Consider the following 144,179-nt stretch of genomic DNA (forward strand, 5'->3'; position numbering starts at 1 on the left):
TGAGGAGAGGCACTTCTCACGTCACCCTCCAGAACTGGCACGTCTGCCAGCCTCCTCCCATCTCGAGGCGCTCCTCCTTCTGCGCATGCTGAGGCTGGCGCAGCCACACACGAGTGATTCGGAGCTACCAGGCCCTTCCAGAGAGTCGTCATCCTGCCTCTTGCACAATGACAAAGTCAATTCCATTTTGGTGGTTGGGCCTTGAAGAATTTAGTCGATAAACTGCATATCTTTGCCGAGAATTACCCAAACGCTAGTCTTCGTGGCTGACTCACCTGAGTATTGACATGGCGCTAGTATGAGGCTGTCGAGCACAGCAACACGTTCAAAACTGAGGCTCCTCAGTGAGCGAAGGGTGGGAAAGGACAATGCAAATCAAATATGGAACATGGTCAAGAGAGTAAAAAATACAAACAGGAATTAATTCATTTAAGTTAACTTCTCCTAGGAATTTTAAATACAACCATAGTCACGGACTATTTTGTAAATTGTGTGAAATTTCTGTATGATTTAATAGTAATTTTCTTTGGAGAAGCTTAGAGGCTTTGCTGTTGGGTTTTGCATATGGGTTATGAAGCTCATTAATCAGGCTTTCTTTTCTAGACCCTGTAGCAAAAATATCCCAAAGGGAATGAGTTTGTCAAGGTGGTAGGACAAGGAGAAAAGGGATCTCACGGGCCACCAGGTCCGAGGGCCCCATCTGCCTCATGCCCCCTGCCCAAGTGCTGTGCCGGGCCCTCTCTCACGAGCCACTGGCTATGTCCCTTCTTGGCCACTAGAAGTGGCTGGCTACTAAACAAGCCAGTTCAGGTGTCAGCCTTGCGGCTGTGAAACCCAGGGGTCCTGGATTTTCAGCCGTATTTTCAGCAGAGAACTCCCTAAAGTCCCTCTATGGCATCCCCAAGGCCTGCAGGTGCTCTTCATCAGCGCCACCTGCCCCTTGTAGGGAACTCCGCTGCACCCGCGGCCTTGGGCGGCTGGAGGGAACACCACGACTCCCGGGAGGCTCCCGGGAGGGCTGGGCATTCCAGCTGTCCATCAGAAAACGGCGGCCAGCCCTCTACAAAGGCCGACTGCCTGACCGCTCGTTACAGTGTCAACCGCTGCACCTCACAAGAGCTCCTCTTCAGGAGGACCCGATGACACGTGACACCAACCAGAAGAGACAAGAAAAGGCTCCTCCTGGAAGGCAGCTTCCTCACAGAAGATGACTGTCCTTTGCCAAAATCTGACTTTCTTTTATTAACTGCTCAGTGGCTCATGACATGAAGAACAGTTAAGTCTACATACACTAGTTATATACCAAGAAATCAAGTCTTAAAAGAATAGCTCATATTTTTGTCCCTGACTTTTTAAAAAAAAATTAATATATTAATAAAGAATCACCATCTAAATAGACTTTTATTTATTTTACTTGTCTGGACAGAAAAGAAAATTCATCAGCTTTCATTAGTCTCCCTAAGTGTTGGGAACACATTAAACTCAGAAACAGTGGACCTTGTAGAAAAGCATCACAAATTAAAAATATATTTCTCCATGTGGTAAAAGTGCTTCCAATCCAATTAAAGGTCACGGCGAAGGTGTTTTGAAACACAATGCAAAATTTGGCCTAGACTCCGTGGCACGGAATTAAAACCAAGGGCCAAGGTCGTCACCCTGAACCTAGAACACGAAACGATGAGGGCGTCAGGAGCACAGGGCCAGCAGCCGCCAACGAACGTAGTGTGAGCAAGGAGAGAAGCCCCACAGCCTGAGAGGAACAGAGTCTGCATTTATAAAAACGGGGGTTACATCGAGTTGCGGGGGGTGGGGGGGTTGCGTCACACCAGGAAATACTGGTTTCTCGCCTGCGGGGCTATTCAGACCAGCAGGGCCCCTGGTCCTGAGGCTTCCCACGGAGGCACAAATGCATTGATTCAGAAGAACGCAGGTCTCTTGGTCGCTGCACGGGAGCCCTACTGCAGCCAATTATCATGCAGACCTTCGGGCAGTGCAGTGGGCACAGCCCTCTGGCTCCATGCCCACCCACCCCAAGCAAGGCTCTCCCTGCTTCAGCATTTAACAGCCACATTATTAGACATGAGCAAACAGCGCCAGGATTCCACGAGGAAAGCACATCAGCCAACGGCTGTTAGTTTCAGCAAGGCTACCTATTTTTCAAAACACGTAATTCTGCCAATGACATCTGAGACAAAGCTGATGGTCCCAGAGGCGTCCCACGGACTGCGATGAGAGTGCAACGACATTTCTTCTGGAAAGAACTGTCCTTTCCAGCCCTGGGTACGGCCTCAGGGTTGATTATGGAAGGAACCGGGGCTGGGGTGAGGACAGGAGGTGAGGGAGGCGGAAGGGAATGGGGACATTTCCTTTAGTAGATCTTAAGCAACAGTAAGAAAATAACCTGAAGATATATTTAAAAATAAGAAAAAAATAGCATCACACGTCACTGCAAGCTACGGTGGTGTTTTCTTTCCTGCCCCATCACAGCAGCCAACCAGACTCTGAGGTGAGCAGGGGTGCCGCAAATATTAATTTAGAATGGGCAGCACCATCCATTTCTTCACTTCATTTTAATGGAACCCAATTTGTTTTTTCCTGCAGCGAGGCCTGTTCTCAGCTGCCTGCAAGTAGAAAGATGTTGGAAAACCCTGAACAGCTTCAAGAGTGCAGGTCAGCCTCGGCTTGCTTCCCCATCGTCTCTGAACACGTCGCGGAGGTGGACCATGCCCCCCGGCTCCTGGACCGCTAGAGCTGAACCTGCCGCAGCCCCCCAACCCTGTGTGCCTCTGCTTGCAGCAGCCTCGGCTAGGAGACGGAGCTCCCCGGCGAGGCGCGAGCAGGCGCCATGGGCTGTAACGCCCTGCTGGACAAAGCACGACGGGCAGGGGCAGTGGCCAGACTCAGGGTGTGGGTGGGGGCGCCCAGTCCTTGTGGAGAGCTCACGGAAGACAGGCTCCTCTTCAAATGAAAACCGGGACAGCGGCCAGTCCTGCTCCTAAGTCCCTGCACCGTCCAGCGCCCCGGCAGTGAGCGGCGGCACCCAGGAGGCAGGCGCTCCTCCTCCCCTTGCCTGCTGCAGCTTGGTCCCTTGCCCGCCCCTCGGGCCTACGCCCCAGGCATCAGTGGGATGGCGAGGCATCCTCCAAGCCCAGCAGCTCCTTGACGAGTCTCTCCCCAAACTGGGCGCGGCTGTACCTCCTCACGTGGTAGGCGTCCGACAGCTTGTAGAGGATGTAGGCGTTGTTGACCGCGATGCTGATGGCGAACCAGAACACCTGCTGCCAGGTCTTGTTCGGTTTATGAGAAATGAAATACCTGAGAGCGGAGCGAGAAGAGGCAAGGTGGGTCCTGAGAACTGTCCCCAGCACAGAGCGCTTGGGAACCAGCATCCCCAGGCTGGCCACGCGCAGCCCAGAGCAGACACTAACCGACGTCTGAGAAACGACGTGGTGCTCAGCAAGGCGCTGTGCACATGGTGAGCACTCGATAAAGACTTGGTCAGGGGCACCTGAGGAAGGGCTGCTGCACATCCGGGCCGAGTGCTCCAGGGAGAACTGGTCCTGGCTCCCCCAGGCCAGCTACCCTACTTGGTTGAGGTTGAGCCAATGCCCACCTGGCCTCTGGTTAGTCCACCATGCCTCCACCGTAGAGCACATTCCTAGGTGCTTTCCAGGGCTATCAGTGCTCAAAGCCAACATCTCTGGAGCTCCTGCCATGGACACTACAGCACTGTGCCAGGGGATGACACTGCAGGTTGGTGTTTATACATGTACCACGTGTCTACAGCGTGTAAACACTCTGCATACCATGTACTGCCTACGTGGTGTGTGATACCACATGTGCTGTCCACATGGTTTGAGCACTAACGATACCATGTATGATTTCTACTTGGTATGAGCACTAACGATACCATGTGCTGTCCACGTCATGTGAGCACTAATGATGCCATGTGCTGTCCACATGGTGTGAGCACTAATGATACCACGTGCTGTCCATGTGGTTTGAGCACTGATTCCACATGTACTGTCTATGTTGTATGAGCACTAATGATACCACGTGCTGTCCATGTCATATGAGCAGTAATGATACCAAGTGCTGTCCATATGGTGTGAGCACTAATGATTCCACAGGTACTGTCTATGTTGTATGAGCACTAATGATACCACGTGGTATCCACGTCATGTGAGCAGTAATGATATCACATGCTGTCCATGTGGTGTGAGCACAATACCATGTGTTCTACTTCATTTGAGCACTGATATCACGTGCTGTCCATATCATGTGAGCACAAATGATACCACGTGGTGTCCACGTCATGTGAGCAGTAATGATACCAAGTGCTGTCCATGTGGTGTGAGCACTAATGATTCCACATGTACTGTCTATGTTGTATGAGCACTAATGAAACCACATGTGATGTCCATGTGGGGTGAGCACTAATGATACCACGTGTTGTACTTCATTTGAGCACTGATACCAAGTGCTGTCCACATCATGTGAGCACTAATGATACATGTGGTGTCCATGTCATGTGAGTATTAATACCACGTGCTGTCCACATCATGTGAGCACTAATGGTATGTGTGCTGTCCATGTCATGTGCCACTAATGATAGCACATGTACTGTCTATGTTGTGTGAGCACAAATGATAGCACGTGCTGTGAGCACTGATACCACATGCTGTCCACATCATGTGAGTATTAATACCATGTGCTATCCATGTCATGTCAGCACTAATGATACCATGTGCTGTCCACATCATGTATTAATACATGTGCTGTCCACATCATGTGAGCACTGATACCACATGTGATGTCCACATGATGTGAGCACTAATGATGCCATGTGTGCTTTCCATGTGGTGTGAGCACTAATGATACCATGTGTTGTACCTCATGGGAGCACTAATGATACTACGTGCTGTCCATGTCATGTAAGCACTAATGATACCACGTTGTATCTCATTTGAGCACTGACATCACATGCTGCCCAAGTCATGTGAGCACTAATGACACCACACGTACTGTCTATGTTGTGGGAGCACTAATGATACCATGTGCTGCCCGCATCATGTGAGCACTAATGATACCACATGTGATGTCCATGTGGTATGAGTACTAATGATACCACATGCTGTCCATGTCATATGAGTATTAATACCACATGCTGTCCACATCATGGGAGCACTAATGATATCACGTGCTGCCCACATCATGTGAGCACTAATGATACTATATGTTGTCCATATCATGTGAGCATTAATGATATCATGTGCTGCCCACATCATGTGAGCACTGATACGTGATGTCCACATGATGTGAGCACTGATATCATGTGTGTTGTCCATGTGGTAGGAGCACTAATGATACCATGTGTTGTACCTCATATGAGCACTAATGATACTACATGCTGTCCACATCATGTGAGCACTAATGATATGTGTGCTGTCTGTCATGTGAGCACTAATGATACCATGTATGATGTCTACTTGGTGTGAGCACTAATGATACCATGTGCTGTCTACATCATGTGAGCACTAATGATACCACATGTTGTACCTCATTTGAGCACTGATATCATGTGCTGTCCACGTCATGTGGGCACTAATGATACCACATGTGATGTCCATGTGGTGTGAGCACTAATGATTCCACATGTACTGTCTATGTTGTGGGAGCACTAATGATACCATGTGCTGTCCACATCGTGTGAGTAGTAATGATACCATGTATTGTATCTCATTTGAGCACTAATGATACCACTTGCGTCCACGTAGTGTGAGCACTAATGATACCACATGTTGTACCTCATTTGAGCACTGATACCACGTGCTGAAGGTTCACAGAGTTTAGTTTATCAATGAGGAAATGTTCAATCATCTACCAATATGTCTATTCTCTGATGGGGAGGCTAAAAAGTCCCTCATGTAGATTCTGTGGACTCTTTCACTTACTTGCTGTATTTGTCATCGTATTTGCAGATATAGCTGAGGTGAGCAGCAAATGCCTCCACGGCCAAGGGGCAAGGGATCTCTCCACTTTTCCTCTTGATGATGACTCCTGCAAAGAAGAGATAAAATAACCCTTCTTAAGGGGCATCAAAAGAAGAGAAAACTCCGGCAGATATGTGCACACCCATGTTCACAGCAGCATTAAGCCAAGTGGTAGAGACACCCAGGAGTCCAGGGACAGGTGAGTGGTCCAGACACGATGGAAGATTATACAGCCCTAAAAAGGAGTGTTTGATGCCTGCTGCAAATGGAGGAACCTCGAAGGCTCTATGTGAGTGAAATAAACCTGACACCAAAGGACAAATGTAGGATCCCACTGATACGACATGCCTAGAAGAGGCAATTCTTACAGTTGATGTTTGCGGAGCTGGAAGAGGATTGGATCCAGGCCATGGAGATGGCTGTGAGCCATGTGAATGCACTCAGTGCCTCAGAATTGTAGACCCAAAGTGGCAAGGGCAGGTTTCATGGTCTCCAGAGCACTGTACCAGCAGTGATGCCCTTGCCTTGACTGAAGAGCACCAGCCGTTCCAGGAACAAAATGTCTACGGGGCAGCACGTGTCCCCCTCCGGGGCTCCAGGTGGCTGCACCTCCAGGACCCGAGAAGACGCAGGAGTCACTCCTCCTCCCTTATCACTCCTGCCCAGGGCTGGAAGATGAGGAGGGGATGCAGGCACCACAGAGCCACAGGGCCCTTTCTGCTTCCCTGCTTGCCCACTGCCACGGCGCCTCCCGGGGCCCTGGGAGCTCTTGGTGGACATGGGATGCAGGTGCCCCCAATACCTCATCCTCTACTAGGATGCTCCAGGGCACCGTCAGCATCACCGAAGGCCTGTACCTCCCACTGACAGGCTGCGAAGCCTGAAAGGGATTAACAGCCCAAGCTCAGCAGGCACAAGGGTTCACCAGACCCCTCGCAGCTCCCCAAGGCTGCAGCTTGACCTCCTGGTTTAGGGTCCACCAGACCCCTTACAGCTCCCCAAGGCTGCAGCTTGACCTCCTGGTTTAGGGTCCACCAGACCCCTCGTAGCTTCCCAAGGCTGCGGCTTGACCTCCTGGTTTAGGGTCCACCAGACCCCTTGCAGCTCCCCAAGGCTGCAGCTTGACCTCCTGGTTTAGGGTTCACCAGACCCCTTGCAGCTCCCCAAGGCTGCAGCTTGACCTCCTAGTTTAGGGTTCTCCAGGGAAAAAGCTAACCGACTGTCACTGCCTCATTCTCCCTGGCCATGGTAATCTTTAGGTCTTATTTTTTTCTCCCTCCTTTTCATTCTTTTTACTTTTAACGTGGCAGCTCAGTCTGAAATCCTATGGAGCTGCTTCAAAGCCTGGGTGTGCATCACTCTCTCAGAGCCTTCCTCCTTGTAAACCTGGTACCCTCCTCCATGCCCTGTGATATTTTGGATTCTGAGATCCAAGTCCCGTCACAAAGGGGTAAAGTCTCTGTCCTCTAATGTCCTTTTCCAAGGGTGGAAAGATTTAAAAGATGGAAGTGTTACAACTGAGCAGAGTCAGAGAGACAGATAAAGCAGATACAACCCCCAGATATTGGTTCCTTTGAAGGCTAAAGAGACCCATGAGAGTTATGGCCATGGCCGATGGGGTTAACTACCAGGGCAGATGGCCCCTCTTTGGAAATGATGTTTATGTGTGATGAATCTGGACTCAGATGGGATCTCCCTTCATAAGACTTTCATGCTAATGTGCTGGAGGTGCAGTTAACGTTGGGATTTAAGATATATTTAGGGGATTTGAATCTCTGGACTGACAATGTGATAGCCAGGTCCTGAGCCTCAACAGACTCCAGCACCTACAATCTGATTTATTGGACTTACCACACTCAGCTAAGATGGAGTTGAAGAAGGACAATCACCACACCATGGAGCCTAGAGTGATTACAACTGAAAATGGGAGGACTGCATCCAGCATCCATGTGGAATTTGAGCCTCCTCTTGACATAGAGGTGCAATGGACACAACCAATCCAATGTCCACATAGAAGAGGTGGTATTGGATTGAGAAAAGTGGACATGGTGGACGATGGGTATGGGGAAAGGCAGGAAGAGATGAGAGGTGGAGGTGTCTTTGGGACATGGAGCTGCCCTGGATGGTGCTTCAGAGGCAATCACCGGACATTGTAAATCCTCACAGGGCCCACTGGATGGAATGGGGGAGAGTATGGGCCATGATGTGGACCATTGACCATGAGGTGCAGAGGTGCCCAAAGATGTACTTACCAAATCCAATGGATGTGTCATGATGATGGGAACGAGTGTTGTTGGGGGGGGAGAGGGGGGGGTGGGGGAGCGGGGTTGAATGGGACCTCACATATATATTTTTGATGTAATATTATTACAAAGTCAATAAAAAAAAAAAAAAAAGATGGAAGTGTTAACGAGAAGCTATCTGATATTTATTCTGGGCTGACTTCACGCCCAGTGGATGGACTGTGTGTATTTACAGCTCTCTGTGGACCTGTGTGTGCACAACAGTCTCCACGTCCACCTCCAGTGCCTTGGCTGGGACCCGAGCCCCCTTCTGCAAGTTGGAAAGGATGAGTCAAGTCCTGACATACTCATATGCACACATTTTGCATTTTCATTAGTCCCTCTGACTCTGAACTGTAAATGGACAAAGGCTCTGGTAGGAAGTTGATAGATTCAAAATGGATTTCAGAAGAAAAGCAAAAGGGTTTGGCTCTCCATGCAGATGTTCCTCAACATGTGACAGCATTTAATTTTTAAAACATCTGGGGAAAAGATCCATTTCTCCTTAGAATCCAGAGTAAAGAAGGATAAACTATTTCCTAAAACGCTCCCAATTGCCTACATATTTTCTAAACTTAGAATTTCTACTCAGAGGCAAGATGGGCATATTTGGAATACTAGAACAAAATATAGAGATGAGGAGCAGAGTATATGAGGTTTCATTTTAGCATCTGGGTGACATTTAAAATGAGTAAAGAAAGGAAAAATTAGTTGATACGTGGTCCAGGCAGAGGGGCTGCTTGGTCAGCCAGCCCTTGCCGCTTCATCACAGCAGCAACAAAGTACAGTGGTACAGGCTCATGGGACACTGTGCATGAAAATAAAGTCTTAGGGATTAGCATCGAGAGCAAAGCTCTCTCTATGAAGCAACCAGGTGAATACTTAAACTTATCTGGTCTTGGGGAGGGGGAAGGACTTTTGACACATGAGAGCAAAGAAAACGATCAACAGATTTGCCTGTATAGAAATGAAAAACCTTTTGTTAAAAATACTAACCATAAATAAAAGCAAAAGGAAAACCAATGCAGGAAAGTATTGTTATTGTTATAAAATTTGCTTTCAAGTTAAAAAGAGAAATACCTCAAATGAAAAATTGTAAGAGAACATGAAGAAACCATTCAAAATTAGCCAATAAACATGAAAAAGATGCTCACCCGTAATCATAGCAATTTGTATCTAAAAATTTATAGCATTTCTCACCTGGAAGATTGACAAATTTACAAAAAAACGAGAAAAGATACTAGTGTTGGCAAAGCTAGGATTTGGGACTTTATGATAATAATAGAGCTCTTTGGAAAAGAAAATTGGAACATATTAAACTAGAGAAACACTAAATTTTATCATATTTAAAAACCATCTGTATTAACTTTCTCCTCTTCCATCATCAATGCCTTTATTTGTTTCCTTGGTGCCTGATTTAATGGTTGGGGGGCAATCTTTTAAGATTTGTTGTGCTGAATCATATTATATGCTTTTTTTCCAGCTTCCCAGATGCGTTCGTTTCTCTTCCTTATTCTTTTCACCAAGCTTGGGCAAATGTGACGTCCTGCTTTGGGATACCTTTTCAAGTTTGGTGGGGTGCAGCCGCCCCGTCTTTCGGAAACGCCCTTACCCTGCACCTGGCTCTACCAGCACTGAGAACCGGGGTGTGAACTAGAGTCTGATCCCAGCGGTCACTTCCAGCCCAAACTTCCCCTCCAACCGCCCTCAGCTCGGCACCTGCAAGTGCTGGCTTCCCACTCCCGTCTCAACCTAAACCGGGAAATGGCAAATCATAAGCTTGCATTCCCTGAGGGTAAGCGCCACTGAAATCCAATGTTATTCTGCGTACAGTGTAGGTGGTGGGTGAAGGATGGGCATCCACACACATTTAAACACACACCCGAGTTCCTCGGCAGTGTTCCTTCAAGAGTGAGGAGGAAATACATTTTAATGTACAAGAATGCAAGGGATTGTTCCAGTGCACTTAGAGCTGTAAGGACTTTTGTAAAATGCCCTTTGCCATTTCAGTGTTCTTGTAAGAATTTAATAACCCTATTACTGTAGGCTGTTTTAAATATAACAGACTCCTTGCTAAATAAATCCCTTTATTATGAATGGATTTTAAGTCCCAAAGAAAAGCCAAGGGAGAAACCAACTGAATACAGGGAAAATCCTAATTCTAAGAAAGCCACAAAAAGATAAGAAGAGCTGAATTTTCCTCTTCCTGTCAGAATAGGTTTTTCACAGACTCCCAGATGATAAAGTGATCTTATAAAAGCCATTCAAAGGAAGTCCACTGTCACACACCCAGGTAGCTCTGGGGAACTAAGAAGGGAAGCTTCTTAAGTCTCCACCTGTTCTGACAGCTTAGCAGGAACAGTGCTGGTGGGCAGCAGCCGAGCTGCCAAGCTCAGGAAGCACCTTCCTACCTGCTGGTGAGCAGTAGCAGGAGCTGCCAAGCTCAGGAAGCACCTTCCTACCTGCTGGTGAGAAGCAGTCAGAGCTGCCAAGCTCAGGAAGCACCTTCCTACCTGCTGGTGAGAAGCAGTCAGAGCTGCCAACCTCAGGACACACCTTCCTACCTGCTGGTGAGGAGCAGCTGGAGCTGCAAACCTCAGGAAGCACCTTCCTACCTGCTGGTGAGAAGCAGTCAGAGCTGCCAAGCTCAGGAAGCACCTTCCTACCTGCTGGTGAGAAGCAGTCAGAGCTGCCAAGCTCAGGAAGCACCTTCCTACCTGCTGGTGAGGAGCAGCTGGAGCTGCAAACCTCAGGAAGCACCTTCCTACCTGCTGGTGAGAAGCAGTCAGAGCTGCCAACCTCAGGACACACCTTCCTACCTGCTGGTGAGAAGCAGTCAGAGCTGCCAAGCTCAGGACACACCTTCCTACCTGCTGGTGAGAAGCAGCTGGAGCTGCAAACCTCAGGAAGCACCTTCCTACCTGCTGGGGAGAAGCAGTCAGAGCTGCCAAGTTCAGGACACACCTTCCTACCTGCTGGTGAGGAGCAGCTGGAGCTGCAAACCTCAGGAAGCACCTTCCTACCTGCTGGTGAGAAGCAGTCAGAGCTGCCAAGCTCAGGACACACCTTCCTACCTGCTGGTGAGAAGCAGTCAGAGCTGCCAAGCTCAGGACACACCTTCCTACCTGCTGGTGAGGAGCAGCTGGAGCTGCAAACCTCAGGAATCACCTTCCTACCTGCTGGTGAGAAGCAGGTAGAGCTGCTGATGGGCTCAGAAGCTGGTGGGCACTCGGGAAGCACTTTCTACCTGCTGGTGGGCAGCAGCTGGAACTGCAAACCTCAGGAATGTGCCTTCTTACCTTCTGGTGAGTAGCAGGTAGAGCTGTTGATGGGCCCAGAAGCTGGCGGGTACTCAGGAAGCACTTCCTACCTGCTGATGGGCTCGGAGGCTGGCGAATACCTGGGACCCGCACCTCTGTTGAGGACTTCATTCACCCCCCAGGTCCTGCCCACGCTTGCCCAGCCCCTGCCCCCTCACCTTGCTGGACCGGGGAGTAGGCATTGGTCAGGAAGCGGAAGTGCCCTTTGTTGTACCAGCAGATCAGGGACATGCTGCCCTTGGTCTTGATCCGGGACTGCCCCCGGGCCTGGGGCGTGGCTGCGCTGCTCAGCATGGACGCAGGGAGGCCCGTGCAGTCGCTCTTCCTGGAGCTGAGCAGCCCACAGCAGTAGATGTCTGCTTGGGAGGGAGGAAGAGAAAACCCCAAACCACGTCACTGGAGACAGCCACTGCTCTCCCGTGCGCCCCAGGAAAGCAGGGCGAGGCGGGGCCTCCGGGAGGGACTGCTGTAGGAATGCACATTCAGTGCACCAGGGAAGAGCAGTCCCTCGTACAGCCCCCACGGTAAGCCACGCAGGGGTCAGGCCCACGGCATCGCACCTACTTCCGGAAGCCTCCACACCCACACGGCAGAAGAGGAACGGAGGCTCTGCCAGGTCAAGGTAGCGCCGGGCGTGCTTGGCACTGAGCCCGAGCTGCTCACAACAGTCATGCTGTCCCCACAACCTCAGCCAGGGGCCAGCGGCCACCAGCCTGGCCGTGCAGAGCACGGACAGTGTCTCTCCGGGGAGATGAGCGCCAGCAAAGGAAAGCATCGTCCAACAAGTATGGACTAACGGAGAGCTCTGCTTGAGACTGAGGGGCGCGAGGCAGCGATGGGGAAGAAGCACCCCGAGACCCCAAGCGAGCGCCTGCGATCTGAAAGGTGTGGGTTCGGCTCAAGTCCCGACACCCCGTGACTGATCCTACTTGCAAAGGGGCTCCTGGAGGCTGTGTGTTGCTGGGGAGCCAATCCAGCATGGCGGGGGACTCACAGAGCAAGGACACTGGACACAGGGGTCAGAGGGATGAGGGGCAGCCGTGGCCACCACTCCAGACCGCGGCAGCCTGCAAAGCAGGCCCTGCTGACCCGTGCGCCTGGGCGAGCAGCCTCCACGCCGTGAGACAATAAGCGCCTGTTCAAGCCAATAGCGTGCGGTGCTTTGTCACAGCTGCCCTGGTGACTAAGAGGAATGGGGGTGGGGGGAGACGACCAAACGCCGGTTTGAGGTCCCCACAGGCCCCTCTTCCTGGACCCCAGACCGGGGAGCCACAGGGGCAACGAGAGGAGCCAGCGTCCCCCTGCCGCCACAGCTGCTCTCCCGTCTGAATCCAGAGCTCGCCCTGGAGGCAATAAGTGCACATTTGACACAAGATCTGCAAACAGCCTCATCCTTACTGTCCCCTCAGCTAAGCACCGTGGGCTCTCCTTCCTCGTCATCGTGGGGAGGGGGCCGTGGAGGACTCCTTCTCTGCTCCTGGAGCCCCCGGGCTCTCCACCACCCTCTTTAGCAGCTGTGGGTGTCGGATAAAAGAGCCAGAGTCGGCCTCGCTGCTGGAGTCAGAGGCCCGCCCTCAGCTCCCAGGCCTTCCCGGACGGCCGCCGGGCCCCTTCCCTGCACACACAGGCAGGGGGCAGGGCCCAAAGAGCCACGCTCGGCTTAGGATTTAAACAGGAGAGTCTTTTTCAAAACAGAGGAGGGGGATTATGGAAAACAGGGTTGGGATGCTTTCAGTGTGGACCTGGAGTTCGGGTTACGCAGCCAGCGAGGAGGCAGCTGTGGGTTCCGAAGGAGAAGGCAACAAGCTGGAGCGGCCACGCCCCGCTTATCTCTGCTTCTGTGGAAACGGGCATTGTTGGGTGGTTTCCTTTCCTGTGCCCTGGATGCTCAGCTTCCGGCCCTTTCCTCGACCCTGGGCGCACATCCAAATCCTCCAGGGGGCTTTGGAAGTGCACGTGGGCAACGGAATCCGAATTCTTGGGATGGGGCGCAGCCCCGATTCTGCAAGTGTGTGGGGGATCACACCCACGTTAGTCAGTGGAGAAAAAGCCTGGGAAGTGCCCAGCAGTGCCAGAGGCTTCTAGAAACAGGCCTGAGAGCTCTGACCTGGTGAGGGACCAGGCTTTGCCCAGTCTTTGCAACAAGTGAGCCGAGCATCCAGCAGAGAGGCGCTGAGCGCTCCGGGACCGAGGCGGTCCTCCTCGGCTCCACGAGCTTCTTCCTTGAGGGGAAGGAGCCACACCACAGACCCACAGATCGGGACGGTTCAGGGGACTTCCGAGACTCAGAGACGGTGCCCGGGCAGCTCCTCGGACGCCTTGGCCGCGCGAACAAGAGCACAGGAAGAAACCGCCCCCAGCCAGAGCCAGGCCGAGCTTCCAGGCGGAGGGCCGCGCCCCCAGCCCTCTCCCACCCGGGGAGGGAGCCAGGCGCCCCCCGCTCTCCGCTCAACCAACCTTGCTTCTCGAACTCCTCAAACAGGTTCAGGCTGGTGATGCTGGGCCCCGTGAAGATGATGTAGTTCTTGCCGGCCGCGTTCCGGCAGAGGCTTTTGGCCACCACGCTGTGCAGCTGCGGCTTGTTCTTCAGCGCGTCCAGCCCGTCGGGGCCGCCGCCTTCCTTCAGGTGGACGTAAATCTTTAAGAGAAACATGGGAATCAGTGCCCTCGGAGCTCGTGGGGAAGCCACAGCCCGGACCAGGGCGGGGTGGCTGGGCCGGCTGGAGAAGGCTCTCTCCCACCAGGCCCGGCTCTCACCTTGCCCCTCAGCCCTGCAGCCGGCCACTCAGCCCTTGGAGAGGTCACGGGACAGAAGGAAAATGACAAGCACCCACCGGGTAAAGAGCTGGCAGGTGAGGTCCCCCCTCACCACCCCAGTTCTGAAACACTGGAGGGAGTGATGCTTAAATAACTGAAAGTCAAGTCTCCTCCACCTTTTTCAAGAACGCATCCATGCACTTTCCTTTTGAATGTTGCTTTTACTCACAAAGTGTGTTCACGGTTATTATTTCACCTGCTCTTAAGAGTCACCACCGCGGAGCAGGCAGAGCAGGCGTTGCACGTCTCATGTTGCAAAGGAGGAAAGAGAGCGAGCGAGCCTTTACAACCTGCGTGAGGTCTCGGGACCCACAAAGAGCAAGTGCCGGGATTACTAATCAGCATGCAAACTCCGTCCCGTGCTTGCTTTCTTCCTGAACGTCATCAAAGGGGTAGATGCAGAAATATAAATGTGGAGTTCATTTATATTCATGGCTGGCTGAGCCATGAAGAATTACTCATATAGGAATTAATTATTGTCTTCCTTTAGAGAGAACAGCTCTTCTCGTGCCCGTTTCTGGGTGCCTCCGTTGGCAGTGGTGAGGAGCTAACGAGGCTTGCCTGGCTGTCACTACAGCTGGGACGCACACCTGGCAGCGATGCAGACCTAACAGTGCACCGAACGGCTCGGCTGACCGAGGGGCTTCCGTGCAAAGTGCTGAAATGCCCCGTTGAGAAATGCCGAGATGGGCCCCACGGAGGACCAGTGTGCTACCACAACACACCTTTAGAAAATGACTACGGGTGCCACCTGCAGAGCCAGGTCTGCTGCTCTGAAGCAGGAGGGAAGCAAGGGCGTGGAGGTCTAATTCTAAAAGCAGCTCAGCTTCTGAGGTGGCCCTCTCCCAAACACCTGCCTAAAGTCTTCAGGTGTACGTACCTTTCTCGGAGCCTGGGAAGCAACGGCTGGGTAAAGTTGAATAGTTTTTCAGTAATCTTTGGATATCACTCAATTCCCAGAGGAGATCTTTCACAGAGACTAAAAATTAGGGTGGCACTACCACGTCACGTGATTCCAGCTGAGCGAGGATATTCACCACCAGCTTCTCCCTCAGAAAAGGCAGGTATGTGCCCCCATCCCGGGTTACTGCCCTGAGGCCATATCTGACCCACAGACATCCTAGCTGGCCGCCTGGAAGCAGCCAGGAACTTAGCTTTGTTCCACTTGTCACCCAGAAGGAAATGCTCCACCCAAACTGAGAATTCTCACTAGGGAGCGGGCAAGGTGCAGTGGGGCAGACGTTACACGCAGGAGGTATCCCTGGCACTCGGCCTCAGGCAGGAAAGATACTGTAGGAGCCATGCCAATCCTAGAGCCAAGGTCAGAATATCCACTGCATCTAGGACAGGGCTGGGAAAGGCCTTCGGACACACAAGAACTTGGTGTCAGATGAACCACGTCACCAGCACGACTGCCCAGGAGTTAATGTTATTTAGTCCACGTCCACGGTAAGGGAGGTGACAGCTGCATTCTGCTCTGCTCAGAGCAAGATCTGCATTATTTACTGTGAAAACCACGGAGTTCCTCAAGGGTAGGATGGGTGGAGGTGTTTCACCTGGATAGGAGATGGGCAGCAGAAATCCAGGTGTTTCACCTGGGCAGGAGATGGGCAGCAGGCATCCAGGTGTTTCACCTGGACAGGAGACGTGCAGCAGGCATCCAAGGAGCTCTCTGCTTCACGCTACCAGAGCAGTGACTTGTGGATTGAAGATTTTGCTCATTCTAAAGCAGAACCAGAAAGAGCAGGAAAAAACAGAGCCTGCTCACCATGAAAGAGTCCTTTCCAACACTGCGAGCTGTCCCATCATCATTGGCCACCAGGACAAGTAGATGATGTTTGAAGGAAGGTCCAAACACCAGAGAGGGCTGGGCTGCACGGTTTTGGGGGTCCTTCCCAAGAACTAGTGGGGACAGAGATCTACTTTTGCCTTATAGACAAGGCAGGGGATAGTTACTTCAGGTCCACAAACAAAACTGCACGAGACTACACCCTTTCCTGATGAGGCTGCTTGACTCATGAGGCTACGGGAAGTAGAGTGAACAGACCTGCGCGTGACCTCGTGGTGGCCTGTCAGCAGGAGGAAACTGCCCTGCCTATTAAGTGCTAACAGCACAGGGGCTAAGGATCTAGATTCAGGAACTGCCTCTCCCTGACCTGAGAATAATTCAAGTCACATTTTTCTAATGGTTTCTGGCCTGGGAAGTTAGTTTTCAGGATAGGGTAAGTATTTCAGAAGCTAGATTATCCAGGCTACTGGAGAACTTGGGTTTAAAAGCATGGTATGCCGTCAAACGGTCACCTCTCTGGTTCCCGGCTAGATTCCACTGGACAGACCGAGGCCTCCTGCCTGCCTCCCTGCTCTCAGAGGGCGGGCTGTGCAAGGGGAAGGTCCTGGCAGGCGGTGTGTCAGGTACCAGCTCTGGCGGGAGCCCCCAGACACAGGGCCCTGACTGCGTCACACGTCTATCCCTGATGAAGTACGGGGTTGGCGGGAAGAAGACAAGGCCCCTGCCATGTCTAGGTCGACTCCCTCCTTGTGGGGTCCCAAGGACAGGAGTTGTGCCTCAGGCGTCCTTCAGTGGGGAGGCATCTGGGTCTTAGCCGGTCAGAGTCTCCCTCACTTGGAGGAGCTGGAGGACTTGGACATATTCCTGGAGACATGGTGGGTCCCCCACATACCAGATGCCAAAGTTCTGAAGGCCCCAATGGCAGAGCCTCATCCAGGACCTCCTTGCTGCAGCTCCAAGAGCCTCTGTGCGGATGCATCGTTAGCGCTGGCCCCTGGCCCCTGGCCCCTGGCCCACCTGGAAACCCCAGGTGAGGGAAGCTCAGCCGCCAGGATGCCAAGTATAAGCTGGTTATGTTAAGACATGGAGACTTCCGAGAGGAGAGGACAGCTCAACAGCTCAAAGAAAGGGGAGGAGGCAATTGTAGGAACCGCAGCTCCCTGGGAGCAGGAAGGGAACAGCCCCGAGGGGGTGGAGGCTGGGGCCAGGCCAGCTGCAGGGGTGCTGCTCTGGGTGATACACGAAGGGTTATCTGGAGACACTAAGATTCCTTCCAGTCACATAACTTGAGGCAGAATTGAACAGTCGTTCTCCAGGCTCCTAATTAACCATATTTAAACTCCAGTCGTAACGTTATTTCTACCCAAACTCACACCCTGCCATCTCCTCACACACTTGCTCAGTTCTGTCAGCTGTTTCTATACAGGTATCTAGACTTGAATTTAGAAACTGTGTTAGTTCTTAATCGCTGCCTAACTAGTTTCCACAAACTCAGCAGTTTAAGTGCCACCTCTTTATTACGTGCTGGAAGTCCAGGTGCGGCATGGAGGAACGTCACGGACTGAAATCCAGGGTCGGGTGGCCAGCGCTCCTCGTGAGCTCGTCTACTTACTCCCTTGTGGTCAGCCTGCGGGCCTGCCAGGCCACCTCCTGCACTGCCACACGGCACCTGCCAACCTCAAACCAGCAGCGGAGAAGCTGGACGTGCTGAGCCTCTCTCGAGATTTAAGCTCCTTCACTAGGGAAAGCCTGGTCCCTTTTAGGGGATTAGGTCAGCACCCCGCCTCCCGGACCATCTCCCTTAAGAGCAATAGGACCATAACTGCTTCAGCGAAGCCTCCTCATAGCAGCACCTACATCACTGCCTGGGGGAATAACTAGCTGGGAATCCTTCCTAGCACATGCTGGGCATGCTGCTCCAACAGCAGACGTTTCCACCAAGCGAGGAATCATGGCTGATACTGACCCCTCTTATTAAAAGCAGTGGAGTGGTGGTGATGCAAATTTTATTCCCTGGGAACTGACTGCATGTACCGCCACATAAGCCACCAGTGAGCAACACCTTCTCTACCCAATGCCCAGTACAGCGAGGTCTCAGGAAGTGGACACCATCAGCACTTGGAATGCCAACTCAGTGTAACCTTTCTGTGAGCACATTGAATCAAAATCCTTAAAAAAGCCGCCCAGTGCAAAAGAAAGTACAGCCTGCCTAAGAATGGCGCCACCCACAAGGAGAGCTGACACAACAAGATGACGCAACAAAAAGAAACACAGATTCCCGTGCCGCTGACAACAACAGAGGTGGACAAAGAAGAAGACGCAGCAAATAGACACAGAGAACAGACAACCAGGGCTGGGGGAGGAGGGAGGGGAGAGAAAAAAAAAATCCTTAAAAAACACTCATTCTATTGTACCATCAATTTCCACTTTTAGCATTTCAACCAAGGTAACAATCAGAAGTGTCCCAAAGGATTTCTATATAACTATATGCACCTCAGAGTTTTTTATAGTAGCAAAAAATTAGCAACAATCTAGCTCATATAAATAGGAGCCTGGTTAAAATTATTTTATGTAGTTATAATAGAACATGGTACAATTTTTAAAAATCATGATGTAGAAAAGTTAATATTGTGTATTCTATGACAGAAAATATTCCCAGTAGCTTTGAAGTGAAGTAGCCAGATTCTGAAATAGTTCTGACTTGTGTATGTTTATCTAGATCTGTGGACTATATCCTCAAGTACCTTGGAATTACAGGTGTTCTGTGATTTCCATATTTGTATGTTAGATATATATATATTACAATTTAATCAGAAAAAGAGACACTAAATACAACTGTAAAAGAACTTCCCTATCAGAGTGACCCAAGCATAGGCATCTCTGAAACTTTTGTATTTGCTCCCAGGACACCCCAGATTTAAGTTAATGCTGTTTGTCCATACTCAGCTAAATGCTCCTGCAGGTGGCAGCTCTGAGTCTGGGTCTGCCTCGGCTTCCTAGAATAGCACGTTTTCCCAACATGGTCAGTGGCAGGGGAGCCTCAGCCTCTGCAGCATGCCAGGGTCCAACTGTAGGGCCATCTTGGAAGGACTTGGTTGGGTTTTCCCATCAGGAGCAGCTGGGCACTGGGGGGGGGCATCGGCTGCTGCACCACCAGAGAAGGGGAACCATCTCATCCAAGGCTTGCCTGTCCTTATCAGGAAACTGGAAGAAGGCTGCACCCAAATGGACAATGAGTGTCCAAGAAGGGCCCCAAATGCGGGGCACTTACTGCAATAAAATAAAGAGGTGGTTTTCTTTGTTTTGTTTTTAAAAAACAAGTAGAAAACAGTATCTACATGTCAATAAGTAGGGCTGTTAAAAGACAGTAGCCTCAAAAGTCTCAACTGAGAGGCATGATGTAGGAACAACAGTGAACGACACAGTTGAACTCTGGCCAAATCTGACCCAACTGCCTGGTCTGGTCACCTGGTCCTGGGCCTTGCTGGCCCTGATTTGCTTTGACTGAGTAGCTTTGGGTAATCCAAGATGGCAATTGTTTCCCTCAGCGGGATGAATACATCTATAATCCTATGATCAAAAGAACAACTGGCTGCCTCCAACAGAATCTTCTTCCAACCATGCTGCCGCGGCCACTACTGCTGAGACTTCCAGCGACATGTCCAGAGCCAACGCCTTCCCTAAGGACCCATAACCGACAGCAGTCCAGCGTCCCTGGAAATCCACGTGCCCATCCGGACGCTGCCAGCGCCTTCTAGAAGAGCTGCCAAAAGACCGCTCTGACAGACGCCATTCGCCTTAGACATTTAATTGCTTGTCACATCCCTTCCTACACATATAAAGTGAGGGCACCAACCACACTGAAGAGTTCACCAGCATGCCCCCACAGGTCCTTTTCCATCACTGCCTTAAAAGGTTTCAGTACGTACCTTTTCTAGCTCAGCTCTAAGCTTGTTTGCCAAGCATTCTCAGGGCAGAAAAACGGACCTTTCAGTTGCAGAGCTTCTCACATTTCTTTAAAACAGTTTTGGTTGCTCCAATGACTTAATAATTTTTAAATGTAGGTATTTAGGATGTTAGGGAAGAAAACTGATAAATACATGACACTGCATTTTGTCCCTGAACATTACTATTAATATTATGTACTCTGTACTGACACACCAGAAAGAATCTTAGGAAATACATATTACATTACTATTAATATTATGTACTCTATACTGACACACCAGAAAGAATCTTAGGAAATACATATTACACCAGTAATACCTTGGGGGTCACATACAAAACATCACTATTCATCTTAGCCCTGCTTCTAAGACACCAAGACCTCAAGAGGTGGGACCTGACTTGTTTTATTCTCTCAGCTTCTCAGAGGAACACTGAGGAGAGCCACAGTAACTGGCAGACTCAGCGGCCATTAAGATGCACCAGGTACTTCTACTAAGTTTTAGTGTTCACCAGGCTCTCTAAAGCAAAGAACTGGAGAAAACCAGGTTCTAGCTATGGTGGCCTTGACCACTGGCCCTACTTCCCTTCCCGGGCGTCAGCTTTCTCTATCATTGGTGCAGAGCACAGCTGGGGACCTGGAACCCAGTTATTAGGAATGGGGAAACCTTTGCTTGAAACTTTTTTGCAAATGGCTGTGCAAGCAGCAGGGTGGCAGGTATAATCTTGGCAGTGGGGAAAGCAGTTCAAGAGTGCATGGTCTGAATTCACTCAAATGACACAGAACGTGAGGCTCTCACCCAGGTCATCAGGCTGAATGACTGGTCACCAGAGTTGTGAAATTTAAATGGTGCTCAGGCACCAAGAGAAGGCTTGAGGCTGCCAAGGGAAGATGAGATGCCCTGGGAGGGCAACAGCATTGGACTCGATGGGCATGGGCTTAACTAAGTATTGCCACCATCATTTGATGGCTTGTGTGATTTGGGGAAAGTTACTTAATTGCTCTGAGCTTGGTTTCCTCATTTGTAAAGAGAATAATACTGTATATAACTCAAAAGGCCACTGTGTTTAAATTAAAGTCATATAGATAGAAGTCTTTTTATGTCCCCTGCTCCCACCCTGCTTTTCGCTTCCTTGTACTTTACCCGCCTGTTCTTCGAAATCTCTCTGTATTATGGCCCTTCTCAGCAGCAGCTTATGCTGCTGCCTCCCTCCGCCCCTCCTCCCAGCCACTGTTATCTTTCCCCCTCCCAGCCGATCGCTGTTCTCCCCGCCTCATTTCAACCGCCCTCATCCCGTATCCGCCCCGGCACAACCTCTGAAACAACCCCCCCTGCCATCAATGGCGTACGCCCTAAACCGCAGGTCCGCCCTTGCCTCTGCAGCCAATCCTCAGCTGCCCCGCGGACATGCCCCTCCCACAACCTCCCCGCCCCCACGAGACTATAAAACCCCATGTACTTCCCTAATAAAATCAGACCTGCGCATAGACCTCGTCTCCGTGGTTTTTCTTCCATCGAACCGCGCGTCCCCACCAAGCCTTGAGCCGCCCGCTGCCGCCCCAGTCCGGCCGTGGGCTCGGCCCGACTCCCGGCAGCGACCTGCCCGCGGTACCGCAGCGGCGGCCACAGGTGGCGCCCGAACAGGGACCACCGCTCCAGGCCCCACCGCTCCCTTCCGTATGCGGTGGAGCGATATCTTCGCATTCCTGTTTGGCCGGCCAGCCGCTCGATCCCCCGCACGGGACCCATCGCCGTCCTCCCGTGCCGCCGCTCAAGGTAGGGACTCTCCGGCGCTGTTCCCTTCCTCTCCGCCGTCCCAGCCCATCCGTGAACATAACCCGGCCCTCAGCGACAGCGAGTCTACCCCCCTCCTGAACCCTCCGTCACAATGGGAGCCTCTCTCTCGTCCCGCCAAGTCCCTCAAGTACGTTTGCTCGCGGCCCTTTTAGAAACTCACCACGTGAAGGTCTCTCTCCGTCAGCTACAGCGGTATTGGGACCTTCTCCTACCCTTTAACCCTTGGCTCGTCACCTGTGCTCTCTGGAGCCCAGAGACCTACGAACGTTTAATTCAGCGGGTGACGTCCGCTATGGAGCACGATCGCAAACAGTTTCCCCCCGGCCTTATCCCGACCCTCGTCGCTATTCGCACCTGTCTCCAAGGTGTGCCCTCCCCTGCCTCCGCTCTCGCCTGTGAGCCTAGCCACCCTCTCACCTGCGATCCTGATGGAGACGACAATGCTCGTTCTCTGTCCGCCCAGCTCGAGGCCGCGCTCGAACTGGATCCCCCCACAGCCTCCGATCCGGACCCCAACCAACATGGCGACCCTCCGCCTTCTCCCCCCCCACCGCGCCCTGCAAACAATGCCAACATGGCGCACCTCCTCCTTCTTCTTCCTCGGCGCCCTCCTCCCGCCCTTACCTGCCTTTTCCTGTCTCGTCGCCATCCGGTCCCGTCCCGGATGCCTGCCGGCCGCCATCTTCGGCTAAACCGGCAGAGCCTCCGGTGCCATCTTGGCCTGTACCTGGAAGTGACGTGGCCACTCCTCCATCTTGGCCCGAGGCCAGAAGTGATGTCAGGCGTGACGTCACCGTGCCGCCATCTTGGCCAATCAGAAACACCGTTGCCGCCGCGCCCTCCTGGCCGGCGCCCAGTGGCACCGCCGATGCCTCACCTCCATGGCCCGCTTCACCTCCCGCCTGCCCCAGCAATAGCGGGAGCGTCGTGAATCCTCCTCCGCCAGCGTACGACACCGCCTTTCTCACCCCTCCCACTCCGCCTCTGGCTCAGATGTTCCCCTCAATCCTGCTCGCACTCCGCAGAACCCACAAGCGTGGATCCCCTTTTCTCCCAAAGACATCCAAATGCTCCGCAACGCGATAAAAGAGGATGGCCTTGCCAGCCCTCATGCCCAAGACATTCTCGAGCGTATGGCCATCCCTCGCTGCATCCCTTACGACTGGATCTCTCTAGCCCGAGCGGTTCTCTCCCCCGGGCAATTCATTGACTGGCGAGCCCATCTCGGTGTCCTAATCGACAATCAGATTGCTGACAACGCGCGTCAGGGTGTGCATTACCCTGCAAACGCATTTCTCGGGTTCGGCCCTTACGGCGATCCCAACGCCTACACTGCCACCCCGCCTGGGTTTTTCATCCAGCTCCGTGACTGTGTTTTCCGAGCCTTCCGTTCGTGCGCCACGGCCGCCCCAGAGCCCCTCGTGAAGCTTTTCCAAAAACCCGAGGAGCTGTTTAATGAGTTCGTAGCTCGTGTGCAAGCCGCTGCAGAGAGGCGAGTTGTCGGCAACGCAGCCCGCGAGTCCTCCGTTAAGGACATCCTGCAGGAGGGGGCTAACCCAGCTTGCAAAGCCATCATTCGTCCCCTTCGTGACAAGCCGCTCCAAGACTGGGTCCTCGCATGCTCCGGGGTTTCTGGGCAAGCATCTGCACTTGCAGCGGCTATCGTCGCGGCAGTCCAAACAACCAACATCTGCTTCCGCTGCGGCGAATTGGGCCACTTCGCTCGTGAGTGCCCCAACCTTCCGGCTCCGCCGCAACCCGTAGTCCCGCCTATGGTGCCACCACCGCGCCCTGTTCCTGCCGCCCGGCCGCCCTCCACCCCCTGCCCGCGCTGTGGAAAAGGGTATCATTGGGCTCGCGAATGCCGTGTCCCGAGACAGCCTTTAAACGGGCAGCGGGGCAAGCCTCAGCCCCGCCACCAAGAGGCTCCAGTCGCCCCTCGCCGACCCCGCCCGTAGGCATCCACTGGACCGTTCCCATGTCGCCCGCTTCACAGCCACGCCTCACCATCAAGGTCAATGGAAAGTGGATGGACGGCCTTCTTGACACCGGCGCCGAGATCTCCTGCATCCCACTCTCCCAAGCTCGTGACTTCCCACTCACAGTCGGACCCGTCGTCGTAGGCGCCACAGGCCAGTCCTCCTCGCAACAGGCGGCTGAAGATCTTGCCTGGCATGACACCGATGGACGGTCAGGGTTCTTCCGTCCCCTGGTTCTCAGGGATATCAAGCAAGTCCTTTGGGGGCGCGACATTCTTCACCAGTCAGGCGCCGTTCTTTTTGCTTCGCAGCCATCGCTGCCCCCCCAATAGTTTTGGCCGTTGCTCGCGTTCAACCTCCAGCACCCGTTCCTCTGCAATGGGACACAGAGGAACCCATTTGGGTGGAGCAATGGCCTATGACTGCCCCGAAACTAGCTATTCTTCAGGACCTCGTGGAAGAGCAGCTCCGTGCTGGCCATGTTGAGCCCTCCACCAGTCCATACAATACTCCCATTTTTTTCATCATCAAAAAATCTGGCAAGCCACGCCTCCTCCACGACCTGCGAGAGGTTAACAAGCACATCAAACCCATGGGCTCTCCTCAGCCCGGCATGCCTCACCAGTCAGCCTTCCCGCGAGATTGGTATGTGGCAGTCCTCGACATCAAGGACTGCTTCTTCTCTATCCCCCTGCACACGGATGACCGCCCACGGTTCGCCTTTACTGTTCCCCGGCCCAACCACCACCGGCCTGCCAAACGATATCAGTGGAAAGTCCTCCCCCAAGGTATGAAGAACAGCCCTGCCATCTGCCAGCTGTTTGTGGCTACTGCTATTGAGCCCTTAACCTCCGAGGCCACTATCGTGCATTACATGGATGACATCCTTGTAGCCCATCCAAGCGAGCCAAAGCTACAAGCTATAGTTGCCAGTCTTCTCTCCAATCTGGAAGATATCGGTCTTCAAGTCAACATAGAGAAAGCCGTTTTCCACCCACCGTTTCAATTCTTGGGCTTTGAAATCTCGGAAACAGTCACGCCCATGGCGCCGCTTATAAACGTCCCCAAAACCATGACGCTCCATGATCTCCAACAGCTTTGTGGCCAGCTCAACTGGCTGCGCCCATCGCTGCCAGTCACCACACATCAGCTGCAGCCTCTGTTCCAGCTCCTTCAGACCACTGGCCCACCATCACAGGCACCCACAAAGAAGGTCACCCTGTCGTATGAAGCGGAGTGCGCCCTGGGCTGTGTCAACTCTGCCCTAATGGACTGCTTGCTCCAACGAATAGACCCAGACAAGCCATTTGCAGGACTCGTCCTTCCCACCCGTGGAACCCCCACTGGCCTCATCTGGCAGGACGGTCCACTCCTGTGGGTCCATTTAGCCAAAAGCAAGCTTCGCAAAATTACCCCCCAATCCATCCTGTTCGCGCAGCTTGCCATCGCCCTTGTTGAGCGTTCCACCCACCATTACGGGCGTCATCCAGATGTCATCATTTGGCCCCTTACAACTCAGCAGGTCACTCACTTGCTAAAGGACTCCATAGATATGCAGGCACTGTTCCTCCTATTCCCCGGCCCATTCGATAATCACTTCCCCCAGCACCGCCTCATACAAGGCCTCAGCACGCTCCTCGTCGCAGCTCCTGACCATTTCCCGTTCCCGTCCTCCAAGCCACTCCCCAACGCCGCCATCGCCTTCACTGACGCCTCCAAGCACTGCCTTGCTATAGTCCTCTACAAGCCCAGCTCCACACAACCCCTCTGCCACACCCGCCAACACAGCAGCTCTGTCCAAGTGGCCGAATTGAAAGCCGTCACTCTGGCTCTCCAATACCTCCAGGACCAGCCAGCAAATATCTTCACGGACAGTCTCTACTGCCTGCAGGTCTCTCGTATCCTTGCCTTTGCGGCCTTCCTGCCGCCTGCTAGCATCGGCAACCGGGACATCAACCTGGCCTTAGCTGACCTTCAACTCCTCTTAGAGAGGCGGCGACAACCCTGGTTCATTGCCCATGTTAGGAGCCACTCAGGCCTCCCAGGCCCCTTGGCTCGCGGCAACCATCTCGCTGACCAGGCCGCCCAAGGTGCTTCCATCAATGCCCTCAGCCCCGCAGCTGCCGTAGGAGACATTATCAACCAGGCAAAGACCTTGCATGCGCGCTTCCATCTTGGTGCGCCCGCCCTCCATCGACTCCTCCCAGAACTTCCCATCGAGACATGTAAACATCTAGTACGTGCATGCCGTTCCTGCGCACCTTTGCTGCCCTTGGGGCCACTCCAGCCCCAAGGTGTCAACCCGCGCGGATTGCGGCCCAACTCTAGGTGGCAATTAGATGTCACTCATGTCGCTTCCTTTGGCCGATGGAAGTTCCTTCATGTTGCCATCGATACGTTTTCACACCTCTGTTATGCCGTCGCCCTCCCGGGAGAGTCTGCCAAGTATGCCACTCAAGCGCTCCGGGAGGCCATCCTCTTCATGGGAGTCCCTTGGGACATAAAGACAGATAACGGCCCCGCCTATCGCAGCGCCGCCTTTGCCGAGTTTGTGAAGCTCTACAACATCACCCACCACTTCGGCATCCCATATAACCCGCAAGGCCAAGGACTTGTTGAAAGAATTCACCAAACCCTCAAGATCCTCGTCCAGAAGACTAGAGAGACTCAACCTCGTCTCACCCCGCGTGAAACAGTCACACAGGTGCTCATCCAGCACAACCTGATGACCTTTGACTCTGAGGGGCTTTCGCCCATCCACAAGCACTGGGGGCCCTCTTACCGGCCCACTCCAGCCCCTCTCGTCCTCTGGCGCGACCCGCTCACTAGCAAGTGGACCGGACCAGCGCCCCTTCTCACCCAAGGGCGAGGATTTGCCTGCGTCTTCCCGGAATCCGCACCCCAGCCTGTCTGGATCCCTGCTCGTCTTGTTAAGCCCTTCACCCCACACGGCCCTGCCGACCTTCCACCTCCCGACCCCCTTCCCCCTGATGACTCCCCCCTGTCGTAATGATGGCCCCTCTCCGCACCTCACCCCCCCCCGTGAGGTTTTTCTCCTTTTGTCATTGCAGATGACGCCTCCAGTTGCCCAGTCGAGCCCGCCTGCGCCATCACCCGTAGGGACCACGCCAGCTCTCTCTCGCCGCGAGCGGCGTCGGCACTGCTTCCTTGCCCGTCGCCTGAGCCGCCTCTCCCTTGAAGATGATGACCCCGTCGAACAGCAAGTTCTCCAGCTCCTCCATCGAGCCCGCGTTGCCCACACCCCCTGTCCCCCCACCCTCCCCCACCTCATTCATCTCCTTATCCTCATGCTGTCTTTAGCCTCCTCTGCTCAGAGCTCCACTTCCCATCAGCCATTCAACTGGACCCTCCAAACATTCCCAGAAAAACGCATTCTTGCCTATAATGTTACCAGTGTTGCCCCCTCCTTTTTCTCGCACATTTGCCCCCTTGCAGGTCTCACCTACTACTATCGGTGCAAGCAGCCAGGAATCCCGAACACTGGCTCTCCAGGCACCCCCACTTGTGGCGTTATCGCCCTATGCTGTTCCAGCGCTGCCAACGACCGACAAACTGATGGTCTTTCAGGGCCCTACAATAACGCCATCACTGGCTTTTACATCTGCCCTGCCAGCGCTCGAGGCTGTCATGATCCATCGCACTTCTACTGCCCCTCCTGGGGATGTGAAACCATGGCCTATGGTTGGTCTGGTGCCCCCAACAGAGACCCAAATCTTTCCTTCCGAGTCCCCAATAGCACCCGCTGGGACCTCATCTGGCTGACTGTTAAAAACCCACACGACGATACCTGGCTGTCTGCCTGCCCCTATGGGCTCCGGTTGTATATGGACAACTACGATTAAGGGGCTCTGTTTGAAATCCAAAAGCGCCCCGTCTCCGCCCCACCCTCAGCTATTGGTCCCAACCAAATTCTTAACCCTCCCCCCACGCCCGCTGTCCGTCTTCCGTCCCCGTCCGCTCCTCCCAATACCTCTTCCACCTTGGTTACTGCCATACCCTCTACAGGCCCTAATCCCCCCCCCCGCTCCCCGTATGCAACCGCACCCTCTCCTCTACTCCAGCCCCTACTTCAACCTCCTAAATGCCTCCTATTCCTCCCGCAACGCCTCCCACCCTAACCTCACCCGCTCCTGCTGGTTGTGTCTTTCCCCCAGCCTCCCCCTTTATGATCCACTCGCAATCCCCTCACCACTCTTCAATTCCTCTGACGACGATGCCCCTTCTTCCTGCAATTGGAATAAGTCCACCCATGTCCCGCTTACTCTCACACACATCTCTTCCAAAGGCCTATGCGTCCACTCCCGCTCAACCCCCACTCCTAACCTTCCCGTTTGCTCCAACTATACCTTCCCCAATGCCTCCACCAAATACTTAGTCCCCCTAAACACTACCCAGTGGCTCTGCTCCTCCACTGGACTCACCCCATGCCTATCTGTCGCTACCCTTAATACGACCAATGAAACGTGTGTCCTCATTCTCCTTACGCCCCGAGTCATCTATCACACCCCAAGGCATTTCTTTGAAGCCTTCGATCACACCCAAGAAGCTATCTATCTTCACAAACGCGAACCTATCACTGCTGTGCTCACTGTCACTTCCCTCTTAGCTGCAGCTGGAGCCGCCACTGGTGTCGCGGCCCTCGCCACTCAAACCTCCGCCCTCCAAAACCTCAGACAGGCAGTCGATACTGACATCATCTACCTCCGAGATGCAGTCAAGTATCTTAAAGACTCTCTCAATTCCCTCTCTGAAGTTGTTCTACAGAACCTTCGAGGCCTTGACCTCCTCCTCCTCAAAGAAGGTGGCCTGTGCGCAGCTCTAGGAGAAGAATGCTGCGTCTATGCCAACTACACCGGCTTAGTAGACTCCAGCCTAAAGGAACTCGAGAAAGGCCTTAACCAACGCCAACGTGAGCGAGCCCAGGCCGCCGGCTCCTGGGGCTTCCTGCAGCCCCTCCTCCCGTACCTCCTGCCTCTACTGACCCCAGTCTTACTCCTCGTCCTAGGCCTTACCATCGGTCCCTGGGCCATTCGGCGAATCACTCGCCTTGCTAAAGACCAAGCTAACAGCGTCTTTCCCTCCTTCGTTCAAGTCCACTACCAACGCCTAGCCACCTCAGAGCCCAACCCTCCACGCCCACGCGCCACTCGGCGCCCCCCGTCCCTCCCAGTGTTGCACCTCCCACGTTTAGCTCCCAAAGTTCTCCCCTTCCCGAGGAAGCCCGGCACGTCCAGGTGTGGCTCACGAAGGTGGCAAGAGGCGGCCATCGATAGGGCCCATCGTGGCCACCTCGAGCTGCGGGTACGGGTTCTCTGCCCACCGCATGGGGAATCGGGCGTTTCAGCCGCCCTCCCCTCTGCTCATGCCCCCCTCGTGCCCCCACGCCCCCTGCCGGTAACCCCTCCTCGTTCCTTTCTCTCCTATTTCCTCTCCTCTCACCCCCCTCATCTTTCCTCCCCATAAAAATGTCAATCCTGCAAAATCTGCGCTTTCTTCAAAGCCGCCAATGGTTCTTATTTTCGAAAAAGGGAGCAATTGTCCCCTGCTCCCACCCTGCTTTTCGCTTCCTTGTACTTTACCCGCCTGTTCTTCGAAATCTCTCTGTATTATGGCCCTTCTCAGCAGCAGCTTATGCTGCTGCCTCCCTCCGCCCCTCCTCCCAGCCACTGTTATCTTCCCCCTCCCAGCCGATCGCTGTTCTCCCCGCCTCATTTCAACCGCCCTCATCCCGTATCCGCCCCGGCACAACCTCTGAAACAACCCCCCCTGCCATCAATGGCTTACGCCCTAAACCGCAGGTCCGCCCTTGCCTCTGCAGCCAATCCTCAGCTGCCCCGCGGACCTGCCCCTCCCACAACCTCCCCGCCCCCACGAGACTATAAAACCCCATGTACTTCCCTAATAAAATCAGACCTGCGCATAGACCTCGTCTCCGTGGTTTTTCTTCCATCGAACCGCGCGTCCCCACCAAGCCTTGAGCCGCCCGCTGCCGCCCCAGTCCGGCCGTGGGCTCAGCCCGACTCCCGGCAGCGATCCACCCGCGCGGCAGCGACCCGCCCGCGGTACCGCAGCGGCGGCCACATTTTTATATAGGGAAGCTCTATACCTGTGCTGTCCAGAAGGGCAGTCTCTAGCCACTATTAAATGTGGCTATTTACATTTAAATTAACCAAAATTAAGTAAAATTAAAAACCCAGTTTCTCAATCACACTAGCCACATTTCAAGTACTCAATATGGCTCATGGCTACTCTACTGGCTCATGGTTACTCTACTGCCTCATGGCTACTCTACTGGACATATGGCTACTCTACTAACTCATGGCTACTCTGCTGGACATGTGGCTACCGTACTGGCTCACGGCAACTATACTGGCAGACACAGGACATGTCCTTTATCAGAGAAAGTTCTATTGGACAGTGTTGCTTTAAACCATCCTTCATTCCTTAGCTGGCTTTTTTAGCAAAATCTAAGCCAGCACCTGAATGACAACTTTATTCTTCCTTCACCAACTTTTCTCATGTTGCCAACTCACCACTAGCCAGCAGCCCAGGGAGCACACACCCTGAGACTATTCTCTGCCTCTTTCTTTAGCTGTTCCATGAGCACGACTGGCCCTTGCAAGAGCCTTGCTTTCGTGTAGGGGAAGGAGCAGGCGTTATCATTCTGTGAGCTCTTTGTAGCCACTCAAGTCAGTGAAGTCTTAAATCTGAGTTTCCTGGGAAGAGGGCCAGGGTCTAATCAGATCTTGGCTGTGCTGGGTTCACTTCTGTGGGCACTTAATAAAAAGCCCATTTAAAAGGCTGAGGAAGAGGTTGGTTCTCAGCTACTTGCTCTGGGACACGCAGAGAGGTCCATGAGAAATGTCTTGTACCCGGCCAGTTCCAACCTGGACCGACCGCAAGCCAGCCCCTTCTCCACTGACAACAAAACAGACAAACGTCCTGTCTGCCAAGCAAACTTCTCTGATTCTCCTTTTTAAAGCTAATCCAGTTAGAGCTTGTGGCAAAGATTTCATTCATTTAGTATAAAAAATGATTAGACATCAAATAAGAAAAAATCTTTAGAGCCCCTTAAATTCTTTCACATGAAAACGATGTCTTAAAACGCAAGACTGGAGGTAAGTGATGTTGTTAGCACACTACCCACCAGCATGGCCCGAATGGTGGGCAACTCGCTCTTGGTTTTTGTCTAAATGGGGAAAAGTTCTCTCGCTGGCGAGAAGAGTGGGTTCTGGGGTCAGAAAGGCTGCTTTATCCAGGTCCCGCTTTGTGGCTGTGGCTCTGGGGCTCAGTCCCCTCGCCGTGAAGCTGAGGAAGCCGTGGTCCCTTCCTCCTCAGGCTGCTGCAGAGAGAAATGAATAACGTCCACAAGCCCGGCGCTAACAACCACCGCGCAGTCTTCCTCTTGGGAGCCCAGGAGGAGACGTCCTCCCTCCACAGGTGAGCGTCAGACAAGAAGGGGCACTCAGCCAGCCCAGGCTCCTCCTCGCTCTGCCCGGCCCGGCTTCCGCTTCCCTGAACTCTGCCTTCTGCTCCCAGCCACCTCCAGACAACGTCCATTCCAACACTGAGCAGGAAACCACGGTTTGTAATTTGTAATTGTTCTGCTGCACAGCAAAGGCCGTTCAACTCTGACCTTGTCTGTCTTGCATCTTTAGCAAAGCACCCTCTTGCTCAAAGCTTCCACGCAGGCTCCTCCGGGGCCGTGCTCACCCCGCCAGCCCCTCCTGGAGACTCCCACCTCCACCACCCCTCACTCAGAACCCCGGATCTCACACTGCAGGTGCAGCGGCCTCCTTCAGCAAGCCACACAGGAAAAAGTCACTTTTATTTGTTTAATGGAGCCCTGTCTCTTCTGCCTCGAGAGGCTCAGGTTTCTGCTCAATCACATGGGTCAATACAAAAAAACATTAAGTAAACTTCTGGCCAATTGTTTCCCATGGAATTCTCAATATTTTCTTCCTTGTAGAGCCTCAACAACAGTCTCTGGGACCATCTTCTTTCAATCCCACAGAGCGGCCCCATCCCCCAACAGCCTACTGCCTGGGACCAAGCACTTCCAAGGTGCGGTGCTCCACCCTTCCCCAAGCGGAGGCTTCATCTTCTGCAGCAATTGCTCCTTTTACTCCTACTCCCCCGCCCAGAGGAGCCCGCAGGTGGGGGGCTGGAGGAGCCTGCAGGTGGGGGGCTGGAGGAGCCCGCAGGTGAGGGGGCTGGAGGAGCCCGCAGGTGAGGGGACTGGAGGAGACCACAGGTGAGGGGGCTGGAGGAGCCCGCAGGTGAGGGGGCTGGAGGAGCCTGCAGGTGGGGGGCTGGAGGAGCCTGCAGGTGGGGGGCTGGAGGAGCCCGCAGGTGAGGGGGCTGGAGGAGCCCGCAGGTGAGGGGGCTGGAGGAGCCCGCAGGTGGGGGGCTGGAGGAGCCCGCAGGTGAGGGGGCTGGAGGAGCCTGCAGGTGGGGGGCTGGAGGAGCCCACAGGTGAGGGGGCTGGAGGAGCCCACAGGTGAGGGGGCTGGAGGAGCCCGCAGGTGAGGGGGCTGGAGGAGCCTGCAGGTGGGGGGCTGGAGGAGCCCACAGGTGAGGGGGCTGGAGGAGCCCGCAGGTGAGGGGAGTGGAGGAGCCCATAGGTGGGGGGCTGGAGGAGCCCGCAGGTGAGTGACTGGAGAGGAACCCAGCAGCTCCACCCACAAATAGAGCAGAGCTGGTGGGTGTTCGGTGCCAGGCATACAGTGCAAAACAATTCCATTCTCTTGAGCACAGAGTGAGTATCTCATCTGGAAGTGACGGAAAGGATACCAAGAAGAGGGCACTGGCCGGTGGCTTCATTAGTACAAGCATTCTGCACCAAGGAGCAAGGATGTTGGGGTTACCACAACCCCTCTGTCAGGATCCCTCTTCTTCACTGTGGTTGTTAAAATCTGGAGCCAGGGCACCAAGGTACTGCAGAAGTGCCAGGGCGTGGGGCCAGAAAAGAAGCGAGAAACGCCAGGGCATGGGGCCAGAAGAGACGCGAAGGGCCCCTGCTGGTCCAAGGTCCTCTGCAGACGTGGACGTCACGGAGACAGCCTGACCCCTGCCGCAGCCTCAGCGGACATGACCAGGTGCAGCACGGAACACTCTGCATCCAGCCCAGAGCCCGGAGGGGCGAGGGTGGGGTCCTGGTGGGCTTCTCTCCCTTCTGTGGAATCGGAGCCAGCCCTTGGGCTCAAGCTTCTGCCACAGCAGGTCAGCCTCGAGGTTCTGGGCAAACTGCTCTCCCGGGGCTTCAGTCTTCCCAACCACAAAACAAAGACACACGTCTCCCAGGCTGCACCGTGTCACAGATGGCGTCTAAGTGCCTGCCTTATGTTGTCCTCTGGCACATGGTAGGCACCTGCTCTGTGCTCCTCTGGGGGCCTTCCTTAGCCCCCAGGTGCCTCCCCTGGACCCCCCACGTCTCTAGTGTACTTGCCACGTGGCACTTATGAATATTTTTAACACAGCTGTCCCTTCACTAGAGAGGCGGGGACAGTTCCATCTGTGGTTGGTCTTCAAAGCCAGGCAAGGCTCCAGCAATTCGTGTGTGGTTAATGAAACAGTACAGGTTTGCTCGCTGTTCAGATGTTCAATTGCATAGGTCACATTTTCCCATCTATTTTGTATATTACTTGAAAATAGGGACCTGCCTAAGCATCACTTCTTAGAAAAACTAAACAAGACTGGAAGCCCCAGGCTCTAGAAAGGCCATCGTTTGCAAGGCCTTAAGCCACGGCGACCCACGGCAGTGGAGCACGGGAAGCCACGGCCCCGCAGAAGAGGCAGAAGGAGCTCTGCAAGGCCTGCTGATGCGCAGGAGTAAAGCCAGAGCTGCAGCCAGGCAGGAAGGGGCGCGGGGCCTCGGCGCAGGGTGGCAGCCTGGCTGAGGACTCTCCAAGGAGCCACACCTGCCCTGCAGCAGGCACGGAGACGGCTGGGGACATCGCATTCTGCCCGGCCACACAGCTACCCACACGGGAGGCGCCCAGGCACCAGATTTAAAGCAACTGCAGATCTCGTGCCAAACCCTCAGAGGAAGTGAGACGGCTCCAGGGGGAAATACGGTAGAACCTTCCAGAATGGCCGCCCCGCCCCACCCTCCCATAGCACTCATAGTCTCTGACTCCTGCATAACTCACTGTTCTCAGGTGTCAGTGTAGTGCCCCCAGCAAGGACAGGCTCCTCAGGGACGGGACAGGATGCAGGGCACGTCCGAGTTTCCCTGGAGATGGAAGCTGTGACAGGACATGCCTCGCCTTCATTTGGCAATCCCTGCAAAGCCATGCCAGTGGCCTCGGAGTGAGCACTGCGGCTCAGCGCCCCGTACTGATTCGCTCTCGAGGCGCGGCGTCTGGTGAGGCACCATGGTGAACCTTTGGAACCCAAGGACCGTCGTGGCCCCCAAACAAGTGGGAAACGAGGTGCCCAGGCGGAGCGTCCACCCCTTGTTGGGAGTCTTGGAAGAAGTTTTGGAAGAGAGAGTTGAGGAAAGAGGATGTAACATTTCAGGAGGGGGTGCAATCACCTCAGAAACAAAGGATGTTAACCCCTCCCGTTCAGAACTATAAAGTTAAATTAATCTTTCTCCACGTCTATTCTGCCACATACTTTCTCAGATTCTCTTAGTTGGCTAAACTCACGCAGGCTATTGAATCTCTTTCAGCAAAGATTCCCCTTTAAATGAATTCAAGAGCATCAAATCTCTAAAAGTATTAGACTTCTAAACACCACCACTGTTCCTATTATTATGACTATTTTGTAAATTCTTAGCTTCCATCCTCCTCTACCTTCACAGGGATAACTCATCCCATGTGAGGCAAGATGAGATGGGAACTGGCTGTAAGGAGTTTCTGTTTTGCTGTGACCACTTGAAGAATCAATGACGGATTTTACGTTTCTTTTCTCTCACCACCTTGATCTAGAGCCTTGCAGGTGGAGGCTGCTCACTTCCAGCTGCCTTCACAAGGATCCAGTCGTGAAAGCTTAGAGTCCTGGCCTCCACCAGAAATGCTCTGGGCCTCCAAGCAATCCCACCATCCCAGCCACCGGAGGGAAGCTGTTGGGTTGGCTTTGAGACCCCAGGGGGTAGCCCTGCATCAGCTGTGGCATGAACCAACCAAGCACTGAACCTCCGTGGCTACAGGCTGAACTTGTATTAAGCTCGTGGGTTTTCACCTGAGGCCATCCAGCCTGCGCATATTTTCATGGCCCTGAAGTGAAAGAAGGAGAAACACGCACTCGTCCTTTCCAATCGCTGTGCATCACATCTGGCTGACGAGCTACTGGCCAATCTCGGAACGGGAGGAGGCAATAGCTTTTGCAAAGTCAGCTGGTGAAAGGCCATTGGGGCTTAGAAACGGGCTTCGCCAGGGAAAGGCCACTTAGAGGAGCGCAATGTATTGAGAAAGTAAAGTCAAGCAAGTCTTCTGGTGCACACAGCCCCACACTTGATGTTTCCCGGAACATAACCGCAGGCTCTCACGCTGGAAGGGGCACCTGCTGCCTGATCCCGCATGAGCAGATGAACTGGGAGCAGGAGCAGGTTCTTGCTTTACCTGCTTCGGTGCCCGGTGTTTAAATCAGATGGCTGTTGACTGAAGCGGCCAGCCTCAGTCCTGGTTTCTGAAAACAGATCCCCTGAAGCTCTTGTTTGTCTCCTCACCTCACAGCATTTCTCAAGTCCAAACACTAAGCTACTTAAAATGTATGACGAAGTTCTTTTTCTTCCAGCAACATTCTGTCCTCCATGCTTCCATAGCCATCTGTCCATATCCTCCCTTACCTACTAAAACTATTAATTCAGTTTGCCTCCCTTACTGAAATGAGAGTTTCTGAGAGTTGGGACAATGTCATTCATCTACTAGACCCTGGAGTTTGGCACACAGTAGAGGCTCAGAAACATCTTCCAACTGCTTCTCGACTATATCCATTAAATGAGGTGGTAAACTGGCTGACTGCATTTCTCAGTAATTCCAGGACGGTCTGCTTAATAAAATATTCCCTTTTTTGCAACCCATTAGACCAGTGGTTCTCTCAGGATTTTGAATTTTGTGGGTTAGAAAAAAAATTAATACTGTGGGAAGCAACAATGAAAAGAACATAAAAAAAAACACACCAAAAACCTCATCCTGTTTCATACGCCTCTAAGTATCCTAAAACTTCAGAAATAAAGGGTTATAGACAAGTTGGAAAGAACGTTCACCAAGACTCAGAGATGTGGCTGGCACGGTGATGGGTTCATTGCCACCCTGGGGCTGTGGACACGGCACGGGCGCTGGGGCAGTGAGGTGCAACCTGGGGGGCTGCACGGGCGCTGGGGCAGCGAGGTGCAACCTGGGGGGGCTGCATGGGGGCTGCATGGGTGCTGGGGTTACATGGAACTTGGAGGTGCTACCTCTTGGAGAGGGTGGTGGAAAGAAGATGGGAGGGACAGCAGGGTCCTGGGGGGTGGCAGCAGGGTCCTGGGGGGTGGTGGTAGGGTCCTGGAGGGTGGGGATGGCAGGGGTGGCAGGGTCCTGGGGGGTGGGGACGGCAGGGGTGGCAGGGTCCTGGGGGGTGGGGACAGCAGTGTCCTGGAGGGTAGTGGCAGGGTCCTGGCGGGTGGGAACAGCAGGGTCCTGGAGGGTGGGGTTGACAGGGTCCCTGGAGGTTGGGGGGTGGCAGGGTCCCTGGGGGTTGAGGGGGGCAGGTCCCTGGGGGGTGGGGACAGCAGGATCCCTGGAGGGTGGGGACAGAGCCAGGTGGCACCTCCAGGTGAGCCCTGCTGGCTCAGGGCTTCCGGCAGCTTCTGGCAGCTTGGGATCCAGGGTTGCCTGGAGATCCTACCCCCCACTTCCCAGGCAGCACCCTGGCCTGCAGTGGGAGGGGAGGGCCTTTTGGGTCCCCTGTGAGTTTTCCTCCAGCCCTTGGGGCTGCTGCTCAGGTGGGGGCCAGGTGCAAACGCCAAGCCTGGGACGCAGCCGAACAAGGCAGCAGCAGGGGCCGCCCAGATGTCCCCACCAGAGTGGCAACCCCAGGCAGCAGGACCTGGCTCTGCATCCTGGTTTCCACCAAGCCGTCCCCGTGCCCAGTACCCCGGCCGCCCCCGCTGTTCCTCGAGGCAGGCTCCAGCTGTGCCCTCTATCTCTCCAACATTTGCTAGCAGAGGGCAGGGGCCATGTGCCAGGGACGCGGTCAGTGCCCCTGACAAAGGCCCGGCTTACCCGCTGGCCATGGGGACGGGAAGGCAGGGAAGACACCTGGCAAGGGGGGGCTTGTGGTCAGCCAGGCTGCAGTGCTCTTAGAGAAGAAGGGGCAGCTCCTGGGACCACTGTTGGGTGAGGCCACTGCCGATGGCCACTCGGCCAGCGTGCACAGTGATGCAAGGGCTCAGCAGGGCTGTCCAGGGTTCTGCAGTGCTGCTCAGGGCTTGGCAGTGATGTTAGGGTTCATAGTGATATTTAGGGCTCTCACTGATATCTGGGGTTTGGCAGTGCTACTTGGGGTTCGGCGGTGCTATTTGGGGTTCAGCAGTGACATCTAGCCAGCTGGGCTGGAAGCGGAGCCTGGCAGCCTGCACTGCAGGCCCCCTGTGAGCCTCAGCTGGACCCTGGGAGTGGAATCCCAGGCAGTTCCTCGTGGACCCCAGCCCCACCAGCATCTCCCTGGCCTGGCTCACCTGAATGATGAAGCCAGTGGACGAGCACTGCCTGACCCACAGGCTGAACTTCCGCTTTTTCCTCTTCCGCAGCTCCCGCTCTGTGCACGTGGCAATGAACACAGGGTCCTCATCGATTAGGGGTTCATGTAGCACCTGCCAGGTAGACAGGAAAAAAAAATCAGAGAATAGGAAAGTGGCGTGAGCTCAGGGGTTCCTGGAGCACCTGCCAGGTGGGTGTGTGGGGGGTGGAATCAGATTCTCAAGGAAGGCAGTGTGAGCTTAGAGATTCCGGTAGTACTTGCCAGGTGGATGGAGGAGAATCAGATTTTCAAGGAAGGCAGAGTGAGCTTAGGTTTCATCAGATTTGAGGTCACACCCAGTCTTTCCTCTTTCCTAGCTGTGTGACTGTGGCTAAGCTATTTTACCTCTCTGAGCTATAGAAAAGGTAACACAGTATCTTCACTGCTGTTTTGGGGAGGACTAAGTAAGAAACTATAAGCAAAGCACTTAATACAGGGCCTGATAGAGCAGATTTTCAGTAGCTTGAAATTCCTGCTGGCCCGAGGTCCCCAGCTCAACTCCCACTGAGGGAAACCTCTCATGGGGCCTCTAGCCCTGGCTGCACCTGCTCCTTTTCAATGTTCTTTATATGGATCGACAGCTCCAACCGCCAAAAAGTTCTTTCCGTCCTTGACTCAAATTTACTACTTTTAACTTAAACACGTTGAGCTGACTTCTGCCCCTGTAAGAAACAAACAGCAAATAAAACCATGCTCTTTCTTTAGGTACTAAAGACAGTCTTCGTTGTCCTGGGTTAAGCATCTTTGTTTTAACAAAATGGATCCTTGGAGATGAGTCCAGGAAGCCCGTTGCCACAACACATTGTCTGGAGCAGCTCCAGGTTGTCACGCCCTTTCTGACGGGGATTCCCAAGGCAATTTCTAAACTTATTCTGTCGATTTCAACTTCTTGGTAAATGGTTATAGGGCATTTTCAATGAGAAGACAATAGAGTAAAAAGAAATAACAAAAATAGGACCCAACAGGATTCTTCAAACTAAATCTCTGGGAGTCTTTTGGGTGAATTTGAGGCATTCCCCTCCCTCCATCCAAACTGAATCATGCATTAGCTTATATATCTGTAGGTAATTAAAATGACGAACATAGGAAACAATATGATTCCGAGAACTACAACACTCTAGATCAGGGGCAGCAAGTGTCAGCCAAATCCGACCCGCCATCTGTTTTTGTACATGAAGTTACTCTGGATGGCAGCCATGCTCATTCGCTCACGTATCATCTCTGCCTGCTTTCAGGCTGCAACGACAGAACCAAGAGGTTGCCAGGGAGGCTGAAAGATACTTACCATCTGGTCATTTAGAGAACGTTTGCTGACCCCTGCTATAGACTGTGCTTTCCACACTTTAATGAACCAACTCATCACCAAGTGGTTGTTGAAATGAGGACGCAGGCACAGCAGGTCCAAGGTGGGCCTGAGAGTCTGCATTTCCAAGGTGATCCCCATTCTTCTTTCTGTGCTGGCTTGAGTTCCACTAAAAATAACTGCCTTGTGGCTTCAGTCTTAGCTGCCCATACCTGACCCTCAGGATGTGCTGGGCCCTTCCTTACACACATGGAGACAGTGAGCCAGGCCTCCGTCTCGCCCTGGGAGGCGGCCAGTGGTACAGCTGCTGGCTCTCTGTAGCTCCTGAAACATTCACAGCCCCACTTGGAACCACTCTAGCAAAATGGACAGGCCCTGCATACAGTGGGGGGTGGGGACAGATGGAGAAAAGAAACAGCACTGAGAAGCCCTTTGCTGGCCACCTGCTCCCTGTCCAATTATTTCTGCTAAAGAAGGGCCTTCTCTGAGGCCCTATTAAGCAAAATTGCCCTCTCTTGCTCTCACCTCCACAAAGAAAACGCACCTATGCTCCACTGGCATTGAACATATAATCAGTTGTAAATTTACTTTTAATCACATGCCTCATCAAAGCTAAAGGGCCAGCAAGAATTTGACCCTTGATGATATTCCCCTTTTCTATAATCATTAAATAAAATATAAATGAGTTATTATGAGGCACGGCACAGAGAAGGTGCTCCCAAGAGCTCCAGAACTATGCATGCCAGAAAAACTACAGTCTTCTCTTCCACGCACAGACAGATCAACATTTCTCTCATACACAACAGTATGTTCTGAGTCTTCTTCTGGGATGACAAGCTCATTTTGGGGTGTGGCAGGCAGTAGTGGCAGGAGAAAGACAAAACTCCTTTTTGTTTACTTGCATAATCCTTCCTTTAAAGTATTTTCCAAATTGCTCTTCCTGGTTTTGAGGAAATGTAGTTTTCCCTATTTTGTACACATGCAGATGTTTTGGTTACCATTAGATTCTGGGAAGACTCTGTAAATGTTCTAAAGGATTGCAAAGGATTGTAAATAAAATAAAAAAGCTCGAGATTGCAGGGAGGAAAAGGACATGTGTGGGTCTGTGGGGTGAGTGACCTCTGGGTTGTGGGTGGTGATGAAAGGGGGTAAAAGAGAAATCGCCCCATTTGTGCTCAAAAGGTGAAAACTAAGACCATCTGTGGGAGCTCTTGGCTTACAAAACTCATTGTTCAATCCATGTTCACCTCAAATTGAATGTCCCAAAGAGCAGGTGGGGATTTTTACAGAGGGGATAAGCTGAAAACCAAGAAATCTGCAGAGCTTCTGGCATTGTCAATCGAGGATCCTAACCAGAACACTCTTCTCCGAGGCACAGTCACGTCTTGGAGAAGAGGCTACAGCAGGGCAAGCAGGACGTGGCAGTGCTGGACAGCTCAGGAGAAGCACCCCTCCCCAGGGGAAGTCTAGGCCTTCCATCTAGAAAGGCTACCACTTCCTCCGTAAATAAGGTCAAGTTACCTACCCGGGAAATAAGGGACGAGGAGGCCTTGGAAAAATCTGCAAAGATCTCTAGTCATTAGAAATGCAGCGTTACTCTGCAGCTGATGAGGCATATGTGAAGGTCTTATCTGGTCTTCAGTTTACTCTGCTCCCCTCTGATGGACAAGAGCTGGCTCGACGGGGCCCAGAGCCAGGAGGAAGGGAGAGAAGCAAATTCCCCAATTATCAGCCAACTGGGCACCAGCGAGGCCCTCCTGCCGCCCCTGCCTTGCTCTCCTCATCTGGTGGATGACGGTAGGGACGGGGCCTCTGCCCACCCCTCCAGGTGCCCTCTCCATCACCAGGCCACTTGCCCCTGGCTCCTGCTCTGTTTTGTCAAGTGGGAGGCATCAGCAGATGGAGAGCAGGAGGGGAGGCAGGAGGGGCTCACTACCTGGCACCTTCCTGCCTGCAGCCGTCTGGCCCCTGCGCCCGGCTTGATCCTGCTCCTGGGCTAGCGACAAGCACAGCTTCCACCTGTCAACAGCCTACACTGCTCACCCTCACCCATGGGCTCTGCATGGAGTTCTAGAAAATACCATTTCCTGCTTCCACCTGTGAACAGCCTGCACCTGCTCACCCTCACCCATGGGCTCTGCACTGAGTTCTAGAACATACCATTTCCTGCTTCCACCCTGTGAAGAGCCTGCACCTGCTCACCCTCACCCATGGGCTCTGCACTGAGTTCTAGAAAATACCATTTCCTGCTTCCACCTGTGAAGAGCCTGCACTTGCTTACACTGCAGCCATGGGCTCTGCATGGGGTTCTAGAACATACTGTTTCTTCCTCGGATCCTGACATGTCCACAGGGGCATTGAGTAGAAAACAGGAGCAGAAAGAAGAGAACATAACTTTGAGAATGCAAAGGCAAAAGTAAAATTTAAAAAGCAAAGCAAAGAAAAAACAGTGAAAGGAAACATTTTAGGGAAAAACAAAATAAACCAGGGAGCCTGCCACAGATGAGCTTCATTCTAAGGTCTCCTCTCAACCTCATCACCTGGAAGAAAAGAAAAGAGGGGAGCAGACTCTAGGAGCTTGAGTTCTTGGGCCTCCCACTGCCGATCTGGGCCACAGAAGGGGGAGCAAACAGCTGCTTCTGCGACATCCCCCTCCGAGAGACCTGAAGCCTCAGGGTCGCCGGGGCAGGGAAGGGCGAGCCCACCACTCTCAGAATCTGCCTCCCGACACCAGCGCAGCAGGTGTGGGATCCGCGTCATGCTCCACGCTAAGGGAGGCCCCAGGTGGTCGGACAGCAAGCTCTCGGGCGCCCAGATGGCTGGGCACTCAGCAGATGGGAAGGCGACAGTCTGTGGATGCAGAAGGCGGTCGCGGCTGGGAGCCGGAAGGACCCTCAGCAACCTCAGCTGAAGGCTGTTAAACGCCCCTCAGCCAGAGCGCTGGCTGTTGGGTTCTTGAGATACTTGGGAATGGCGAGCCACAGCCTTCTCTGGAGAATCCTCAAAGGAGCCTCAGGGTGGTAACAAACAGCAGCTCTCCTCCTCTCGCGTCCACCCAGCATCGCTGACTTGGTGCCCTTCCCACCAAGCGAGTTCAGAGGAACACACACGAGCCCCGTCCTGTTCTCAGGCCTGTGAGCAGGGCCGTAAGGCCGAGCTTCCTTCTGAAGGACGTCACCTCTCGTTAGGAAGCAAGGGGACAACGCACAGATGGTACAGAGAGTAGGAAGGAAATCCAGGAAACGGGGCTCCCCTGGAGACGGACACACTGTGGAGGCCAGGAGAAGACGCAGAGGGCACACACCCGGAGACCACCAAAAGCCCACCCTGCTCACAGAGCAGTGGGGAGAGCAGCCCAGAGAGGCTGGGGGCTTCCATGGACCTGCCACTGTCCAAGATCTCTCCACCCAAACCCTGTGAATCGCAGCTGTGAGAAGGAAAGGTACGGAGTGTTAAGGAGACATCTAGAAGAGGACATCAAAGAGAAGTTGAGGTTTGTCAAGAAGTTCCTAAAGAGAATTTGAGGTTTGTCAAGAAGTCCCTAAAGGGAAGGTAGATTGATGGGTCTTTAATTGTATAAATAGAAGTAAACTACATTTTTATATTCATGTAGAACATCTCAATGGTAATTGGGCTCACATTGGCCAAGATCTTCCAGATTAAAAATTTGGGGTTACAGAAACTCTAGAAATTAGCCACCTGCCCAGGCTGCTACACCAGTACAACAATTTTGAGGATGATTCTGAAACTGTTGCACCACAGCCAAATGCAATTGCCTCAAGTAGACACCAGAAAAGGCAGGGGCTCAAGAGCTGAGAGAAAGGAGAGCCTCCTGCAGCAAGTTGAGGCCGTCAGGGAAGGCTTGGGGTGTAACAGCTCTCAGGCTCTGACCAACTCTGTCCGAGGCCATGGCTCACCACTGCGGCCAGGGGGATCCACACCATGTAAGTAATTCTCAGGTACCTGAAGAATGATCTAAATTATAGGCTCATTTCCCTTTGCCACCAAGAAGCCTTCTAAACCACTTTCAGCTCCAACATGTGAGTATATACTCAGAGAAAATGACAAAATTAATATTAGTCTGAGCAAACCATAATTTGGAAAGAATGTGTAATTAAAGGAGAGGAAGGACTGGGAGAGGGGAGGAGGGAAATCGCAGCTCAGAGTGAAATGCTGGCTTGAGCCAGGGTCTGGAGTTGTCTCTGGCGTGGAGCTCTTTGGACCTAACTTGGAGCCTGCAGGTTAATGGGATGTAGAAAGAGCAGGAGAGCCTCGAGGTGACTCCAGAGCCAAAGCAGGACATTGCCCCTCCTGCTTCTCGCCCTCCAGTGCCCGCCAAGGCCAGGCAGAGGGCCCCAGGGGCCCCGCAGCGCTTCCCTGTGCCGGCGCCTCACCTGGGTCTGGAAGGGCCTGAAGGCAGAGTCGAAGCTGTGTTGCAGGGCGTCGAGGAAGGGCTGGACCTTGTAGAGGCCGTGCGTGGTCTGGCTGGAGCGGAAGGCCACGACGTGGAAGTACTTGAGGATCTTCTCGAAGCGCGCCTGGCTCATGACGAGCGCGATGCTCCGGTTGCTGTAGAAGCCGCTGCTCCAGATGCTGAGCACGGACTCGCAGTGGTAGATGCTGGTGGAGATCATGTAGCCCAGCAGGGCCTTCATCTCGGGCAGCGTCACCTCCGCCCAGGCCGCGTCGCTCCCAAACCGCTCCTGGTACTTCTTGGCGTACATGTTGGTCTGCACCGCCATGTTCTTGAGGACGTTGTCGGGAACAAAGAGCTGGAAGAAGTCCATGGCGCTGGCGCTGGGAGGCATCTTCTGCGTTGGACCTGGAACGGAAAGACGGGATGAGCGCTGCTGACTCCAGCAAGGGGCCGCTCCCCTCCCCGGCCTCACCCAGGCCTCCAACGCCTCCTCCCGTGCGCCCCCAGAGGCTGCCCGGGCCTCCCCCCCTGCTTCCCCCACGGAGGCGCGAGCCCCGCCCTCCTCTGCGCTCCCAGCTCAGGCCTGAGCGTCCCGCACATCTGCGCACAGCACTCTGGAAATGCTGCAGGCAGACCCTTCCGCAGCCCTTTCTCTGGACATGTTCAGAATTCAATTTCTTACAAATCCGGCAAATTAAGTAAACGCTGATGGGAGGAGGGGAGGAGAGGCGGGCACGCTCACTGCCATGCGAAGCTTGGCTCGGGCCTCCCAGTTTTCACTCCTCATAAAGACACTTTCACCACGGACCAGAAGTGGTCCCAGGTAAGTTAGCACTTTTTAATTTATTAGTGAGCAATCCTGAAAGCACTTGTGTAGACAATTTCATTAATGCAATAAAAACGCAATTTTTGACGAATACAAGGACAAGCCCTTTGAAATACATAATGTATACCTGAAGATATATATATGCACATATACATATATACCTAAAGAGATATGGCCTTTCCATTGCAAGTTACAACTTAAACTAGGCTAACCATGTAGAGATCACTGGGAGACAAGCTTTGGGTCAATTCCCTCCAGAGATATTTCTAAAATTATTTATAAAGGTGTCTAAAAGCTGCTTGTGCTATTTAGAATTTTAACCACCCTTTCCTGCAACTTTCCTCTACTACTGATTTATACTATCTCTGAAAAAAAAATTTCACCAGCAAAAGTAAGACTGACAATGTGAACACAGAACGCCCAGGGTTTACAGTCAGGTGGGCAGGTTTGGGGGGCTGAAACCCTCAATTTATGCCCATCTAAAGCACAAGCTCGGCTCTCACTCTCTTTTCTGTAAAATGAGGACAGGAATCCCTGCCGCACAGGTGGTTGTGCAGAGTGGAATAAATGAGATGACACAGAGGCCACCAGCTTCTACCTGGCCCTATGAGGGAACCCAAAAATGGGTACTTTTTACTGTCATCATCAACAGAAATCCACTGGCTGTTCCGGATGGCGCACATTTAACTATTCCCGTTTCACAGAAGCAGCAGCCAAGGCCTGGGAGTCAGCGGCGATCAGTCATTATTACTACTTTTCAGGAGGTACCAGGGAAGGAACCCAGGGCCTCGTGCCTGGGAAGCTGGCGCGCAACCCCTGAGCACACCTGCTCGCGTCACAGACACTTAACCAAGCTTTCCTGGAAAGGCACAGGCCGTCGTGGAGCCAGGGGTGGAGGAGGCCTTGGCTGGTGTGGCAGTTAGACGGGAAAGAGCAAGGGACTTCATCTGAGCAAGAAGAACCGTCCTCAACGGAAATGACTTTGCCTCAACAAAGCATTGGCGCTTCCAGCCGGCGAAGCTGTACATTCTCTAAGGGGAGAACCAGCCTCTAACCGCCACATCACGCTGAGTAAGCAAGTGGATTCCTCTCTTCCTAAAGTTATGTTTGAAGTAATTTCACCTTCCGGGCCATTTCCAAATGAATTTGCACAGCAAACATTGGCCTGGACAATTCCTAATTGGAAAAACTGTAGAGTAGCCAGCTGCCTGCCTGTCTATTTTTTATTTACAACCACCTTCTATGGTATCTTTTAGTTGCTGTGAATATCAGTATTTAAGAAGTGTTGGCACAGTTGAACGACTGCAGAGGGAGGGAGGGTGGAAGGATGGTGGGAGGGAGGAGGGAGGGTGAGGAGGAGGAGGGAGGGGGAGGAGGGAGGGGAAGGAGGGGGAAGGTGGGGGGAGGCCGGGAGGTGGGAAGGAGGGGGAGGGAGGGAGGGCAGGAGGGCGGGCTATGCAGGAGACTGACGACCCGTGTGGCCACTGAGCAGCGTGCCCCGTGGGCGGCCCTGGCAGAGGCAGGTCCCGCACCCTGACGCTGACAGTTCTCAGGGAGCGCTGCTGCCCTGCTCACAAGATACCTGGGGCTGCAGATGAGGAACGAGTTCCTGAGTGTGAAGCCAGCCCAGGGGCTGGCCTCGAGGGGCATCGAGCCAGGGGACCTCGACCCGCTGTGCCCAGGCCCGTCCTGCACCTGCTGCCTGCCGTCCTTGCCGCTCTGACCATGTCCCCTTGGACAAAGGCATGTGGCTCTCCTGCGCAAAGCAGGTCTGGCTAAGCCACCGTGCCCCTTCCTGCCACTTCCTACCGCCTTCAAATCCCACGACCTCCCACGGTGGATACCGTTTCTCAGCTCTAACCTCCCAGTAAAGAGAAGATAATAAAAGGACGTGCAGCCAAACAAAACACACGTGGCCTCTCCACCTGGCGACTCACACGCTTCAAGTGTGTAAAATAAGGCTGGAGCGCAGTTAGAACTTACACTGCAAAATGATACGAAGGCGCATGGCCCTGGGGTGGGGTCGGGCTGCCCACGCTGACGTGACGTGGGGTGGGGTGCACGCTCTGCGGTTGGTGGGGCCCTGCCTCTCCCTTCCCTGCTCCTCCCACCACGACACAATGGCCTGGGGTTCGAGGCTCCCACCAGCTACCACCCACCTGGTCCCCAAAGCTTCCAGGGAGCCCCACACCCTAAAAACCAGATCCCACGCAGGTCCACCAACCCAGAGGTAGGCAGGAGAGGGGGAGAGGGAGGAAGGCCTGAACACTGTCACAGGCCTCGTGCCGAGTGAGGGCCCCGTGGAGGGCAGTGAGCACGGTGCGGTCAAGGCCGTGCTTCAGGTGTGCTCTGGCCATGGGTGGGATGGACCGTGGTGTCAGGGGCTGGGGCAGGAGCTGTGAGGGCAGGGGCTTGACGGGGCGGGAGCTGGGAGGGCAGGGGCTCGACGGGGCGGGAGCTGGGAGGGCAGGGGCTCGACGGGGGCCCTTTGCTCCTTCATGCCTGCCCCACAGCCCTCGTGTCCCGCCGGGGAGCCGTGGCACACGAGTGGAGGGGCAGATCCCCCAGCCCCTGGAGACATTCTGGACCCCTGAGCCCCGCCTCCGTCTGACAGCTGCCCCTCTGTCCATCACTTATTAAGACGTGAAAAAAGCTGATCCTGTCCAGAATGAAACGCCAACTCCGGTGACCCCATCCTGCTTTCCCCTCCCCTGCCGTGATTCCCCCACATCCGACCCATCGGCAAGTCCTGCCCACTGTCCCGTCAGATCATGTCACGCACCACCCCCTGCAGCCACCACCGCTGGCCTGGGCGACCCAAACAGCTGCCCCTGAGGACGCCCCCGGCCAGCCCCGTGACGATCCAATCAGAGTACGTTTTTAAATGGCACAACGACCACAGCACTGCCTGCCTCCCCAGAACTTAAAACAAGCCCAACGCCTCACCAGGCTTGGGCCCTGCGCAGGCCCCGGCCCCTCTCCAGCCCCCGGCCCCTCTCCAGCTCCCGGCCCCTCTCCAGCCCCCGGCCCCTCTCCAGCTCCCGGCCCCTCTCCAGCCCCCTGGCCCTTCTCCAGCTCCCGGCCCTTCTCCAGCCCCCCGGCCCCTCTCCAGCCCCCCGGCCCTTCTCCAGCCCCCCGGCCCTTCTCCAGCCCCCTGGCCCTTCTCCAGCCCCCCGGCCCCTCTCCAGCCCCCCGGCCCTTCTCCAGCCCCCCGGCCCCTCTCCAGCCCCCCGGCCCCTCTCCAGCTCCCGGCCCCTCTCCAGCTCCCGGCCCCTCTCCAGCTCCCGGCCCCTCTCCAGCCCCCGGCCCCTCTCCAGCCCCCGGCCCCTCTCCAGCTCCCGGCCCCTCTCCAGCTCCCGGCCCCTCTCCAGCTCCCGGCCCCTCTCCAGCCCCCGGCCCCTCTCCAGCTCCCGGCCCCTCTCCAGCCCCCTGGCCCTTCTCCAGCCCCCCGGCCCCTCTCCAGCCCCCCGGCCCTTCTCCAGCCCCCCGGCCCTTCTCCAGCCCCCCGGCCCCTCTCCAGCCCCCCGGCCCTTCTCCAGCCCCCCGGCCCTTCTCCAGCCCCCCGGCCCCTCTCCAGCCCCCCGGCCCTTCTCCAGCCCCCTGGCCCTTCTCCAGCCCCCCGGCCCCTCTCCAGCCCCCCGGCCCTTCTCCAGCCCCCCGGCCCCTCTCCAGCCCCCCGGCCCCTCTCCAGCCCCCTGGCCCCTCTCCAGCTCCCGGCCCCTCTCCAGCCCCCCGGCCCCTCTCCAGCCCCCCGGCCCCTCTCCAGCCCCCTGGCCCCTCTCCAGCTCCCGGCCCCTCTCCAGCCCCCCGGCCCCTCTCCAGCCCCCCGGCCCTTCTCCAGCCCCCCGGCCCCTCTCCAGCCCCCCGGCCCCTCTCCAGCCCCCTGGCCCTTCTCCAGCCCCCCGGCCCCTCTCCAGCCCCCGGCCCCTCTCCAGCTCCCGGCCCCTCTCCAGCCCCCCGGCCCTTCTCCAGCCCCCCGGCCCCTCTCCAGCCCCCCGGCCCCTCTCCAGCCCCCCGGCCCCTCTCCAGCCCCCTGGCCCTTCTCCAGCCCCCCGGCCCCTCTCCAGCCCCCCGGCCCTTCTCCAGCCCCCCGGCCCCTCTCCAGCCCCCCGGCCCCTCTCCAGCCCCCTGGCCCCTCTCCAGCCCCCGGCCCCTCTCCAGCCCCCGGCCCCTCTCCAGCCCCCCGGCCCCTCAGAAGCACATGCGGTGCAGGGGGAGCTGCGTGTCAGGTCTTGAGCTTGAACTTGAGCCTCCACCTCTGGGCTGTGCACGCAGACCCCCGGCCTGGACGGTAAAGCCCCCGCCCTAGAGGAGACCCCCGGCCTGGATGGTAAAGCCCCCGCCCCCCAGCTTCACTAAGCGCTCCCTCCTCAAGGCCGTGTCTCCTGAGCTCCCAACCTCCCGCAGACCCCCGTGCAGGTCTTCCCAGCTGCGGCTCCACCCTCTGACCCCATCTGACCCCAGAGGTCAGGGCTGCCTCATCCTCGGCACCCAGCACTGGGTGAAGAAGGAACCAAGAGGGAGGACTCCGGGGCCTGCCCAAGAGGAGGGGTGTCTCATCTGGGTTCAGTGGAATCCCCTGGTCTCTTCCTGACACCTGCAGAGGGGCCAGCAGGAAGGGCTGGGAGGATGGGGAGGGGGCCCCAGAGGGGATTGGGGGCTGCACTGAGGCCCCTGGGTTCGTTAGGCTGCACTTAGGGTGGGGTGGGGGGGCAGGGGGCTGCACTGAGGCCCCTGGGGGGTGGGGGACTGCACCTAAGGTGGGGGTGGGGTGGGGGAATGGGCAGTACTTAGGGTGGGGTGGGGGGCAGGGGGTTGCACTGAGGCCCCTGGGGGCGTTAGGCTGCACTTAGGGTGGGGTGGGGGGGCAGGGGGCAGCACTGAGGGCCCTGGGGGGCAGGGGGCTGCACTGAGGCCCCTGGGGGCGTTAGGCTGCACTTAGGGTGGGGTGGGGGGCAGGGGGTTGCACTGAGGCCCCTGGGGGCGTTAGGCTGCACTTAGGGTGGGGTGGGGGGCAGGGGGCTGCACTGAGGCCCCTGGGGGCGTTAGGCTGCACTTAGGGTGGGGTGGGGGGCAGGGGGCTGCACTGAGGCCCCTGGGGGCGTTAGGCTGCACTTAGGGTGGGGTGGGGGGCAGGGGGCTGCACTGAGGCCCCTGGGGGCGTTAGGCTGCACTTAGGGTGGGGTGGGGGGGCAGGGGGCAGCACTGAGGGCCCTGGGGGGCAGGGGGCTGCACTGAGGCCCCTGGGGGCGTTAGGCTGCACTTAGGGTGGGGTGGGGGGCAGGGGGCTGCACTGAGGGCCCTGGGGGACACTTATGACACCCCTGAATGCACCTCACCTGCCGGGACCTTAGAAGCCACCTGGATGGACAGGGACGTGGTGCCCAGGATGGGAAAGGCCCTGGAATTTGGGGACTTCTCCTGCTGATTGGGAGGGTTTGGGAAAGGAGCTTCACAGATGACCACCTGGTTTCCACCTGGCGAGCCCCCCTCCCTGCCAGCCAGGGCACGGCACTTCCAGCCTGCCCTCTTTCTATGCTTCCCTTCCTCCCTGCAACTAGGGCAAGCCACATCAACAGTCTGTGCCTCAGTTTCCTGACCTGGAAAACAGGCACAGTGCCGCCTGGACATCGGGCTCTCGCTCACCTGTGGGGTGCTGAGTGCAGGCTGTTGTGGCGGATGGACGGTCTCCTGCCCTCACCTTTTCCACTCTCCCTGCCTCAAGCCACAGAGCTCCAGGTGAGCGCCGCGTCACCACTGTGCGGTGCTGACTCCCCCTGCACCCCACCAGAAGAAGGGCTGGTGTCTGTGCTTTCTAAGGTACAACCTTTTAGAGACTGAAACATTAACTTTGGGATGAGAATGGCATTTTGCATAAATTAGTATTTTTTGGTACAAACTGTCAATAGTTTAGTGACATAAACAAGAATCAATTAACCTTTTAAATAAGGGTTCAAAATATGAATAAACTTATCTCCAGGTTAGATCAAGCAGGTATAATAAAATAACCAAAATGTCCTCTCACTGAAATGTCTAAAATTACATTCCATAAAACAGTAATGTAGGAAATAGCTTTTCACATTGTTCTCAGTGCCAGCTGCGGCTGGTCTCTCTTCGGCTAAACGAGTCACCATTTCTCCTGTTCCTTTTCCTTCCCCATTGGCTGGCAGGCAGAGCAAGCCCATCTGTACCTATTTGGCAAACACCTGAGGTCCACGTTCCAGGTGTAGAGTCCAACCGCTCAGCCATCCAATCGCTGTCCGTGTTTAACCTGTTCCCAGCTGGACCAAGGTTTACGCCCAGTCCAGATGCGCTGCCCCTCGGGAGCAGGAGAGCTGCCTGAGTCTCTGCAGGGACGACTGGGCGGCTGTGAGCGGCGGAAAGGCTCTCCCGTTCCACTTAGGTCTTGTGTGGGACGCTGACCAATACACCACAACCACGTCCAGGCTAGTGCTCGCCCTACAAACGGCAGCTTCAACAAGGACAGCTGCAAACCACTCTTCACGGCCCTTTCAAAACACACGGCCCTTTCCCAGAAATCCCCGAGGACAGTGCTGTTTACATAAGCGCATCAGCAAGACTTCCTTGACCGGAACAGGTACGAGTAAACTCCGTGTGCCGTGTGTGCACGTGTGGTATCTGTAAGGGCTTCCCCATGTGGTGCAACACAATTTTGGCAAAGAACTTGACAATAAAGAGAAAACTATTTTGGAACCAGGCAACTGAGCTGACATTGTCCATAGATGACACAGACTACAGGTGGCAGTGGACGGGCCTACAGACTAGAAAGAAGCCAGTTAATTGGTGATGCAGGCATGACTGACCTTTCCTGGGTGTCAGGGGACAAAGAGCTGGTGCTCTTCATTTTAATAAAAGCTTCATGCATTGCAGAGGCTCCAACTTTCCAGATCACTCAAAGTAGTAGGAAAAGAATAGGGTAGCTACTGGTATGGAGAATGCCAGGAAGTGGGGAAAAGGTTGTAGAGCTTGGTTCTCGCCCAGATGCTGACAGAGAAGAGATGCTGGTTTCCAAAGCCAAGCTGTGCAGGTGCTTCCCTCTCTGCCCTCCCCACCACCCACCTCTCAAGGAACGAGTACAGCAGGGCTCTGCACACTGCCTGAGGAGCCCAGAGAAGCACACAGGTCTGGCTCCTGTGCCAACTTCAATGGCATTAGGAGCTGAGGAGGATGGAGGAGCCTCGTCTGGGGCCAGGGGCTGGGACTGACTGGCCAAGCTCGAGGTGGGTGGGTGGCAGGGTGCCACGTGCATGCCACGCTCCCAGCCTACTCTCTCCACGAGCGTCATGCTGTAAAATGTGGACGTCCTCTCAAAAACTAAGCCCTCTCCACATTTATTGTTCCTGTCTTCTTCCTCCTTGTCCCAAGTCTGGGAGACAGAGGGGCTAGACACTGTAACTGCCCTCAGGCAGCTGAGAGGGGCCACCGGGCAGCCAGGCCCCGCATGGAGGCCAACAAGGCAGGGCCACGCTGGGACATGTTTCCCCCAAACATCTGCACATATTTAGAAGTCCAGTCCCTACTGTTGTTGGCAGTTCAGAGAAACTGGAATTGTAGGCAGGCAAAAAGTTTATAAGGGGAAACTGAACCTAAAAAATGTTCATAAGCTTGGAACTTATTCTAAGGAAATAATGAAAGGTGCACCTGTGTTTTATAATAGAAAAATGAAGCTAATTTCACCAAATGTCCCCTGATAGGGAATTGGTGGAGTCGAGCTTGAACACCCATGAAGTGGAGCTCCCTATAAATTAAAAGGCATGTTCTTGAGGAATACTAAGAGTGTAAGGGGAAGCGGACTTGGCTCGATGGATAGAGCATCTGCCTACCACATGGGAGGTCCAGGGTTCAAACCCAGGGCCTCCTTGACCCGTGTGGAGCTGGCCCATGCACAGTGCTGAGGCACGCAAGAAGTGCCGTGTCCCCCACGTAGGGGAGTCCCACACACAAGGAGTGCACCCCGTAAGGAGAGCCGCCCAGCATGAAAGAAAGTTCAGCCTGCCCAGGAGTGGCACCGCACACACAGAGAGCTGACGCAGCAAGATGATGCAACAAAAAAGAGACACAGATTCCCGGTGCCACTGACAAGAATAGAAGCGGACACAGAAGAACACACAGTGAATGGACACAGAGAGCAGACAACTGGGGCAGGGAAGGGAAAGGAGAGAGAAATTTAATAAAAAAAAAAGAGTGTAAGAAAATTTTAAGAGAGCAATTCTAAAAAGGTTACAAAACAGTATGAAAGGTATGATCCAAACTTAGTTACTATTAAAACGTGTATATGTGAAATAAAATGACAAAAAGATCCAAAGCAGAGGGTTAGCCATGGTCATCTTTGAGTGTTCGTACTATAGGAAATTTTCAATTTCTTTCTTTAGACTTTTCTGAATTTGACTTCTGGAAAGAGTTGCTATCATTAAATACATTGCTTTTATAAGTAGATAATAAAGAGTGAACGCCGTTTTAAGGTAGGGGCACTAGAGGTATTGGGCTTCTTCCAAGCTTCTTTTGAGCTTTTAAAGGACCAAGCTTTCCTTTGCAAAACCAGGGAGTGGGTTGGTAGATTCTAAAAACCCTTCCAGCTTTGATCCTTGCACTAGGGCCTCTCTGCCTCAAGCCCCAACTTTTCCTCCTTAAACAGGAGGCCCCACAGTGGAGGGGGAGTGAAGTTCAGGGGTACCCCTCCCCTGCAGCCGCACCAGCTCCCCGCACTGACGGCGGGGGAGGGGTCTGGGGAAATCTCTTTAGAGACGGCAAATGGCTCCTAGCCCCATGCTTCTCCCTCCCCCAACGAAGTTTCTAAGAAGGAATAAGAGCAGACAAGCAAAAACCCCAAAATTATGGAGACTGAAAGTGGAACAGACTTTAGGGGATGAATTTTAAAGGTTTGAAAAAATAAGACTCCCCAAGATGTTAACGAGGCCATCCAGTCCTTGTTTGAGCTTTCCGTTGCTTATAAATATTCCTCTTTGTAACCAAGGGCATTGTTTGTCGAGACTCTGGGAAGGAAAGCAGCAGCTAGCAGATGTTTGCCAAAAGCAAACAGGAGCCCCAGTTAGTGAATGAATGCTAATGAGCAGGTGGGGCGGGTGGAACCGCGAAATGCCAAAGACGCTCTTCTTCTAATCGTCCTAAACTCAGAGAGCAGGCTGGCAGGTTGAAGCTTCAGATGTCCCAAGGAAAGTGATTCTCCATCTTCCCAATCCCTTGTAGGCAGGACAGTCACGCTAGCTTTTGAGTTTTCAAGACAGTCTCATCCTCATCCTCCTTGTCTTGCTGTGAAGGTGGAAGAGCCTTACCACCGGGAGAGAGCTTCTTCCTTCTCTCCCTCAACACCCCAGTGTAGGAGCTGCCGGAGACATTTTGGATACGTTGTATTTTTTAAAAACCTCCCATCCTCCCACCACAACCACAGCTTCTCAGATGTGAGGTCCAACTCTGGCCCCTTGGGCGGGGTGCTGCTTCTGTGTGCCTCCGTTTACTCACTGGTGAGGGGAGGCTGGTGACGGGAGGCTGGTGACAGAGCCCACCCCTCGGAGCTCCAAGCAGCAAGTGCTTTCAGCAACGCCGGGCACCCACGATGCACTTGGGAAAGATCTCCTGTTTTATTGGTGTTGCTGATTTTATTATTTTGCTGTCATCTCATAGTATCCTCGTTCGACACAGTCCAGGACAATAGAGAGTGGCATGTGGGCAGGGTCACGGCGTGCCCCAGCTGGAATCCGCTGATTCCCGCCTTCCATGCAGGCACAGTTCCAAAAGAATACTTCAGAGAACAGAAGCCTCGTGCAATTTTAATAACACGCTTCAGTAAAGAGGAAAACCCAAGCAGACAGGAGGCCTTAAAAGTTCCTCCCACAAGCATGTGAGCGCCTCAAAAGTACCTGCCAGCCGTCTTCTTGGATTCAGCCCACTTGCGCCCTCTCTATCCTTCTCTAAGTTGCTTCCTCTTTGAGGTTCAGAATACAGAGAAAATAGAGGAATCGTCTACACCAGCAGCCTCGCTCAAGGCGCTGGCCCTGGTTCCCGCTGACGCTCCCAGCGCTCAGCAGGTGCCGCTGCCGTAGTTCGGTGCTCGCCTCCCGTCCCTGAAGCCCAGCGACCACAAGCACACGTGGCCGGCAGGGTGAGCGCCACGCGGTGCTCTCAGCAAGGAGCAAGGTGGACAGAACGTGGACGACAGGCGCGAGCAGACCTGCGCCCGAGTCCTGGCTTCACACACGCGCGGGAGAAGCTGAACCAGCGACGAGCCTCTGCCCACGCCAGCCTCTCTGCAAAGCAGAGGGGTCAGACTGAGAGTGCCTGAGCTCTCCCTGACTCTTCCAAAGAGCGGGACTGCCAGTCCACGTGCACAGGCTCCAAATTCCTCCCCGGCACGGCTACCCCCGTCCAGCTCGAGCCGGCGTGCCAGGCCGACTCCCTCATCTAGGGCCGCCCACACAGCCTGCAGCACCCTCGCCCTCAGCCCACTGCCTGCTCTTGCGGTCCCCTGCTCCCCCAGAATGACTGCCCTGGGCCCTCAGGGCTGCACTGGGGGCTCCACAGATAACTGTCGAAACACCATCTCCGCAGCCAGAGGTCCACTGAAACCCCCGGCTTCTCACCGCCCACAGCTGAGCTGAAGCTGCCTCGGGAGCACCTCAGGAGGCCCTGCCCCTCCAGCCTTGCCTCTCCCCTGCTTGATGGTCCATTTACACCATGGTTTCAGCCACACTAACCCACTCATGCTCACCAACACGCCCCGTATTTCAGGCCCAACTTCCACACACTCCTACTTACCCTTCAACACCCAACTCAAACACCCCTCGCTTCTGCGTATCCTTCTCCCACCTCTCCGCCCCCAGAGCCAGCTCCCTGACCCTCTGCATCCTGCTTCGCGGTCATCGGCCTGAGCACCCATGTCAGCTCACTGACTGCAGACTGCCCTGGGAGGTTCTTTCTTTCCCTAATTGACGGATCAGGAGCCTTGGCATGGAGCGTCCAAGCCTTCCTTCCCTCGGGCCTGGCTCCCGAGGCAGGTGACAGCGACTCCCGACCTCGCGTGTCCACTGAGTGTCCGCTGCCCTCGGCCGGGCTGCCCGTGCGTCCACTGAGTGTCCGCTGCCCTCGGCCGGGCTGCCCGTGCGTCCACTGAGTGTCCGCTGCCCTCGGCCGGGCTGCCCGTGCGTCCACTGAGTGTCCGCTGCCCTCGGCCGGGCTGCCCGTGCGTCCACTGAGGGTCCGCTGCCCTCGGCCGGGCTGCCCGTGCGTCCACTGAGGGTCCGCTGCCCTCGGCCGGGCTGCCCGTCTGTCCACTGAGGGTCCGCTGCCCTCGGCTGGGCTGCCCGTGTGTCCACTGAGTGTCCGCTGCCCTCGGCCGGGCTGCCCGTGCGTCCACTGAGTGTCCGCTGCCCTCGGCTGGGCTGTCCTCCAGGTAGGGGCCAGACCAAGCACACGCGCTCCCCGCAGGGGGCTCGCAGAGCGCCTAAGGGCTGACAGGAGGCCCTGTGTGGGAGTTTGACGCTTTCCAAGTTAATTAAACAAATGGCCTTTTCTCGTAATCACAGAGGGAAACAAAGCCTGCAACGTGGGCTGGGAAGACTTTTGAGCGGCACTTTCACGCCATTTTCCTCTACTACTTACGTAGGGAAATTAATCCGGCTGCGAATCCTAGTTCAGGCGCCAAGCTGGCGCCATCAACGGCCGCAGGGAGCCGTCGCCCCTGCCGTGCCCTGCGGGAGCCCCACTCCTGGGGAAAACACAGCCCGCTCGCCTGGGCAGGGCGTCCCCTGGCCACCCCTGCCCTCCCACCTTCCACCTCCACCCTTGCAGGCCGCTGACTCGCTGCTGAGAACTGTGCACCTGCAGAGAGAGCGGATGCCATGTGCCGCCCGCCCCAGCCGATGCCCCAGAGAACGGGGACGCTGGCAGGGCACACCCACTTTCGTCCCCAAGACACGCCCCCCAGGGCTCAGGTTCTGTCCCCCAAAGAGCTTGGCTTTTGTGAGGACGCGCGCATGTAGGAGGAAAACGTAAGGGCAGCAGAGGGGGCCTCGTGAGTGTGGGGGCTGAACCGGACTCAAGAAACGCCCCCCAAGGCCACAAGCACCAGCACAGCCTGCGCTCCAGGAGGCTGCGCGGCTGTGCCCCGCACTGCTCTCCAGTGAGGCCCTGGAACACCTACTGCTTCACTCATGATGAATACGGAAATGAGGACCTAGAGGTGAGGTCAGGGCACCTGGACTCCTGAGACCCTAGTGCTTGGCGCGTCCAAACGCCCTGGAGCCGAAGGCTGCACGCTCGTGCAGACACCCCCAGCCACGGCTCTGCAACCCTGGGGGCCGCTCCGTGCTGGTAAAGCTCTGACGCCACCAGACGGCCGGCAGCCCTGCTCTGGCGGAAGCTTCCGGCATCTCTGCCAGATGTCAGGAGCAGCAGACCAGCTGTCCAGCCCCCACCAGCCTGGGCTCCTGCCACCCCTGCCTGGGCACACTCCCCAGACGGGCCAGCCATGTTGTGCTTGGCAGGGCGTGCAGTAAATGCCAGGCGCCCCGTACATTTGAGTTGTTACCGTCTCTGCCAGCTGGTGGCCAGCGCAAATCCTCACTGTCCTCCACTCTCAGGGCCTCTCTGCTGTCCAACCCTGCAGCCTCCAGTCCTGTCATTTCTAGTGCTCACCTCTACCTGCCCTGCCCAGAGCCATGCCGACCAGCCCTGCCTGGTCCAAACGTGCCCTCCACTCCTGGGGCCCTTGCAGCCCGGCTCTCACCCCAAGTAGGCATCCTCCATGGAGCTTACAAAAGCTGGCTCACCTGCGACATTTTCCATGAACCTTCTATTTTGTCCCCATCTTCAAAAAATTCACACCTTCCTCCAAATTATCAAGCATTTGACAACTTTTCCAGAAAACGTTCACTTTCTCCTGTGGGCTACTCTTATTTATACTTTTATACTGTAAGCTTTGGTCACACCTGCTTTTTTTTTTTTTCCCCTTATATTTTTCATTAGAGACATTGTGAGTTTATAGAACCATCAGGTATCACACGCAGGATTCCCATATACCACGCCACCTTGCATTGGTGTTGAACATGTTAGAACTAATGATAGCACTTTTTTTTATTAGTGTACTACTTTTTAAATGTAGTTACCTTTGTTACAATTGATGAAAGGTGATTAAAATAGTTCTACCTTTCATTATTCACATGAGGGAATTTGTGAGCCCTCCTGGTGACTTCCTACTCTACATCCTATGGACAGCAGGAGCCCGATTTGTAATTGTTAAATGAATGAGCTATCGCTTGGTCAGTCCACAGGTTTTAGTGCAGAATTACTCTCTAGTTGGAAATGTCCTGGAGGCACACACTTCCCGTAGCGGTGAGTCCCTGGAGCCGGTAGACTATGGCTCCTTGTGTGCTAAGAAAAACAGGAATGTAGTTCTTAAAGAAAAACGGAACCTGGTTCCCAAAGAAAAACCTGAACCTCATTATTTAAAAAAACCTGAACCTGGTTCTTAAAGGAAAACAGGGAACCTGGTTCTCAAAGAAAAACTGAACCTGGTTCTTGCCCCTTTTGCTGAGGCCAACTCAGGAAATCTTATGCCCTGGCCATTTCTGCCCTTTATTCTAATTCTAAGTCTAAGCCACACTACTTTGCTGATGAGTAAGTGAATCAAGGTCAAGAGAGCAGGTACTACCAGTGAGGCTAATTCATCGCTGGCTCAGAAATGCTGGAATCTTGGAATTGAGGCTCCAAGTGAGGCCACTGGGAGCTCCTTCAAAGCACTTTTCTTTCCTGTGCCTGTTCTCCATTTAGAAACTGTAAAAATGGTGTATAAAAGGTACTTTACGTACACACATATGCTGCTACCTTCCTGCTAGAGGTTACAAGCTTTCGTTTCTTTTTAATTGAAAGTGCTCCCAGCGCCATCCTCTAAAAATAGTGTCTAAAAATAAAGGAAATGGTAAATGCTCCTTTCTAAAGCTCAGTGAGACTCTTCTGGCCCCTAAAGTAGCATAGATAGACCACCTTGGTTTACAGGTGTCCAGTCAGAACATTGAACTTTATTTCTTCAAAAGCAATGATTTTTATTTTGGTTTAAGGAGAAAAGGTTCTATAGCTAATGTTTTATAATCTTCCTTTTCCAAAACCCCTCTTGCATTTGGATGCAGTCCAATGATGGAGCACAATTGAGCCTATATTTACAACATTTCACGGAGATAATGCTAAATATACACAAGTTTTAAAAACCAAATCATTAAGAAAAATGACAACTACCTCAAAGGAAAAATCATTAAAAAACTGGAACAATTTATATAATCAAAACAAAAGAACAAAAAGCAATGAATATATGCTTAACTACACTATTAATCAATAAATAGCCATTGGTGATGAGGTACCATTTATTTCTGTCAAATTATCAAAGATGTGAAAAGAAGCATAATTGCCAGAACTGGCATTGGGAAATGGGCACTTGCATTGCTGAGGACTGAGATTTGGCAACCTTTACCAAAGCTCTAAAAAGGGGTGTCATCCTCTACTAAAATATTCTTGGTAAAGAGTTACACAGGGTGACAAAGACATGTGGCATAAAGACATTCATCACAGAGCTGATGAGAAAAGTGAAAATCTGCGTAAAACCTAAGTGGCCAATAATAGATTGGTTATTGGTAAATTATAGCACATCGATAAAATGCTATATTAGGCAGCCACTTTAAATGATGTAGTTCAGTCCTTTCTTAAATTTTAATGTGCACAAAATCTCCTGGGGCTCTTTCTAAAGGGCAGGTATGATCCAGCAGGTCTGGGTGGGGCCCAAGTCTGCCTCCCCCACTGGCTCCCCAGATCTGACTTTGAGTAGTGAGGATGTAGATGTCTATGCACTGCCATAGAGTGTTTACAGGGAGGAGGCGAATCCATTGTTCCAAAATGAGAGTACGAGTTCATTTTTAAATTTAAAAATATGAATAGATACATAGATATCTGGGAAGATAATTGCCAAAACGCAAACAGTGTTTAGCTTAGGGTGGTAGGAACTTACGATTTAAAAAAAATTTTTTAATCTATTTTCTAGTTTTTCCTACCAAAAAATTAGTGTTCCTTGTGCGCTTTAAAAGGATTGGAAATCTGTGATTTGGGGGGCTTGTGCTCACAGCCTGCCTGTCCTAGATGGGGCTTTAAGATTGCTCAAATTTCCGCTTGGATGAAATATCTGTCAAGCTTCCTTTTCCAAAATCACGGTATTTTAAGGATTCTTTTCATTTTCCCTGTCATGTAAAAGCTGTGGTTATTGCCCTTTAAAACACTGCCTAAAATTCTTCCTTAAAAAACAAGACAATGGCTTGCCAATCCCCTGGTCATTACCAAGCCTCTGTCTCTCAACCAGATCAAAGCCCCACAGCCAGGAGACCAGGGATTCAGCAGGCAGAGGAGGAGGGAGTTAGTTATCGGGGATCCACAGCTAAGTCCTCACACACCAGTGCCCGCAACGGAAATGCCGCCCCCAGGGCTGCGCATGAATAGATCACATGAGAAAAAAGGAGGAAAAAGCCTCTCCCATTGGGCATGCTGGGCAAAATAAAAGGCAGCAATTCTAACGGTCAGCTTTGCTACGAGCAGAGTTGAGTCTGGCAACTAGACTCACTTTCCCTTTACAGTAATACCTCAGCCAGGACCTGGCCCCAGCCCAGGGGACAGGAGAGAAGTGAGGGCACCTAGAAATCAGCAAGTTCTGGGCCAGCACCAGGACTTCTCGAAACGTCTTAAAAGCAACGTTTCAGCACTGAAGGGAGGGAAGGAGGTGGGGAATGAAACTGCTGTTTATCATACCCCTATTGGCACAGAGAATGAAATGAACATTCCAATACTCCCCAGCTGCCATCCTCCAGTTTCCCTAAAGAAATCAGGAATTGCTTTCTGTATACAGCAAACCAACTCCTTAAGTCAGGAAGCTCTTCACCCACGCGTGTTCGACTCACATCAAATGGACAGGATGCTGGTAGCTTTTCCAAGCTCCATTACCCCGGACTGTTCTTGGAAACACAGCTGGGGAGGACCCGACCTAATTTGTCTGTCTCCACCTTTGTTTCTCTCTGTCCTTGGCCTCCATCCCTTTCACTGCTCGTTCTGCCAGCCCACGCAGCCTTCTGTCCACATCCCAAGAGCACAGAGCTTCCTTCCCGGAATAGGTTGTTTGGGAAGCCAGAAATGGAGAGCCAGCTAACGACCAGGTGCCTGCTCAACTCGCCAGGCTTCTGAGAGCTCCCAAGCCAGCACAAAGACCACTGGCCAGAGGGGTCCCCACCAAACTCCCATCAGAGAGTACTCAGCAGGAGCCAGCATCCTTTCTGCCAGGAGGTAAAAACGTCTCACAGTTTGCTAGCCCTCAGCGCCTTGAACTGCTTTCACAAAATGTGCATTTCTTCCAACCCGGGGTCGACCAGCCACCCAGGTGCCAGGGACTGTCCTGGAATTTCAGCTCTGAAAGTCCTGGGCCCTGGGAAACCTCTCAGGCATGTGCGAACATGAAAGAGTGGACCCCCTGCCCATGAGATCGGGGTGCGCAGGCTGCAAGAACGAGGCTCCGAGAGCTCTACTGACCGTCCTCACTTCGCAGTGCTTGTCTAGTTCAGAAGCTCACAGCCAGTAAACTACAGAGCTGAGTGGGCAACTTCTCATTGTGTTACTACGGGAAATCTCCTGCTGGTGGGAACTCTTGAAATTCCATCATTAAAATTATGTTCCTTTGGGCGAACAACCTTTATGTCCTAAGTGAATGGCATGAGCTGGATCAAGGCAGAGCAGGACTTGGGGCCAGCCAAACCATGCAGGGCCTTGCAGGCTCTGGGGGTAGGGGGTGGGGCAGCTTTTGTGTCCTGTTAAAAATAAAAAACCTCAAACTGCTCAGGTAGGGAAACAAATCATTAGCATTAATGTTGCAATACAATGTCTTTACCCATCTTTCTTAAGGGTCAAAGAAGTTTTAAACTGGAGAAAGTAAGCAGGAGAAATGCCTCGCAAAGGCAGAGGCCCCAACACAAATTCTACCCAGCTCACAGTATTATCATTTTATATACAGCCAGCTTTAAGCAGAGCAGATGAGAGACAGTTCCCATTTATTTTATTTATGCTTTCCTATCTTGAAGTGACGTGGAGAGAAATTTAGCAAAGTGCTTACTTCCACAAACTACTTCCATTCTCAGATAACATCCACTTCTCCAAATATACAAAAGTGCTACTCACAAGTAAATGGGCATATTTGGTGGGTACAAGATTAATAGACAAAAATCGGGAAACGGACTTTGGCCCAGTGGTTAGAGCGTCCGTCTACCATATGGGAGGTCCGCGGTTCAAACCCCGGGCCTCCTTGACCCGTGTGGAGCTGGCCATGCGCAGTGCCGATGCGCACAAGGAGTGCCGTGCCACGCAAGGGTGTCCCCCGCGTGGGGGAGCCCCACGCGCAAGGAGTGCGCCCGTGAGGAGAGCCGCCCAGCGTAAAAAGAAAGAGCAGCCTGCCCAGGAATGGCGCCGCCACACTTCCCGTGCCGCTGACGACAATAGAAGCGGACAATGAAACAAGACGCAGCAATAGACACCAAGAACAGACAACCAGGGGAGGGGGGGGATATTAAATAAATAAATCTTTAAAAAAAAAAAAAATCAGTAGCACATCTATACAATACTAATGAGCAATCTAAGGAGGAAATCAGAAAAAAATTACACTTACAATAGCGACTAAAAGAATCAAATATTTAGGAATAAACTTAACCAAGGTCTTAAAAGGACCTATATTCAGAAAACTACAAAACATTGCTAAAAGAAACCAGAGAAGACTTAAATAAATGGGAGGACATTCCATGTTCATGGACTAGAAGACCAAATATTGTTACAAGGTCAATTCTACCCAAACTAATTTACAGGTTCAATGTAATCCAAATAAAAATTCCAATAGCCTTTTTTTGTAGAAATGGAAAAACAATAATCAAATTTATTTGGAAAAATAGGGGGACAGAATAGCCAAAAATGCCATAAAATGAAGAATAAAGTTAGAGGATGGTCATTTCTTGACTTTAAAGCATATTACTTAGCTATAGTGGTAAAAATAGTGTGGTACTGCATAAAGACAAAAAGATTGACCAATGGAACGGAATTGAGACCTCAGAAACTGACCCTCACATCCACAGTCAAGCAATTTTTGACAAGACAGTCAAGCTCTCCCAGTGGCCAGAACAGTCTATTCAACAACTGGTGCTGGGAGAACTGGGTATCCATATCCCAAAGAAAGAAAGGGGACCCCTATCTCACACCTAATACAAAAATGGACTCAAAATGGATCAAGAACCTAAATATAAAAGTGACAACCATAAAATTCCTAGAAGAAAATGTGGGAAAACATCTTCAAGATCTTGTGGTAAGTGGTAGTTTCTTAAAAGTTACACCTAAGCACAAGCAATGAAAGAAAAAATTGATAAATGGGACCTCCTCAAAAGGTCAACACTTTTGCATCTCAAAGGACTTTGTCAAAAGGGTGAAAAGGCAGCAGACTCGATGGGAGAAAATATTTGGAAATCACTTATCTGATAAGGGTTTAATATCCATTAAATATAAAGAGATGTTACAACTCAACAATAAAATGACAAACTACCCAATTAAAAAATGGGCAAAAGACTTGAATAGACAATTATCCAAAGAAGAAATACAAATGGCAAAAAACAAAATGTTCAACATCACTGGCTATTAGGAAAATGGAAATCAAAGCTACAATCAGATATAATGTCACACTTGTTAGAATGGCCACTATTAAAAAGTCGAAAAACTCTTAAGCGTTGGAAAGGATGTGGAGAGATAGGAGTTGGTGGGTATGTACAACGGTTCAGTCACTGTGGAAGACAGTTTGGCAGTTCCTAAGGTAGCTGAATATAGATTTTCCATGTAACCTGGCAATACCTTTATTAGGTACACACGCAGAAGAACTGAGAGCAGTGACACAGACAGACACCTGCACACTGATGTTCACAATTGCCAGAAGATGGAAACAACCCAGGTGTCCCTCAACCAATGAATAGATATATAAACTTGGTGTATTCACCTAATGAAATATTATACTGCTGTAAGAAGAAATGAAGTTCTGAAGCATATGACAACATGGATGAACCTAGAGGACATTATGTTGAGTGAAGCAAGCCAGACATAAAAGGACAAATACTATATGTTTGTGCTATTATGAACTAAATATATTGTATAAACTCATGGAGTTAATAATTAGAATATAGGTTACCAGAAGATAGAATGTGGGTAAAGAATGGAAAGCTGAAGGTTAATCTGTGCAGAATTGGTAAAAAGGCTGTTTGTAAATCTTTGGAAATGAATAGAAATGGTGAAAGCACATCATGGTGTCTGTAACTAGCAGAGTTATTATATGGGTATAAATGTGGTTGAAAGAGAAAGTCTAAGGACATGTATACTACTGGAAGGAAAGCTAAAAAATGTAACATGGGCCTGTACAGCATAGCAAAACCGCATACGTAATATGAATATGGGTAATATTGTCTATATAAGACTGTTTTTACAAAATATAAATACAAACTAGAGAGACAGAAACAGCATAGCAGCTATGCACAGTAGGGGAAGTATAGAGAGATTGAGAGGTGATGAGTTGTGTTGTTTTTTTTTTTTTTTTGGTCTTTTTTAAAAAAATATTATTGGAATAATGAAAATGTTCTAATAATGTTGAAATGATAAACATGCAACTGTGTGATTATACCAAATACCATTGATTGTACACTTTAGATGGATTTATGCTTTATTAATATGCATCAATAAAATTGATTTATTTTAAAAATGTGCATAGAAACCCCCGGGGTTCTTGCTAAAATCCAGATTCTGGGTCAGCAGTTCTGGTGGGTCCAGCTCCAGGTGGCACCTGTGGTGCGGTGCAGGGACCTCACTGAGGAGCAAGCTCAGGACTAGAGACAGGGAGGGGCTGCAGATTAGGAGCAGCAGGGTCGTCTCCCCAAGGAAGCCTAACAGGACAGCCAAGACCTAATGTTTCCTCAGTTTTCCTCAAAAGAGGAGTGGCTAATGCCTGGGAATTTAGATGACCAATTTCCTAATTCTGGCTGCTGGGTCACTCCTCTTTGAGGAGACCATCCACGTTGAATTCTCTGAGGCTGCCTCTGGAGGCAGTGACCGTGAGCTAGCAAGACGAGCTACAGGCAGAGGTGAAACGTTGGAGAACTCCCCCTCACCACTGGGTCTCTTGTTTGCTGTCAGTTATCTAGCAAAATCAAGAAGCGGTCCTCTCAGTAGTCCAAACAGATGACAACAGAGTCGTTTACAACACCCAGACCCCAGGGACTTCTATTTAAACACAAAACCTGGGCTGTGGTGAGGCTGAGCTCAAATGAAACAGCAGCACAGTGTCCAGGAGAACATCTGCCCCTGATGCTCAACTAATTGCAGCCATCTTAGAGGTCCCCTACCCTCTCCTCGAGTCAGTGACCCCTTCTTCCTACTGTTGACTGACCACTCCTCGTCTTCATCTCCTTCCCTCGCCTTTCAAATCCTGTCATTCTGCAAGATGAGGTCTGGGAAGCCAGCCATGTACACCAAGTGGGTCTGTATTCCTGTCACCAACCCTCACTGATAGACTCTGTATTCATTTATAAACATGGCTCACATGTCATTCCTACCACAGAGAGTTACATTCTATAAAAGAGTATCTATGTCATTCGCTGCCAACCAGGGGAGATCCCTGGTCTTGGGGATTCCTTTTAATACATTTATATAAAGTACAACTTCTAATTGCTCATACAAGAGTGCCTGAGTTGTTTGATCTATTATTTTAAATCTATCAAGATAAGTTGATGTCCACTAATAGCAATATTTTAAGTAAGATTTCTTGCTAATTCTAGCTTATATCTCTTATAGCCTTATTTCTTGCCATGTAACACAGTTGGATTAGATTTTAGAACTAGACTAACTATAAAATATTGAAGCTAATAGTTGCAGAGAGGTGATATATAGGGCAAGGGATGCCCAAAGCCCCAAGAGAAGAGGCAGAAGAGTGTGGCATCAACATTTTATAGTTACTGTTAAGTCTAAACTGCCCAACAAACTCACAGGTCTGCAATTGGGTCCTGAAAGAGAAGCAGGTATTAGCCAAGTGGATCAGATGGTGAAGGATATTTTAGACACAGAGAGTCTAGCACATTCAGGGAACAGACAGGAGGTTGGTATAACCAAAATGGAAATTATTAGGATCAATGTGGCCATCAGTGAGGGACTTTATCCTATCATGGACCAGAGAGAGCAAATGTGTGGCACACAGTCTGCCATTTCCTACTTCACCACCCAAGGCAGGCATAACTAATTAATTGTGGAGCTCTTTTCTACTGAGCAGAGCAGCCACTATCAATCAGTGTTGGCACAGAAGCTGAGATGGCACACCTGCTATATTGGCAATGGAGAGCTACTGGATGACTTTGAACAAGGGATGGACAAGATGGTAATTGCATTCTTAAAAGACCACAGACTAGGGAGACTCTAGCTGAGAGGTTGTTTTGGAATCCATGAGAGTAGAAGCCTTCCTGGGTAGGCATAAGGATTTAGAAAGAGGCTGAGGACAGAGTCTGGGTTTGAGCAGGCCAAACAACAGCAGGGGTGGGGTTCCTTTTGCCACAACCTTCTTATGACCAGCATTGCTCCTTCACTCAGACACGCACTAAATCTTCCTTGGTGCTGCAGGTAAGAACTGCTGTCATCACCCCTTGTGGACCACCGTTTTTAAACCTCCAGGGGATTGTCTGCACCCAGGCTGTTGTGAGAGGCCCCCACCCTTGGACCTTTGGCTGAGAAAGGAGAGGGCGGCCTCTTGGGCTGTAGATAGGAAAGGTGCAAGAGTTTTCCTGGCCGCGGGCTCTTCCATGCCCATCTTGACCCTCCCCTCTTGTGAAGACTGGGAGGACCCTGCACCCTGGGCTCAGGCCACTGAGCTGGCACCCTCTCCTTTTCACATTTGTATGTAATGCTCCAACCATCTGCTCTGATATAAAATCCTCAGAGAATCTGAGGAAGCAGGGCAATTTTTCCTAATAAAAATACACAGGCACAATTATATGTAAATTTTGCTTAAACTATTAAGGGTTCCAAGGACTCCCAAAACTTTATCCAGGGGGCTTCTAAGAATTCATGGTACTTCTGCAGGGAGGGAAGCAGAGCCTTTTAATTTCTTAGGCACTGTAGGTACAGTGCCAGGAACTGAAGTTTTAAAAGGGCCCATGGAAATATTCAAGGTCTTATTGACTCTATAATACAAAAATAGAATTAGAAAATACAATTTGAAATGTTTATGTAAAATTGATGAAATTTAACCTTTTGCCAATTGGTCAAAAGCAACTCAGCTCACATATTACGTACTATTTATATGCAATGTGGGATGTAGAAGAACTTAATATGTTTGAAATAATTCGGGATGGGACTTGAGAACCTTACCCTGTCCTGAAGTGGGAGTGCCTGGGTCAGGGAAGGTGTCACTTTCTTCCATGACCCCAACTTTTATAAAGGGGGAAACTGAGGTCCAGAGGAGAAGTGATCTACCCAAGGTCACTCAGCCAGGAAATGGAAGGGTGGGAAAATGAAACAGCCCTGGAAGTTAGCAGTTGATGACCAGTCTGGGGTGTGCCCCACTGAACAAATGCCCCCAGAATACAAATAATAATCAGACTGATGGAACACAACAGAGACAAGGATACTCTGCAACCTTAAAAATAACTAATGTCCTTGTTTCCCACCATGCTGGGGACTGCTGCTTCCTTAACACTGACGGTTCCAGCTCCACATTAATTCTCCCACCTTCTAGATAAAATTGGGCAAGATGCTTGGTCTTTGCCCCTGCATCTTGATATCACCCAAACCAGAATGGGCCTTTGCTTCCTTACCCTCCTAAGACTCACCCAGTAGAAGCCTAGACCCAATAATAAACCCTTCCCAATTGTACTTATCCAGATGTCCCACGGTTCCTCCAGGGTGTATTCTCGCTGCAGCAAACTAAACGAACCTCAAATGGTTTGACAGTAGCTGTGCTCCTGGTGGGCTTTGCAGGTGGGCTCCAACCAGGGAGTGGGCAATCCCACATCTAAGGTGGGTCAGCTCACCCAGAGTCAGGACCACCGGAGTGTTTTCAAACTCACCCCTGCCTGCCCCCCCACCCCCACCCCAGAGTCAGGCTTGTCCTGCAGCTCACAATCCCTGGGTAGGGGTTGTTGATGCAGCATTTCGAGGGCCTGACTCATGGCATGTGGGTTGACCAGGTTCTCAGGGCCAGTTTCCCCACCCCCATTCCATTCTGATCAGACATAGCAATGGGCTTAGCACACCAGAAGAGCAACAGGGGAGATGGCCGAAGGACAGAGAGCGGGGCTTGTCATAATTACTGGCACAGGCTTAAAAACGACATCTAAAAGTGAGGGTCCGAGACAGTGTCCTGACTCACTCTATCAATTAGTCATCAGAGTATTCAGGAAGGATTTAGAGACTGCACATGGTACCAGAGTTGAGCAATTTTCCAATTTGCCTCCTCACTTATGTCCCTAGAAAAAAATATTAGTTTTTTCTCTTCTTCCCCACAGGGATGTAACAGCTTTTAAAGATAGAGTAGATCTCTAATTACGTCACAATAGAATGGTATATCCCAAGATCCAGCCCATTTAAGACGCTGGTAGGTGAACTTTACGACATGCTAACATAACGCTATGCCTCTTGTAAGATGCTAATATCAGTAAACCACACAACATGCTAACGGAACGGTATGCCTCTCGTACGAGGCTGGTATCAGTGAACCATATCACATGCTAATGTAATGTTTTGCCTCTTGTATGATGCTGATATCAGTGAACCATCTAATATGCTAATGTAACGCTAGGCCTCTTGTATGACACTTATCAGTGATCTGTATCACATGCTAACGTAATGCTATGCCTCTTGTATGATGCTGGTATCAGTGAACCATATCACATGCTAATGTAATGTTATGCCTCTTGTATCATGCTGGTATCAGTGACCTGTACAACATGCTGATGTAACATTATACCTTTTGCCCTCTTTCTCAACACTTTATGTGCTACATCACAACATGCTTTTAATTCCTGGAGTAGAACAGTTTTCAGCACCATGATTTAAAGTATTAATATTTGATACTGTGAAGATGAAGAGCTGTATTTAGTCATTTATAAAACACAGCTCCTACAGTATTTTTGGTGCAAGAGAATGTGTTTTTTCCAAGAGAAATAAATCTCATCCTCTCAATTTCTAATAGCCAATAAATAGAATGGGCTTTACAATTACACGAGACGCAAGCTGCCTTGCACTAATCTTCATTAAGTCATTAGATAGCAGTGAAGCCATCAATGGCGCATCTTCCTTCCACACTCAGGGGCAGACCAAGCCTGCCCCAGAGAGAAGGGCAAAGCAGCCTTCTCTTCCACGGAGCCAGGTACACGAGTCCTGCCAGGCACTTGCTTATTTTAATGAGGTGGTTAGAAAGGAAAGGAAGATGAAATAAACTTTTCATAGAAAAGGCTGGAGTCACACTTATTAGGACAGGAAAGCTTTGCTACCCAGATTACTTCCTTTTATTTTTTCTTTTACACGTCGGTGAGCACCTGCCTCTCTCCACGCTGCTCGGTGTGGAGCAGGCCCAGAAGCACTGAAGCAAACTGCTGACGGTAGGTGATTCTGCGGGGGCCGAGGAAGAATCTTTAGGCAGAGAGGAGAGCACTGAGAAAGTGCCGGTCCGTGTCCACAGGCTTTCGGATCTCACAGATCAACAACTGAGAAAGTAGAAGGATCCATGTTGGGTTAACTAAGAACATTTTCCCCTCTGCCCAAAAAGCGTCACCTGTGATTTACTATCCCTGCTTCAAAAAAGAAAGATCATTTTGACATCCAAAAAAGGAGAAGAGGTAGAAGCCCAATAAAGGATTAAAATAAACAGGATATACTTAGGCTTATGACACTACCGCCCAGGATCCTTGTTTTTCTCTTTTTCACTGTGTAACAGTAATGTCACCCCACCCTGGCAGATTCAGCTGGGATGTGAGACTCTCCAGGGTTAGCCCCACCGGCTCCGCACCCCCTCCCCGAGGCATCTGGACAGCGGGGGGCACACACTCACACCCGCCCTGCAGGCGGGGGAAACACACGTGCTCTGGAGGCAGCTCACCCTAAACCCCAGGTCTGCACTTGACCGGAGCCTCCCCTTGTCTGTAAAATGAGGGACACCATCTCTCTCCCCAGCAGGTGAGTGAGGCTTTTAATGTAAAAACGGAGGCTCAACACCTGATTCTCAGCCTCACACAGCAGTAATAGTTTCTTTTCTCCTAGGTTTTACCAAAACAGGAGGCATCGCCTGAAGGAGCACGGCACCCTTGTTCCCAACAATGACCGCCCGAGGCACGACCCACACACCTCCCCTCCGGCCGTCCTGGGGCTGTGCCCTGAGAGCTCAGTGGCCAGGGACATCCCTGGGACAGGGCCACTCCTGGTATCTAGTGATCACAGCAGGCGGGAGAGAGGGGAGAGGGGCGGTGCTCCAGGTGCTGGCAGCTCCTGTGCCTGAGCTCCTGCGCCTCCCCTCCGTGGCCACCTGGGCATGTGCAGAGGCAGGTGCTCACTTGGTGGAGGGCACCTGGAAGCTCAAAGACGCGTGGCACGGGCAAGGCCCATGCAGGGTCACCCTTCCAGGGCTCCAGGGCCTCTGCTCCGGTCAGTATTATTTTGATGCCCACCGGTCTGTGCCACAAGGGGCAAGGGAGAGGCTGGGTAAGGCTCAGCCGCCAGGCAAAAGCTCCAAGCCTCCTTTTAAAGTTAAAGCTTCAAACGCCATCTAATTCCAGGCAGCCCTTCTCCTCCTCCAAAGTTCAGTCTAAAAAGATAATCCAGAGCTTCTGCCCAGGAGCACAGAACTCCGCGGCTGCCTTTGGAACTTCTTCCGGGCCTTTCCACCCTCTACCCTCTGCACAGCCCGCTCTCGGAGGTCCTCGGGAACATGTCCTTTGCTGGAACATCATCTTCCTCTCCACCACCCTAGCCTTTGCTCTGCGGCCCCTGGAGCCCCCGAGGCCCCCAAAGCCCCCGAAGCCCTGGCTCCTACTGGGCCCAAGGTCCCCGCCTGGCACGGCACGTCAGTCTCCCAGTGACAGGAAGGGTCCCCGCCAGCTCCCGTGCCCTTCACCAGCCTCTATGCCTCTCCCATGCCCTCCCCCAGCTCCCGTGCCCTCCCCCATGCCCTCCCCCCAGCTCCCTTGCTCTCCCCCATGCCCTCCCCCAGCTCCCTTGCCCTCCCCATACCCTCCCCCCAGCTCCCGTGCCCTCCCCCATGCCCTCCCCACAGCTCCCTTGCCCTTCCCCAGCTCCCATGCCCTCCCCCCCAGCTCCCGTGCCCTCCCCCCCAGCTCCTGTGCCCACCCCCATGCCCTCCCCCCAGCTCCCGTGCCCTCCCCCAGCTCCCGTGCCCACCCCCATGCCCTCCTCCAGCTCCCATGCCCTCCCCCAGCTCCCTTGCTCTCCCCCATACTCTCCCCCCAGCTCCCATGCCCTCCCCCCAGCTCCTGTGCCCTCCCCGCACTCCTGCTGGGGGTCAGGAGCTCATCCTGGAAACCTGTGCAGTCCCCAGCAAAGGCCTTGATGGTCCAGGACACGGCTCTGGCCACGGCCCCTCGCTGGGGCCTGGGAAGCTGAAGGCAGAGTTCCATGGGAGCTGACAGGTGCTCCTGGCGAGCCAGGGTGGAAGCCTGAGGCAGCTGCCTGTCCTGGGCTGCCTGGGAGGTGGAGGGGACACGTGCTGGGCTGGGAGGGAGCGGCAGGGCTGGGGGTGGCACAGGTGCAGGGCTGGGGGCGGCACTGGTGCGGCCTGCAGCGAGGGGCAGACTAGGGTAGGAGGGGGAGGGAAAGGGGAGGGGGCTTAGACGTGTGCCCACTGGGGACCAGGAACCTTTAAAGAGCTGCCAGCTCTCAGGCTGTTTCTACTCCTACAGGCTCTGGACCAATTTCAGGGTCTCCTATAGGCAGGGCCTATAGCCCAGAAAAGGGGAAACACCCCCCACGCTCTGATTCAACCCATCTTCTGGTGAGAAGCTGCGGTGGCCCCTCCAAGTCACCCCAGCTCTAAGAGGTGCCCCTAAAGCCCCTGCCTCGCCCCCCGCCATCTCCGTATCCACCCTGTTGCTTCTTGTCCTCCCCACCCTTCAGTTTCTCAGGCTCTCTCTTATTCAAGTTCTACCCACAGCTCCTAAAGGACCACCCCGTCCTCTACCCAGGTTTCAACAGCACAAGCTAATTATCTTTTCCACCTCCCAGGCGACCACCCTCCCCTGCCCAGACCCTGCCTTCAATGCCTCCCTAAACCTGTGAGCCAGGGTGCAGCCAGCTCTGACCCCACCCTCCCGTGGCCCTCCAGTGTGGTGGACAGCGCCTGCTCTGCGCCTCGCCCCCAGCCTCTCCGCTTCTCGGTCCTGGGCTTGCTGGCCTGGTTTTGCCATAGCTGTCAGGGCTAGGTGCCAGGGCTAAGCCTGTCTGAGACATCCACAGGATGCATTCAGATGCTGCCCCTCTCCCCTGGCATCTTGGGTTGGTCATCGTCCACTGTGAGACGCCCCATGGGGCTGGGGACAGAGTCAGGCAGGCACATCAAAGAAGACTTTGAGACTCAAGGTTGGAAAACCCAGGCCCCCTGATCCGCCATGGACTGATGTGAGACCCCATATCTTTATGGGGTGACAGTTCCATCACTGGGGGAAAGACCCTACCCATGGGATTGCTACAATGTACAATGTGAAACAGTAGCTCAATTTTTAAAATCATGCTGTAAAACAGATGGAAATTCCATGAAACACCATGGAACAAGGCCTTATCTAGGGGTTCAGAGACACAGCCCGGGGTCCTGCCGAAAAAGACGGCTTAGAGGAACACCACCGGCAAGGCAGCTCATCGAGCCTGGCCTGATTCCAGGAACTGGAAACCCACCCCTTCTGAGCTCCATACACACTCACCTCACACACACACACTTACACACACACTGAAAACCTTCAGCCGCGCCAGTGCTACATGAAAGCTCTTCCTTCATCCCACTCAGGGATTCTATGGGAAGGCGCTTTTAACTGCACTGGTCTATCAAGCAGAACCACCAACTAACTTTGCCAGCCTGATGGCTAGGTTCTCCAATTTAAGTTCAGGAGACTGTTTCTCTAGCTATGAAGTCTGAGATAAAAGTTCCCCAGTAGGATTCCAACAGAAAAAGTAAAAATTTTAGAACTTGCCATTCTAAGGAATAACAAAATCAGTAATTCCAAATCAAATTTTGCTTTTATTCCTTCAAATTAACATAGAATTCTTCAAATTCCTAGTTTTTGAGATTTAACATGATATTTTTATGAAGAAGGATGAATCTGTAAATGGCAAACTAATCTAAGCAACAGAGGAAACTTTAAAAATATTTATCAAACTTATCCCTAAGAGCAAAGATGTAAAAATAATTATAATTACCCAAAGGTGTCACTGCAAGTTCTAGGTTAATATTTTTTTCAAAACCTCTTCAAGGAATACATGGACGTACACACACACACAAAAAGTTCACCGGGCTGTGAGTTAAGATTGTGCGCACTTTTCTGTAGGTACATTATATCTGAAACAAACAACAAAAGTAAAAAAATTGACACCTTCCTCAAGGAAGATTAATAGTTTCATAACTTCCGAGCTGAATGGCATTTTCCTTATTTGAATTTTGCTGCCAGGAGGAACGCAGCTCTGGAGCTGAGACGAGAACACGGACTTGCTGTGGAGGTAGCATTCCAAGCACCTGCACAGGGACCCCCCACTCAGGAGCCACTTCCTGCCTGGCAGGCAGCTCATCCCAGGCCAGGGGCTGTGAAGTGAGAGAGGCACTCCCTCCCCGCTTGAAGAACTGCCTTTCAGGGGAAAGTGGAGCATCTGGTCTACCAGGAGTTCCCTGAAGCAGTCCCAGGGGTGGGGTGGTGCACACAAACGAGACAGTGTCATCTTAACCCCGTGGAGTCCAACCGCCCTGCCTTGCTCTCTTGTCTTTCGCCTCTCTGTGGAGCATGGGACATTTAGTGCAAAGCAGGTTCTCAAATAGGGCTGCCCTGGGCCTCTGGCAGAGCTGCCTACCCATCAGCGCAGAGCACAACTCCTTAGATGGCAGAGCCAGTCCTAGTCAGCCCTTCATCCTCCCGGCTCCCAGCACCACGCTGGGTTTCCAAGTGCTGAAGACGCTTTAAAACCCAGAGTCTGGTGTTCTCTTGGTGTGAGCCCTGCCTCCCTCGGGGCCTGCATTTCCACATTAGCAAAGGACTCAAACACCACCACCGGGAGGACAGCAGCAGGAAGGGAAGGATGCAGAAGGGAGCTCTGCCAAGAGCACGGAGACGCTCCAAGTTCAGAAGCACGGAGAGGGGCAGAAGGACAGCCCCAGGCGCCCGGCAGAGCCTTTCCCCGCAACTAAAGGACTCTTGAAAATCGAGTCCTATCACTTGGCTGCTCTGACAGGTACTAAGGTGGCAGGCTGAGCCTCAGGTGCAGCTCACCAACTAGCAAAAACATTCTAAGATTAGGGTTATCAGATTTAGCATATTAAAATACAGAACATCTAGGTAGATTTGAATTTCAGATAAACAATAAATAATTTCTTAGTCTAAGTATGTTCCAAAGATTGCATGGTCATTCTTATACTGAAAAATTATTTCTGGCTTATCTGAAATTCAAATTTAACTGGCAGTTCTGTATTTTCTCTAACAACTGTATTCCTAGGATACCTTCCTTCTTTGTTGACATATAACTGGCATCTTCCCAGGGAGCCCATTTCCTCACGGGAGCTGGCTCCTCAGGGAGGAGGAGGCCCTGCCCAGGGCCCCAGGGCAGCTGATCCTCCCAGAAGGGCTCCATGAGTGACCAGCTCCAGCACAACGAGGCCCTCACCTTGCCCCTCCCACTGGGCATATGCTCTGGAAAGCAGTTCAGCCCACCTCCTTGGTAGTGTGAGGTACAGAGTCCTTTCTGTCTGGTCCTCCAGCAGCTGCTTTCAGTGCTACCACCACCAGCTGCCGTGATGATATTAATAGCAAGTGAGAGGAGAGGGCAGGATGGCTAAAACGACGTCAGGAAGATGCCGCTGCTGGCATCTTCACACGCTAAATCCAGAGTTCTAGCAAAACGATGCACATTTCTTCTGGAAAGTTCTCTAACAACTCAGTGCCTAGGGCAGAGTACCCAGTTGGTCCTACTTCCAAAATATATACAGAGTATAAGCTCTTCTCACCCCCCGTCACCAGGTCTCACCCTTGCTCCTATGGGCTCTTTGTAACCCAGCAGCCAGAGCCACCGCTTTCAAATTACGCTGGATCAAGCTGGGCCTCTGCTGGAAGCATTCCAAGGGCTGCCCGTCTCACTCAGAGGGAGAGCCAAGCCCTTCCTGTGGTTGTCCCACCCCATCTCCTTCACCCCTGTTCCTCCCGAGCCCACCCCTAGCTCCCTTACTCTTCCTTGGAGCCGAGCCCCTGCCATGCCTCTTCCCCTCGGGCCTCCCGTTGCTCGGCCCTCAGCCCTTGGCTCTTCCCAGGGAGCACCTGGCTGGCACCCCAGCCCTTGGCTGCGTGGCTCTTCCCAGGGAGCACCTGGCTGGCACCCCAGCTCCTTCAAGTCTTGCTCGGCTTTTCTCTTTCCAGAGAGCCCATTTGTCCACCTATGTAATTCTGCCATTTGCCTCCCTCCCCCTGCCCTCTCACCCCCAAGCCCCTTACGCTGTCCACTGTTTGTTTTCCACAGCACTTCCTTTCTCACATGCTCTTAATTTCTGCTGTTTATTGCTCCATTATGTTCTCCCCTTAGAATATATATGTCAAGCAGATGAGTCTATTTTGTTCACTAATGTAGACCAAGAGCCCAGAACAGTGCTTGAGACATGACTGGTGCTCAATAAACATCTGTCTCCATCACCATCCACTGCACGATCAGCATAAAAAAGTCAAACATTTACTGAGTATCTACTGTGGGCAGGTACTGTAAAAGGGGCTTTAGAAAGATAAAAAATTTAGTGCTCACATGATCCTATAAGTGAGGCTGAAGTTTCCCATTTTATAAATGAGAAAACTGACCCTGAGAGATCACTCAAATAGCAGAATCAGGATTCGAAGGCAGCATTAAGCCAAGGGCATAACCCATCACCACCCTGCAAAGCACAGTCATTACCTGGTCACCTAGGAAGGGCCATTTGCCTGCAGCCCTGATTTACCAGCAGGGACCATGCTGGGGAAACAGACCCCAGAACAGCAGGGGCCACCCCTCCACCGATGCTGTGTGGTGTGAGGAAGGCCTTGGACCGGACCCTGGGTCCAGGGTGCATGTTCTGAACGCATACCACGCTCAGGTAACACACCTGGCTGGGCCGAGGACAATGCGTACCACACACAGGTAACACATCTGGCTGGGGCCAAGGAAAACACGTACCATGCTCAGGTAACACACGTGGCTGGGCCGAGGTCAATACGCACCATGCTCAGGTAACACACCTGGCTGGGGCCGAGGACAATGCGTACCACGCTCAGGTAACACACCTGGCTGGGGCCGAGGACAATGCACACCACACACAGGTAACACACCTGGCTGGGGCTGAGGACAATGTATACCATATGCAGGTAACACACCTGGCTGGAGCTGAGGACAATGCGTACCATACACAGGTAACACACCTGGTTGGGCCAAGGACAACACGTACCATGTTCAGATAACACACCTGGTTGGGCCAAGGAAAATGCGTACCATGCTCAGATAACACACCTGGCTGAAGCTGAGGACAATGCGTACTATGCTCAGGTAACACACCTGGCTGGGGCGGAGGACAATGCATACCATATGCAGGTAACACACCTGGCTGGGGGTGAGAACAAGTATAGCACACCCAGGTAACACACCTGTGGAAGTCCGAGGACTACGCGTGCCATATGCACATAACTCCTGGGCGGGGCAGTGGCACAGGAGCGTGTACAACAGTCCCCGGCTTGCACTAAGCACCTAATGATTGCTCATTGTTGTGATGACTCTTCTTACAGGGAATTCTTGACCTGTCATATGAGGATTTCAGGGTCAGCTACTTGTTGCTTGTGGCAAGAGAGGAATGTGAGCAGCTAGGAAAGGGGCCTGAGGAGAGCCCTGATGCCCAAGCTCTAGAGGCAAAGAACCTCAACAGGCAGGGCTTGCTGTCTGCCCCCGAGCCTGAGAACAGGAGCCAAGGGGCCCAGTGTGAGCTGTGGGCTGCCTCTCTACCAGTGTGCCACAAAGGGAGGGCTGCTTTCTCTTCACCACAGGCAGGTCTGCCAAGCCCAGGGCTACACCCCAGACCTGCACCCCAGCAAGCCTGTAGAGAAAGAGAAGCACCCTCTAAGGGGCTGAGCAGCCAGAAGAAACATCGCATGCTCAGGAAAAGAGAGCTACTGTAGGGTACAGACGACAATTTGAATTTTAATTCAAATAATAATACTAGCACTCAACAAGGTTCACTTGCAACACACAGAAAAAATATTTTTCCTATAACTAAAAAGGATGATTTACCAACTCAACAACTCTTTAGACAAACCAAAGGTAAGGATAATCATGTACTATTCTGAATTAGTAACTCAGGAGATCAAGTACAAGAAAAAACAAAGCAAACAAACAGCAAAATCAATGAAGTAAAAGTAAGAAGAGATGGAAATCACAACTGACAAGATATGAGGCTTAAAGGCTGCATGCAGGGACCTAACTAATAGGAACTGCCCAGGACGAGAAGGGACAGATCAAGGGGAGAACACGGGTTATCAAGTTCCGGGCGTAAGTGTCAGAAGAGACACGCACAGGCGTCTGCCTAAGTCTTCATCTGAGCAGCTACTAGACCAAGTCCTTGTGAGAGACAACTAGTCAGAGCTCTAAGGATGAAGGAAAAAGAAACAAACCTTCTGGCAGAATGAACGCACACCTGAAAAAGACAGATCCAGACTACCTTGGCCAATGGGATGATGCCAGAAGACAGCGAAGTACATTCTGTGGAGACCAACTCAAGAACAGTTCCCAGAAAAGGTATCATTTGGCTCTCAAGACAAAAGAAAAATATATCTGAAGGCAGGAATTCAGAGTCTACATCACGCAGTCTATTAGCCGAGGAGTGCAGTTAAGGAAGGCCTCTAACAACAGATACCCCAGAACCATATTCTATAGTAGGGAAAGAAGAAACAAGAAAATGTTGACCAATGAGGCAAAACGGGCTTGGTCTCTGCAAGGTTGAATGGCCGAGCCATTCAGTGTCATTTCCGACATCTTCGAATTTATGTGTGATCAGAGATCACTTAATTGTGTAGAATCCCATCATGCCCAAGCAGTATAACTCTCAGGAATATGTGCAAGACATGTAAGTCAGATTTTTAATTAATATTTGAATATTCACTTTCAAATACAATTAACATTCTAGATGTAACTCAGGATGAAATTATCCCTATTTGCTTTATATGCTAAAATTCTATAAATTGAAGTATAAGTGTATAATTATTCCAAGAGCAAAATGTTGCAATAATTAAAGATGATTGCAAAAACTTGTAATTTTATAATCAAAAAGTATTTAAGCAATTAAGACCTTACATATAGTTAAATGGGGAAATAGATGGACAGTTAATGCAAGTATTACAAATATTAAGAGTACATTGACCAGATAACTTTAGAAAGAACAATTCATCCTTTTAGAACTAACAATTATAAAATTTAATATGAAGCAGAATAATAAATTTTAGATTATATCATAATTATTATCTTTGTAGAATTATTTCATGTGCTAGCTTTCATAATATTAAACCAAAAAGCTCTTAAGAATTTTATAGCACATTTAATTACATTCAGGCAATAAGTTTTTCAATAAAAAGTCCTATTTGGGAATTCTTTAGGTAATGAAAATGAATTAAAAGGAGAATGCCAACTGTGCCACCTTAAAAATACAGGAATAAAAAGAAATTTCATAATCATGTATGACAATACCCATGATAAAATTTTCAATCTAGACCCGAAAACGATTTAACAGAGTACAAAGAAAAGAAAGTGCTAAAGAAAAATTTTACTTTCATTAAGTAAACATTAAAATAACAGGCTTTACAAGAAGGCTGTAAGAAGACAAGTCCTTGTAGTTTTCAATCTACAGAGACCATAGCTACACTCAAAAAGCATGTTGAAATGATTGCTGTGGCCTGCCTACCATTTTCAGTAGTTAGAAGATGAAGAATTGCAGAGATTTGCCCAAAATATGAATCCTAGTTATAAAGCGCCTTCTGGAAAACATGCTACTGAAAAACAATTCCGCCCACCCCACCCCCCGATTAGCATGCCCCTCTGTGTCTTGTACTGTGGACATCTGGGCGAGCAAACACTTCCAGAAGGCCTCTGCGGCTGACAGCCTGGTGGACTCATGAGGTTTTCTGCCGCATTTCTGCATTCCTGGCTGCCCCAGAAACGTCTGGACAAGCAAGCAGATGTGTCATGAGAGCACAAGTGCTCCTCACATTTATATCCACTGTCTCCTCCAGAAAAGATGCTGAAATTGATGCTCATGTACCAAAAGCTAAGATGCAGATGGAAATTCAGGGATGAGTTTATCCTGATAGAAAAACATACTGTTCCCTTGCCATATTCCTAGTTTTTCTCCTGTGCTTTCATGAAGAAGCAATGGCATGCAAAAATATTAGAAAAAACAACAACAACAACAACAATCTGCATGAGGGCAACACCTGAAATTTACTTCAGAATATATTCAAAGAACATCTCTGAGCAGTGAACAAAGTAATGTGTGGGATTGTGTCAATGAAACTGTATCGTCCCCATAGATGGACCAAATCCTCAAAGCCATGTGTTGAAAATAAGATACACCTAACCTTAGAGGGCAATTAGTAGAGAGGAAGAGGGATACATTTCAACAGGAGGTACCCTATGTCGGTGGAGGTAGGCAAAAACACCTTACTCCTCTCAGAACTCCACCATAAGGAGCCTCTCTTCATTTCACAAACGTGCCAGACAGGCTCCAGGGGCAAGCAAGCTGCTGTCAGCACGAAGAGTTTTTCCCTACACTATATTGCCAACCTTTCAAATTGTGACTCCTAAGGTTAATAAAATGTTAATTTTTTAAAAACATAAATTCACATCTATACTTGTATTCTAGAAGTTGATTCTCCAAGGTATTTGTTTCAGCCTTGAGTTATGTGGCCATTTGGACAAAATGTTTATTTGGTACATCTCATGAGTATGAATGTGTGTGTGTAATATTAAAGGATATAAAGAAATTCTCTTGGACTGTGTATGATAAAAAGTTAAATAAGTACTCTAGATATAGAATGTCTTATTCTGGGGCAAATAGTACGTTGTTTCCAAGTGACTGCAGAAAAATATGCATTTATTTATGTAGAAAGGCAGAAGAAAGGGACAAAAACATTGTTAAAATGGAAAGTACATTACGGTCAATTGATTTTCAGCAAGGGTGCCAAAGCAATTCAGTGGACCACGGTACTTAACAAATGTTGCTGGACTACTGGACATTCACATGCAAAAGAATGAAGTCTGGCCCCAGCCTCACATCATATACCAAAACCAATTCAGAATAAATCAGACTTAAATACAAAAACTAAAACTATAAAACCCCTGGAAGAAAACATATGGATAAATCTTAGTAACTGTGGATTTGGTGGTGGTTTCTTAGATATGATACCAAAAGTACAAGTAATGAAAGAAATAATAGATCAATTAGACTTCATCAAAATGAAAAACTTGTGTGCTTAAAGGATACCATCAAGAAAGTGAAAAGAGAACACACTGAATGGAAAAAGATATTTGCAAAACATAAATCTGATATCTATATCTATAATATATGAAGAACAATTACAACTTAATAATAAAAACAAATAACCCAATTTTAAAATGGGAAAAGGATGTGAATAGTCATTTCTAGAAAGAAGATATACAAATGGTCAGTAGACACATGGAAAATTCCTAATGTCATTAATCACTGAGAAAATGCAAACCTAAACCACCGTGAGATACCACTTCACACCCACCTAGATAGCTATCAAAAAGCAGCAGCAACAACAAAAACCCAGAAAACAGCAGGTGTTAGTGATGATGTAGAGAAATTGTAGCCCTGCTTATACACCGCTAGTGGGAATGTAAAGTGATGCAGCTCCTTTGGAAAACAGTCTGACATTCCTCAAGAAGTTTAAACAAAGACTCATGGTACCACCCAAGAATTGTACTCCAAGGTACCTGAGAAAAATGAAAACCTAAGTCCACATAAATGCTTGCATTTGAGTGTTCATTGCAGCATTGTTCAGAAGAGCCAAAAATTATAGAAACAACCCAAATCAATAGATGAATGGATAAACAAAACGTGGTATACACACACACTGGAATATTCTTAGGCTCTAAAAAGGAATGAAGTTTCCATCCTTGCTACAACATGGGTGGAACCTTGGAAACATTATGCTGAGAGAACTAATTCAATCACAAAAGACTGTGTATTTTAAGATTAACTTTCTATGAAACATCCACAATAAATAAATCCATACAGACAATGTGGACCGTGGCTGCCTATGGATGGGGGAGACAGGTTTCTTTTTGTGGTGATGAAAATCTTCTAAAATTGATTTTTGTGATGGGTGCAGAACTCTGAAAATATATTAAAAGTCACTGAATTGCACACTTTGAATAGGTGAATTGTGTGGTATGAGAATTATATCTCAATAATCAATAAATCTGTTACCAAAAAAAGGAAAGAGAAATTCCATACTATCAAGTACAAAAAAAGAAAAGAAAAACTTAATCAAAACATCAAAAATGAGAAAAAGAGGAGAAAAAAGTAAAATAAAATAAGATAGAAGAATAAAATCATGCCTTTTTTTATTACTTTAAGTGTACAGACTGACTTCTACAACTAAATTAAAGAAGCCATCAGGTCACGTTAAAAATACATATCCAACTATATGCTGTTAGAAAATAAACATAGAATAAAATGATAAAGACAGGTTGAAAATAAAGGGCTAGGCAAGAAGATACCAAGGAAAAGCAAAGAAGGAAAATGCAGGAGTAGCAAAATTATTACCAGGCAAACTGGATTTAAAGTTAATGGTATAAGTGGGATTAAGAGGGATATTATTCAGGGAAGCGGATTTGGCTCAAGTGATAGAGCATCCGCCTACCACATGGGAGGTCCGCGGTTCAAACCCAGGGCCTCCTGACGTGGTGAGCTGGCCCATGAGCAGTGCTGATGCGCGCAAGGAGTGCCATGCCATGCAGGGGTGTCCCCACATAGGGAGCCCCATGCACAAGGAGTGCACCCCACAAGGAGAGCCACCCCACACAAAAAAAGCACACACAAAGAATGCTGACACAGCAAGATGACGCAATAAAAAGAGACACAGATTCCTGGTGCCGCTGACAAGAAAGCAAGCAGACACAGAAGAACACACAGCGAATGGACACCGAGAGCAGACAATGGCGGGGGGGAAGGGGAGAGAAATAAATAAATAAATCTTTTTTTTAAAAAAGAGGGATATTATTCAGTGCACAATTTGGGGGGAAGATATAAAAAGTGTAAGTATGTATACAGCAGCAAGAAGCTTAGAAATGCTCTTCAAAAGAGGAATATCTAGTGGCAAGAATAAAGGAAAGACACAAAGTAGATAGATATCCTTATTTCCCTCAAATAAAGAATATGCATATTTTCTTACATTTATACAACATTTAAAAAATTAATTGTATATTTGGCAACAAAGAAAACCTTTACAAACTCTTTTCATTAAAGATTAAAGGGTATTTCTCTGATCACAATCTACTAAAATTAAGTGATAAGTAGTTAGATAAATATCTAAACTACTTTGAAATTTAAAAATATATTCTTAGATTCCCCTTAGATCAAAGAAATAAAAAGGGAGATTGAAAAAACTTTAGAAAGCAATGGAAAGGAGAACACTTCCTACTCGGACTTCTAAAATATACCAGAATTTGTACTCTGAAGGGTTTTTTAGTGTCAAATACCTTTATTATTAGAGAAGATTTAAAAAAATAATAAAAAGGAACCTTGTACTTATCTTAAGCATTAGAAAAAAAAAACAGCTCAATAAATCAAAAGAAGTTAAAATAAAGATGAAATTTGAAACTATTAAGGAACAAAAAATAAATTATAAAAAAGGGCAAATAAACTCAAAGCAGGTTCTTTGAAAAGACCAATAAAATAAAAAATAAAAAACAGCCCACATGACCAGTTAAGGGTGTGAGAGAAGGCAGGTGGTGTAGGGGTGGGGAGATGGGGGAAATGTGGGGAAAGAGAGTGGAAGGGAGGGGAGAGACGGTGGGACATGCACAACAGACAAGATCAGGATGGAGAATGAGATATACAACCAAGGGCAGGAGAGCGAAGAATCACCTTTAAAACTGCATGGAGGGAAGCAGCAGTGGCTCAGCTGATCGGGCTTCTATCTACCATATGGGAAGCCCCAGGTTTGCATCCCAGGGCCTCCTTGTGAAGGCAGGCTGGTCTGTGCCCCAGAGAGCTGATGGCCCGCATCTGCGGAGAACTGGTGCAGCAAGATGACACAACAAAGGGAGACAAGCAGGCAGAAGAATGCACAGTGAATGGACAGAGAGCAGACAGCAAGCAAGCAGCAAGGAGGGGGGGATAAACATGTAAAATAAACCTTAAAAAAAAACAAAACTGCATGGACCTTTATGTCAACACACATGAAAATGCTAAAAGAAGTGGATGATTTTCTGGCTAACCAAATGTATCAACTGACTCAAGTGGAAAAATTTAGCAGGCACCAAGACCTTTAGGTTCACATTTGAGTCTTTCTAACCTCTAACTCTACTTGCTTTCGTTCCCAAGCTGCTAAAATAAACACCATGTGATGGGTGGCTCAACGACAGGCACTTATTGGCGCCTCGCGGTGCAGAGCCTGGAAGGCTGGCGTCCCCTGGGTCGGCATCTCACCGCAGCGGCCGTCTTGGGGCTCCTTGGCTCTTCCATCACTTGGCACGCACAGGGTGGCGTCTCCTCGCTCTGCCGCGTTCCGTTGACTCCCAGCCTCTGGCTACTCCTCGCCTCGTGTCCTTTCCCACAAGGAACGCTGGCCCTACTGACCAAGGCCACCTTCGTCCAGTGTGGGCACCGTAACCAACGGCATCTTCAAGGTGCTTTTTACAAACAGGCTCGCACCCCAGCCCGGGGAGGCCCCTGGACATGCCTTTTGTGGGCACGGATTCTACCCCCAACACTACTATTAACTGTAACAGGCAATTTTTAAAAAGCTAATTCATTTATGAAGCCAATACCCAAATCTGATAGAAATGCAATTAAAGGGGGAAACTCTGAACTAATATTAGCAAACAACAGAGTTCAGCTACATCGAGGAAATATATACTGAGACTAGCTTGGGTTTATTCCAGGGATGTAAGGGTAGCTCAGAAAATCAACAAAATGTACTTCATCAATAAATGAAATGTGAAAAAAACTCAAGGACAATAGCAACAGATACTAAAAAGGCATTTGATAAAAGTTTAGCAGCCATTCCCTATAAAGTCTAAAATGGGAATAGAAGGAAACTGGGGCCTCCCCTCAGGGAGATGCCAGTTAGGGGCAGAGCCTGGGAGACCCAGCGAGTGTCTCCAAGCTCTCGACGTCACGGTAAAGCGATGTTCTGAACAGCAGAATCAAAGCGGCTGTAGACCTTCACTCCTTCCCATAAAGCATTCCAAATACAATATTTAAAAATATTTGAACTGTATCCTTTCAATCGTTCCAGATGTAATTCACCATCTCCCCAATTTATCTAAGTCTTTTTCAAAACTTTTATGTTTCTTCTCGGGCCAAACTTCTTGGAGATAATGAGTCTACAAATATACGCCACAGTGTGAATTACACTTTGTATTATTTACTTAAAATGTACCATCTTTAATGGTAAAGAAATGCTCCTCCCTGCGGCTGAGGTCTCCACCTTTCAGATGGGCCCCGTTCCAGGGTTCCACTGGTGTCCTGAATGCACTTCCTCTAAGATGTCATAAATTGTGTCCTGCTGCCCAAGCGAGCCGAAGAAAAAGCAGCCAAGGAAAACAGATGGAAAATTCTGCTGAAATACTAGTCAAAAGCAAACCAAATAGAATATTTTTACTTACCTCTAAAGGATGGAACCTGAGAAAAGCAAGCTTCATCACAGGAAGATGGGGAAGTAGAGGCTGATTTTTTAATGTAAATTCTGAAATGAATTTCTAGTGGAGACTCAGAATCTTTAAGTGGTACATGCCACTAACTTGGCCGCTGAATTCCCAGAAAAACCTAAGATTTCGCGGGTCCACCACCTTCCTCAAATGTATAAAGTGGCCACACAAGCAAGACTCTCAGCAACGACTCATGGGAGAGTCCACTGGTTTATTATTTGTCTTTTAGGAGGCCCCAGGGATTGAACCAAGACCTTGGACTTGGGAAGCAGGTGCTCAACCGCTGAGCTGCACCCACCCCCACCACGACTGGTTTACTCTTCCTCGCCCTCACGTTCTCTAAGTCTGCTTTCCACACTGGGAAAGCAGGCCTCCCGGCCCTCCGGCCGCTTGCAGGCTGATTCAGTTTTTTGCTGCTCTGGCCATGGACGTTTTGGAGGCTCTGAAACGACAAGGTGCTTTCTCTGCCCGCCCCAACCACATGCCTCCACCATCTCAGAGAGGATGGGGATGGCAGGTCCCGGCTCCTGGGCCCTGACCCCATCCCACGACCTGGCTTCCCAGCCGACGCCCTCAGCAGATGGGCACTAAATGGGTTTCCAAGCTGTGCCTTGTGGAGTCCCGGGACAGCCTGAGAGCCTCAGGGGCCCACTACCCATGGGGGTGGACGAGGCCACGTGGGTGGGCTTTGGGGACCCTCTCCCTCACTTCAAAGACAGCGCCTGCTTCCTGTTGGTTTTACATACACATCCTGGTTCTTTCTCGCCAAGTTTCCTGTTGCTAACACGTTTTGAAAACCTATGTAGCAGAACAGCCATCACTTCTTTTTTGAACACGCAGTAACAAAAGCAGTCATTAAAGGAATAAAATTTCCTCTTTACCCCAGCTAGGCATGAGGTTCCCACATGTGCTCACTGAGTCCCACAAGTCCAAGTCCGCTGGACGGCAGGCAGGCCAGGGTCTGGCACTGGATGGCAGGCGACCTGGGGCTCTGGCACTGGACGGCAGGTGGGCTGGGGACACCAGCACTGGACGGCAGGCAGGCCAGGGTCCGGCACTGGACAGCAGGTGACCTGGGGCTCTGGCACAGGACAGCAAGCGGGCCAGGACCTGGCACTGGACGGCAGGCGACCTGGGGAGCCAACACTGGATGGCAGGTGGGCCGGGGTCCGGCACTGGATGGTAGGTGGGCTGGGGGCTCCAGCACCGGATGGCAGATGGGCCGGGCTTGGGCACTGGACGGCAGGTGGGCCAGGGTCTGGCACTGGACAGCAGGTGACCTGGGGCTCTGGCACTGGACAGCAGGTGGGCCGGGGTCCGGCACTGGATGGCAGGTGGCCAGGGACTCCAGCACTGCTGTGGCCCAGGATCAAATGGGAGGAGGGAGCCTGGCCTGTCTTGCTCCTGACTCAGGGCCCTGTACTCTGGCCCCACTGACTCTCCAGCCATAAAAAGCCCACTAAGTCCCTTCACACCACTGAAGCTTCAGAACATCGAAGCGCAATTGAGCAATGAGGTCTCAATGCCTTGCGTGCATTTCTCACCTACATTATCTGCACTGTCGGCTTCAGGACTTACAGAGTGCATATAATTCATCCTTACTCTCCGGGGTGCTGTTCTCTTCTCAGTCTTTCCCCTCATGGATCTCTGCACAATGATTCAGCAAGTGGGCCTCCTGAGTTGAGTCAGCTTTTCCGCACTGACCCTCTTTATTTTCTTCAGCATCTGTACAGGTAAGACAATGTTCTCAGAACCAATGGGGAATGGATCAAACAGGAGAGAAGTTCATTCCACGCCCACAAAAACTTAATGCACAACAAACTGCTCCCAGGGGTAGTCTGGACACAAGGCCCCTGGGCTGCTCTGTCAGCAGAAGGTAAGAGCAGAAACCTTCGGCATGTCCCAGCCTCAGCGTGGCCGTTCCTTCTGCTCACATTCTACTACGAGGGGTCCTGGCAAATGAGGTGGGCCCTGAGCCCAGGAGGAGGGGAGCCAGGTGAGGCCGCAGGTGACAAAGCTTTGGCCCCACAGTTGTCCAGTCACCTAGCAGCTCTGGCCTGAACTTTCAGGAACATGTTCTCTTAAGTGGTATCCTCTGTAGAGTTTCACCCATACAACCCTTTTATCAGTTCATGGGCCAAGTGCAGAAGTCTCCTGAAGAAAAGGGGCAATCTGTGGTACAACAGCACCCCATGGGCCACTGAGGTTGAGAGGGAACACGGAAAGCTAGTTAAGAACCCAGCTTCAGGAAGCGGCCGTGGCTCAAGCAACTGAGCTCCCATTTACCAGATGGAGGACCTGGGTTCAATGCCTGGGACCTCCTCGTAAAAAAAGAAAAAAGGCGTCCAGACCAGTGCAGAGAGGCGCAGGCCCCCACACACCAAAAAGATGATAACAGAACCCAACAGGCAAAAAAACAAAACAAAATAAAACAAAACACCCAGCTTCACTACTTCCTAGTGTGAAAAAGTCACTTAACTTCTCTGTGCTCAGCTTCCTCATCTGTAAAATGGAGACAATAAAATGGCATTTGCCTTGTGTGTTGTGGAGATTAATAGGGTCTCACAGTGGTGTGTGGCATATATCAAATGCTAGTATACAGCAGTTATTTTTATTACCATAATTAGTCAATACGACCAGCTTATACCATGCTCCACTCTTGCTGCTCTAAGTATGTCCTTCCATGTTCCCTAATCAAAGGGATCAGCCTACCCTATAATTCAACCCCTCTGTGACTCAGTTTCCTCGTGTTTAAAATAGGGACAATAATAGGACGCTTCTAGGATGTTGCAAGGATCACCTACGTTCAAAGTGTTTACAACAGTCCCTGGCTCATGACAAATAATACGCAGCACTGAAACAAATGAAGGGATACAGGAGCTGGCACCTCTGCACATTTCTTAGGTCCTGGTTTGTGGATTTCCAGTTCCCTAAGAGGCAGGTATAGAAGCTCAATAGCTGGAGAGTCCCTCAGAGGCCCACAGGCTCAGTCTTCCATCCAGACAGAAATCTCCTTATAACACACCCAGGCTTGCTTCGGTGCCTCCAGGTAAGGGATGTGTGCCCTTGTGAAGGTGTGCAACCTCCTCTTCCACTATTTGGGGTGTTAGAAAGGCAGGTTCCTAGTGAACAGCCGTCACTGATGCCGAGTCCCATGCCCATTTAAAAAAATCCATGCAAGCATTCATTCTTCTGTTCACATGACAAAAATTGAGCCCTTTCCATGTTTCAGTCATGACCAAGAGACAGCCAAGGCCACAGCCCAAATGGTGAAGGATTAGCTCACTCTGGATGGCAACAGGTGTGACAAGTGACCAGAAGGAAGGCGGTGGCTCCACAAGCAAGCCTGCCGACCGAACGCCAGGGGGAAAACTTTGCAGGCTGAGTGCATGGCAGGTGCCACAGCTCTGAGATGGACAGCGGATAGCGTGGCTGGAAGGTGGGAAAAACAGGAAGAGTAACCCACAAGTGACCCACGTCAACCCTGGCAAGGAAGGCCAGGGCAGAGCCAGCGCCACCTGCAGTCCAGGAAAGGAATGTGGACCTTCCTCTGGCTTGGAGGGTTTTAATCGCAGAAATGAGTGTGTGAGCTTACGTCTTTAGGATTACTCTCCTTCCACAGAGGTGTGGAAAAAGAAATTGGGGGAGGGAGGAAGTCAGGTGGAAGATGGGAATCCAGTTAGAGGAAGGCACTGGCAGCCCAGCCAAGGGTGATGCTTTCCTGGCTCAGGCTGGTAGCAATGGCAACAATGTGAAAAGCAGAACGATTTGTGATTCTAAACTTTTTAATAAGAGTGATTTATGAAACATACAACAAAATGTGGTCAGGTTTTCATACTTTTATAATAATTCTTCATGGAATTCACAAATAAAAGGGAAGAAAGTTCTTTGTACCCATGTTGCTCTGAGCAGAGACTCGCCTTTGCATTATGAGGTATTTCAGGTATTTCCTTAATCACCCAGAGATAATACACCACTTCCTGTAGCCATTAAGACTTTACCTTATTATCTTTTGTTGCCATTTTCCTTTTCCTTCCTAAAGAATCTGTAACTGGACCCCAAGGAAGATACTACTTGCAAAGTGCTCACTTCTCACCAAACCTGCCAACCCCTTGCCCACATTTGGTAGGTAAATCTCCATACTGACCTGATCTTTGAGCTCAGAGTCCAGCTTGTCATTTGCATTGGCAAAAACTGCAAATGTCACATTTCACACCATTTTCACTAAGAAGGACTCCAATTAAGGATGCGCAGCCTAGTGAAGAGTGGAATTTCAGGTGAGACGGGGGCAAAGACGACAAACGTCTGCATCCCACCTCCCCTGTTGGAGATGTCCTTCTCTTCCCTTCACCAACTAATTTTTATTTGTTCTTTAAGACGCAGCGTGGGGACCTTCTCTCCAGGAACTCCTCCCTTTCCCCAACCAGGCAGGAGCAGGGTTCCCACTTTGGAATCCCATGTAAATCATCAGCACCTCTTAGCGCATTCTCTGCACTTTCTCCTAGTGGACCCCAGGGGATAAGTCTTATTTATCGTTTTATCACTGCAGGGTTCAATTGCTTGCTGAATTAACACACAGCACACATCATACACTGCTGATCGGAAAGTAAACTGGCTCCCAACTCACGATGATCTCACCACCCAGGGGACATATGCTAATGTCCAGAACATTTTGGTTGTCATACCCAGGGGGACAGAAGTACTCTTGGCATCTAGTGATTACAGGCCAGGGACGCTGCTAAACATCCTACAGTGCATATTGCAGGACAGCCTCCCACCAAAAAGAATTATCCAACTCAACAGATCAATAGTGCCTAGGCTGAGAAACCCTCTATGAAACCCTAACTTATGACCCAGCAATCCTGCCCCTACTTACATGAGCCCAAGAGAAATGCCATATGTACCCATCAAAAAGCACAAGGAGGTTGTAGTGGCCTTATTCATAAAAGTCCCCACACTGGAAATAATCCAAAAGTCTATCAATAGGATAATGCATAAAGTAAGTGTAGTATATTTATAAAATGGACTACTACCCAACATTAAAAAAAATAAAGACTGCTACGTGCAATAATAATATGACCAAATCTCACAGCCATAAAGAGGAACTAAAGAACCAAAATCACAGGCAAAATTAACCGATGGTGGTGGAAGTCAGCACGAAGGCTGACTCTGGGGGCCGAGCAACAGAAATGTTCTTTACCACGAGCTGCACGGTAGTTACACGGAGTGACAATATAGAAATTCATCATGCTTTACATTTAGGATGTTTGCACTATACGTATATGATGGCTCAGTTTTTAAAAATATATATATTCTTGTAACAACCACCCCTCCAAAAGGAATCATGCATTGGTTTGCTGCCTTATACGGTTTTTTGAATGGATTCAAGTGGCATAAAGTTGATAAGAGTGTAAGTAGGTATGTTTCTGAAGGCAATTTCACAATAGACATCAAAAGACTTAAAAATAAACAAAATTTTTATTCAATTCTGTTTTGATAATTTTATTCTAAGGAAGAAAATTAAGGATGTGCAAGCAAACTTAGCTTCAAGAGTATTCATGACAGGATTGATTTAACTAGAAAAAAAAGTGGAGGGAATAAATTCAGTACCCACCCCCAAAGGGGACTGTATAATAATATGGACTCATTAAAATGAATTTGTAAAATTCAAATGGAAAAGTCTTCACAATGTATTAATTAAAATAAAAAGATCACCCAAGAATATGTAACCTAAGATATATGAAGATATATTCAATATGTTAATTGTGGTTATCTCTGGGTGATGAGATATTATGAAAAGTTTTTAAATGTTATCATTTTTCTTCTTTTTGTTTATTTTCTAAAATGAACATATGTTACTTGCTAATAAAGAATAAGCCATACAGTCAATGTTCTTAAAAAGAAAGGTGAAAAGTTCTTTACATGTACTTTCAGAGAAGTCTCAGAGCAAAATAGTATAATGGACAAGGGAACTTGGTTGTTTCTGCAGCACATAATATTTTTCTAAGAATAAAATATATAACATTCTCATAACCTCCCCCCACCCCAATATTTGACCCTTAATACTGGTGAGGTACCATTATTAACTATGCAAGGATGTTAAGCTATTAAACTATGGTCTCTATTTTACTTTAGGTACATTTTCCCCCATATACCACCCCTCTCCCATTGACATCTTATACAAGTGATCTATCTTTGTTATAGGTACATGAGAACCAAGGCAAATATATAATCTATGTTCTACTTGTCAATTAACAAAACTCTTTTAAGAAGGTAACGATGAAATGTGGTCAGGTGTCCCAATAGACAAGGTCCTTTAAACATCTAGAATGTTATAGAACTACATACTTCTATGGGATATAAAAGTATCCTGGTTGCCATAGATATGTTTTCAGGATAGATAGAGGCCTGCTCATTAGCTAACAAAATATTAAACTTTCCTCCTGGGAAGTCCTGCTACTTTCTCAAATAAGATGGATTATACAAGACTTGCCTAATAAAAGAAACAGGCCAATAAACCAAGCCCTCACTCTTAAGGCTTATATTTACAAACCTTATTCCTATAAGAATGAAATTAAGCCTAAGTATAATTAATGCTTAAGAGTTGCCTCCTGAAAACCTCTTTGTTGTTCAAATGTGGCCTCTCTTTAACTAAACTCTGCAAATAAACAAATAAACACACTACCTCTACCCCCTACTCCCGATGTGGGACATGATTCCCAGGGATAAGCCTACCTGGCACCGAGGGATTATTACCAAGCATTAATCAGCAATGTATTTGGAGAAAGAACTTGACCAAAAGGGGAAATACTAAATAAAAGAGAGTTTTTAATGGCTAAGAGATTTCAAAGTGAGTCAGGAGGTCATTACAGAGATTACCCTTATGCAGGGTTTGCCTAAACTCCACAAACTGCCACAGTAAACAAAGCCTCAGTAAAAAAAGTGCTCCCAGTGCTGTGCCATGCAGGGGTGTCCCCCACGTAGGGGAGTCCCACGCACAAGGAGTGTGCCCCGTAAGGAGAGCCACCCAGTGTGAAAGAAAGCGCAGCCTGCCCAGGAATGGCGCCGCACACATGGAGAGCTGACACAGCAAGATGACGCAGCAAAAAGAAACACAGATTCCTGTGCTGCTGACAACAACAGAAGTGGACAAAGAAGATGACGCAGCAAATAGACACAGAGAACAGACAACCAGGGTGGGGGGGGAAGGGGAGAGAAATAAATAAATAAATAAATCTTTTTAAAAAAAGTGTTCCCAAGGGCCCTAGAGATGTCTGGTCACCACAGGCAACCACACAGCCTCATGAAATCAACACCCCCTCAGCAGGCCCTATCTGGGAATATATGAAAATCTACTTCTCCAATATGACATAGTCATACTCACTGATAAATTCCCTAATCATGATTCTCATGATTCTTCTATTCCTTTTATCTAAACCTGTAATTTTCAATTTACCTGTTGAAACCTTCAGATTGTTCCTATACCAGTAGAGCCCTGAAACCTAGCAGGTATGTGGCCAGCTCCTGCTCTCCAGTTCGTAGGGCCTGCCGTGGACAACTAACAAAAGGACGATGATGGACCAGCCCCAGCCCAGAAGCAAGGAGTATCTTCAACTGCAAGCAAAACAATTCCACTCCTCTGCCCCATGTCTACGTTCCTTCTCAACCTGAATCAGTCAGAGTGGACGTGGTCCCAAATCCCTCAAGACTAAGGAATGAACAAAAATTGGGGGGGGGGAATGTAACTACTGAACAAAGCAGATCTACTGTTATTGTAGTTGTTAATTGAGTAACTTGTAACATGGATATAAATAATAATTTTTTAATAAAAAAGAAAAAAACATTAATAAAGGTGAATTTTCAACTCTAGAATAGGAGACTGACCCTCTCAAAGCCCAGTGATTGCCCTCTCCTGCAGAACAGCCCTGAGCTCTCACCACCACGGCTGAGGCATGGCAAGGATTAAAGAGCTGAACTCCTAGATTCTTTGTAACCCGATTATGGGGCTGGTTACATAAATCTATATATGTATTAAAACTCATTACCTGTACATTTAAAAAGTAAAAAGCAATTCTAGGCATACATATTTTTGACTGAGAAAAAATTCTAGGTGCTGTAAAAAAAAAAAAGATACCACCTTTCATGAATTATTTAGTCTGACTAGAAGGTAGATGGTGCTCACTGAACCAGCTAATCTCATCCTCTCCACCCACCTGCTCTGCCTCTGACTAAAGAGACACATCTGTCTTTCTCTGTAAAGTGAAAATAGCTTCCATCTCAGAGTAATTGTGAAGGTTATGTTATAATGTATGAAAAAGCAAGTAACAAATGAGAACTGTTGATTATTGTCATCACAGAGAGCTCAAGTTTCACCTACCACAAGATCAGACTCCTGGGAAAATAGCAGGACCTCTCTCTCAGGATGCTCCCTTCTCTGAACTCACAATTTTGAGCATGCCTAAGATTTATTTTGTGTCTCACAGAGATTCTAAGTTTCTCCTGGAGCCACAGAATTTAGTACAGAGCCAAAGGCAGGTATAGCTGCTTCTCACTGGATGCACAAGCAAGGGGCCCAGGTATCAGTTCACAAATCCCTTTAGAGCAAAAGGTCTCAGTGGAATTCTGGTCTTCAGAGAAAGATTTTTCCCCCTTCTTACTTGTTAGTCAAAAAGACTTTAAACCAAAAAATCAACAATAAACTCTAAAGATAAAACGTACAACCACATTAATCGTCAAAGCCATATGTTCCTCTCCAGCTTCCCAAGGTCACACTCCCCTCTAATGACCAGAGGCTGCTAACACAGCACGCTAAAAACTCCCCATGAGGTCCGCACCTCTAACACAAAGAGAGAACAGCCCAGACCCCAGCCAGCCCCTGCAAAGGCCTGACAGAGCCAAACCAGTGCCAGCCCTGGAGTGGCTTGAATCTGCCTTTTCCGTTGCCTCCCTCTTCAGAGAGAACGAATCACAGAACTTCTCAGAATAAGAAACCAAAAGGGCAGAGGCCCAAAAAAGCAGACGGGCCTCAATTTCATGCTGTTTCCAAAGAGTGAGCCTGCATTCTGTGCTACTTATTTGCACAGTGGGCAGGCAGCTCTGACAGCTCGAGTTGCTGCTTCCGGGGCTCTGCTGGTTGGTTAAGGGAGGACCCCGGCCCTGTGCTCCCTTCCCCAAGGGCATCCCATCCACTCAGGGGGTAAACGCTAATCAACCAGCACTGCTAGCAGGAGGGGAGGGGATGCCCCTCGCATTAGCTGGCTGCACTGCAGGGGCGCCTGGCCCAGGCACTAGATGGCCTGAAAATCAGAACGGGGCTGCGAGGCTGGTACAAGCAAGGCTACGGGGGCTTAGGATCCTCAGCCCCACGACAGAAATTGAGCCTGTAGATTTCTGTCCATCTGCCCCCTCTCTCCTGGGCACCAGGTCTCCTACTGTGCGCAGCTCCCCAAGGCTACGGGGGCCTCTGCTTGCAGACCAGATGCACGGTGGCCTACCCCTGTGCATCACTAAACTCCGTTTCTGAATTAAAAACAAGCTCCTCAGCACAGGCTAGCACAACCAATATACATCTACACACAATACACAGCTACACCCGTACGCGAAGGCACATGACTTTTAAAGTGGGAGGCAGGCAGGAAGCCGGCTTTATAAATCTAGAATCCTTTACTTTCCACATCTGAGGCTAACAATGACAACAAGTTTTAAAAGGTTTTTATCATGAAGTCTGATTATAAATTGAAACGTCACCCTCTTGTTCTCCCCCTTCCCACCCTACCCACACAGGAAGGGTTAATGAACTGGGGCTACAAAACGGAAGAGCCATCAGGCGGCGCTCCTTGCATTAAGCAGGGACACACTCCTGTTCAGTTTTTTAGATGCTGCACTTGGACGACCCTGGCGTGCTGAATCTGGTGAGGTTTTAACAGACTTCTGGCAATCAGATGGCTGAAGTACAGTGCTCAGCTTCTTGATAAACACATCTCTCACTTGGCAGTGGTGGACTCAAGGGCTTTCTCTCACAAATGCTTTGCAAATATTTTCAGCCCCCATAAATCATATTCCATTGTTTCAGGGAAATATGGATTCATGCCTAACAAGCCATCCACCTCATTTCCCCCTTCCCCACCCCCAATTTTCCCTCATGAAGAAGGTGTTGCAAAGAAGAAGGAAAATTCTAAATTAGATCTGGATTTAAAAAGCACACTCCCACACAGAACAGAAAAACAAAGTTGGGTGTAAATGCCATCAAGCAATCATAAATTGCTTTGGTAAAGTGCCTAACTCTGATTCTTAGGTCCAGGCATGAACTTAGAGGAAGAATTTGAACCTAACATCGCGTGACACACAATATTGCTCTCTGTGACTCTAAGTGCTTGCAGTGTCTAGATTAGATTGCTCTGCTACAGAATTTCTCCCATTTATAGGTCACTTAGAAATATAATATTGTTTTACAATTTGTTTCAGTGGTTCACCCTTTTCACACCATCACACATGATTCTTAAATCTAAACTTAATCTAACACAATTTTCCTCTTTTCCCCAAGATTCAGGAAGCCTTGCTGCGTTCTCCCAGGTGGACTTGGAGCATGTGTCTCAAGCGCCTCAATATGGAAAACGAGATCACAGACACACGGCATAACGTGTGCAAAGGAGGGCTCTGGGCAGGTACAAGCTGGAAGGAGCTGTGTGGGCCCAGCTGTCCAGGGCAGTAAATCCTCACCACAGAGTGAAATGGAGGGCAGTGCAAAAGGCCTGCACAGAGGAGGTGATTCTGAATGTTCCCAGACTCTTATCTAGGGTGAACCTGCTCTTCAGTGCACCCACCCCATGGCACTGCACAGCTAAATTGGATTTCACCAGCCCAGATGGGCTGAGGCCGCCGTGCTCCAGCCTGCCTGCGTTTTGCAAACCGCTCCCTGCCAACGGTCCAGCCTTGCTCCGCCAAGCCCGGGCAGCCCACTGGACCGCAGCACGGTCTCCAGATCCGGGCAGGAGCCAGGGGCCTCCCGGGCATGTCCTCCAGGTGCCCTGTTCCTAACTGGCTGAACACTGACCTGGGAGAGCCTCAGGGAAGGCCACCTCCTGCCCAGTGCGGCCACTCCCTGGCCCTCACCACCCCGCCGTCCACAGGTCCACCAGAGGAATGAGGTGCATGGGGACAGGGGCCTCAGAAGATGGTGGGACATGGAAGGAAAGCTGCAGAGGAAGGCGGAAAGGGCTGTCCCCTGACAGGGCAGAGGCCGTGTGTTCGCAGGAGGAGGGATGTGCTGACCCAGCTCCCTGGAAAGGCTGGCAGCAGCGAGGGCCCCCCAGCAGCAGCTGCGGCCCTGTGACCGCACACCGGGCCTCTCTACGACCCTGGGGAGCTGGGGAACACACCTGCACCTTCTGGAGGAAGCAGTCACAACCCACGCTACCAAGCCTCGAGGTGGGTCGCTATTCTCTCAGATCTTAACAAGTGACCCCCAATCCCGCGGGCAGGGAAAGTTTCCCAGGTTACCTGGAGAAAACTAAGCCAGTAAGGACGCCGTGGGTGGCCTCTCCCAGTTGTCACCGGCCCAGCCCTGCACCTGGGAAGGCTTGCCGCAGGCCGGCGCAGGGGCTGCCCGCAGGACCGAGGCAGGCTTTCCGCTGCGGCTGAACGAGGACAGGCCAGGTTTAGCCCACCCCTCTGGGGCGACAAGCAGGTGAGAAGGCTTCGGGTGCAGGACGCAGGGGCAAGCCCCCCAAGTGCCAGAACCGCCACCACCCCACCCCGGCATTTTCACTGACAAACTGCTTCGCAGCAGCCTCTGCCTCGGCCCGGCCCCCTGCACGGACTTCGGAGCCCCCCACGCAGTGGGATTAGTCCTCGCACTTTAAATCCACGCTCCCGCACCCTTCTGTTTCCCCAAACGCACAGCTGCCATCCGCACGCCCGCCCGCGGCCAGCTGGCACGCCCGCCCCCGCAGCCGCGCCGCTCCCCGGCCAGGGTCCCCGGCCGCCCGCACCCTTACCGCCGGTCTCCTCGAAGCGCGGGGCAGCGGTGTCGCGCAGCGTCGGGCTCCAGCCCGCGCGGCCCTCGTCCTCCTCCGGCTCCGGCGCGGGGCCGGGGGCTGCGCGGCTCGGCGGGCGCGGCGGGGCGGCGGCCGAGGACAGCGAGGAGCTGGCCGGCTCGTCCTCGTCGTCCGAGGAGGCGGCCGAGGAGGAGCGCGAGTCGGCCGAGGTGCTGTAGAAGGGGTTCCCGCCGCTGTCCGCGCCCGACTCGCCGAACACGTCGTCCGAGATCTGCAGGCTCTCGTAGCGCGAGCGGGCGGCCTCCAGCAGCGACGGCGCCTTCGCGCGCGGGCCCCCGCCGCCCTCCGCCATCGCCGCCGCCGCGCCCCGCCGGCCGCCCGCGCCCCCCGGCCCCGCGCACCCGCACAGCCCGGCCCCGCGGCGGGCGCCCCGCACGGCCTCTCCCCACCAGGCCAGCCCGCAGCACAGCGCCCGCCCCCGCCCCGGCCCCGGCCCCGGCCGGCCCGCCGTCTCGGCCCCCGCCTGCGGCCGAGCTCCGCGGAGCGGCCGCCCGCGCCCGGGGCTGCGGTCGCGGGAGCCGCGGCGAGGGGCGAGCCGCGCGCCCGGGGGCGAGGACGCCGCCACCGCCGCCGCCCTGGTCCCTCGGGCCCGCCGCGCCCGCGCGGCCTGCTGCTGCGCCGCCGCCAGCCGGTCCCTCCCGCGCACCGCTCGGTCCCGCGACCTTCCCGGCTCCGGAGCCGCCGGAGAGGCGGGCCCGCCCCGCGCCTCGAGCCCCGCCGGCCAATCGGAGAGCGGGGCGGGCGGGGGGCGGGCCGGGCGGGAAGGAGGGGGCCCCGGCGGCCTCAGGCGTACCCACTCGCGGGGCCCGGGCTGCTCCTTCCCGGAGGGGCCCGGCCGCGCCCAGGACCCGCGCTCCGCCCCGCGCCCCGCGCCCCGCGCCCAGCGCGGGGAACTGTCCGCTCCGGGCTCCTGAACCGAGCGGCCGCGACGCCCACCCAGGGTGGCCAGCGGCGGCCCAAGCTGCCCCGGGGCCGAGCCCTGGCCTTCAAGGGGTGGCGGGCCCGAGAGGTGACAGTGGGCAGCGCTATAAGTAGAAGGGCCTTCCGGCCTCCGGGGGTCCTGGGCTGATCAGAGGTGGCCTTGCGGGTCGTTTCCGGGGTCAGGAGCTGCTCGGTCTCGCCTGGTTCCCTTTAATCTGAGGGCGGCGAGTGGAGTTGGCCTGTGGGCAGTCCTGTCACCTCGGACGCTTGCATTCTTTTCAAAATATTGATTACTCGAACCCCTCTGTTGCGCATCTGCCCCACACACTCCTCGACACACTTTAGACTTTAGTAAGACTGCGCAGCTCCCCAGGTTCCGTCTGGCTTTTCTCCGCCCCCCCCCCCCCCAATAGGACAGGAAGCCACATTTATGTGATTAGGGTCATAAAGTCACTTGCACTCGGAAATAAATCCGCTGAGATGTGACGGGGTTCAGATCCTGTCGCCTGTCAACCAAGGGATGCGCTGCTTTGTTCCGTGTGGACTTGCGGCCAAGTGCTGTGAGCTCTGCCAGCAGGTCCTCCCTCCTCCCAGCTAGGGGCTCTGCTCAGGCACAAATTCATGATCCCCCCTGAAAAGCAGTATATAAAAAGGAAAGGATTCTCATAAAATAGTTTGCTATATGGATAAATAAGTTTGATAAAAGAAAAAAAAATGTCTGAAAAGCATTTCCTTGGGAAATTTTGTCACAGCAAAGAACTGGTTTCCAGCTTGTGGTGAGGTAGGTATTTAAAGCAACCACAATATATCAATATGCATCGGGCGTGCATCGGTATTGTGGGCATTTCTGTTACTCTATCCAGGGTAGCTACTTGCTTTTCACTAGCTGTGAATCTGAGGGCCACATATTGATAACAATGCCTTAGAATCTTCCATTGAACTATATACTATGCTAACAAGCCCAAAGATTTTGAAGAATAATCAGAGTTATCAGAAAGGGTAATGGTGAAGCATTGGTTGAAGATGGAGAGAGCAAATCAAGAACCCATAGCTCACATTTTAATTCCATGATTAGGAAATTTGTAACACTTCCGCGAGATTTCAAGTAATCCATTGAAAATAATTTAATGGGATCCAGAGAAGTAGAACCTATAGTAAAGAATCCAGTCTAGCTAGCCAATGACAAAGTCAGCAGCTAAGGGGAAGTATGTGTTTTCACAATGGATCGCTTTGCTTTCCATTGGAAGCACAGAACGAAGGAATGATGGTTACAAGGAGGGACACTGTCTTCTATGGACCTTAATTTACACTTGTGCGGCACTGATCCCAAGGAAACCATGGGGCCTTTGTGCGTCCCAGCAGGCAACATTGGGAACAGGATTCTATCGATTATATGGTCACAAGAGAAACGGGCTGAAAAATCTAATTTCTTACCCCCCAAGTTTGTCAAATAAACGCAGATGGCTATTTCATCTTAGAATCAAGTATTTAGCGTGTTACTTTGTTTAAGCAAGAATTTTCAACCAAGAAAAGTAAAAATGTCCCAAGCTTTAAAGACAGGTAGTTTCTTCTTATTATGGGGGGAAGAGAGAAGAGGCAAGAAAATAAGTGGGAAAACAAACAAACAAAATCCCATTTGCTTAGCCTCCTCCTAGATGCTGCCATTATGATTAACTTTTATAAATAACATTATCTGTGAGGATAATTAGAGAACCTATTACACTGAGATCTTTTAAATTTGAGTCATTTGAAAACATCCTCCAAATAATGTAATCTTGTGATATAATTAAATAATTTTAGATTAATATTGAACTTTTTGTTTATAGCTTTCCCAAAGAGCTCCACACAGTAAAGGCAATCCACCTGAGTGGCAGATTCCGTCACTTTGGTTAAACCCGGGGATTGTTCTTTTATGTACCATCAAGAAGAAAGGAAAAATGCTGTCATTTAAACTATAACACAATGTTTTCTTTTCACCTACAGTTTTAATTTAAACTTCTTAAAAGAGCTTCTTGATAATTCTTTAGACAGATTTTTCTCATGCATCATTTGAATGCACACATAAATATGTAAGTAAAAGTAATTGGTTAAAGTTTTCCTAACTTGCTCTTCTTACTTTGTAATTCACAACATGTTCCATATCCGCAGTATGGATATAGAAGAGGTCTGAAGACTGACTCCTAGAGCACATCCACATTTGAAGATCAGAGAGAAACCATCCAAGGAGACTGAGAAGATAGGAGAACTAACAAAACAGAGTCCTAGCAGCAAAATAAATAAAGTATATCAAGGAGGAAGGAGTGAGTACCTGTGTCCAATGCTGCGGAGAGGTCCAGGGGATGAGGGCTGAGGACCCACCCCTGGATGTGGCAAAGGGGGGTCATTAGAGCCTCTGAGAAGAGCCGCTCAGTGGAGGAGCTCGGACGACACTGATTACGTGGACTTCAGAGAATGGGAGGAGACGGGGTATTGAGGCGACTTCTGCAAAGGGAGGCACCAGAGGGTGGCGTGGGTGAAGAGGGAGATTCTTCAGCTTCTGTGGACATTCCAGTGGTAATGGACGTGATTCTGTGTTGAGAGGGAATGGTGGCTGCTAGGTCGTAGGGGGACACTGGTAAAGCCAGTGGTGGCATGTGCAGTCTCTTCCCACCGACCCGCTTTCTCAGTCCAGTGGGAAGCAAGTCTCATCAGCTACTTCTCAACAAGGGGGAAGAGGCGCTTGGTTTTCATCACTGACTGCCCATTAGAACCACCTGGGGAGTGGATTTAAAAGCGGACTTGGCCCAGTGGTTAGGGTGTCCACCTACCACATGGAAGGTTCACAGTTCAAACCCAGGGCCTCCTTGACCCGTGTGGAGCTGGCCCACGCACAGTGCTAATGCGCGCAAGGAGTGCCCTGCCACGCAGGGGTGTCCCCGCATAAGGGAGTCCCATGCACAAGGAGTGCGCCCCATAAGGAGAGCCGCCTGACGCGAAAGAAAGTGCAGCCTGCCCAGGAGTGGTGCTGCACACACGGAGAGCTGACACAACAAGATGACACAACAAAAAGAAACACAGATTCCCATGCCGCTGACAACAACAGAAGCGGACAAAGAAGAACACACAGCAAACAGATACAGAGAACAGACAACTGGGGTGGAGGGGGGATAAATAAATCTTTATAAATATAAAAAAATAAAAGCACGCTTGGTCAGTCAGGTTCCCTGGAGGCAGGGCCTGCACATTGGTGGGTTTAAAGGTTTCCAGGAGATTCGAATGTGCAGCCAGAGTTGAGGCACCTGGTTTGGGGCTTGCAGAGAGGAGGTGTGCACTCTCAAAGAGCGCTCTAGGAGAGCGGGCACTCAGGTGATTAGAGAATCGCAGTTTAAGTAATTCAAGGTAAGACCTGTCTACACGGTTGTTTTTCTCTAACTGTGTTCAGTTGCCAGGGGCAGACTCAGGGTTGATAGAGGGTTTCATTTTACCTAAGTGGGGTTTTGTCAGGTGTGTACGATGAAGGGAGAGAGCACAAGAAAGTGATTATAAAGATGGATCTGGATCTCTGCCAGGTGTGGGGGGAGTGAGAATTTGAGGGCAGGATTAAGGGACATTAAAAAGGGAATAAGTCAATTCTCATCATAGGATTTTTTTCTCTTCTGAGATTTTTAGATACTTAACATTTCCACAAAATAATTTAGGGCAGCTGGATCCCTGCAATGCAGCACAAACAACTCTGATTAGTGCATCAACCTGCCTTTATTCCTCAGGGTTTGAAATTAACTTTTTTTTTTAACATGGTTAGGCATTTAGAGTGAAGAAAAAAATACATATCGGGAGTTAGCTTTGCATATTCTTGGAAAGTGGGATAATCTATTGAGTCAGGGTTGGTTCTAAGGCCTTTTTCACAATTTTGTTAGTTGTCTTGTGCCCCTTCCCTGTCTCGTGACTGAGCACTTCCCTCTTTAAGCACATTCACCCTATCCGCTTGCTCTCCAACAGAAGAAAGGATCTGATACAATCACTATCCCCAAAGTACATTGTACTGAAAAGGAGAAATTGCAAGTAGAGGTTAGTGGTTATGGCAAATGAATGGATTGCTTGGTGGTAGAATCTCAGGTACTCAAAGAAGTAAGGGGGAGAGGGTCCCCACAAGAGGAGGACTTCTCACCATTCCTAAATTCACAAGCCTGTAGGAACGGGCACTAATGCAGTTTAAGGCATAAACTGTCCCTCAGGTGGGAATGACCAAAGGATGGCTCTTCTAAGGTTGTGAAAGGCTAAGCACCTACTGGAACCGTGCATCACCCAACTAGAGTGCAGTCTGCACTCTGGTTTTAGAATGAGAGCAAAACCACAAGATGAAACACTCATTTCAAGGATTTCATCAAACTTGGTGCAAACTCCTATCATTTCTCTATCTTCATTTGCTATACTTTTTTATAAGCATTAATGTGGAATCAATAATCTTGGTTACCATGAGCAACTCAATTATCAGAGAAACATTGATCTCAAAAGTTTGTTCTATTTACTAAGGTAGATGAGAAGAACAATACATTTTCAATAAGGTTTAAATGAAAAGGATTTTCCACTTCATTCTAATTAAGTCAACACAGATACCCCATTCTCACTACATTCAAATAGTTCTGAAGTACTATTTGGTTCCTTAGAGAAGACTAAACTAAAAAAAGGAAGTGCATACAAATGGTGCTTAACGTTTACTGACGCATTCTCTATGTCAGGAAGTGTGTTAAATGGTTCACATAGAGTATATGGTTTAATCCTCATGACAAACCCTGTGAGTTCAGTATTCTTATTACCCCCATTTTATAGATGACAAAATTGATGCTTTGAGGGGTGAAGTCAGTTTTCCAGGGTCCGCCTACCAGTGTGTGATGGAGTTAGAGGAGTTAAGATCGCTCGTCCCCTAACAGTCCAAGCCCTGAGATGGCCCTGCACGTTGCCCATTTGCTGAGCTCTATGTCTGGATGTAGTTATCAGGTCCTTGGCTGAGAGTGCAGTTTAAGGGAAGAGTGGAAGCTGGGGGAGGACGCCCTCAGCTTGGGCAGAAAGGAGAAGCGGAGCGCCTCGCTGACCCAGCGTCCCAGGCGTTGCTGCGGCTCAGGGCCCAGCCTCCAGCTCCACCAGGACCAGCCAACCGACAGACACGGATGCCGCCTCCTCTGGACTGTCAGAGACTGAGCGCGCTTTCCTTACTCAGCAGTAAGCTGAAGGAGGAGAGCGCTGGAAGAATGTGCGTGTGCCAGGAAGTGAGACAAATCATTTGAGTTAATTTTGTGTGGGTTTTCACAGTTCTGAGAAGAGCAAGATACATAGGCTGGTACCACCTATAAAACTGGAATTGTGCGATTTTGGTGATTCTGCATATGAGTTAAATGCTGTCGCATATGCATTTAAAACTGGCATTGCATGATATAAATATAAATGGTAAAACTAATGCTAATAATTAAATTTTCAATTTTTCTTTATTTACAATGACATTCAATAGCAAGTAAAATATCAGCATGACAAGCTGAGAGAGGCCTTGACAGAAAGGAAAATGCTTTATATTTCAGTATTTTAACGGCACTCTTTTTATACTCTGTGAACAATGAACCCCAATGTTTCACTTTGCACTGGCCCTGGGATGGTTGTACAATGTCTCAATGGCCCGGTGGGACAAATGTCCTGAGGTTCTAGCCTGAAACTTCAGCACCACACAAGCTTCCCAGACTTAAACAAAACCATGGGGGAAAAGGGGCATCCTCAAATTGAAAGGGACAATTCCTGACATGTAGGAAAATTTGGGTTCAAAATAGAAACTGAGTTACCTTTTTGTACACCTTAGTTGATAGACTGAGATGTACTTGCAATCTTACAGTGAAACCCTTTAGAATGAACAAACAACTCCTCCATACAATTCTACACACTCACCATCAAAACAACCCTCCAGGGCTTCTTAATTTGGTATGTGTAGTGGCGACAAAAATCTGCCTGGGGCTTTTCTTTTGTTCTAGCAGAAGAGGAGCTAAGCATTAGCCATCTCCCAGTATTTGTTTGTTTTTAATTATATCCTACTCAGTCACCCAAACCTAGTTCAGCTCTGGGTGCCATAGGGCAGGGACATCATTAATTACACGGCCACAATGTGCCCTCACCCTTTTCACTCATGATGTTATTTTAGATGTGAGAGAGCTTTGTTCAGAATTCATAATTCATCTAACAAAAGACATTTAGGAGCACCGTCAATGTCCAAAAGACTATTAATTTCAGAATTAACCATTTCTGGGAGCAGGCGTAGCTCAGTGGTTGAGCACCTGCTTCATATGTATGAGGTCCTGGGTTCAATCTCCAGTACCTCCTCGGAAAACAAAACAAATTAACCATTTCCCCTGCTCCTTTGGAGTGAGAGCATTTTCTGTTTGTTTCTTCCTTGAGCACTAGTCTCCAGGGAGGCTCCGTTTACAAGAAATCCATTGGCAATGGGCTGAATCATTCACAGAAGAGCAGAATTCATTCCAGAAATAGTTAATCTTGGCTATCCAAGCAAAGAGAATTTGCTTTAGAGCTTCAAATTAAATGGTTATGAATAACAGCAACTATAATACAGATAACCACTGCTAAAAGTGGCCCTTTTCTTTTTTTTTAGGTACCAGGGCAGGGGACTGGACCCCAGACCTTGTATGTGGGAAGCCTGCACTCAACCACTGAGCCACATCGGCTCTTCTGAGGTGGTTTCTTTTGTTTGTTTGCTGGCTGTTTTTGTTGTTGTTTTCAGGAGGCTCCGGGATCCAAACCGGGACCTCCCATGTGGGGCGCTGGTGTTCAACCACTCCAGCCACGTCTATTTATGGAGTACTAAATGCAGGTGCTCTCATCACTTGGCCTGCATCATCTCCTGCCAGCCGCCCAACAGTTCATAAGGGACACACTAATTTATCTCCATGTTATGGATGAGTAAAATAAGTGGTGATAAGAAATTACGCGACTCCCCCCAAGTCACAGAGCCACTGAGGGGCCAGCTGGGGTCGTGGGCAGGTGCTTGCAAGTAGCGGGTCTTCCTGGCTTTTCACAGCTTGGGCCCCTGAACGAGACTGACCTCTGTGCCTTGAGTGACTGTCAGTGAGGGACAAGAGCTGAATGCACTGCCTGACTTACTTCAGGCATAAACTTAGCATTGAAAGTGTTCTGACTCACAGAGTGGATAGAGGGAAAGGGGGCTTGGGGCTGTATCTGGGTCCCTACAGCAGTGGTTTCTAAATATTTTTTATTGTTCACCTCTCTTAAAAAGGTTTGAAAACATACCACCAACGTAGGCCTATTTATGTATGCATTTGTTTATTTATAAATCATAGCCAGGACTACTGCACTAAAATGTTATGTGGATTGTAAATGATATATGTAAGATAAATATTTTAAAGGGTGAAATGAAATTTAAATAGAAATAAAACTTCTAGTATTTTCTTCCCACACCTCACTGGGCTATCTTTCAAACCTGCCTTTGGAGAAGACTTTTTAAAAACAAAGAGATACAGCCTTTGATTTTACCATTAAATCCCAGGACTAATTTCTGAAGCAGGAAAATGAGCTTTTTTTAAAGACGCATCTTCACTGATGTTTAAAGAAAACAGATGCCTGAGCCTCTGACCAGTGACCCGGCCTCATCCGGGGCTCGAAGGCACAGCTTCAGACGCATTGGGCTTGTCTCAGAAGTGCATGCCCAAAACTTTTAAGGCATATTTCACCTAAAATCCGTATTATCACAAACAAGTTTAGTCATTAGTGGTCCAAAAGTCAAAGTAAGTGTTTGAAATCTTCTTCCATGTTGAAAAACAACAACAAAAAAACCCCCAAACCTATAAACCAGCCTGTAGGGGGTCAACGAATCACAGGCCATGAGAGCAAGGCTGGTTTTAGAGAAATGTTCAGAGACTGTCAGAGCTGTGGAAGCCACGGGCTGCGGGAGGGAAGGGGCAGGGGTTTGCTCTTTAGTAAGACTTCTGAGGTCTAACTGAGCAGGCGAAGAGTGGATGAGGTGGGTTAGGAAGATGTCAGGCTGCCTGGAAATGTCAGGAAGGGGGCTTTGAGGCAACCTCCTTTGATGGGATGCCAAATGAATTGAGGGGAAAGGTGTAAGAATCCGATTAGTTGTTCAGGTTGTGCACTGAACAAGGGCCCACCACTGAGGGATGCTACTAACATTACAGACATTTTTAGTATTTAAAAAATTTTTTTAAATTATTTTATTCACTCCAAAAATGGGCAATTTATTGTTAATTATAATATCTTTTAAGCAAATATCATAAAATTGTCTTCTTTCTTATTAAAATTAGTTCTTTACAGGAATTTCCTGAAAGATGGAAATACAGCATTGCCTTTCAAAAGAGTCAATACACAGACAAACTCTGCATATTGGTTTCTCAACAAAGCCTTGTATTTTCAAAACCCAAATTTTGGAAAATGTGTGTATTTCTCAATATAAACATTTGAGCTGATGTTTATATAGAAAACATTCCCCTACCTGGTCCAGGATGCAGATTGAAAGCTTCACTATTGCTGGTAAGGCATAGCCAAGAGTTTTTCAACAACATAACAGTAAATGGTTAAGGAAGAAAGTAACCTGCAATCTGTGGCTGATTTCAAAGGCTTTGAAGAGATGGTGGTTGTTAAGGCAAAAGTTGTCCTCTTGCAGAGGCAGCTGGCTTTGAAGAGGTCATTAAATGAAGGAGATGTCAAAACCATCTTAAAAATCTCAGGCTGGGGATTATCAGCCTCTGAACGTGTTCAGGGAAAGGTGCAAATTCAGCTCAAGGGAGGCCTGGGTGAGCATTAGTGCAAACCACTGATGCCACTGGTTTAAAATAACACAAGCAACTCTGCCCCTGTGCTTGAGCGTGAAGGCAATAGGATGAGAGGATGAAGAACCCTGCTCTCAGAAAGGAGCGCAGGTCTGTGTGGCACCCTGCTGGAACTTCACAAGCAGGAACCCCTCGGCAAATCTGTCCTATAGCACTGCCCACCTCCTCTGACGGCTTAGGATCCTTCCCACAGGAGGGTCAACTTTTGTCAGCTCCAAAGTCTACCTCACTTGGTAAGATGCATGGTGGGGCATTGCCGTAATTTATTGTAAATTTCTACGTGCATTTTTCTAGTAGATTCACTTTATTTCCTGTGCTGTCAATGTAAAAGGGCGTGCAAACCCTACATGCTAATGAATACAGAGCAACTGTTGGTTCAGCCATATCCACTTTGATGGTTTGCTGATCAGGAAGCAATGCCTTAAAGCATTTTATGCCCCTTCATCGCAATTTGCTATTTACATACAGGCATTTTACTGTGTTTTAGCTATGTTTTAGTAAATTGGTTAGGGATTTTCTTTTGACATAGTATATAATAAATTTTCCCAATTAAGATTCTTTTGTTGCTGTTGTTGTTTGGAACATCTGATTTGCAAAAAGTGAATTGACTAACGTTAAGTGGGAAATAGATGCCTGTACATTGTACTGTTTTAAGAACTAAGAATAAATTGGCAAAAGACCTTTTTGCCCAAACAATATCTAAAATAAACTGCTTCTAAACACAGAGCTGCTTTTCTGACTGGTGTACTGATTTTGAGTATGTTAAAAAAAAAAAAAAGAACACACCACTAATATTAGACAGGCTAAATGTGATGTTTAGTCATTGAATTGTAATTCATACCTTCTGAGATTTATTTGCTAAAACCAGAATGGTATTTTGAATTCTCAATTTAAATCTACAAGTACTTTCATTGTGATACAAATCACTATTTAAATAACCTAACATTCATTTATCATCATAAGCCACAAAATATTACATAAACCTAAGGTAGAAATTACTAGGTAATGTTCACTAATTGTATTACAGCAATTACTTTTGATGATATGGAAATCTCATCAGTTTATAATTTACTAACTTTTACTTATATATTTCTTTAAAATTTTACAAAATCTAAGTTAAAATATTACAAAACACTTAAAAGACTGAATCTAGTGAAAAATAATTTGAACCAGGAATACAACTAAGTTGCAAATATGCATGGAAAACACCAGAGATTAAAGAAAGATACTTTAAAAATAGTCTGGACATTCTGTATTCTTTCTGCTCTACATCATTATTCTTTTAAATTTAGAAACATAGACAACGAGGAACATTTTTCCTGAACAATTTGAGTTAGTTGACAAGCTGGGTGCTCCATCACCTTGACTATTCAGTGTGTGTTTCCTACAAATAAAGATATTCTCCCACATAACCACAACACAAGCATCAAAATCAGAAAATTAGAATTGATACATTGCTACCATTTAATCCACCGACCCTGTCAATCGTTCCAATAACAATCACATTATGCATATGAAGTTACTTGTTTTCCCTTTGAAATTAATAAGAATTTTGTGGGACAGTGCGGTCGGTACGTCCTGTCCGGTGGACGACGGGGCAGGAGAGGCCTAGGCTCCTGCGGGGGCTCGCAGGCGTGGACGACGGGGCAGGAGAGGCCTAGGCTCCTGCGGGGGCTCGCAGGCGTGGAGGGCGCGCGGCGGAGAAACCACCACGGAGAGGAGGTGAGCGCGCAGGTCTAATTTATTAAGGGAAGTACATGTGTTTATATAGGGTTACGGGGGAGTGAGCAGGGGACTGATTGGCTGTGGCCAAAGGGGGATTGGACTGGCGGTGGCGAGCAGTTGGTGGGGGGAAGAGGCAGATTCTAGGTTGGTGAAGGGCAGCACCGGCGGGAAAGGGGAACGGGGCTGGGAGTGATTGGTAGGGACTGGTTCCTTGCCTTTCATGGTGCGCTTGTGCTGGGGCTTGACAGTGCGGGAGGGGGGGTGTGAGCTAGGCAGCTCCTGCTGGCTATCAGCAAGCCGGCGTCGGCTGCCTGGGGGGGCCGAGGGCAGTGCGCCCGTTCCATGGCTGAGGGCAGTTCACCCGGTCCAGCCGCCCTACACCCGGGTGGTGGCTGCGCTTATCCCCCACCGGGCGCGGCTATGCTTGCCGGCCAGACTTCAGCCTGCCTCACCTCAGGACGGTACTTTAACATTATGTAAATATTGTTACATGGCATTCCTCACCAAACTTCCCATTTATTATTTGTTTGTATTTGTATGGACTTATGCTCTCCTGCTTTTTTAACGAGGTGTAATCTGCTATCATCATTATTTATTCTGATGTTCATGGTGCACCCAGTTTGCCAGTGAGAGCCTGTAGAACTGGCTTCTATGTTCTTTTGACATGTCCCATCATTCTTAGATCACTTTGGCACAAGAGGTTCCAAGTTTATCTGGTACTTTCCTTGCCCCCGTCCTGGAATCACTTTTTTGTCCTGGCTCCTTCCAGTGGAGTGTGGAATTTAGAAGCCAAACTCTGGACTCAGGGTATACTTAACTGCTATTTGGGATGTCATTAATCCCAGACAGTGTAGCGCACAGTGCTAAACATATGTATGCATGAGTATATGTGTATATATGTTGTCTGTGACATACATACACACATTTACAGCTATATTTATTTATATATCTATTTTTTATCTTTTTTTTTTTTTTTGGTCCTTTTGTTCATTTTCTGTATATTTTAAACTTGGTTTCATGCAAATACTTTCAATTCCAACCCAATGCACAGGGTTAATTCTAGTTTACCCCCTCCAAAATTGTACTTAGCTTTCCTAAACTGTCCTTAATACGTTTACATCATTTGATCAGTTTCTTTGTGTGGGACACATGCCATCTGCCCTGCCAGGCACCCTCCTCACCCTGCTCAGGCTCTGACTCGCCAAGGCTGCTGGCTTCCTGCACTCGCCGCTCCCTCCTTGCCTCCCCAGGCCAGAAGTCCCATGCGAGGTGCCCCACAGAGGGACCCCCACCTTGCTATGCCTGGGCTCTGACACCCACACCACATTCTTCATGTTCTTCAGACTTGGTAGGAAATGATGCAGCAAAAATATCTCGTGACATTTTCTGATATTTTCATTCCCAAACTATATATCTATTTTCAACTTCAATGAAATGTTAGTTTATTGAAAACACATTTATCAAACATAAATTTCCATATAAGGTGAGAAAGTTGAGTTGATGCCTTCATGCCATGAAAATGCAATTAGAGATGGTACACAATTTTGTTTTAGTAATTTTTTATATGAAGTAAAGACAAAGTCTAGATTTCAGAACAAATCTACTTTTGAATTTATTTGCTCAGTACTAATTTGGCACGGTATTTTAAGTAAAATTAATATAAATTTTAGTTTCAGGAACTAAAATTCAATGTACATAACACTCTTGAAAGCATCAAAGGGATTCAGAATGTTTTGAAGAAAAAGAAGCAATGTTTATAAGATATATATTATTGATGCTAAACAAATTGCATTTGTCTCTTGACATTGCAATGTGTCTTAACATTGATCCTAACTTCTCTGATGTAGAAAATATTACAAAAAGGATAATGAAAATCCATTTCATCTGCAAATCCCATGATTGGCTCAATTATGATCCAAAATTAATTTTAAGACCAATTTCATTTCCATAAATGTTACAACACCAAAAGGCCAGTTTATGATACTATATATCATGACCTTTTCAGTGATCCAATGACATGTATTTTGCAGAATTATAATGTATATGTAGTGTTGTGCTATGTACAAAATAAACAGACTGAGCATACATATATAAGCAATGTGGTATTGATGGTGTATCAGCATATGAGAAGCTAAATTCTCAGGTTACTTTCTAAAATCCATTATGCTATCTGTTAATGTATTTTAGCAATAACTTCTAAATTCCTTTATACAAGCTTTGTTACCTCTTTTCCAATATAATTTCTCAAAATTAAAATTTATTTTAAAAAAGATTTAAGGCCTCTTCTGTCACAAGAAAAACAGTTGTATCTAGCAGTAATGTTTACAGAAAACAAGATACTGGGGCAAGTAAGCAATGAAACTATCATGGTATAACATTGCCATGAAAACAAGATACATTATTATTTTATAGACTAGTGACCTTGCATCTTTAATTATTATGGTTACGGTGTCTATTTTCTGTAACCTTATGTTCAATAATTTAATTTGCAAAGTTTATACAATGTCCTGGTTTGTCTTTTATGGACCCCAGAAAAGACCATGTTCTTAAACAAAGCCATTTCTGTGGGTGTGCACCCTCTGACTGGATACTGGGTGAGGCAGGACTCAGGTTGGGGCCCCGCCCTCCTGCTGGGTCTTATATAAACTGAGACCTGGAGGCAGAGACACAGAGGAAGGGAGCTCTGCCATTTTGACCTGCCCTGGGAGAGAGAGGACTCTGGGTTCACCTAAGCTGCAGAAAGACACAGAAGCCCCAAAAGGCTCAAGGAGATGAGGCCCAGGAGTGAGTGCTGCCTGATCGCCCACAGCTGAGCTCCAGGAGAAAGCAAGAGAGACCACGAAACCTGCCATCTTGCCTCGCCACGTGGCAGGACTCCCAGGTGCCAGCAGCTGCCGATGTTTGGTGAGAAAGCATCTCTGATGATGCTCTGATGTGGACATTTCACAGCCTCAGAACTGTCAGCTTTTACCCCAAATAAATCCCCTTTATAAAAGCCACCCCATTTCTGGTATTTTATATAGGCAGCCTATGGCAAACTAAGACATACAGATTTGACTTAATCTGGGTAATTATTATTATTGAGAAACAACTTAGCAAGTACAGTTTTTCACTTGTGGCAGAGACATGCTTCTCTTATCCTCTCCGAGGTGTCATCCTGCCAGAGCCTTGTAGACTGGGAGATCCCCGCACCCCCTGAGCTCTAACACCTTCACAGGACAGAGCAGAGGGCACTGAATTTGGTTGTCCTTCCCCCAGTTTTATATTTCCTTGGCTTAGAGAAACACCCCCACCTCCTTAGTCTAGAAAATTACTGCTTAATCCAGGGGTCACTGATGACTTCACTTTCCCTGGGGGTCTCCCTTGACCCAGACCAGACTGAGACCCCTGGCTCTGATTGCAGAAGCCCCTACACTCAGCAGTTACACTGGGTGATTACCTACGTGTGCTACAGGTCAGCACTATGGCCTACTCGGCCTTATCTCCATGTGGGGTTTCCATATAAAATTCAGGATGCCAGTTAAATTTGAATTCAGACTTGGGAAATATAGTAAAATACTAGTTGTTTATCTGAAATTCAAATTTAACTGGGCATCTTGTTTTTTGTTTCATTTTTGCTATATCTGCTAATTCTATCTCCAAGGCAAAGTACAGTCTATAGTCACCAGGGAAGGTTTGGGAATACTGGTTTCAGAGAGTGCCTGCCTGAAAGATGGACTGAAAAGGTACAGGGGAAACAATATGACAGTTGTTCCATAATTCCTATTAACAATCGGCCTCTTTAGATATAGTAGTTACTGTGGAGTGAATCATGCCCCCACAGAGAATGTTCAAGTCTTAATTCCCAGTCCTGGGGGTGTGAACCCACTTGTAAAAGGCCTTTGACAGTGGCATCAGCTAAGGAACAGTCAAACTGAATCAGGGTGGGCCCTAATCCAATGTGGCTGCTGTTCCAGAAGCTGAGGAAATTTGGACACAGGAGGAAGAGACAGAAGGAGAAAGCTGGGCCATGGGACAGAGGTAAGAAAGAATTAGAATTGCCAGAAGGTGACCATCAGAATGTTGTAGACTCCAGAGAAGGCATGTATGATGGTCAGGCTCATGTGCCAACTTGGCCAGGTAATGGTGCCCAGCTGTTTGTCAAGCAAGCACTGGCCTCATTGTTACTGTGAGTTCGTCTCACTTAAATCATCAGTAAGTTGATTGCTTCCATGGGCCCTTACATCTACAGTCAACTGAGGAGGTGGCCTTCAGCAATGAGAGATGCCTCATGCAATCGGTAGAAGGTTTTAAAATGAGAAGTGATGATTTCAGCAGTCAGAAGAGAGAATTCCCATCTCTACTTCAGCCAGCCAGCTTCTCTTTGAGAATTCATTAAAAACCTGGAGTCCCCAGCTTGTCCTATGGAATTTTTGACTCATGCATCCCTTTTAGTCCAGACCTATAACTAGACTGAAGTCCCAAAAGGCCCCAAAAAGTGAATTACAAAGTGTGACCCATGAGGAAGTACACTATACTCCAAAAGAATGGCATGGGCTTTCCAATTTATATAGACAGAAATCAGGGGAATATGTGTGGGAACTGATACTAAGGGTATGGGATAATGGTGGAAGGAATTATAAGGTTGGTTCAAGCTGAATTTATTGATATGGACACACTAAGTAGAGATTCTGGATTCAGTGTTACGGTTTGAGGGGTTTAGAGAGGGCTCTGACTGTTTGGCTGGCTGGCTGGCTGAAACATGGACCAAAAGGTGGCTGACATTACCTGAGATTGAAATGCCAGAATTGCTCTGCTGTTCTGCAGATGCAGGGATCCAAAGGCTAAGAAAGATTAGAATGTTAGAGTGGATTTATCAGATAAGATCTACCCACCCATCCCTGGAATGTCCAGAGGACACACCTTTCACCAAGACTGTGAGAGATAAATTTGTGAGACTAACTCTTTTTTCCCTGAAGAGCTCTATGGTTGCTCTTCTCTGTAGGTCAGTTATTACTGTGGGAACTGCTGTCACTGAACTGGGGTCCTTGAACACTGTGAGGATGATCTGATCCCAGGTTGGTAGAAATGAAGTGGCAGCACTTAATTGTCAAAGACGAGGTGGGTGTGGTTGACACCATGAACAGCAGATTCAAAGCAGGAAACAAAATAATCTGAGTCACATAGATCTATGGCATTGGCTAACAGATCATGGGGTACCTAGAAATAAAATAGACTGGCAGTCTACTAAATTCCAATTTGATCTGTATAAGCAAAAGAATTCCAGGTTAAGTGAACAAAAATCTAACCTGAGTTATAGAAACAGAGAATCATAGCCCCTTCATAAATTCCCAGACTTGAGGTAGTTTGTAGATACAGAGCCTATTGAATGAAAGGAAGACCCTGCTACACTGCCAAAAATTTATACCACTAACCTTCCCGCCAGCCTTCTGCAAGGAGACCTACAGCCTTCTGCCAGGGTAACTGTGCATTCAGGATTATTAGACACCGGCTCAGAACTGACACTAATTCCAGGAGACCCAAAACATTGCTATGGTCCACCAGTCAGAGTAGGGGCTTATGGAGGTCAGGTATCAATGGAGTTTTAGCTGAGGTCCATCTTACAGTGGGTCCAGCAGGTCCCTGGACCCATTCTGTGGCTATTTCCCCAGCTCCAGAATGCATAGTTGGAATAGGCATTCTCAGCAACTGGCAGAATCCCCACACTGGTTCCTAGGCTATTATGGTAGGAAAGGCTAAGTGGAACCCACTAGAACTGTCCTTACCTAGTAAAATAGTAAAACAAAGACATTGTCAGATTTCTGGAGGGATTGAAGAGATCAGTGCCACCATCAAGGATCTGAAGAATGCAGGGACGATGATTCCCACCACATCCCCGTTTAACTCTCCTATTTGGCCTGTGCAGAAAACAGATGGATCTTGGAGGATTACAGTAGATTATCATAAACTCAACCAGGTGGTAACTCCAATTGCAGTTGCTGTCCCAGATGTGGTATCATTGCTTGAGCAAATCAACATGTCCCCTGACACCTGGTATGCAGTTGATTTGGTGAATGTTTTTTTTCTCAATTGCTATTAGTAAGGAACACCAGAAATAGTTTTGTTTCATCTAGCAAGGCCAGAAATACACCTTCACTGCCCTGCCTCAAGAGTATATCAACTCTCCAGCCCTATGTCATAATATTGTCCACTGGGACCTTGACAGTCTCTCCCTCCCATAAGACATCACACTGGTCCTTTGTATTGATGATAGGTTGATGGAACCTAGTGAGCAAGAAGTAGCAACTACACTAGACTTAATGGTAACACATTTGTGTGACAGAAGATGGGCAATAAATCCAACAAAAATACAGGGGCCTTCCACATCAGTGAAATTTCTAGATGTTCAGCGGTATGGGGCATGTCAAGATAACCCTTTTAAGGTGAAAAATAAGCTGCTACATCTGGCCCCTCCTAGAAACAAAAAGAGACACAATGCCTAGTTGGCCTATTTGGATTTTGGAGACAACACATTCCTCATTTGGGTGTGCTACTCTGACTCATTTACAGAGTGACCAGAAAAGCTGCCAGTTTTGATTGGGGACCAGAACAAGAAGAGGCTCTGTGATAGGTCCAGGCTGCTGTGCAAGCTGCACTACCACTTGGGCCATATGATCCAGCAGATCCAATGGTGTTGGACGTGTCAGTGGCAAATGGAGATGCCGTCTGGAGCCTTTGTAGATCCTTATAGGAGAATCACAATGCAGACTTTTAGGATTTTGAGCAAAGCACTGTCATCCTCTGCAGATAAATACTCTGCTTTTGAGAAACAGCTTTTGGCTTGCTTCTGGGCTTTAGTAGAGACTGAATGCTTAACCATGGGCCCCTAAGTTACCACGAGACCTGAGTTGCCTATCATGAGCTGGGTATTGTTTGATCTGCCAAACCATAGAGTCAGCACTCCATCATAAAGTGGAAGTGGTATATATGAGATAGGGCCTAAACGGGCCCTGAAGGCACAAGTAAGTTACATGAGGAGTTGGCCCAAATGCCAATGGCCATCACTCCTGACACATTACCTTCTCTTTCCCAGCCCACAGCTGTGGCCTCTTGGGGAATTCTTTATAATCAGTTGACTGTGGAAAAGAAAACTCAGGCCTGGTTTATAGATGGTTCTGCACAATAGGCAGGTACCACCCAAAAGTGGACAGATGCAGTGCTGCAGCCCCTTTCTGGGATGTCCCTGAAGGACAGTGGTGAGACCAAATCCTACCAGTGGACAGAACTTTGAGCAGTGGACCTGGTTGTTCATTTTAGAGTCAATTGAGGAGATTGCCTTCAGCGGTGACAGATGCCTCATCCAATCAGTTAAAAACCTTAAAGGAGAAGTTATGATTCCAGAAGTTAGGAGAGAAAATTTCCATCTTTACTTCAACTAGCCAGCTTCTCCTTGAGAATTCTTTGAAAACCTTCATCAGAGTTCTCAGTTTGCCTTACAGAACTGGGACTTGTGCATTCCCACAGTCACATGAGACAATTCTATAAAATCTTGTACTTACAGATATCTCCTGTCTGTTCAGTTTCCCTAGAGAACCCTGACTAATACAGCATGATTTCTGCCTACTCCTTGATTTTGGACTTCTAGCTCCAAAACTGTGAAACGATAAATTCCTGTAGCTTAAGCCAACTGATGTGTGTTTTTGTTATAGCAGCCCTGGAAAACTAAGACAACCATATCTAAATTAGTTTGAATAAAACACACTTGTTCTTTTCAGGCCTTAAGTCCTTCATGTGTACAATTGGGAGTTAGATCACTGAATTGTTGTGAATCTATGAAATTTATGGAACCTCTCTACAATAAAATGCATATACATAACAAGTCACATGCTCTCACTTGAAGGCCTTCTGTGGACCACAGACTACATGCTGTATATGCATTTTTCTAACTCGAAGATGTTGTAGTTCTGTGGCTCTTAGCTTGCCAAGGAGTAAAAATCCAGTGCACAAAAGTAAAAAAAAAAATCTATGAAACACTTTTCAGTACCATCTTGGAACCCTTTTTGTCAAGTGATGTCAAAAGATTTTACTAACGATAACCTGTTAATTCCCACGTCTCTGCTCACTTGTGTTTAATATTTGTATGAGAAATCTTCATCACAGAACCAAGGGGTTTTTCAGGATTTCATAAAAATTCTCTAAGCTCCATGCATTATTGTCCTGCTTTATCTCCATCTCTTCTGAAAGGAATTAAGTCCAACGAAAGGGTAGGATTCTCTGTTGTGATAGATTCAGAAGTACCTGGGCAAAACTTCCTAGGACGACCCAAATGACCGTGGCATCCAGTGTAACAGTGAAGCTTGTAGAAAATACTGTCAGAAGGAGAGAGCAAGGTTTTGTGAGATATGATAAAATAATCACAACACAACAACAGCTGACATTCACTGAACGCTTGCTCTGAGTGCAGTGTGCTGAGAACTCATTGTTTCGTTTAATCCTCATGACAACCTTAGGAGGTGGTTGGTATCTTGCCCATTTTATAGAGAGAAAACTTTCCCAAGGACATAAAGGCTCCATATTATTCACCTTAATGTATAAAATACCCCATGGGATACTGAGATGATAGAGAGAAAGTAGGAACTCACATCTCTATTCTTTAATTCTAATAAAATCCCAAGATGCCAAGCCACAAGCAAAACCCAAAAGTAGAAGGACGTTATTGGGGCAGGGATTTGGTTGGCCGAGTTTTGGGGGACTGGCAATCCAGGTGGAAGGGACACTGGCAGTCAGGACCAGCTAACGCTAAAATAGTGCCATCTTCCTGGCCTGGTTACCCTCTGAATAACTTCAGCAGTGGAGGGAGTGTAAAGGAGATAAGGAGCCATCATCTCAGGGTGACAGCAGGGAACTAGAAGTGGCTGGCAAAACTTCCTGGGAAGAGCTATAGGAGTCTTGGAAAATGGAGCCTGTTTGCAGATGATTTTCATTTACATATCCTCCAAGTCCAGTGTGGAAAGAAAGAATCTCCAGATGAGAACAAGCACAGGTGATTTATTCAGTACTTGCCCTAACAAGGGAGCCAGCCACCAGCACTGGCACTTGGCAAAGACTCAAAGGCAGGCAGAGGACTGGGAAAATTTTACAGTGGAAACCAGGGAAGGCTTGCGGTATGCCCTGAGTGGAGGCTATTGATAAGGGAAGCTGGAAGCGGGCTAACTAGAAGCGGGTACCCTGTGTAGTTGGTTAGGGGCACATTGGCTTTCTCTGGTTGGTCCCAAGTTGGAATCAGGGTCAACAGTTAGGGATCAAGGCCAGTTTTTTGGGGTCAATCGTTACAGAGATTGAGGCCTGGTTTCTGGACGGGTTGCCGTAGGAAGCGGCTTCACTGCTGGACCTGCAGCTGCAGATAGCGGGTCAGCATTCTGTTTATATGTTGGTCTGGTCGTTGTCCACTTGTACATTTGGTGTCTCATCAGGTCCGCATGTGAAGACCAGATTCCGAGGTGTCTCAGGTTGTATCAGTTTTCTAGAGCTGTCATAACAAATCACCACAACTTTGGCAGCTTATAAAAAGGGAAATGTATTCTCTCACAGTAATGGCCTTGGGACTGTAAAGATTCCCCCTACCAAAATCCCCATGACAAAAGCCAGCCCCTTTCTGGTACTTTGTGCGGGCAGCCCTTTGGCAACGCTGGACTGAGCTGCTGTCCTTCCTGCAGGAGGGGGGCTCAGGCCGCAAGCCCCACTCAGAGCCGACACCCTGCTGCCCTGGCTGTGTCCTCACATCCCACAGAACCCTGGAGCAAAATCAGCTCCAACTTCAGAGTGACAGAAACCATTATCCAAGTCAATAATGCAAAATCAAACAATAATGACCTTCATTTTCTGCAATAGTAAAATGACAGCATCAACCAAATTCATAACCTTTAGCAGACATTTACTTGGAGAATCAAAACGACAATTTTTGAAGGGTTTTACCAATGCGCAGCACCTATAATTCACTGCTTTAAAAAAAGATTTGAAATTTAGGGAACAGACTTCAGAAGTGACTTTTAACCTTGCCATTATCTAAAATGATTTCATTTGACCCAGTTTTGCTTTTCTTCAAGGTTAAAAGTACTTATGATCTTATGTATTGAATTTTTCAATTCCTAAAGAACAGAAGCTGTTCAGAAAATTGCTAGTAGACATAAAAGATAGTCAAAACCTTGAATTAGTTGGCTCCGAGCAATCAGGATAGAGGATTGCTCTTTATTTTTAAATAGTAAGATAGTGAATTAACATTTATAGAGCACTTATTTTCGTCAGATACTAAGATGCTAAGCGTATCATGCACCTTATTTTATGTAATCCTGACAAAAGTCCTGTGTGTATTCCTCATATTACAGATGAAGGAACTGAGGCCACGAGGTCCTCAGGTGGAGAGTGAGCAGACCCCACCTGGATGCAGGTTGTCTGATTCTATTTCCCTAAATCATACTTCTCAAGAGCCAAGATACAATTCTCCAGCTCCATTTGGCTAAATACTTTTAAAGCACATTTTTGATAAAATGAGGTATAATATGTTCGCAGTAAGATGTACAAATGTTAAAGGGTCCATTTGTTAACTTTCGGTAATTGTTCACATTTCTGTAACCACCACCAAGCATGATGGTGATCGCTCCCTGTAGCCCTTCTCTTGTTAACCTCTCTGCCCTCAGCCACTCTTCTGCTTTCTAACACCATAGATTAGTTTTGCCCACTCTTCAAAATTACATAAAACTTACCTTTTTGTGTCTGGCTTCTTTTGCTCAACATAAGCATTTGAGATTCAATGCATGCTGCTTTATATTCAGTGCTTTATTCTGTTTTATTGTTACTATTCCACTTAAGGAATGCACCATGATATACTTATCCATTCTTCTGTTAATGGATACTTGGGTTGTTTCCAGTTCTTGGCTATTAGGAATAGGTTGTTGTGAGCACTCTTGTGCAAGCCTTCTTTGGACATATGTTTTCATTTCTCTTAGGTAGATATCTAGGAATGGAATTGTGGGGTCATAGGGTAGGTGCATGTTTTATTTTTTAAAAACTACCAAACACTTCTCCAAGCTGTCATACTCTTTTGGTTAAATATTAAGTCTTATTCAATATTTTCTATTGACAGAGCCATCATTTCCCAGCTGTTTCAGGTGCTGAAGAGAACAGTAAATAAAATAGAAAATATATCTGCTGGCAGAGATAGCTGGTTGAGGAAGACGCAGTGAGCAAATAACAAGCTGAGTAAAAAATGTCCAATTGTAAGGAGTGCTGTGTCCCCCAAAATTTCCATGTCCTCACCCCTGGTCCTCAGACTGTGACTTTGCTCAGAAACAGGGTCATTTCCAGTGGGATTAGTTAAGGCGAGAGGAGGCCTGGCGGGATGCGGAGGGCCTTACTCCAGTAAGAAGAGGAAGTTCAGACAGACACACAGATGCAGAGGAGCTTGTGAAGGTGGAGACAAGGGGCGAGGCCATGAGGGACTGAGGCAGAGACTGGGGCCAGGGGTGTGGGCAAACCCCGGGAGCTGGGGAGAGGCAAGGGAGCGCTTCCCTACACCTGTGGAGCTCGGAACTTGGCCCAGAACTGAGACAGTAACTTCCTGTGGCTCCGAGCCACGGGTGTGGGCAGCCCTGGCGCGGAGGCAGGCGCTGCAGACAAGAGGCTGGGGTGCGGGGAGCCTGCCCTTTGAATGGGTGGTCGGGACAGGCTCACTGAGAAGGACACACCTGGGCAGAGCCTAAAGGAGGTGAGGGACTGAGCCCAGAGCGTGTCCGAGGGAAGAGTATTCCACAAAGAGAAACAAGTGCCAAGGCTGGGCAGAGAGCACCTGGAGACAGGGTGACGGCGTCTCAGGACCGGGGCTTCCACGTGCTGAGGAGCCGCGCCATTGGAGCGTCATTGGGAGAGTTGGTGCAGAAAAGTGGCAAGATCTGACCCCATTTTATGCAGAGACTCCTAGGAAACCGTGGCTTGGCAGTGTGGCCAAGGAACACGGTCAGGGTAATTTTTTTGCAGATGGAAGCCCGGAGCTTGCTGCTGGGTAGTTCTGCCCGCGGCCAAGGAGGGTATCCAGAGGTTTCAGAGGTTCAACTCGATGCTTAGATGCTCATTAGACTCCCAAGGCGAGGGGCTGTCTAGGCGGCTGGATGTAAGAGCCAGGGCGCTGGGGAGGGGGCAGCTGGATGTAAGAGCCAGGGCGCTGGGGAGGGGCCGGCTGGATGTAAGAGCCAGGGCGCTGGGGGCGGCTGGATGTAAGAGCCAGGGCGCTGGGGGCGGCTGGATGTAAGAGCCAGGGCGCTGGGGAGGGGCCGGCTGGATGTAAGAGCCAGGGCGCTGGGGGCGGCTGGATGTAAGAGCCAGGGCGCTGGGGAGGGGGCGGCTGGATGTAAGAGCCAGGGCGCTGGGGAGGGGCCGGCTGGATGTAAGAGCCAGGGCGCTGGGGGCGGCTGGATGTAAGAGCCAGGGCGCTGGGGGCGGCTGGATGTAAGAGCCAGGGCTCTGGGGGCGGCTGGATGTAAGAGCCAGGGCGCTGGGGGCGGCTGGATGTAAGAGCCAGGGCGCTGGGGGCGGCTGGATGTAAGAGCCAGGGCGCTGGGGGCGGCTGGATGTAAGAGCCAGGGCGCTGGGGGCGGCTGGATGTAAGAGCCAGGGCGCTGGGGAGGGGCCGGCTGGAGACATAAATGTGCGTGCACCACATGTACATGGTATCTAAAGCCGGGATGAGACAACAGGGGTGAGCATACGGAAATGGAAGGAGGGAGAGGAGGCGCCTCTGGAGAGCACCGGGATCCCCACAGAGACTGGGCCGAGCTGTGGGTGAGAGGACAATGGGGGAGAGGTGTCTAGAAAGCCAGGCTGGTATCAGGAGAAGACAGTGCCCACCTGGACCAAACGCAGCAGACAGACCAAGTACGCGGAGTGCACAGAATCCCACAGAGGCAGGATTTCCGAGGCACAGAGGCGGTGGTGTGCACACGATGAATGCCGGTGGCCATCACGTTTTGGAAAAGAGGCTGGCTCTTTCTTCTGTGCCTCAGAAGTTGGCTCATCAGATTCACCTTGGGGAACTCATTCAGAGACCTCAACAAGCAGAGGGGCGGTGGGTCACGTGACCTCTCAGTGCGCGTCCTTGCCACGGTAGGCTGAAAACCATTGCGGTGGAGTGGTGCCATGGTCTGGACTCAAACTCTGGCATGGCCACTTCCAGGTGCCCTTGGGCAAGTTATTACCTGATCAAAGCTTAGTTTTCTTAGTTGTAAATAAGATAGAAGTACTACCCTCCTAGAGTTATACGTCACAGGAGACAAGGCTTGGAAATTTCTTGGCACAAAGCCTGATGCATGATCAAGTTTGACTCACCTCGGTTGTTGCCACTTTTCTAAAGAGACTTGGGTTTGTTTCTTATGTGACCCAGGTGAGCAATCAATTCTCACTGGTTCCCTATACACTCCCCATGGTGGCTGCGTGTTTTCTGACACTCGTGCTCATCGTCCCCCAGGCCTCATCCCCATGGTGGCTGCGTGTTCCCTTATACTCATCAGGCTCTGCATTGTTGCCTCTGCAGGACTCTTGGGATTACTCGTGTTTTACCTCTGTGTTGACCAGATATAGAATTCATCTCCCTTTCTTTGATTTCTACACAAAATCTCAATTTCATACAAAGCAATGAGACAGTGGAGACATAACTGATAGCATGGGAAGGCAAAAAGGTTTATGTGATAAAACACCATGGAATAAGATACTTCACACCCAGAGTCGTGTCCTTTGACAAAACTCCACACAGCTCAGCCGTGCTGCTTTGCCTCCTTTCTCTTCTCCTCTCGTCTCAGCACTCCCTCCACCTCCAAATTTCTGTTCCTTTCTGCCTAGAGCACTTTAATTGTCTCCTTTGTTTCCTGAAAACTCTGCTCTCAGAGTCCAACCCCTACCACTAAGCAACTATCAATGAAGAAAATTTCCTCTCCAAAAGGAACATGATAAAAAAAGAGTTTGACAAATGATACCTCTTTAACCTAAGCCTTCCTCACTTATGAGATGAGATGTATAATGTTGAGCAGATGGGTGATGAGCGCATGTGCACGCTCGCCATGCTCTGTGCTTTCTAGAGGAGGCAGCGTCTGTCCTCCACCTGGCTTCCTGCTCAGTGAGAGGTGGGCGAGTTGTGACAGGGCTGCCATACAAAGTGCCAAGCTGGGTGCCAAAAGTTACTGTCTCCCACTTTTGGAGGCCATGGTGCTGGGAGGACCAGCTTCTTCTGAGGTCTTTGGGTTCCAGCGGAGTTGCACAGGCCATCCGCGGCCTCACTCATCTCCTCTGTCCAAGCCTCCCCTGCTTCTAAGGACACCAGTCGTGCTGGATTAGGGTGGGCCCCCAATCCATTTGGCCACATCTTAACTTACAATGTCTTCAAAGATCCTTTTTCCAGATAGGTCACATTTGCAGGGCTGGGACTTGGATGTGGCTTTTTGGGACACAATTTACAACAGCTGCTGAGGATAAGGCGGACCCTGCTGTACCTTTCTCTTCCCTCCTTCTTCTCACCTTGCCTACTCCCCATGCTCGGTAGGTACTGACCCAAAATATGGCGCCCTGAATAAAAGTGAGGGGCTCTGGCCGCCTGGCACACCCCTCTCTGTAGGAAACTGGCCCCATCCCTGGCCATGTTCTTGGGCTGTTCTTGTTACTCTCAACTCTTTCTGCATTTTTGTTTCTCTAATGAAACATTCTTTATGCCTTTTTAGCAAACTGTAGTCTGTCCTTTTGGTATTTTACCTTTGGAATTATTTCTTGAATTATGCAGCATAATTGTTCTTATTTTACTTTACTTATTGTATTAGTCAGCCACAGGGGTGCTGATGCAAAATACCAGAAACCTGTTGGCTTTTATAAAGGGTATTTATTTGCAGTAGAAGCTTAGTTACCAGATCATAAAGCATAAGTTACTTCTTTCACCAAAGTCTGTTGCCATGTGTTGGGGCAAAATGACTGCTGATATCTGCCAGGGTTCAGGCTTCCTGGGTTCCTATCTTCCCGGGGTTCATTTCTCTTTCCTCACAGCCAACCTCCTCTGTTTTCTCCACAAGGTCAGCAGCAGAAGCTCTCTAGACTTTCTCTTTCCACAAGGTCAGCTGTAGACTATCAGGTCAACAGCTCTGTCTCTCTCCCCCAGGCTTCTGCTGTGTCTAAGAAGCCATCTCTATTCCTCTGTTCTCCTGTGTGTTCACTTCCTGGGCTCCAACTCAAGATGCCAGCATCAAGAACTCCAACAGCAAAACTCCAGCATCAAAACTCCAGCATCAAAATCTGAAGTGGCCCAATCAAAGCCCTAATCATAATTTAATCATGCCCAAGTATAGACCAGTTTACAAACATAATCCAGTATCTATTTTTGGAATTCATAACTATATCAAACTGCTGTACTCAACACTCTGAATTCCAAAAAGACATTACAATATTAAAAAAAAAAAAACACCTTAATTCAGTAACAATGCAAGTACTAAATCATATCACAATCAATTTAAAGAAATATAGTTTGTCTTGGGGCAAAGTCCTCTTTGCTATAGACCTCTGAAACTTACAAAACAATTTATCTTCTTCCAATACACAAATGGACAAAGGATAAATATTTTCATTACAATAAGGAGAAATTGGGAGGGAAACATGAGTCATGGGTCCTCTACATTTCAGTAAATGTGCAGGACATGCTTCATTAGATGTCAAAGTCTGAGAATCATTCCTAAGACAATGGTTTCTTTCTTTGGTGGCTTATGGGAACCCACCCTTTCCAAAGGTTTGCCCAATGGCCATTTTCTTGGTTCCACCCTCATCAAGCATCTGGGTGTCGACCAAACTCCAGACTTTACCCTCCAAGAGCATTGGGGTGATTGCTACACCTTATCCAATCTTTGGGTTAGAGACTTAACCCCCCTACTACATTGAGGTGAAGGCAATATCCTCCCTAAACTTTGGCATACAGGCTAAACCCCCTCAGAGCAATGAGTTGACCACCTGGCCTTCCCTAATCCATGGGGACAGGTCCAACCCTCTCAGACCTAGGGGACATCAACCTCAACCTCCCTAATCCTTGAAAAATGTGCTTCACCCTCTCTGTACCCTGGGGCGGCAAAACTTTCCCCGAACATCTCATGGGAACATTCACCTTCTTCAACTGCTGGGGCAAACTCACCTTCTCTGTACACATGGGTGGGGTTCCTCTCTTGGCCCAAGGTGATGTCTTAATTCCAGATCTCAGCTTCTGTGGTTTTCCTCTCGAAGTCATTTCCTCTTCAATCTCTCCCTTCCATGTCCTTTTTATTCCAGGCTGACAGTGGTTTTATTCATACAGTTCTCTCAAAAAGTCTGTTGGTTTAGCGTAGGAAGCAGGGGTCCAAGTCATTAGACAGTAAGACTTTCCACAAGTCTTTTCAACATAACTGCCTCTTCAATCCCAACTTACAAGTTCCAAGTTTAGTTGAATCCTCCAATGGGGAACTTTTTTTCTGGAGACTTGATTTCCAGAGGATTGGAATTTCTGGAATCAGTTTCTGTTTCCTTTGTGTCCAACAGTTCAATCCTCAGCATATTTCTCTCCTAGCATTATATGATAAGCTGCAAGGAGAAGCTAAGCCGCATTCTCCAGGTTTACTTTGAAAAGGTCTTCAGCTAAATATCCAATCTCACCATTTTCAAATTCTTCCTTCCATAAAATACCAGGAGTTAATCTTGCTAAGTTCTCTGCAACTTTAAAACATGGATCACCTTTCCTCCAGTTTCCAACAATAGTTTCATCATTTACTTCTAAGGCATCATAAAAAGTCTCTTTAGGGAAAATGGACTTTGGCCCAGTGGTTAGGGCATCCGTCTACCATATGGGAGGTCCGCAGTTCAAACTCCGGGCCTCCTTGACCCGTGTGGAGCTGGCCATGCGCAGTGCTGATGTGCGCAAGGAGTGCCATGCCACGCAAGGGTGTCCCCCGCGTGGGGGAGCCCCACGCGCAAGGAGTGCGCCCGTGAGGAGCCACCCAGCGTGAAAAGAAAGCGCAGCCTGCCCAGGAAAGGCGCCGCCCACACTTCCCGTGCCGCTGACGACAACAGAAGCGGACAAAGAAACAAGATGCAGCAAACAGACACCAAGAACAGACAACCAGGGGAGGGGGGGGGAATTAAATAAAATAAATAAATCTTAAAAAAAAAAAAAAGTCTCTTTAGCATCCATATTGCTGTCAACAATCTCTTCAAAGCGATCTAGGCCTCTTCCATCAAGCATTTCACAATTCTTCCAAAAAATACACCTTATCCATTTATAAAACTATTCCAGCATTTTGGTAATTGTAAAAGTACTTCCCCACTCCTCAGTATTTAATTCTGTATTAGTCAGCCAAAGAGGTGCTGATGCAAAATACCAGAAATCTGTTGGCTTTTATGTAGGGTATTTATTTGCAGTAGAAGTTTAGTTACCAGGCCATAAAGCATAAGTTATTTCCTTCACCAAAGTCTGTTGCCATGTGCTGGGACAAGATGGCTGCCAACATCTGCCAAGGTTCAGGCTTCCTGGGTTCCTCTCTTCCTGGGGTTCATTTCTCTTTCCTCACAACCAAGCCCCTCTGATTTCTCCACAAGGTCAGCTATAGACTATCAGGTGAATGGCTCTGTCTCTCTCACCAGGGGTTCTACTATGTCTAAGGAGCTGTCTCTATTCCTCTCTTCTTCTCCTATGTGTTCACTTCCTAGGCTCCAACTCAAAAACTCCAACATCAAAAAACTCCAACTCTGTCCTTTGCCATGCTACACTCTACTGATATGGCCCAATCAGAGCCCTAATCATAATTTAATCACACCCAGGTACAGACCAGTTTACAAACATTATCCAATATGTATTTTTAGAATTGGTAACTATATCAAACTGCTACACTTACTCTGCCATTGTCAAGCGTTCTGATCTTATTTTCTTTTTAAAAATCCTCTTTCATCCTATGGATAGAAGGAATACAAGGAGAGGGATGAAGAAAATGACCTTTTGGAATTGGGCTTAATTCTCTGATACAGATATTTGACCTAATAGGCACAGATTCAAAGACTTGACCGTATTGATACTATGATTTCATTTCCTTTTCAGGAACCTTGTTGAAATAGAGGAAACCTTTAAATCAAACAGAAAAGGACCTCCTCCTTGTTTTATATGACATGAGCTCGAAGTGAAAAATGCCTCTAAATATCAGCCACAACAGATAGCAACAGATATCTCTAAGAGCATAGGGCAAAGAAGTCAGGCCTGGAGAAAGAGCAGACCTAGGGAAGGAGTCTGTGTCTGGTTAACTTGGTTAGAATATGGGGCTTATGTGGTCCTGGGTGGCCTCAGATTTCCTTCCAAACCAGAAGCATCTCTCTAACCCGTGTCATGAGCTGTGATCTGACCCCAGCCCTCTCTCTCACTCGTTAGACGAATACTAATCCATCTGCGGCAAAGACAAGAGGCTGCTTTCTCACTATCCATTGTCCCTTTCTTCCTTATGGCTGAACCCAATTTTGTTCAGGGGGCTCTGTGCCCAGTTACAAACATTCATCTCCTTTGACCACTTGTAGCTGGGGCTTCCAGGAGACCTAATTCTGGTTGAGTCCTTGTTGGAAGTCCCTGAGAAGGGCTTCCCTTCAGCTCTAGGAATTTGGTTCCTTTTCCCTCCTCCTCCCTGGACACGCCTGCAATGTCTAGAGGGTTAGCAGCCGTTTCCTGACTGTGACAATGCAAGCTTTACCCTAAGGATGGTGGCACAGAAAGGCAGGGCTCTGGGACACTGGGAAGTTGTGGAACTACTGTTCCCCCTCAACCCCACACTTTCTTTCCTAGCAATTTTATTTGTGGAAGAAACCAGGTCATTTGTTCTGTATAATTTTCCACAGTACAGGTTTTGTTAATTGCCTCTCTAATTACATCTTCTGTCTCTGTGTTAACTATAAAGTCATAGCTCTACAGAACCACAGGCTTGATTTTGTTTTTTTTTGGCAGCCAGACTTCAACAGTTAGTGGTATATGCATGTCTGGTTATCTCTTTTTTTGAGATATTAGCAACCACTGATGATCATTAGGGGTTCCAAAAATATGGTATTCTAATTATATTCTTTCTTTCTGTATAAGCAGTAACAACAGGAAAATTTTCCTCATCAACTATTTGATTACTTTGAGGAAAGATAGGGCAAATATTTGATTATTTTCTTTTTCATCAATTTTCAAAATAATGTGTTAGTTTCCTAGTATCCTTAAAGGTGACCAATACAGAGGCTTTTTTGTTTATTATTAATAACTCATGGATGTAAATAAATTTGATGTGTTTAAATCCACAGATGTTCATTTTTGTAGTGCTCAAACTGCCCCATTTTTGGACACAGCAAGTCTCTTCAAGTCTGTGGGAGAAAGAGTTTAGATTGTACGTGTACTTTGTATGACCTGTTACTTGTTGTAGATGTTGCAGCTGTTCCCTATTATTGTAGATGATGTTGCAGTTCTGATAGCAAACAGCTGCTCAGTAGTTTCCAATAAATATGGTGTGGAAATTAGGGTCAAGGCTCTCAGCTTCAGAAACTGTGAGTCCCCTGGTCCCATCTTTATCTCCTCTCTTGTGTCTCTCTCCCTGTCCTTTATTTCTTTAAGTTCTGCCTTGCCTTCCCTTTGAGCCAACTTATCGCTAAACTGATTTCAGCAACTGGCGCCCAAGGTGGAGCCCAAAAATGAGCTCAGCAACTGATACGTGAATAGGGACCGGAAGGGAAGAAGAATCACTTCAAGTGAAGTTAAAGTGATTGTGATGGTGCAGAGCCCCGAGTGGTTTGGAAAGTCTTTGAAGTCCTTGAAGGTTTTCTTGTATTTCCCCAGGAGATGGAGAATGTTCTGTGTGGGTGCTAGCTTGTCAAATAAAGCCATACCATGAACGCCAAGAGACAACGAAATTTCCTGTGGAATCCAGAACCTCCGGTCATTCAAATGGAGAGACAGATGCTGGAAACTGCATGGTTGGGTCTCATTCTGAAGACTAGAATGGCTTTATATCAAAGTATCTAAACTACAGAACTTGTTCAAGCATGGTATCATAAAGCAAGTATGGCTTGGGGACAGAAAGAGATTAAGAAGGAAATTGAGAGGAGGAAAACTGGAAAAGAAATGTTGAATTATAAAAGGAAGCAATGAAGAAATTCTAGATTAATAGATTTGGAACTGCTTTTGTGTTTGTTCAATGTCAGTTTGTGTGTTGTAATTGTGTGTGTGACTATTCAAAAAAAAGAAAAAGAAAAAGGAAGGGAAAAAGAAAAAGAGAAAAAAAAGAAAGGAAAAAAGGAAAGAAAAAGAAGGAAAAAAGAAAGAAAAAGGAAGGAAAAAAGAAAGAATTGTGTATATTTTGATACCTCCGGATGGTGATATAATTTGATAAATAAAAGGTTCTGAAAGAACTCTCTTCAAATGACCAAAAAATTAAATAAATGCTTATATTATTACCTATGTTTAAAATGTTAATGAGCTCTCTATAGTTGTAAGTCTTGATTAATAGAATTACTGTAAGTTTCTTCATAAAAAATAGTTCTTAAACTGAATAGTTTCTTTTTCTTCATAGGATAAAATGGAAGATATCAAAGTTAAGCAAATACTGAAAAAGGTAAAAAGTTTGTGGGAATGCTAACTGAAATGTTATAAAATGTATTTTGTCCTAAAACAAAATGGTTAGTATGGAGATAGGCGGAACAGAACTAGTATGCATATAGCAAGTCATAAAAGTATTGTGGCAGCATTTAGCGAGATAATATGTTTTGTAAAAGTAAAACAAGCCTGAATGAAAACAAAAAGTGCAAAAACTGTGTGAAAAGGTCAACAATGGACTTTTACAGTCCCTCAAGGCTTTCTGCCCTGGCCTGATGGCAATGAATCTGGCTGCATAGAAGAAACCTGTGGCAGTGACCCTACCAGAAACATCAGAGACGATGGTATTTTAAGGGCCTGGAATAGGCAAACAATTGGGACAAGCTGTAAGGTCCCTGCTACTCTATCAAATTATTAAACGTTGTTTGGTTGGGTAAGACAAAACTATACTCTCTGCTATAATTGATAAAGTAAAATGTTTTCTCATGTTAATAGAATTTGTAATATTGTTGGAACACTAAAAATCTTTTATCCCTCACTGAGATGTGTTAATTAGGAAAGGTCCTTCATGGGAGTAGGAGAACCTCCAGCAGGCTGCTTTAAAAAATAAAAAAGAAGGTGGATATTGACTTAGCCTGTGAAATGGATGTGGCTCCAGGTCCAGTGAAGTTGCTAAGAGCACTATACAAACCAGGGAAAATAAAATAATTTTTGATCAAGTACTGACCTATATAGCTTTGTTGGTTGGGAATCTTAAGCCCATGAGAAATGAAAGTCTATTCATTAAATGTCTGCTAGTTGGAAGTCTTATTGTTTGTTGTTGCAGTTATGGATTATGTAAAAATGCTTGAATAATCAGAACTTTAATAATGAAACATATTGTGTATTTAAGTGATTCGATGAATTGTAAGTAATACATAAATGTACCTTGTTGAATGTATATGTAAATCTTTTTAAATAAGTTTGAACGTCCTAGGACTAAATATATTGAAAATTTAATGAGTATTGTTCAAACCTGAAAGGGAAAATGTCATCCAGAAAGCTTTGTTAATCAGTGAACCAGTGCCTTATGGGTCAGCACTTTTCACTTGTTATTTTTAATCAAGATTCTGGTATCAGCTGCTGGTTCAGGACTTCCTAGCCATGAGCTAGATGTAGCAAAGCATTAGAAAAGCATTTTATCTAGCAGAACATTTATTGGAATATATCTGTTTTTTGTGTGACTCCCTGTGTGCAAAAACTAAAAGGGGGAAATGTGGGAAAAAGAGTCTAGATTGTATTTGAACTTTGTATGACTTGTTCCTTATTGTAGATATTGCAGTTGTTCCCTATTGTAGATGATGTTGCAGTTCTGATAGCAAACAGCTGCTTGGTAGTTTCCAATAAATACAGTGTGGAAACGGTTGAGGCTCTCATCTTCAGAAGCTGTGAATCCCTGGTCCCATCTTTATTTCCTCTCTTGTGTCTCTCTCCCTGTCCTTTATTTCTTTAAGTTCTGTGTCACCTTCCCTTTGAACCAACCTATTGCTGAGCTGATCTCCGCAAAGACCGTTTTAGATAGCCCCAGGAGTTTTGATAGCTTCCTTGCTTTCTGGCAGGACACAAAGCTGCTTCTCTGTCATGGACATCTCCTGCCCCAGACCTGGAATTAGACCTGGTTCCTTTCAGTAGGAAATGGTATTTAAAGACCTCAATCTGGTACTTGTGGTTCTTATTATTAATGTATTGCTTATTTGTTCAATGCTTTTTCAGTAGACAGAGTTAGAAAATGGGTAATTTTTAAAAGATTAAATATAAAGTTCATTATGAGTTCATTAATGTTTTTGATTTTATATTTGTATATCTTTTAACAGTGAAATCATGCTTCCTAACTCGTTGACATACTTTATTTGCTTCTTTGTTTCCATCTACCTGTCATCTATGTATCATCATCATCATCTATCTAATACAGTTAACTTTGTTTCAGTTTGCTTTTGATTTATGGTGTCTAACAGTTTATTTTTTGTTTCATGATTATGTAAAATGTATACATAATTGCAATGTCAAATCTACAGAATGGGTTGTGCTCAGAGTTCTCATCTCTGTTCCCTCTACCAGGTTCCTTTCTTCCCCTTAGAGTGAGTCCTTCTATTACAGTTTTTATTTATTCTTTCTTGTTTTATTTTCACAAAAGTTAACATATCTGTAAATTTATATCTCCTCAAGGGTAAAACATTCTACACACTTTATCCATCTTGCATGCTTGGTAAAACTGTTGGTGAGGCCACGGAGAATTTGTATTTTCTTTGAAGAAAGATTTTTTAACAACTGATTCAGTTTTCTCAATCACTTAAACTGTTCATCTTTTCTATTTCTTCTTGATAAACTATTTTTAATGAATTTATGCAATTCATTAATTTTGCAAATTTATTGGCATGAAGATGTTGATATTCTCTATTATCTATTTTATCTCTGCAGTATCTGAAGTAGTATTCCCCTTTTCTAATTATTGGGGACTTTTTAAGATCCTTATGTTTAAGGTATGCCTCTTATAATCAGCATATGCATAAAATTCTTTTAACCCAGACTCATATTCTTTACCTTCTAACTGTAAAGTCTAGTCCATTTACATCTACAGTAGGACCTCATTTTATACAACCAATACATTCCAATACCCTTTGTGTAAGTTAAAAATCATACATAACAGTGAACCCCATTATTTAAGTATTTATTATAAAAGCATATCTATCACACATTTTTTACAAGTAAGGCAAATAAATACTCCAATAACAATAAATAAACAAAATTAATCATAGAAAAATTTTTTGAAGAATTGTACCTTCCTCTTTCTCTCTCTCTGGCTGCCCCCAGCAGCCTGCACCACCCCAAGATCTCTTAGCCCCCTCCTCCGAGGAAAAAAAAATTGACAGAGGCCAATGGGAGTCTGGGAAGGTACCTGGCAAGGGGAAGTGAGCAGGAGGCATTGCCTGGAGACCCTGGCTGAATCAACATTCTGCACCCTTCCCCCTGCAGGTCCACCTGCTGCTGCCTGGCTCCCCTACCCTGTATAGGGCATGCATAATAGTGAACTGAAATAAATTTAATAAGTATTTCTTACACAAACATATCTGTTACACTTTTTTAATAAGGCAAACAGTCTAGTAATAAGTAAATAAAATTAATCAGAAATAATTTTTCTTTGTGTTTTATGGAGGTACTGGGTTTGAATCCAGGACCTTGCACATGGGAAGCAGGCACCAAACCACTGAGCCATATCTGCTTCCCAAGCATAGAAATAATTTTTTTAAAATTTAATTCTCTCTGCCTTTATTTAGCCAAACATGTGTACCTGAATTTGCATGTGTAGAGTCTGTGTAAAATGAGATCCTGCTGTATTATAACTACTAACAGGATTTGGATTTATTTCTAGGTTATTTCTAATTGTCCATTTTTTTCTTTTTTGTCTCCTTCCTCCTTTTTTGACTTGTTTTGGATTCATTGAAGGTTCACCCCATTTCATTTTTCCCTCTGCTTCATTTGGAAATCAAATTTTCATTCTTTTTTTTAGCATGCCATTGTGTGGATGTACCATTGTTCATTTAACCAGTCACCTATTGATGGATTGTTTACAGTCTTTTGTTATTCTGCATAGTACAGTAATAGGTACTCTGTTGCTATTTCTATTCTTTTTGCAGCTATTTCTGGTCTTTGGAAAGCACCATAGATCTTACAATATGCATATTTAACTTACAAAGACTACATTTAATTAGTATTTTTCATCTCCTTTTGAAAAAATACAGGGATCATAGAATAATATCAATATCTCTCCATTCTATTGTCCAGAATTTATTACTAGACTGTCCTTGACCTATAAATTAGATGTTAATATAGTTTTGTATTATCAATGTACATTTAGATTTACTTATATATTCATCAATTTCTTTGCTTAGCATTCTTTCTTGTATATGAGTCTTTCCATCTGCTATCATTTTGGAATTCATTGGTGTCCTACAATTTTAGAAAAATTTTAACCATAATCTTTTAAAATATGGCCCATTCTTCCTATTTCTTGCTGGTACATTGTTAAGGCCTGTTATACCTGTCATTTTAGCCTCTCTGTTTCTTATCTTTTCTTTCATGTTTTGTTTCCCTTTGTTTCTCTGAACTGCATTCTGGAAAAAAATTTTTTACCTATATTCAAGTTCACTGATTTTGTCTTTAGCCATATCTAATCTTCTGGTTAATCTATCCCATTTGGGTTTTATTTCATTTATTGTTTATTTTTAAACATTTTAACAACCCTTTTTTTTCCCCTTTGTTGTCATTACATATATTCTGTTATTCCTAGATCATATTTTCAAGTTCTCTTTTAGAATTTCTTTCTGCTGTCTGTTGATTCTGCTGGTTCTCATGCATGCCTTATTCTGTTATAGATTTCATTATTTGTGCTCTGAGCACCACTATCTGTGGGAATTCTTTGAGACTTGGGTTTGTTGTAGAAGTTGAGTGAGGTTCAATTATTTGCGTATAGAAAGGCCAGGACTCAGGAATGATTTTGAGAAGGAAAAATGATTTACTGATGGCTGGCTGGACTGGGGAGCTTTCTGTTTCAAACCTGAGCCCCAAACAAGATTTTCAAGTTCCTTTTATACAGGGTGGGGAGTCAAATGGTGCTTTCATCAAAAAAAACTACTTTCTTTGTTAAGTCTTTGCCTGAGTACCAGAGAGGTTTTGAATTAACATATCCCACATTTCAGGTGAGCTTGAATTAGCATCTTGTCCACATTCTGTCTGGATGCAACTTTGAATACACATTCAGTCTTACATCCTTTCTGAACATTCAAAGCCCATATCACTTAACAGGATTTCTAGAGACTAGGCACACTTAGATACAGAATTAGATGATTTTGAATTTATGCACAGGCTATATTATATTTCCCATTTGAGGCCAAGTCCAAGTTCCCTTAAGTTTTGGCATCACTACCATCAGAGTTTCCCTGGACTGACGGGTATGATATAGAGTTTGCATTGCTAAATGGCCTCCCAGGACTGGAGTCGTTGCCATGGTCACCAAGGGCAGGACTGCAGCCTCTCACCGTCCCACACCTGCAAGTCAGGACAGACAGCTTAGGTTATCTCTGAAGAGAAAAAGAGCCTCCCATCCATAGCCCATATCAGATTGAAGTTGTGTTCTTTCAGAGAGGACTTGCATTTGCTTTCGACAGTAGCCTGAAGGTGCTATCAACCTCTTTGTAAACTGGTCTGTTCTGGGCATGATATCCTTTGATTGTATTAAATTCAAAGGCTTTAAGTTTACTTCATAAAAGATTAGGACATTTATTCACCACATCAGTAGGGCATGATTCAGGGTTGAGTCCCTGTCCCCTTGGTGGGCTGATATAAACAGACACTCAAGAAGACACACAGGAAGAGAGAGGAAGACACAGAAGAGGAGAGGACCTTGTCAGTTTTAATCCTAGAATCCCAAGGAGAGATGAGCCATTTGCCTGATAGTTTGAAGCTGAAGAGAACAGAGCAGCTGAGCAGCTGAGAAGGCCCAGAAAGAAATGAGCCCTGTGCCAGACTGATACAGGAAGCCCTGGGAGATGAGCCCTATGCCGGCCTACAGCTGAGATCAGAAGAGGCTGGGTCTATGGACCCTTAAGAGGAAGAAGGAAGGAAAGACTGGCGGACATTGCCTGCCATCTTGCTTCAACACATGGCAGCTGAACTTGGTGAGAAGGAAGCCTTGAGCAGGACTGTTTAGGGCCTTGTAACTGAGCTTTTACCAGTCTATAAGAGCCAATTGATTTCTGGTACTTTGAATCAGCAACACTTTGGCTGACTAATGCATCATCTTTTTGTAGTATTTGGAGAATACAGAGGTTACATGAATTTGGAGTGAAAACCTGTGTGATATATTGTTTATGGTTATGAGTTTTATGGGGAATGTTTTTTCTTTTCCCCGATACCAAGTCTAGACATGCAAGTTTTCTTGCTTTGCGTTCTGCACAATAGGGTGAACCAGAAATAATCCTAACACTTAAATTATAGCCCTTTGGAATTCCAGCTTTATGCAGATATTTTCCATCAGATTCCTCACAGGGGTGGTCTCTAGAATTTTGATCTGGCCTCTCACACCTATGTACTCATCTAAGCAGAAGCTCATGTAGTCTAGTTCTGGGCAGAAGCCCAGGTGAAGGCTAGCTTTGCACTTTAATAACCCCGAAGGTTACTGATTTGGCTTTGTTTTCATCCTCTGTGAATTTCTGACTTTGGTGTCATTTAACAATTCAATTAAAATGGAAATTTTAATATTCAGCAAGGTAGTTATTTCAATTAGGTTTATATGGGACACTTAAACTACTGTTCTGCCAGGAATAGAAATTTAGGTTTTATTTTGCTCTTTGGTGACTCAATGACTATACCCAATCAAACCTAGAATGGTCCATGGAAAACTATTCAGAGCCCACCTTTTCCCCATGACCAGTCCCATAGATGAAAACCAAAACAATAAATTACTAATTTATAGTTAAAGGTGGCATTTTTTTTCATGTTTCCTGTCACAAGTAAAGGATGTGCTTTTCTGAATGATTCTCTTCAAAGGAGAGCAAATTGCTTTTGTGCGGAGGTCATGATAACCGAAAAAACTCCTCCCTCTCAAAGATGAACTTTTCAAGATCATTTCAAAATGTTCCAAAGAGAATAATATCCAGGTTTATAATGAGTCCTTAAAACAAAACCTCAGCTGCTAAGAATAGCTCAGAGCATTTAGAATCCTATAATTACTGGCTCTCCTAGACTCAGGGTTGCAGCCATTCACAACTTAAAGAGCAGGCGCATGCAGCCCCCAGCATTAGGAGAACCAAATGAATTGAGCTCATCTGAAATGCAGATGTAACTTCACTTTAATTACAATTGCCCCTGTGATCTTTTCCTGTGAAGTGCAAACTGACAAACAGAGCTTAGAAAGATCTGAGCTGCGGCTACAACAGCAATGAAATATTTTGAAGTGAGTTTTAGAATACACACAAAGAAAAGGAAAGAAACACCAGGGACAAACTTGGCTGACATCACGTTTTTTTTCTCCCCTTTCATCAGTATCTTGTTTCAGACCCCATGGAGTATAGGTGGAACAGGGAAGAGTGCATGTTAATTATCCTGTGGACAGAGTGTGTCTCTCAAAAGACTAAATGAAGCTGAAGGACTCTTAGAGGCATGAAACTAGGATCAAGTCATGGAAAACGACATTTGCTTTAACAACAAAGCCAAATCTTTTTGGGAAGCATGATATAATTAAATGAGATGCCAAAAATGCCCATCCCACACCATCTGACTCTCAGTACTCACATCCACACACTTGCTGCATCTCACATTACAAATTCCTCAGAGATCATTTTGAGCCACAAAGAACTCTTAAGGAAACAGCTGTAGGCAGCCGTAATTATGCCATGTCTCCCTTTAGGTGCTCCTCTATCAAATGCTAATGCACCAGGAGGGATGTATTTGCTGGCAGAGAGGAAGGAATGGGGGTGGGGTGGGGGAGGGGGAATTGCAGATGGGAAAGGACCTTACAACCACTTTGCCTAATAAAAGTCTGAATTAATCTGAACTTTCTGAGAATCGGTATACTGTCGGAGCAGGGGCTTTACACTTATGCCTCCATGTCTGATACGCTGACTCCACCATCTGCACCTTTCTGGAAGACAGCTCCCTAACCCACGAGGTCAGGTGCTTTGGGTTGCTCCTCCAACTTGGATGATGGTGTTGGGAAAAGAGCTAAAACAAGGTGGCATTACTATGGCTAAGGGATTTAAAACGGAGTCGGGAGCCCATTCAGGAATTGCACCTAGGCACATCTTACCCAGATATCATCACCTGCCAAGCAATGCAAAATCAAAAGGAACCATGCTTCTCAGGATGTCTGGGTGCCATGAACCAACTACAAGATAAAGAAATCACCAAACTGTCTAACTTGAAGGACATTTAGAAAAACCCAAATGTTCACCAATCATAATTCTTCACAAAGAACTTATGTAATCTTTTTGTTTAAAAACCCTTGCTTTCTAGCCACAAGATAGGACATGGTTTGGGTTGCTGTCTGAATCTGTGCTCTCCAAGTTGCAGCTCTAAGACCCCAAATAAAGGTCTTTGTTACCCTGAGCTCAGTTCGTAATTCCTCAGTCAACTATGACCCACTGAAACAATCATATCCTCCCTCAGGTTTCTGAGCTTCAGACACACTATCCATGTGTAGGCACAGCAGGAGCAGTAGAAGCAATGACAGAGAGGGGCTGACTCACAGCTGGAAGGAGGGACCAGGAAGCCTGTGGACAAGCTGGGAAAGCCACAGATGACCCGTGAGAGGCCTGGGTCGGCAGCAGTTAAATGCTATCTTCTCTCTTCCCTGTAGTCTTGCAATTAACCTCTATTTCTTATGGTGAATGAGCATACTCTGAGCTTTGCAAGCAAAAAAAGACTTGGTTGTAACAGAAATCCAACTCAAACTGGTTTGGAAAAAGGAAAGGGTGGGAGTTGTTATTGTCTCAAATACCTGAAAAGTCCAGTTGTGCTTGAGGAATAGTTGAATCCAGGTGGTTGTGTATATCATCAGGAATCTCCCTATTTCTTAGCCTTGACATCATTGTTGGCTTCAATCTCAGATGACCTCTCCCCTTGTTGTAGCAAAATGTTTTTCATCAACTCCAGGCTTAGATTTACCACCTAAAAAATCCCAATAAAAGAGATGTTCTCTTGCCCAGTACTTACAACAATAATCTAGATGTGGCTTCATTTGCCCTGGTTAGGTCACCACGGCCAGAAAGTGGACGATTCTGAGTGTCCAGGCCTGGAGCCTGTGCTCATGCATGGAGCTGGGGAAAGGGTCAGCCCCTCTGGGACAAATGGACTGTGGATAGGAGGGGAGAGGCTCCATCAAAGTGCTGTTACCAGGGAAAGGGGGTTGGGTATTGAACTGACAAATGCAGCAGGTGCCCATTGTTAGAGAAGGTAACAGAAATCCTGGAAGAGAAAGCCCCTGTCTCCCCTTAGTTTCTCCCATTGTTGGTAGGGGCAGTGTGAGACGTTAAAAAAAAGGCCCCACCCCCAAAGATGTCCACATCTTAATCTCTAGAATCTGTGAATGTTAGCTAACATGTTGTTTTAGTTTGCTAAAAAGCTACCAAACAATACCAGAAATGGATTGGCTTTTACAATTTGGTGATTTATTAGGTTAAAAGTATACAGTTCTAGTATTCTACTATAGAATTATTGTGACTCTACTTGAAGAAATTATAACATTGATGTGGAGACAGTGGCCATGGGAGTTGCTGAGGGCAGGGAGAGGAGAAAAAGAATGATATAGGGGCATTCATCACTTGGACTTGTCCTGGATAATATTGCAGGACATTATATATCCTGCTATAATCCACTGAATGGAATGGATATGTAAACTATAATCCATGCTCTGTAGCAGTGTTCCAAAATGTATTCATCAAATGCAATGAATATACCACACTAATGAAAGAAGTTGTGGATGTGGGAGGAATCAGGGGTGTGGGGAGTATATGGAAACCTCTTATATTTTTTAATGTAACATTTTGTGTGATCTATGTATCTTTAAAAAGAAAAGTATACAGTTCTGAGGTCATGAAAGTGTCCAAGTCAAGGCATCTTTCGGAGAGGCATCTCTGAGCTGCAGCTGTGGGTGATGAGGCACATGGTGGCATCTGCTCATCTCTCCCCTCCTCTGGGGCTCTTTGCTTTCAGCTTTGGGATGCTCAGTCTGTTACTTTTCTCTCTCCCAGGTTTATTTATTTCAACTTCTGGAGGCTTCTATCTGCCACTGCATTTTTTTCTGTATCCATGGTTTCTACTCCTCCATTTATAAAGGACGCCAGTAAGAGAATTAAGACCCACCCCCGGCCACACAATCTAATCAGAGGCCCTTAACTGAAGTATTTTAATCAAAACTTCCCACCTGTAATAGGTTTCCATGTACAGGAATGGATTAGACCCAAGCATATAATTGTTTGGGGTCCACAAAAACTTCAAACTGCCACATATGGCAAAAAGTATTTTTGCAGATATGACTAATTTGAGGATCTTGAGATAGGGAGTATATTAGTCAGCCAAAGGGGTGCTGATGCAAAGTACCAGAACTCTGTTGGCTTTTATAAACAATATTTATTTGGGGTAGGAGCAGTCAAGGTGTCCAACTCAAAGTACCATAGGAGGTACTTCCTCACCCAAAGTCATTGGCCACATATTGGAGCAAGAGAGAGGATGGTATCTGTGAGGGTTCAGGCTTCCTTCTTCCTCTTAAGGCTCCATGGTCCCAGCTTCTTCTGATCTCAGCTGTAGGCTGGCGTAAAGCTCATCTCTCTCCCCAGGACTCGTTTCTTTTCAGGCTCATCTGCTCAGTTCTCTTCACAAGGTCAGCGATAGACTATCAGACTCATCTCTCTTCCTGGAGCCTCTACCATGTCTAATGAGCAGTCTCTCTTCCTCTTTGCTCTTCTTCTCTGTGTGTTTACTTCTGTGTGAGCATCTGTTTTATCCCCAAGCAGGCTGGGACTTGATGCTGAGTTGCACTCTAAAGACATGGTTGGATCAGAGCCCTAATCTTAACATAATTTAGTCAGATATCTCGGCTGAATCTAATACAATCAAATGGTTATCATGCCAAAGGAAGTGACCAGTTTACAAACATAATATATATTTCTTTTTGGAATTCATAAATAATATCACACTGCTATAGAGAGTACAGCATAATGAGAAAGTTGGCTGGTCTTTGTTCCCAGTTCCTGGGGAGGTAGTCTTTGAATCTTTGGAATTTATATTATAGAAGCATCTTTGTTATTGGTGGATCCAGGACCACACCTGATAATTCATATGAAAACCAGTCTTAGGGCAGGGGCTGGTCACACCAGAAAGACTAACCATGTGATTAGGAGTTGGAGTTTTGAGCCACTCCGTATCAGCCTAGCTTCCCAGACCCCTGGGAGGGGATGGGGGCTTGGATTAAGTTCAACCATTGGGCATTGATTCCCCCATTCCAGGCTTGGTAATGAAACCCCATATAAACTCCAAACATTTGAAACTGGCATGAACTTCATTGATTGACAATGGGTGCTGGGAGGGTGACTCCACATTGGGAGGACATGGAAGCTCTGCCATTGAGACCCTCCCCAGACCTCTCCCTATGTGTCTTTCTTTCAGGTTCTTATTGCTATCCTTTTACTTTACTTATAATCGTAAGTATTGTGCTTTCAGTGAGTACCATAAATCATTCTAGTTAATTAGCAATCATGAGGGTATGGTGGGAACCCACAAATTTTAAGTCGGTTCATCAGAAGTGCAGGTGACCTGGGTCACTGTGGTAATTTGAAACTGTACGTACCCCAGAAAATCATATTCTCAAAGCTAACCTATTACTGTGGTATGAACCCATTGTAAATAGGAGCTTTTGATGAGGTTACTTCAGTTAAGGTGTGGCCCAGGGTAGGTGTTAATCTTTTATAAATAGGATGAATAGCGAGAGAGAAAGCCAGGGAAGCAAGAAGCTGAAAGCAACAGAACCTGAAAAAGAAGGGAGAGATCAGCAGATGCCACCATGTGCCTTGCCATGTGGTGGAGCAGTCCAGGATCATCAGCAGTGGGTCTTCAGGAAAAAAGCATCACTTTGTTGATACCTTGATTTGGACAATTATTTGCAGCCTCAGAACCATAAGCTAATACATTCCCACTGTTAAATTCAAACCTATTTCATGGTATCTGCTTTCAGCAGCATAGAAAACTAAAACACTTCTGAAATTGTGACTGGTGCTTGAAGGAAAATCTTGTAGCTGATTGCCCTTCACCTGCGTGTCTGGCTAGATTCAGTTGATTGAGTGGTGGCAATATTTGCAGTTGTTGTCAGATGTTGGAAGTTGTAGAAGTTTTGGTACTTACATGGGGTGGTTCTCCAGGTGGGCCTGATGTAATCACAGAGGTCCTTATAAGAGGGAGGCAGGAGGCATCAGAGAGAAAACCACATGGCAGCCGAAGAAGAGATGGGAATGATGTGCTTTGAAGATGGACAATGGGACCATGCACTAAGGGGCACAGCCAGCCACTAGAAGCTGGGAAAGGCAAGGAAACAGATTCTTCTCTAGAGCCTACAGGAGGAACCAGCCTGCCAATACCTTGCCTTTAGCACAGAGAAGCTTATTGCAGACTTTGGGCCCCCAAATTGTAAAAGAATACATTTGTGTTGTTTTAGGTCACTACATTTGTGAGAATTTGTTTTAGCAGCAACAGGAAACTAATACAGGTGGGGACTGGGCCAGGGTACTCAGCAGGCCTCCCGCGAGCTCAGCGCTGGGTGCGCCACACTCACCTTAGGCACTTAGGTTAGGCCTCTCCAGGCAAACCTTTGCGATTCACGTACCCATTCTCATTCCACCTGAGCGCTGTCCGCTCGGATTCCTCAGCCCTGGCAACGGCCTCTCACTGGAAGCTTTTAGTGGTGAGCTCCTTTGCGTGAACAGTCTGAGCGTGAAGAATTAGGGCTAGCTGATCTGAGTGGTCTACTTGTGAAGACCCAAAACTATAACGTCTCTCATGAGCTCTAGGCAGTTTTGTCTTTATGGGCCCTTTTCAAGGCTTGCTTTTCCAGCCTTAAGTTAGCAAATAAAGGATTTTTAAAATCTGAGATTCCTAATAAAAACTTTAAGCCAGACATTAATTTTGTGGCCTTCATAGTTGTTGAATAATGTAAAGCTCTAAATATGTAAAAGCAAACTGAAGGAAGTCTATATGTTAATTAGTACTTTTGCTGCCCTATGGAAATAATCAGGCCAAATGTGAGGGGATCAGCCCTTTTGTGAGCAAGAGTACTTCTTTTTTAAAAAGTTTTTAAAAAAGATTTATTTATTTATTTCTCTCGCCTTCCCTCCCCCACCCCTGTTGTCTGCTCTCTGTGTCTAATTGCTGCATGTTCTTCTTTGTCCGCTTCTGTTGTTGTCAGCAGCATAGAAATCTGTGTTTATTTTTGTTGCATCATCTTCCTGTGTCAGCTCTCCATGTGTGCGGCACCATTCCTGGGCAGGCTGCACTTTGTTTCGTGCTAGGCAGCTCTCCTTATGGGGCTCATTCCTTGCATGTGGGGCTCCCCTACGTGGGGGACACCCCTGTGTAGCAGGGCACTCCTTGTGCGTATCAGCACTGCGCATGGGCCAGCTCCACACGGGTCAAGGAGGCCCGGGGTTTGAACCAAAGACCTCCCATGTGGCAGATGGACGCCCTAACCACTGGGCTAAGTCTGCTTCCCAAGAATACTTCTTTTTGAGGTTAGTGTGACCATAAGGTGAGGGGAGGGGGACAGAAAGGAAGACAGCCAGGAGTATCTGTGAGTTATTTTGCAATGGTGCAAAAAAACTGGTTAGCTCTCTAGCACACCCTTCCTGACTCACACTATACTAGAAATAATTTAGCTTATACTAATGCAATGACCCCTGACCAGAGAGGTAAAAATGTACTTCATCCAATGGAAGTACAATTGTTTTCCCTTCCCACCATGAAAGAAGCCAGTTTTGCACCTATTAAGCAACTTTACGTTAACTTTCCTGGTTGTCTATATATGTATCTACCTTTGAGATTCTCTCTCTCTCTCTCTTTTTTTAATTAGAGAAGTACGAAGTTATTAATGTATGGTGGTATATAGGAATCCTATATTTTAGGCATGATCATTGTATAAATCTATTAGTATTGATTAAGTTAATTCAAATGCTAAGTAGCTCTGTAGATGACAAAGCCCACAAATAACATGATAGCCAGAAGTCTAGAACCCTACTCTCTTTTAATTAAGTAAACTATTACTGATATTCAGATTGAATATTGAGCAAAATAAAGTCTTTGTGTTCATTTTATATCAGTATGAGAGATGATTTTGCTTTTTAAAAATTTTATTCCTTAAGAATAGAATAATATAGTAAACAATTAGAGACATAAGCATGTTTACATACTACTACAGAAATAGAATGTCATCCTGTAGGTAAGAATCATTAAAAAGTAAGTCCAGGCAGTGAGAGGGATGCATTTATGTTTTAGATAGAGTTCTGTATCAGTCTCATGGAGAAGAACGTAAAGGGACGAGCTGGAAGAGACCAGGGCCATTGGCCTTGCTGTTGTCCAGGTTGAGAGAAGAAAAGAGCCTGCATTTGAGTAGTTTTACTTGAGAGGCAAGACATATTTAGCAGTATTTGCCATTGGCAGGACATGTGGAGTGAGGGACAGAGAAAAGCCTGCTGTGACCATGAGGCTTCTGGCTTCGGTAACCAGGTAGAAGGTCATGCCATTGGTTGATGTTAGAAGTACAGAAGAAGCTGTGTACTGGAATGGGGAAGACCATGAGTTGCATTTCAGACTAGCTGTGTTCGAGGGGGTTGGAGACTCCGAGGTGGAGGTGTCCAGTCTGAAGTTTAAAGGACAGACGAGAGCTAGATTCAAATTTGGGAGATGAAGGGTTGGGACCAAAAGACTGGGTATGATTGTTCAGGGAAAATGAAGACAGTGGACTGCACCAATATTTAGGAGATGGTGTGGAAGAGGAACCTATAAAGAGAACCAAGAAGAAGCAGGGATGTAGGAGGAAACATGAAGAGAGGATGTCAATAAAAGAGGAGAGGCCAGAAGAGTCAAATGTTGCAGAAGGACAAGGTAATACAAAAAATAATTGCAGCTAAGCACATCCCTGGACTGGACAACGGTGACTCTGGCAAGTACAGTTTTGGCTGAGTGGTCATGATAAGGGCAGCACAGGGACTTGAAACATAAATGGGAGGTGAGGAGTTGGAGGCAGCACGTGGTTACTCTTTGGAGAAAGCTTTAATTTGAGAAGAAAGACCCAGTTAAGATGTGGCTGAAGATGTACAGAGGGAATCATTTGTGGTTGAAGAACTCAGTGGACGTAAGAGGGAAGGAAGGGTCTTGAGTTGGCCGAGGACCCTTGTGATCTGACCTGGAGAGTAGGAGGTGAGAATGGGCATGGATGAACACAAGATAGTTGGTCAGAGGTGGGGAGCAGAGTGGAAATTGGCTCAATTTTCTTGGTGAAGTCAGAGACAAGCTGATGGCAGAAAGTGTGGGTGGGTATGAACTCATTAGGGAGCTTACTGTGCATGGGAAAGGTTGAAACTGTCACAGAAGGAAACTGAGGGATAATGGACTGGGAGAGAAGGACCACTGAGCAGCCCTGAGGGTGCGGTTTGTAGTGGAACTGGTCCATGTGGGCTTGGCATAGTTTCTACCAGAGCCCAGTTAGCAGAGGGGCAAATGACATACAGTGGAATTAATTGGCCCAGAGTGGTGATTTTTTTTTATTTTAATGCAGGTACATCACTTACCTTCATGACTGGAATAAACTGGAATTTAGAGGGTTACTGGAAGGGAAAGGTAAACTGTGGCACCTGAAGTTTCTTTGGAGTAATGCCTTGAGTTTCCCTTAGAATATGAATTTATTTCATGAAAGAGTAGAAAGAACAGTAGATAGAAAGTCAGGAAGTCAGGGGCCTAA

The 144,179-nt window shown here is 48.6% G+C and overlaps 1 protein-coding gene across 1 annotated transcript; it reads right to left on the bottom strand.

Annotated features, from left to right (window-relative positions):
• Positions 1–1,382: 1,382 nt before the first annotated feature.
• On the bottom strand, positions 1,383–96,851 carry PGBD5 (piggyBac transposable element derived 5). Its single transcript, XM_058289716.1, has 7 exons — positions 96,485–96,851; positions 43,374–43,801; positions 37,615–37,749; positions 14,053–14,233; positions 11,754–11,951; positions 5,955–6,060; positions 1,383–3,315 (listed from the first exon to the last, which is right to left on the bottom strand). The coding sequence occupies exons 1-7, from the start codon at positions 96,834–96,836 to the stop codon at positions 3,120–3,122; spliced, it is 1,596 nt and encodes a 531-aa protein (XP_058145699.1). The 5' UTR covers positions 96,837–96,851; the 3' UTR covers positions 1,383–3,119.
• Between the last annotated feature and the right edge of the window lie 47,328 nt (positions 96,852–144,179).

This window comes from Dasypus novemcinctus, chromosome 28, assembly GCF_030445035.2.
Source record: "Dasypus novemcinctus isolate mDasNov1 chromosome 28, mDasNov1.1.hap2, whole genome shotgun sequence".
NCBI lineage: Eukaryota > Metazoa > Chordata > Mammalia > Cingulata > Dasypodidae > Dasypus > Dasypus novemcinctus.

What these genes read in the sequence shown, in the direction of transcription:
- PGBD5 (XM_058289716.1), bottom strand. Translation starts at nt 96,836, where the DNA reads ATGGCGGAGGGCGGCGGGGGCCCGCGCGCGAAGGCGCCGTCGCTGCTG. An exon ending in TCAGGCCCTTCCAGACCCAG is followed by an intron (nt 37,750 to 43,373) that starts GTGAGGCGCCGG and finishes TCTACCTGGCAG; the next exon opens with GTGCTACATGAACCCCTAAT. An exon ending in CCACTGGCTTCATCATTCAG is followed by an intron (nt 14,234 to 37,614) that starts GTGAGCCAGGCC and finishes TTTCTCTTAAAG; the next exon opens with ATTTACGTCCACCTGAAGGA.